The sequence below is a fragment of the Nyctereutes procyonoides genome, unplaced genomic scaffold (assembly GCF_905146905.1).
Source record: "Nyctereutes procyonoides isolate TBG_1078 unplaced genomic scaffold, NYPRO_anot_genome, whole genome shotgun sequence".
NCBI lineage: Eukaryota > Metazoa > Chordata > Mammalia > Carnivora > Canidae > Nyctereutes > Nyctereutes procyonoides.
Window position 1 is genome coordinate 32,576,846 of NW_026575121.1, and position 144,179 is coordinate 32,721,024.

At 36.9% G+C, this 144,179-nt stretch overlaps 1 protein-coding gene across 1 annotated transcript; it reads left to right on the forward strand.

Moving 5' to 3' along the window:
* Positions 1-9,441: 9,441 nt before the first annotated feature.
* Positions 9,442-73,920, forward strand: NDFIP2 (Nedd4 family interacting protein 2). Its single transcript, XM_055335875.1, has 8 exons — positions 9,442-9,942; positions 40,595-40,760; positions 46,201-46,334; positions 53,149-53,242; positions 62,985-63,109; positions 67,740-67,806; positions 70,439-70,544; positions 72,950-73,920. The coding sequence occupies exons 1-7, from the start codon at positions 9,442-9,444 to the stop codon at positions 70,540-70,542; spliced, it is 1,191 nt and encodes a 396-aa protein (XP_055191850.1). The 3' UTR covers positions 70,543-70,544; positions 72,950-73,920.
* The last annotated feature ends 70,259 nt before the right edge of the window (positions 73,921-144,179 follow it).

Here is a 144,179-nt window from a genome sequence, read left to right on the forward strand (position 1 = left end):
TGAGGAATCCCTGGGTGGCTCAGTGGTTTAGCGCCTGCCTTTGGCCCAGGGCGTGATCCTGGAGTCCCAGGATCAAGTCCCACATCAGGCTCCCTGCATGGAGCCTGCTTCTCCCTTTGCCTGTGTCTCTGCCTCTCTCTCTGTGTGTGTGTGTGTGTGTGTGTGTGTGTCTCTCATGAACAAATAAATAAAATCTTAAAAAAAAGATATCAAAAAGGAGTTCAACTTTATTAATCATCAGAGAAATCCAAATTGAAATCAAAGTGAGATACAGCTATATTCTCATGATGACGGCTTAAATAAAAAAGACACAATACTAAATGTTTGTGAGGCTGTGGCTCAGCTGGAATTCTCATATGAGAGGTTGAGAGGAGAGAAAACTAGTGACACCATTTTGGAAAACTATTTGGCAGTATCTGCTCAAGCTGAATATATATATATATATATATATATATATATATATATATATACTCTAATATCTAGCAGATCTACTTGTAAGAGCATACTCTCCAGAAATAAGTACATATATTCACTGAAACATGTATAAGAATATTCTTAGTAGTATTGGTCATAATAGCCTTGTTATGGGTTGAATTGTGCCTCCTCCACCCCTCAATTCATATGTTGAAGTCCTAATCCCTGGTATCTTAGACTGTGGCCTTATTTCGAAATAGAGTCATTGCAAATGTTATTAAAGTGAGGTCATAGTAGGGTGTAGCTCTAATCAGACCAATGACCTTTAGAAGGGGAAACTTTGGACATAGACACACACACACACACAAGATGAAGGTGGAGAGTGGGGTAATATCCTATAAGGCAAGGAATACCAAAGATTGCCAGAAAACCACCAGAAGCTAGGGGAAAGACATGGAACAGATGCTTCCCCACATCCCTCCAAAGGAACTGACCCTGCTGACACCTGGTCTCGGACTTCTATCCTCCAGAACATTAGATGATGAATTTCTGTTGCTTCAGCCACTCAGCTTGTGATACTTTGTTATGGCAACTCTAGAAAACTAATACAGGCCTCAAATTAGAAAGAACCCAAATGTCAATTGGCTGTATTTATTCAGTAAAGCAAGTAAATAAAGTAAGGTATATTCATGCAATGGAGTACTATACAGCAACAAAAATGAACCAGCTACAGCTACACAAATTATATGAATTGGCCTTAATATAAGGTTAAGAAAAAAAATCAGACCCAAAAGAGTACATGTAGTATGACTTCATGTATTTTAAGTAAAAATTATAAATTAGCCAAAACTAATTTGTGGTGTTCAAAGTCAGGAATAGAGTTATTCTTTGTATGGGAGAAGAGACAGGAATTGGGCCAAGGATTTTTCTGAGGTCCTAGAAATATTCTATTTCTTAATATAGGTGCTGGTTGCATGGGCTGTGCAGTTTATGAAAAATCTTTGAGCTGTATACTTACCAAAGTCTGTGTATTTTAATAAAAAGTTGTTAAGAGTGGGAAAAAAATACAGAAAATCCCTTTTCCCTCAATTGTTTGTGACCTTTGATAAATTTCTTAATAGTCTAGGTGTCAGTTTTCTGATATATAAAGTGATAGTAACAACAGTACTTATTCCATATGTTTGCTGGGAAATATAGGGAGATAATATATATATATATGGTAACACCAAAATGACTGGCAGCATTCAATAAGTGTTAACTATTATTACCATAATTATAATGATTGACAAATATACTATGGAATAGTTTTACTTCTAGATAAACAACTGATGTATTTTTTATGGTTACACACATTGGAGTCTTTTATTTATTTTATGATGACTCATACAGAGTATAAGCCCAGACACTTAGCCTATAAAAAATATGATGTGACCAAGTTAGAAGGCCTAATCACCTTCTGGGTTTCTTTGAGCTAATCTTCATTGTTTCTAAGTTATATTTATTCCACTTTTGACTGTGTTAAATGTCACTTTTTTTTCCTGACAGTATTAGGAAATAAAAGAAAGGAAAAGAACCTCCAGGATTAGTATTACTTTATATATGTATGGTTACATTTCCTTTGAGCTTCACAACAAGTGAGACAGGTATATTCTAATATTTAGGATGAGCAAACCAGTTCAGCAGGTTAAATGACTTACACAAGAGCCGGATTGCTAAGATATGAAGAGTTGGGACGAAAGCTATTAGAAAATTATATGGATAATTCAGGAAGTAAAAGAAGGTAATTTAAGTGAAGAGTAAGATAATCTTTGCTTGAGCAATGCTGGCCAGTGGAACTTTAGGTGATGATGTAAATGTTCTTTATTTGCTCTGTCCAACAGAGTAGCCAGTGCACACTTTTGGCTAGTATCATTGAGGAACTGAATTTTTAATATTAATTTAAATGTAAATGGTCATATGTAACTATCATATGTATGTGTAACTATCATTTCCAGGAATCATGGTAAAGTCCATGGTCAAGGGGTTGGGGCTGTGCTGAGAGCTGGTAGCTTGTTCACTTTGTGTGTTTAGGTCATCTTATATCCCAACCTTATCTGGATGGACATGCATATATAGGGTTGGGATTGTTTGGTTTTTAAGCTTGCATATATACATCTAGTATTAGGTATCTATTGTATTTTCAAAGATTATCTTTTTGCATTTTAAAAAGTAGACATTCTTAGGGAATCTGGTGCTAAACTATTTTTAGACAACCAGCTTCTGGGTCAAGGTTTCATACTTAGTAAAGCAGCAACTTCACTGTGATCTATTGAAAGTCAGCCCTCAACATGAAGGTTTGAAAGAAAAAATAAGAAGAAAAAGAAGACAAAAGATAAAACAATATTTAATATATTTATAAAATAAAAAATTTAAAATACAGAAAAAGAAAAAAAGTAAATATTTTACTTGTGCCAAAGCAGAAACGCCTGAAAGAATTAGCAACGATCATAGAATTTATCCTGTTTTGTAGAAATACCTTTGACTATACTATCTTTTCCAAGAGAAATGTTGACATTTTGAGTTCATGATGTGTTGGAGTTCTGTATTTATTAGTACTGTTTTGGAGGGTGTTTCTTTTTGGATGTGGTAGGAACAGTCAATGGAATATTTTTTACTGTTTTATGAATTTTCAACCACATTTGAACCAAACTGGAAGTGGAGTGGTAGTCTCATAGATAATCATGTCAAGGATACATTTACCTCTCTGAGCCTCAGTTTCCATCTATCCAAAATAAAGTTTTTGGAATAGGTGACTAGGAAGTTCCCCTGAAATGCTAAAGTTTTATGAATCCATGAAAAAAACACACATTTCTTTCTTTCCCGGACATTTGGGTTCCAAGGAAATTTCAGTGGCCTGTAAGTGAGCCAAATTACCTGTTCTGTTCAAATGAAAAAAAAATTAAATTTGACTTTATACTCTATGTACTATATTTGTATGTACACATGTGCTTTGGTAACATTCATGTTTTTTTTTTTAAGATTTTATTTACTCATGAGTGACAGAGAGAGAGAGAGAGAGAGAGAGAGAGAGAGAGGCAGAGACACAGGCAGAGGGAGAAGCAGGTTCCACGTAGGGAGCCCGATGTGGGACTCCAGGATCAGGCCCTGGGCTGAAGGCAGGCGCTAAACTGCTGAGCCACCTGGGCTGCCCATGGTTTTGTTTCTTAAAGTCAGTATCAGAATGTTATGATCTGAGTGTTTGTTCTTCCCTCCACACAAATTCAAATATTGAAAATCTAATAGCCAATTTGATGGTGTTGTTAGGTGGTGGATCTTTGGGAGGTGATTAAGTCCACAGGCATGGGATTAATGCCCTTATAAAAGAGTCCCTAGATAGATGCCTCTTGGCCCCTTCTGCCACATGAGGATACAAAGAGAAGTTGGCAGTCTGAAACCTACCAGGGGGCCCTCACTAGAACCCAACCATGCTGGCATCCTGATTTTGGCCTTCCAACCTTGAGAGGTGATGAGAAATAAACTTTTTAAAAAGATTTTATTTATTTATTCATGAGACACACACACACAGAGGTAGACACACAGGCAGAGGGAGAAGCAGGCTCTCTACAGGGAACCCGATGTGGGACTTGATCCTTGGACTCCAGGATGACGCCCTGTGCCAAAGGCAGATGCTCAACCACTAAGCCACCCAAGTGTCCCAATAAATAATTTTTTTTATAAGCCACCCAGTCTATGGTATTTTGTTATAGCAGTCCAAACAGATAAAAAAGATTTGAGCTTGATGTCTTTACCTTTATTGGAGAAATCATGCCAGATTTCTCAGTGATCATCTTTCATAAGCAGAATTTATAGACATTTCATGGGAATGTTACATACTATTGACAGGTGAAGTGGGATAGTATAAATATTTTATTTTTTCTATGAGGTCTACTAGATATAAAAGGAACTCCCTTTTTTCATTATCTTGGCTTACTTTGGCTCTGTCAGGCCACTAGCTTTTTTTTTCTCCCCTATTTGAATCTTAAGGTCAGGAAATGGGTATGAATTTTTTCTTAGTTCTGGAAAGTCAGCATCTTATGAGTCACTCCATCTGAATACTTTTATCATTTTGCCCCTTCAGATAGTGAATGCCCTTTATCCTCATTACTGAAACCAGGCAACTTTATCATATGGAAACCTTATTGCTAATGTTATACTATGTTAATTGTAAAGGAGAATTCTGACTTCAGATGATTTAACAAATGAGGCCTGGTTCCTGTTATGGAAGAAAGAGAGCAATGTTTAACATGTTAACATGTTTAACATGTTGATATATAGAAGAAATTTTCCACTCCTAATATTTTATATACACACCCACACTCACATGCACAAATAGTATTTGTCTTATTATACAATGATCTTGCATTAGTTAGTCAAGAGAAAACTGTCATAATAGGAAATATACTCAGTGCCAGCCCTGCTCTTCTATGATGAAAGTGATTATCAGGCTTGCAGAGAAAACAGGAGACAAAAAACACATAAACCTGCTTTAATATGGTCAAAGAACAGCCTTCTGTACTCAAGGTAAAGCAAAGAACATTTTAATAACTTATGACTCAGCCCAATTTAAAATAAGTAATCCCTAAGGAAAATGGCTATTGATTTGCTCACATTTGTTGCTCATGACAACAAAAAATTAAAATGCTAAATAAAACTAGCGTTAGGACAGTTTATCAGAGTTCAGATATTTTCTAATCGCTGCCTAGTGATGCCTCCATGGATAATAGTACAAATATAAAATAAAGCTCATAGGAAATACTTAATATGGAAATTTTAATCCCTAAGCTACCTCTCTCATACTTTTTTTTTTTTGTCTCTTTGGTTTCCTTCTCTCTCTCTTTTTATCCTTTACTGTATGGAGACAATTTCAGCTTGCAATATTTAAATAAATATGTGATAGTCAGTTTTCTGTGTCAACTTGGTTAGGCTATAGCTCCAATTATTCACTCAAACACTAAACTAGGTGTTGCTGTGAAGGTATCTTCTAGATATTATGATTAAAGTCCAATTCCAAAGTCCAGTGATTTTTTTTAAGATTTTATTTATTTGTTTATTTGAGAGAGTGACGAGAGAAGGGAGGAAGGGGAGAAACAGACTCCCCTCTGAGCAGGGAGCCCAACATGACTGGGATTGATCCCAGGACCCTGGGTTGATGACCTGAGCCAAAGGCAGATGCTTAACTGACTGAGCCACCCAGGTGCCCCCAAATCCAGTTGACTTTCAGTAAAGGAGATTATCTTGTATAATCTTGATTTATCCATTGAAAGGTCAAGAGCAGAACAGGCTTCCTTGAAGAAGAGGAAACTCTGCCTGATGACAGTAGTTCTAGAACTCTTTTAGAGTCTGTAGTCTGGATTTTGTACACTTAGCCAGCCTTTGCAACAGTGTAAGCCAATTCCTTGCAATGAATCTCTTAATATATATCTTCTATTGGTTCTTTTTCTTAGACCTTGACTGATAAAAAACATTAGCTATATTTTAGATTCTTCCCACACAGTGTATGAGAATAACGAGAGGAAAAGGGAGTAGATACCTGATTGTCAAATTGCTCAGATTTTTTCTCTAAAATTACAGAGCTAAACAGATGACAGGAATTTCAGAAACAGTTAAATAAGGAACACTATCTGAAGCTAAATTAAGGTTCAAGCCTCGAAACTGCTTAAAAGATCCATAGACATGGTAACAGAAATAAAACTTTAGAGTAATAAATGATGCTTATTTTCAGTTACCAAAGTGATAATTTCTTATATTTTCTAAAACCTAGTTTAGAATTTAGTGTACAGAAAATACGACTAGTGAATTTTTATTAGGTAGAGATAGAAATCTTCAGACAGAGGATGTAATTTTATCTCTTTTAATCATTCTCTAGATAAATATGCAAAATCATGCATATTCCATATACAATTAACTATTGAGATATATGGTCACACTAACCATCAACAGCTGAGTAGTAGTTCTATGTTCTAAGTTCTATGTTGTATGTTCTGTGTTGTAGAGGTAGTGATAAAACTAAAAATCATGAAGAAGTAAGGAAAATTTGGAGTATTTGCCTACCTGTGATTTTAGGCCAGAAAGCCATCTGTAGGCAATGACATGTCTCTCCACTGCTCCTTAATTGGTGAGAATATCAACAAAGACTCCTGGCACATATATATGCAGTTTAGTATACCTGTTTTGAACTCAGAGGAGACTATGGGAGGGTGATAAGAAATCAGTTTACCTATGGAGGGGATGACTCTGCCTCTGGGAAGGTAGGAGGGATTCTGGGGGGAAGTATGTCCTAGGCAAAGGGGTCCCTGTGACCTGATAGCGTTATTCTACAGAGCATTAAAGTCATTCTTTGTGGGGAGATTATCTCCACATGAGAAGATGATAACAATGGAGGGTACTCGGGGGTTGTTCTGGAGGTGAAACATCAATTATGTGACAGGACTGTTGTAGTCACTTCACACAATTTTGATATTAACAGTGTTTTATTACTTTACATCTTGGCACTTGTCTAGTTTGGGTTCTGCAGGAAGCAGATGCTGGTATGAAGTTATGAGTGCAAGAGGTTTATTAGGGGGTTAACAACTGTGAAGGGAAAAATGTTTGGGTAGGGAGACTCATTACAACATACTGCCAAGCTAAAAAGTCTCTGGTAGTTTAGCAGGGAGTTCTGAAGCAAAGATTGCCCCTTAAAAGGGTCAATGTCAAGCAAAAGTGGCTCAACCTGTACCACCACCAGTCAATGGCCAGATGCCACCCTGAAAGGAACACAACCTCAGGGTGGAAACTAAGGAAAACCCTGACAAACCTAAGAGCTGGAGGCTGTTGATTAATCACGCTCCTTGCAACTGGTCAGAGAGTGTTTTCTGAATGGGGAATCCAGGCAGTTTATCTCCATGTCTGCCCCAATACTGCAGTGTGGCATTAGTGAAATTATGGGTGGCTGTGTGTTTGGAGATGAAAATCAATTAGGCCAGAACAAGAGGTGTTAGTGCATTACCATTTTTAAAATCCACTTCTTAATAGTCTATAGCGGTACACTGCCACCAATTCCTTAGTTAACTAGAGTTGTCACCACCAAAAGGTTAGGGATTGAATATATCAGATGTTGTTTAAAGCCTCTAAAATAATAAGAATATTGTAAGAATATTGTTACTCCCATTTCATCCAAAATAAGTTGCTCTTAGTGGGTCAACTCAGGGCCTCCATTTGTGTTGGACTATTACAGTTATGAAATGGGCAAAGGAGTTCAGAACAGCTCTTTAGGGGATGATGAGAAAGAATCATTTCCTTCACATAGATCAAGAAGGTGGGATTTAAAGAAGTCATATTGGCTTTTTGTGATGCATCACTATATTTTTAAGGGCATATTATAGCATAGTGCTTAATATGAAGGAGACTCTGGAGTCTGTGACCACTTGCTAGTGATGTGGCTTTCGACAAATCCCTGAACCTCTTGGTGCCTTACTTTCCCCATTTGTTAAAGACTATAGTAGTGCCTACATCATGGGGGTGTTGTGAGGATAAAATGATATAACACATGCAGTCCCTGGCTGGGGAAGGGTTCAATATCTGTTAGCTGTTATTCTACTTCTTCCCCCACTTTTTCTTCCCTTCTTCACTGAATAAGTGCTTTCCCTTTGAATTTTGTCATCTCTCTAGATGAGCAAAATGTTCACAGAACTTGGGAGGAAGGTAAAATGGAAAGAATCCGTTACTCTAACAGGATTCAGGATGTCTCCTTTTGATCAGGTCTTTAGTTTTCAGTGTTATGTTCTCAGTCCTGTTCTGGGTGTGTTAAGTGTAAAAAAATGGCCTCTGCCCTGAGCAGTAGCATATTTGAAAAACAACAAATGGACATATAAATGATTAATGAAAACACAAGTACATATAAAATTAAGTTCTAAAAAAATTAAAATAAAATAAAATAAAGCTCTAAAGGAACAGTCTAGGAATCTAATTTCATTTTGCTGACACACTGTTGTTTTGAGCATGAAAGATGATACCATTTGGGGTAAAATTGTGAGGGTGACCTCTTGTATGATAATACAATAAAAGGTCCCATGTTTATTGTCTTTGAATCTAAAATACATGAACTCAGATCAAAAGAAAACAAGTCTAAAGACATTTAAGCACGATTGTATTGCCTCTTTTTATTGTTAGCCTATTCATGCTCTCTACCGCTGGATGTGTCAGGATGGCAAAAAATAGGAAGAATTGCTCAATACTTTGAATAAAGCTATCAAGAAGGCTTAATTTGTGTGTGTGTGTGTGTGTGTGTGTGTGTGTGATGATTTCTCAATGAGTTTGTCTTTATTGTGGTTTTTTTTTTTTTTTTTTTTTTTTTTTTTGGTACTTAACTGGCTGATTCAGCTCACTCACTCAGTGGCCTTTTTCATTCCAGGAATCTCCTTTGGAAATTCAGGAAGGAAGTAAAGTAAAAGACACAGGGCCAGATTATGGGATCATAGTTTTCAGGGCATAGAAAGCAGGTCTTTGGGTTAAAAGGTGCTTTACTTTGTCCCATCATACTCTCCTGCTCCCTAGAAAAACATGCTTTGTGGCCTTTGGGAGACACACACAGTAGGTCACGTGTGTGGCTAACCGGACCCTGAAATCCTCCTACCATACTGCACACAAGGTGATTCCTTACTGTTAAAGCCTGCATAACTACTGGAGTGAGCATGATGACAACACAGTCCCATCTTACTTTCACGAATCCTTTCAGTGACCTCGGGCTCCCTAGAGGCCTCCTTCCTTGGCGAGAGAGGAGTAAGGTTGAAGAGTCCCTGTTAGATTCTTAAATCTCCTACTACCAAGAGAGGGACAAAACAGCATTGAAAAAGATGCCCCTCCCCTCACTAATGATTTTGAACGCGCGTTTTAGGAACGTCCCGAGCCGTCGCGTTGGGTAAGCGGGTGACCCGTCCTCAGGTGTTCTAAGACGTGCGAGCCCTTTCTCCTGGACTCTGGTCTCTGCCTGGTGTCGCCGTGTGCCCGCCTATGCCCGCGCGAGACCCGTCCAATAGGAAAGCCCTAGCAAGGACAGTGATGTTTCTATCTTTCCCGTCCCTTTTGCCACCGCCCACTCCCGACAACCTAGGCCGTTCCCCCGACTGGTCTTACTTTTCCATCTACCCAGCCCCACCCCCCGCTCAGCCCCACCCCCCGCTCGCGACGCCAAGGGGACGCCGGAGGACTCACCGAGCATGCGCGCCCGTTCCGAGCATGCTCAGTGGTGCGCGCGGCGCTCCGGGGCTTCGCCGCGCGGTGGGCGACGCGGAGGTTTCCGCGGCTGCTGCGGGAGCGACAGGAAGTGAAGCGGCCCGGCCGGGCGACAGCGGCGGCAGAAACAGAGGCGGAAGGGGCGCTGCGGCGGCGACGACGTCGTCGACGGGGGTGGACGCGGGGGCCGAGCGCCGAGAGGACTCGCCCGCTCGGAAGCCGGAACCCGAGCCGGGCAGGATGGATCACCACCAGCCGGGGACTGGCCGCTACCAGGTGGTGAGTTCCCGCGCCCCCGGCCCGGCCTCCCGCGCGGCCCGGCCCCTCGGGGCTGCCTTCGCGTCGTCGACCCGGGAGCCCCCTTCTTCGGGCTAAAAGCTGCCTCATTTTCTTTTCTTTTCTTTTTTTTTTTTTTCCTTTACACTTCTCGTGGAGCTTGCCTCCGACTCCGTTGAGACCCTTTCCTCTGGATCCAAGGCTTTTCCCACCTCTCTACCCCGCACCCTCCCGCTACACCCCGCCGGAGGACGCCCTGCGCCCCCCTTCCAACTTGTATTGCTTCCTTCTCCTTGTGACTTTCTTGGTCGTTTCTCTACTCCCCGACCGAGTCACTTCCAGTGTGGATTGTCTGCTGGGAATGGTGCTGAGTTCACGTACCTGCCGGGAAGATGATCGCCGTCACCAATGGAGCGGGCGGGGGTGGGGGTGGGGGTGGGGGGAGGAGGAGGAGGAGGAGGAGGAGATGTCGGCACGGCGAAGGGTAGGATGTGGATTCGGTGAAAAATGTGGGCTGAAAAACTGCGCGACCCTAGAGAACAGTGCTGCTGATCTTGTGTCTCCGCTCTAGTTAACCTTGTCATTTTGTTAGTATTAAAAGTGACTATTCCTTTTTTCCCTATCCACACCTTTTGTTTGTTTGTTTGTTTTTAGGGAGGGGGGAGGTAGGAGAGGGAACAGAAGTTTTCCTAGAAGAAAAATGCAAATCTTGTTCGAAGGATTATTTTTCATGAAATACAGGGTTTCCAGTTCACCCACGAAAGCCCTTGTATGTGAAAATGAGTGAAAAGTGTCCCTCTCTGTTTTCAGGGTCAATTTTTCTAACGTCGTTTTTCCTGGAGTATTAATTATGGTCCTGCCATTGAGGTTTCTACTGTGAACCCCCTTTAAAAAAATGGACTCAGCAGCAGTTGACTATTTTGCTGTACGTAGGTAGCATGTTACAACATAAACTTTCGGGTAGTGATTAGGTTAAGGAAAAGGAGGAAGACGTTAATAGGTAGCGTTGATGGTGCAATTATTAGTACTGTTTGTGGAATTTTACAAATGAAGATACAATAGTGCAGATTTCACCTCTCAAATATACATTTGCACATGTGAGCCTTAGTTATGAACTAAGAATTTATTTTAGTTAGCTCATTTTGACAAATATGAAGGCTACTGAAAGATCGAATTCCCAATGTGTGCAATTTCGCATTTTTCCAAGAATAAAAGCTCATGGTGTTTTCATTTTATCCAGTTTATATCCTGTCAATCTTCAAATGATCTGTATTGGATTTGTGAAAATTTGTCCGTATTTTCAGAATGGTTTAAACAATAGTGCTGCCAGTAGGGAAGGCATTTTTCAAGGTGTCAGCGTATACACTTTTGATAGTTTTTTTTTTTTTTTAAAGTCCATTCTTTTTTTTTTTTTTTTTGCTTATGTTAGCTATAATACGATAGCTAATACTGTATGGCTAATACAGTATAATACTGAATACTACTTCCAGTGTCTTTTCTAATCTCTTTTCTTTCTTGTTCCTATTTGTTCCCTTAATGGCATTAGGTGATTTGAATCCTTTCTCTTTGGGGATTTTGCTTATTAGATTCAACCATGTTCTCATATACAAGTCACTACTCAAAACATTTTTAGCTGGTAAGGCTGTACCTTAAAATAATTTATTATATTGTCACATTTGCTTTCGGTAGTTATGACTAGTTAAAATTTGACTTAATTACTAAAAAAAAAAATTCTTAACACCAACATATTGAAATTTACTCTCTCAGTTTTAAGATTTTTTTCCCCTTTTCTTTACATCTTTTTTTTCATAAGTGGACAGTATCATATTTTATTGCATTTTTTTTTCCTCAACTGGAGATGTGTCCTACATAGACTTTGAAATGGACTTTGGACACATTCCTTCAGAGCAGAGGGCAAAAATTTTAAAGTTGGCATTCACTTTAAGTAAGTATGGTATCAGTGTGTTTTCCTTGTAAGGCAAAGTGTTTGAGAATCTTAGAATAGTTTAAATTTGGATTTTAATTCCTGTTGCTTTGTAATCACAATAATTATTTCATTTGTCTAGTATAACTCTTGCATTTGCTGAGAATGGCCTGAGTTATTCCAAAGAAGCAGCTGAATTGGTGTGTAGTAGACTATTTGGCTAGGGAAAAATCTGCAGCTCTGGTTTATATTGATGATCACAACTGCTGTGTGGCTTTCTTAGTTCAGTTTTTTGAAAATTCTGGAATGATTAATAAATCATTGAACAGTCAACAATTCCAGTTGTTGACTGTTAAGAGATGACTTAAGTAGGAGACAGGCAGATATGCTTAGGGATGAAATAGTATATGACATTAATTTATCACTCATAGATAGAGTTAAAATTTAGCTTTCCATATTGGAAAATTCGTGATGCACAAGACCATCAGAACGACTGGCTACCATTAACCAGTGCACAGGATTTTATATGGAAACTGGTTTTTCTGTGGTCTTTTCTTCCATTGTTAGAAGGGATCTGAATTTTGTTAAGTAAAACAGTGGAAGACGATGTAGAGTTACAAAAAGCCTTCATTATAACCCTTCTAATTTCAGAAGAAGCTAGATGTGCTAGTTTCCTTGTGCTATGGGGAATTAAGTAGTCTTTGGTAGAAAATGAGCAGTGTTGCCAAACTATGTAGTTGTTGATTTGGCTTGAAGCTGTTAGGCCACATTCTACCTTTGATGTTCTCTATTTTAAAGGATTATGTACCCGAACCAAGCCGACTACTAAGGTGTCAAAGATCATCCTGTAGACAAGTAAAGTTGGCACTGTTGATTGTAACAGTGGTTTCCCAAACTGTTTTCCAGAATGATTGTAATAGATGGTCTTAGAAGATTTATGACCTATGTTAGCATCTAAAACGATATATTTGCATATTAAAACGATGAGAAATTCTGCAGTAAAGACAATGGTTTGGATTTGTTTGACCTAGCTTTCCCTAAATTTTGATCACAGATTTTTGAAGAAAATTTTAAGATTATGTTAATATTTCCAAAATGTTAATATTCTGTGAACATAATAAAGTATTCATACTACAGAGATCTAGGTACTTTGGTCTTATATCTGGAGAATTAGAGTTGTCCTTGATAAATCAGCTGGGAAGGAGATAGACTATTGATGGTTAAAAAAACCCCCAAACACCTTTTAAAGGCATCTGGGGCTTATATTTAGGTTGTGCTGTTTACAGTTTGTGAGGCCTTAGCTTTTTTACTTAACATTTAAAAGCCTCGGTTTTTGTCATATTAGTACCTACCTCATAAGGATTATTATGAGAATTATATGTTGTAATATATGTAAAACCTATAATACAGAGGTTGTTACACTGTAGGTATTATGAATAATTTAAGGTATACAAACTATAAAGTGTTACATGTTTCAAAAATTTCAATTTTTGTTTGTGACTACTTTTGTGTCTCTTTTATATAGCAACACGAATATCAACTAGTTCTTTGTTCATGTCAAATACTGTGAAAAGTCTTGATTGGATTTTGCCATATTTATAGGCTAATAAGTTAGTTTGTTAATTTTAATGATTGCTAGCAGAAAACAGGAGACTCCCAGATCAGAAACAAATAGAATTAATTACTTACAGCACAGCAAGCTGTATGAACGTCAGCATATTTGTGTAGGTTTTCCTTACACCCAGGTTCCATGAAGGTGATGGGTCTAGATGGATGCATGTGGTAGGTCACAGTGGAGGAACTCAGGACCAAGTCTCCAACACTTTTATAGCAAGCAGCAAACATTGTAGCGAGCAACAAACAAGGTAGTTCACCTCTCCGGGGGAGTATAGTTATGTGCTGTGGTAACTTTGACCTTCTTGGTTGCCTAGGTGACTTATTACAAGAATCCACTCAATATCAGGAAATAGGTAAGTTTTGCAGACTTTCACACTCAGCAAGAATATGCAGGAACAGCCAGGCCCATGGCAGACTGCGTTACTCATAGTACATGTTCTGGATGAGACAGATAATAGATGGGGATTTTTAGGTGTAGTCATTTACTTTTGCTTTCCATGTTAAAGAAATATTGTAGTTTTTTTACCTTATGTTGCTCTCTAGTTTTTGCCTTCTTTTCTTGGCCCACCTCTATTTCTTTGATCCTCACTTCTTTATTTCCTTTGAATTTATCAGTATTCTTTATCTGGTTTACATTCTTACCACACCACTTTTACATCTTCAGAGTTGCTTATTGCTTAATCTAATAGATGTTTTTCTGTGTTCATCTTGCTTGATTTATATTACATTGACACTAGGAACTTCCTTTCTCCTTGAAACTCCTTTTTTATTCCTAATAGAAAGAAACTTTCTACTCTTTACTTCTCTGACTTTGTGAACTCATTTTGTACTTACTCCTTAAGTGTTAGTACTTTCTATGATTTTGACTATTGTTATAGCCTACTTACTACTTTCTTCCTTCATCTGATCATCCTTCAGTGTGTCTTTTGCACTGCATGACTCATATTTGTAGACCATAAATTTGATTTTCATTTCTTTGCTCAAAAATCTTCGGTGGCCTGTTATTGAATTCCCCCTCCTCCACATTTAATATTAAAACTTTCAAGTACCTATATAGAAATGTTGAAAAAATTATACAGCTAACCCCCATATACCAATTGTAGGGTCTGCAGTGGCCAACAGTTTGTTATATTTGTGTTGTATATTGTACACGTATCAATCCATCTTTTTTTTTTTTTTTGATACTTTCAAAGTTGCAGATATCAGTGTACCTCATTGCAAATCACATGCTTATCGTTAGCGTAGAGTTCAGTATTTCTTTGTGGTTCTCTTTTTTGGGGGGTAAAATTGACATATAGTGAAATGCACAAATCTTAATGTGGCTTATAAATGAGTCTTGACAAAAACAAAAACCTTTGTAACTCAAATCACTTTCAAAATATAGAGCAGGGATCAGCAAACCATGTTCCAACTACTGTTTTTGTAAATGAAGTTTTATTGTAACACAGCCATGCCCATTCATTTACAATGCCAGAATTGAATTTTTAAAAAATAGTTTATTATTTATTTATTCATGAGAGACACATAGAGAGGGGCAGAGACAGGAGCCCAATGTGGGACTTGATTCCAGGACTCTGGGATCATACCCTGGTCTAAAGGCAGACGCTCGACTACTGAGCCACCCAGGCATCCCCAGAATTTAATATTTGACGCGGGGTTCGCAAATACCAAAATATTAACTATTCTGCCCTTACCAGATAACATTTATTGACTCCCTCATATAAAACATTGCCCTTACCAGATAACATTTATTGATTCCCTCATATAAAACATTACTATCACCCTATAAAGTTCCTTTGTGACTCTTTCCTGGTGATTCTTCTTCTCTAGTTAATCACTGTTCTGATTTTTTTCACTTCAAATTAGTTTTGCTTATTCTAAAATTATATAGCATATGGTCAGCAAAATTTCTTTCATTCGGCATGAAGTTTTGGAGACAGGTCCATGTTATTGTATATATCAATATATCCTTTTTATTGCTGAATAATATTTCATTGTATAAATTGAATGGATACACTTTGTTGATGTATATTTGGGTTGCTTCTGGGTTTTGGCTGTTACGGATAAAGCTGGTAGGAATATTTTTGTACAAATCTTTTTTATCAACATATATTTTCATTTCTCTTGGGTGGAATTACTAGGTGATAGGGTTGGTGTATGTTTACTTTTGTAAGAAACCAGCAGACTTTTTTTTTTTTTTTCCAAGTAGTTGTACCATTTTATGCCTATACCAACAATGTATGAAATTTTGGTTGTTCCACCAACTTGCCAGATTTTGGTGTTATCAGTCTTTTTAATTTTAGCCATTCTGGTGGGCTTATTGGAATTTTGAAATATAAATATACAAGTTCCTTGAATGGACCTTTCCATAGCTGTACTGTGCAATATGTTAGCAGTTTCCCCTCGTAATGTTTATGCACTAACTGCTGTTGTCCAGCAGGATCTACTTATTATTAGTTCTTCAGCCATGATGTCTGTCTGTCTTTCTCTCTCTCTCTCTTTTTCTTTCTTTCTTTCTTTCTTTCTTTCTTTCTTTCTTTCTTTCTTTCTCTTTCTTTCTTTCTTTCTTTCTTTTTCTTTCTTTCTTTTCTTTCTTTCTTTCTTTCTTTCTTTCTTCTTTCTTTCTTTCTTTCTTTCTTTCTTTCTTTCTTTCTTTCTTTCTTTCTTTCTTTCTTTCTTTCTTTCCTTTCTACATGTTTATTTCTCAACTGCAGTTCAGTACCACACCCCTGTTTGTCTGTTCTTAAATGTAAAAACTCCTACATAACTATAATTGGAAGAGGGAAGGAGGGCAAATTACTTGCATTTCATCTGTGTCAAGGCATAGAAAAGTTGAAAATCACAGTATTAGACACTTTGTTATAATTATGTTTTTATGTGGCTTTCTACCCTCTAGACTGGTGTATTTCAGAGATGCTTCAGGGTTCCTGTGAATGTCTGATTTTTATTTCATCTTTAAAATAGGTTTTAAACTTATAAAAACTGTAATTGAGGAAATTCACACTCAACTGTATGTTATACCAATTTTCCTCAGCTTGAAGACTACTATTATGTTATTGTGTGTTGCCAGGTTAATTTGGTTTTGAATAGTGCCCATAGTAAAGTTTCTCTGACTATTTCTGTGCTTATGGTGATATTAACTGTAAGTGTATCACTAATTGGATGGATTGAATGCAACTCTCTTTTTTTTTTTAAGTTATGCAAATGAACAAGACACAAAAAGTCTTGGTAAGGATGTGGAGAAATAGGAACCCTTGTGCACAGTTGGGAATGCAAACTGGTGTAGCCACTGTGGAAATAGTATGGAGGTTCCTCAGAAAGTTAAAAATAGAACTACCTTAGGATTCAGTAATTGCACTACTGGGTATTTATCCCCAAAATACAAAAACACTAACTTAGAGTGATACATACACCCGTATGCTTATTGCAGCATTATTTATGATAGCCAAATTATGGAAGCAGCTCAAGTGTCCATCCATAGATAAATGGATACAGAAGATGTGTGTGTGTGTGTATAAAATGGAATATTAATCATAAAAAGAATGAAACATTACTATTTGTAACAATATGGATGGAACTAGAGAATATAATGTTAAGTCAAATAAGTCAGAGAAAGGCAAATGCCACGTGATTTCACACTCATGTGGAATTTAAGAAACAAACAGAAGAAAAAAAGAGACAAATCAAGAAGCCGGTTCTTAACTATAGGGAACAAAGTGATGGTTACCAGATGGGAGGTGAGTGGGAGGTGAAGGGGACTAAGAGTATGCTTATGATAAGCACTGAGTAATGTATAGAACTGTTGAATCAGTATATTGTACACCACCTGAAACTAATGTAATACTGTATTCTTAACTACTGGAATTAAAAAGCTTAAAAACCTTAATTAAAAAGATAAAGTTTATAGGAGTATACTATATTAGCATTTCTAACTGATGCTGAATCAAATGCTAGCCATCGCTTTGGCATATTTGAACAGTACATGACCTAGTAATGGTAAAAGATTTGTGCAGTAGCAAGTATATGTGTTGGAATTATGTCATGAAAATACCACCTTATAGTTTATATGCTTATTTTATGTTTTGAGTACATAAGATTTATGCTTAAGATAAGGTATGGGAACAGTTTTTGGATATCATTACTAATTGTGAAACAGAGGTCCTGTAATTTTTTATTCAGTTTATAATATTTATGATGTATTTCTGTCTGCCAAATTCTGTTTTAGGTGCTGGTGAACAAGACAATAGCCAATTGTCGTATGGCTCATACTTTGGTGGAGGGGGTGCAGATAAGTAAGCATAATTTCAGATAGTACCAGGTAGTTTAAAGAAAATGAAGGTTGTGGAATGACTAATACATTTTATCAATACTAAAATAGCAATAATGGAACAGTAATGATTTTGTATTTTGTCAGAAATATGCTGAGAACTCTGCCAAGTGCTTTACACATATGAGCACATTTAATACTAAGACCACTTCTGTGAAACAGATAATGTCCTGATCCTCACTTTGCACATGAGAAAAAAAATGAGACATGAAGAGGTTAAATAATCGGCTTAGCTGTAATGGATCTAGTATTCAGATTTTGTTGTAGTTTTAGTTTTATATTGCTTTGTAACAAACTACTCCATATGCAAGCATTTTATTATGTTTCAAGATTCCATGGGTTAGTTCTGATCAACGAAGAGGTTCTTCTGCTTCATGTATTGATTGCAGTGTGATGATTGCTGGGGCTGCAGCCATTTTGGGGCTAGATTGGGTTGAAACATCCAAGATAGCTCACTCACTTGGCTAGCGCTTATGCTATTGAGCTCAGCTGGCACTGATGACTGGATAATTTCAGTTGTGTTCTGTGTTAAAGTTTAAAACAGTCATTGGTTCAGCCCTATTCAAAAGGAGAAGAAATAAACTCCATCTCTTAGTGAAAGAGAGGCATGTATATATATGGAGGTAAGAAATTGGTGGTGACCATCTTTGGAGATGTCACACCATTTGGTTTGACCCCTCAGTTGACTGGAGTCAGGATAATCAGAGGGCTTCATTCACTCTAAAGGTATGACAATCAAGCTGAGACTTGATTGAACTGTTCTAGGTGATGAGTATTTCAAGTGTGATAGTGGCCTATGGTGGAAATTAGTTTGTTGGTTTAAGAATATGAAGAAAACTTTGTGGCTAGAATGAGATGAAAGGAGTTGGCTTAGTGAAATGGGACAAGCCATTGAAATTTCATGAATGTGATAGGTAATGGAACTTTCATTTACAACTTTGTTTTATAATTTTTGTTTTGTGAAAGCAATGAAGTCTAGCTACATAATCTCTAGGACCTACTGCCAGATGAAAATATGGGGTCCTCGCCTAGGGCAGGGAGGCAATCTCCCTTTTCTACAGGTATGCTGTCTCAACCCATAGCAGATGGACAACTCCCAAAGCATTGCATCTTCCGTGCCAGGACTTGTTCCATATCTGAATCAGCAATAGGAGGAGACCTTTCTGGTTTGCCTGTGAATGTGTCATGATGATGGCAGCCTGGGATGCCTAGTTATGGGACGAAGGTCGGGAGGTTAAGCAGAGCCAGAGAGTTCAGGTGACTGAGAAGCCTTCCTGGGGAGGAAGATTGCTTTTAAGCTAAGGTTCTAAGCCCCTGGCTCATGCTCTGATGTCCCATTGGGGTTCACTTACAAAATTCAGAGTCAAAGATAAAATTTTAAAGAATTTTAAGATGGTGACCATAGAGCATTAAACCCCAAGCATGGGGCCTTCTGGAGGCAGAGTTCTGTGTGACTACACTGGTCATGTGCTCATAAAGATGGCTCTGAAAGTAGTCTTACTGTGGGATGGTAGTGGTGGTGATGGTGATGGTGGTGATGATGATCATCTACACTAAGTGTCATCAAACAACTTCTGTAAAGGGCTGGATAGTAAATATTTTAGGCTTCCAAGGCCATGTTGTCTCTGTCCTAACTTCTCAAATCCACTGTTGTAGTGCAAAAGTATCTGTACTAAGTATTTAAAGTATATAAACAGATTAATGTGGCTCAAAAACAGTGGGCTAGATTTAGCTTGCTAGCTGTGATTTGCTCACCCCTGATGTAGGTGTTATGGGAGTGTACCTCAAACAGTCATAAAGTTTGGGCCTGTTGCCAGATGCTTCTGACAAATTTTTTATTTCATCCAGTCTAGAAACAAACCCTTAGGAGTGTGGTAAGGTTGTTTTGCATCACTTATTTGTACCTGGTAATCAGGCAACCACCTAGTCTGTCACTAGAATTGGAATAGAGATGAATGGGTAGTGGAATAGAGTATAAAATTTTTTTGTGAGAATGGCTAAGTTTCTTGTGTCTAGTAAATCTTCATTTTGTTGGAGTGGTCGCCTCATTGAGGGCATTCTGGCCCATCTTATTTAAAATACCTATACCCTCTTCACTGTACACCCTAACCCCACTCTGTTTCAGTTTTTCTAGAATACTGATCACCAACTGATACTGTCAATATTTCACATATTTAATTCCTACTTCCTCCCTTCACCCCAATGTAAACTTCATGAGAACAGAGATTTTGTTGAGTTCACTGCTATATCTTTCAGTACCTGGCATATGGTAGACATTTAGGAAGTATTTGGTAAGAAAGAAGAAAGGAAGGAAGGAATATTGCTAGCTCAAGACCAAATTTATACACTCAAAATCTTGCTTATTTTATTATGCTTTTATGTATTTTTTTCCATTGCCGAGAATTGGGCTTTCTGTGGTGGTGGTGGTGGTTTGTGTATTTGCATTATGTTCCAGTTTAACGTGTATTGTTCAGTTAATCTTTCTGTATATGTGTGCATGCATGAGCATGCACATGCGTGTGCACACACCCAAACACACACACACACACACACACATCTATGATTGGCAGCATCTAGAGTTGTTCAGTAAGTAATCTGTGAAGCCATATGCAGTGGCCTTGCTTAGTATCTTCATTAATTGTGGAGTTATGGGAACTCCTTTGATTTTCTCATCTGTTTTATATCGATCAGTTAGTGATTATTTTCTTAATGTTAGACTTACATTCTAAAATGTCTGATTTTTATGTCTATTATTAATAGTTTAGAATTTTAAATCAATTTTGTGTATTTTTTGCCTGACTTAAGTTTAAATAATTGTGGAGGGATGCCTGGGTGGCTCAGTGGTTGAGCATCTGCCTTTGGCCCAGGGTGTGATCCTGGGGTCCCAGGTTCGAGTCCCACATTGCGCTCCCTGCATGGAGCCTGCTTATCCCTCTGCCTGTGTCTCTGCCTCTCTGTCTCTCACGAATAAACAAATAAAATCTTTTTTTAAAAAAAGTTTAAATAATTATGGGATACATTCTGCTGATGTTTATTAAATTTAAATTTATTAAGATCCTTGTAATAATACTAACCTACCTAGTGTGTGATTATAAATCATAAATCATCCTGTATCTGTATTTTAGCAACCATATTGTTACGGTTTCTTCCAGAGTTTGGTTACTTAGCTGGAATTAAGGTGTGGATAAAATTCTTGTTAAAGACATGTCAAATGCAAGTTGGGAAATGCTGCAGTGGTCTAAGATTTACTGTGAGATTATTTCAAGCGTTTGACTTGCTTGCTTTTAAGATTTGTTTGAACATGAACAATTTAATATTTTAGAAGTTTAGGAATGTGCTGTGGTTGTCTATGATGTTTCTCCAGAATTACCCATTATATTATGTAAAGAAATTGTGCTGTTTGGCATAGGCTTTGAGAATCAGGAAATAAACTAGATGGTTTTACCTCTTTACTAATGATGAAGTACTTACAACTCATAGACTTTAGATAATGGTCTTAAGAAATCCAGTAGTGACAGTTTTTATATAGAACATTTGTGCACACTCAGAGCTTGCATTTATCAGTGTGATTTCCTCCAAAGAGGAAGGGTTTTGAAATAAATCTTGACCCTTTTTAAATTTTTGTTTGTAACCTTTAAAGAACTACATGAGGCTCTGCTTACCCCCCCCCCCACCCCCCGCTTGGTTTGTTATTGCACTGCACAGGAGCCAAATTTTGAACTATATTACTTTTGTCTCTTTCTCTGCCCTTCTCTAACCACCACTCCAAACCATGCTTTCTTGCCTTTGGGCTTTGGAACATATTATTCCCCTTTTTTTCTTTTCTCCCACCTTCCTCCAAGATTAATTTCTGTTTGTTCAGAAAATCTTCCTTCACCCTCTGCTTTGTGCCCTTTATTTCCCACTCCTTACTACCAAGTTCTTTGTGTTCTTTAACATTGTGCACTTATCCCTATCATTTTAAAAAATATTTTATTTATGTGAGAAAGAGAGTGCATGCGCTTGAGCTGGGGGAGGGGTAGAGAGAGGAGCAGACTCCCTGCTGAGTGGGGAGCCTGATGCTGCTGGATCCTGGGACTTGATTTTGGAACTCCAGGATCATGACCTGAGCCGAAGGCAGATCACCAGGTGCCCTGGCGACTGAGCCACCCAGGTGCCCTGCACTTACCTCTATCATAGTTCTTATTTCATGGCATCTATTTTGTAAACTCAATGGGAAGTAGAGTTTAGATTTGTCTTGTTTTAATAGTAGATAGCATAGTTCTGGGCCAATATGCATAGTACATACTTCTTGAAGAAATAGATGAAAGTCCGAATGACTTCAAGTGTATGGATGAGTTTATTGGTGTATTATCTTTTATTTATAAAGTGAATGGTTTTGCAGAGTTATAGTAAAACAACAACAATGTATTGCCTGGCCTATACTGTGATATTCTTGATGTCCATAGTTATGGTAGATATTTTCTTTTTAGAATAGTGCTAAGGGATCATCTAGATGAATTCTGGTTTGTTTGTTTGTTTGTTTTTTTATTTTTTATTTATTTATGATAGGCACACAGTGAGAGAGAGAGGCAGAGACACAGGCAGAGGGAGAAGCAGGCTCCATGCACTGGGAGCCCGATGTGGGATTCGATCCCGGGTCTCCAGGATGGAGCCCTGGGCCAAAGGCAGGTGCTAAACTGCTGCGCCACCCAGGGATCCCTTTTTGTTTGTTTTTTACATAATTCCTCATCTGACTGGTGGCTTTCATTTGCAAGATAATTAACTATGGTTAGGTTATTTGGTCTACTTATGGAAAAAAGGAAAATAAATGAAACTGTTCTAGGTGTGGAAGTTAGCCTTCATTTTCTTCAACCTTCTTATTTTACAGAAGATTGAAGGGGAGGGTCTGGTGGACAAATTTTACTTTATTACTTGAAAACATATCAGTTCAGTTAAAATGTTACATAATATATAAAATGTATATTATTCTCTGTAGTTTGGTAATATTAATATCAAATAACGAGAAACACGAGTCTCCTTTTGTTCTCCAAGGTTACTCCTCAAAAAACAATTTCTTTTAGCTGCTTTAACTTTGTATTTTTAACACATATGTATATTCATTTATTTGTTGATTTATTAATTTTACATTGACTCTTGGACAATGTGAAGGTTAGGGATGCTGCCTGCTTCCACCACCTGCTCATCAGTCAAAAATCCCAGTATAACTTTTGACTCCCCCAAAGTAGCCTGCTGTTAACTAGAAGCCTTACTGATTACAGTTAACACATATTTTGTGTATTATATACTGTATTCTTTTTTTAAAGATTTTTTATTTCTTTATTCATAAGACAGAGAGAGAGAGGCAGAGACATAGGCAGAGGGAGAAGCAGGCTCCCTGCAAGGAGCCCAATGTGGGACTCGATCCCAGGACCCCGGGATCACAACTTGAGCTGAAGGCAGACACTCAACCACTGAGCCACCCAGGTGCCCCTGTATACTGTATTCCTACAATGAAGTAAGCTAGAGAAAATAAAATCTTACTAAGAAAATTATACTAAGAAAATACAGTACTGTACAATATATATATAAAGTCCATGTGTAAGTGGACCACACAGTTCAAACCTATGTTGTTAAAAGGTCAACTCTGCCTTGTTTTCTTATATATCCTGCCTTACCTGCCCAGATCATGATCTTTGTAGTCTCACCTTTAAGGTTCAAATCTTGGCTACTCAAAGCACTATAACCTTGGGCCAATTACTTAACCTCTTTAAGCCATTGCTTTCTCATTGTAAAGTAAGGATAGTACGATACAGGACTTTACTTAACAGAATTATCATGAGGATGAAATGTATGGAAGGCACCTAATTCTAGCTAAATCAGTAATTAGTATTTACATTTTATGGCATGAATATATTGCTCACTACTGAGTCAGGTGGTGTAATTTCTATAACTTTAAAAATTTTTAATGGTGTTGCCTAATTTTTATTTTTTTATTTTTCTTTGTATCTTTGTTAAGTCTTTGCCTATCCTGTGGTGATTTTTTAAAATTTACTTTTCAGCTATATTCTTTGTATGGTCAGACACATCAGTAATTATTTGTTCTTTTATTTTGTTTCTTGAAGATGTTCTTCTTAGAGCCCTTCTCCTGTTTCCATCTGTAGTGTTTGTTCGCTAGGCCTGATGCAGAGCTGTCGTACAGAGACTTTTCTTCAACACTTTGCAATGTTAGATCCTTTATTTCTTGAATTTTAAATCTTACTCTGGTTTTTGGTTTACTCTCTTATTTTAGTGGGACGTGTTCTCTTGTAAGTTTGTAAGAAAAGATGCTTAATGGTAAAATTCACTCAAATTTTGTTGTTTTTTCTGTATACCTGCTAAGATTTCTGTCATTTTCATTGAGTTCAAGGTAATTTTGATTTACTTCCTGGAACATAGTTATAATAGCTGCTTTAAATCCTTGCATGATAACTATAATCTGAGTCATCTTGGAATTGGCATCTCTTGATTGCCTTTTCCCCAGATAATGTTTTCTATTTTCTATTTTTTATTTCCAGTAATTTTGGATTTTATCTTGGATCTTCAGAGTTTTGCTGTGGTCCTCCGGAGAATATAGATGTTTTTTTATAGAGACAGTCAGCTCAACTTTAGGTTTTTTAAGTGTTGTTTCACACTCTGTGTGCAGTAGTTTAAATAAAATTTTAATTCCTTAGGCCTTTACTAATCTATTTTGGGTCAATCTTACACATGCGTGGTTTCAGAGTTAGTGATTTCTCCTAACTTTCTGGCTGGTTGGGCTCCATTTCATGTTTCCCTTGGCTAGAAGTAGGAGGATTTCAATTGGGGTTTTTGTAGCTCAAGCTGTGGTGTTTTTCACAACTGTGGTTTTGCCTCAGAATCAAGTTGCAAAAAGAAAGGTGGGGAGTGGGGGAAATTTCTGTAGGTTGCTTCCTCAAGTTTTAACTTACCTCTACATCCCTAAATTTTTTTTTTTTTTTTTGTAAATGTTCAGATTGCTCAGACGTTGGGTTGTTTTGTATGTTTTCTCAAGTTTATAGTTGCTGTCAGTGGGAGGCTTGGCCGAGGGGGCCTGTACAGCCATGCTGGAACTAGATCCCACTGGAGATTTTTGAGAATTTTTGTTTTTATTTCCTACATGAACTTTCTTCCTAATATTTTTGTTTTGTTTTTCTTTCATGTTGGAGGTTTTCTCTAAATTTGGGTGTTCCTTCTTTGCCTGTTTGAATTTTATAAGCTGTGTTTATGTGTTTTTGACTTATTAATTGGTGGGCTTCAGTGTTGTCTTATTTTTTGGTGAACCAGCCAAGAAATCAGAAAAGTCAGTGTCTGCAATTTAGTAGGAAGTTGTGGCAGTAGTTGAGGTAAGAGATAGTGATGGCTTGGATTACAGCAGTGGCATTGAAGGGAAGTAGATGGGTGGATTGAAAGATGTGTGTACTGTATGTTTGTGTGTGTGTATGTTTGTGTGTGTGTACTCGAATCAGCATTAAAAGTACTATAAAGGACATTTTGTGGCAGAGTAGGTTACTACCTGTGATCTTTTTTGTTTTGTTTTGTGTTTTTTTTTTGGAGGCATTTTGAAATAGGAAGAGCATGAATTTGGAAACAGTACAACCTGTATTTGAATCTTGACTTTGCTTCTGTGTCCCGTACTCATCATACTCAACCATACTCAGAGGGTTATGGTAGAGACTAAAGTTGATGATCTATGTAAAGTGCCTTTGTTTTGTTTTTGTTTTTAAAAATATTTTATTTATTTATTCATGAGAGACACAGAGAGAGGCAGAGACACAGGCAAAGAGGCAGAGGGAGAAGCAGGCTCTATGCAGGGAGCCCGATGTGGAACTCGATCCGGGGACTCCAGGATCACACCCTGGGCTGAAGACAGATGCTCAATCACTGAGCCACCCAGGAATCCTGTTTTGTTTTATAAACAAACATTTATTGGGTTTTTACTATGTCTGGCATTATTCTAAGTATTTACAAAGGTTAATTTTTGTAATCTTTACAAAAACTCTGAGTAAATATTTCCTGTTTTAAATGATGGAACTGAAGCTCAGGCAGGTCACAGGTTGTTGGTAAGTGCTGGAGCCTAGACTTGAATCTAGAAAAATTGATTCAAACCCTCATTATTTAAACCCAGTATGCTTCTTATTCTTAACCAATACAGGTAATTGAGGATAGGCTTAGAACTATTTGTGCTAGTATTTTATTTCATTTCATTTATTTGTACTTTATTATTTGTCTACACAGTGCTTTTTGTTGACCTTGTTTAGAGCAAAATTAACGTATAATGAAATACTTTAAAGTCTTAATCAGTGTTTTAGTTATGCTAACTAAAGATTTCTCTTTGGGGCACCATGGGTGGCTCAGTTGGTTAAGTTGGACTTTTGATTTCCTCTTCAGTAGTGATCTCAAGGTCATGCGATCAAGCCCCATATCAAGCTCAGTGCTCAGCAGGGAGGTCTGCTTAAGATTCTTTCCCTCTTCTTTGCCCCTCCCCCTGTGGTCTCATATACTCTCTCTCTTTCAAAAAGAAAGATTTCTCTTTAAAACAAAATGCAGTTTTTCAGAAAGTAAAGCATTTAGATTACCAGCATTTCCCCCCCTCAAAAACTTTGATGAATTTGTTTTATAATGTGTGCTGAGGTTTGCTGACAATTGGAATTTGAGTATCATAGAGAAACACCTACTCAGTTTCTCTCTGGAAAGTAATTTTGCTCTGTTTTTTTTTTTCTTTCTGGAAAGTCATTTTGCTCAAGTTATAACATGTTTTTCTTATGCATCTTTGCTCCTAGTGCAAATCAATAAAGCAGTGGAATTCAAGTGTGTAAATTTTTATTCAAAAATGCCAGTAATGTCAAGTTGCATGGAAAACCTCAGTGTAATAGTGTTTCTCTATTGACCAGTATTTAGTGATCCCTATAATGTGAAGATATTATTATTTACATAGAAATAAATAGGGTGAATCAGCACAGAGGCACACGATAACTTTTTTTTGAAAGGAACAGAGAGAGATCATGTGTGTGTTTGGCTTCTGATATTATGAAGTTACTGAGATTATGTATTTAGATTTATCAGCCAGTTTTTGAGGGTTTACTTTGGCATATGACACTGATGGATGAGCCCTTCAACTTTTGTCTGCAATGGCATCTTGTCATTTGCTGTGCTTCCTGGATGAATCATTAACAGTTTATCTCAGTAACTGGTATTACTGTATTTAGTTTTGCTTGAGGATTCTGTTCATAGCTTCTCTGTGTTTACTGAGGGAAAATTGATGTCTCAGTCCTGGATCCTTGCTGGTCTTGGCTCTCTGATTACCTGTGATAAAATATGCAGACCTTTATTTCCTTTATTCCCTCTGTTGCAGCCCTAGTTTTACTGTATCATGGCCTTGCTTCAGAACTCCTACTTGTTGAAAGCTAGAAGTTCTAGGGATTGATGGGTTGGCATTTATATCCATTTCTTACACATAGTATAGTACCTAGAACCTACGAGGCACTCAGTAAAATATTGGTTGAGCAATTGAATAGAAATGAATGATTCACAGAAAAAAAAAAAAAAAAAAGCTTGAAGACCAGTCAGGATTATGCAGCTAGGAGGTGGTAGATATCTTGAATTTAGATCTTCTGGCATCAGATTATCTTCTTTTCTAATTTATTCACTTAGCAGCTACCCAATAATCTAAGGAAATGTAAAATCAGAAAGTACACCATGCTAATTTTGTAATGACAAATGAATGCTTGTAATAGTAACTTTAACACTATTACATGAGGATAGTTGCCTCATGTCCTTGCAAATGAAACTAAATCATACCAATTACACACTATCCAGCTTCAATCCAGTCTCTCTGTTAGAGGCAGTCTCCACAGTTCTTGATTCAGTTTCAGCTAAGACTCTTTCAAGTTGGCAGAGTAAAATAAGGACCCCTACAAGAGAAACAAAATGAATAGTCAGAGGTAGGAGGAAAACCAGAAGGAAATAGTTCTCCAGAGACTAAAGATAAACCAATTAGAAATACACTCAATTGTGTTGAATGTATTAAAGGTTTTCTTATAATGAGGACTAAGAAAAAAGACTTTTGGGTTCAACAATTAGGAGGTAGGTGTTCTTAGCGAGAACTCTTTGAGTGAAAGCCAGTTGGTAATGGATTGGGAGGAAATGAGAATTAAAAGTGCACAGAATAAGAATAGATCTCTCTCTCTCTCGCTCTCTCTCTTTTAGGATGTTTGGCACTGAAGGCAAGAAAGGAGAGATGGAAGTAGTTCAAAAAGCACAAGGGGAAGAAAACCCTTTATTTTTAGCTGATAGCAGTTTTTCTCTTTTTTAAGTATGGCATAAATAGAATATACATGTGGGTAGAGAGAAGGAAATTAGTGGAAAAAGGAAAGAGACAATTTAAAGTAAAAACGATCCATTGGGAGGCAGGATCTTCTTTGTACAGTTGTCTGGCATTTAGGAGCAAGGAGTTTAAGTTCGGATAGATGCCATAATGCTAAATTTAGAGATGCAGGGGAGAAAAGTTGAAGGAATTTTTGCTTGAAAACCTGTTTTCCTCTGTGAAGTAGGAAGCAGAGATTTTTGAGAACTCCAAGGTTGGAAGTGGGGAATAGGAGATTGACAGAGTTGAAACACCTGCCCTGGTGAGGACTAGTTCTGATAGCCCAGCAGGAATTAGAATAAATCTGTAGTGGCACAATTTTGTGATTTCTTTTCCTCTCTCTACCAAGAGAATAGCAGTTAGACTCATTCCAAAAGGGTAGATGTAGCAGAGGATATAGGAACTAAGAAATTGAGTGTGAATATTATGCAGATTTTTCACTTTATAATCCTGGCTACGTACAATAGAAAGTGGTTAGTGAATGGAGGACCCAAAGAATACATTTAGTGGAAATTAAGGGAGTGAGAAAGATAAAGGCTAGGAGCTTGTGACCAAGTACTAAGATGTAGAAATCTTTTTTTTGTTTTTTTAAGGTTTATTTATTCATGAGAGACACAGAGAGAGGCAGAGACATAGGCAGAGGGAGAAGCAGGTTCCTTACAGGGAGCTTGATGTGGAACTCGATCCCAGATCCTGGGATCACGCCCTGCGCTGAAGGCAGACGCTCAACCGCTGAGCCCCCCGGGCGTCCCTGGAGAAATCATTTTGTAAAGTGACTGAAGATTTAGAGGTTTTTCATGGTCTGTAGGATTTTAATACTTTATTGGAAATTGTTAGAAGCTGGATTTGTTGTAGAGTTTAAGTTAATCTGTTGGTTTTTACATAATCATTTTCTTATGTAGCATTTTGTTTTTTTTTAACTTTTATTTTAAAATATGTTAAGCTTACAGAAATGAGTGGAAAAATATTGCAAAGAATTCATGTATATCGTTTATCCAGTTTCCTCAAATATTGAACTTTTTAAATATTTGCTTTGTGATATTTTCTTTAAATGTGTGTACACATACAAATGTATACTATGTTTTTTTTTCTGAAACATTTTAAATAGCAACCATGCTGTCCCTTTACATCTAAATGTCTCTGTGTATATTTTCTGAAAACAAAGGCATTCTATTATAAACTACAGTGCAAATTATTGAAATCGATAATACTTATATAATAATGTAACCTGTAAACAAATTTCACCAATTTCCCTAAGATCTTTTATAGCAAAAAAAAAATACATTTTTACAATATCAGGATTCAATCCTTGATTAAATCTTGTGCTTAGTATTGTGTCTGTTAGTCTCTTTTAATCTGGAACTGTTCTCTAATCCTTTTAGTCTTATGATAGTGTTTTGGAAAGATTTGCATATGCAATTTTGTGCTATTCCCCACAGATATCATTTTTTTCTAATTATACCTTTCACCCATTGGCTCTAGAATTCGTTGATTATGATAGCCTGAAAAATAGTTATGGTGGTTGTGTTGTCAAATGGTGATTTCCTAATTCTGTCATTTCTTCTACATTTATTTAGGATTCTATAAGGAAACATTTTCCTTTCCTCCAATTTATTCATTTATATCAGTATGAATTAATGGAATTCTTATTTTATTCTACTAGGTATAATCTGATGCTGTTATCATTTATCATGAGGCTCAGCTCATCCCAGATTTGACCATTGGGCGCATCTTCCATCAGCTTCTATGTCCTTTGATCATGTCTGTACTTTCCTACCATATAGCATCTAGATAATGTGAAGTATCTGATTTCTAGAGTTTGGTTTGGATTGAAGAAGGTCCTGTTTACACTTACACATAGGGCTGTCATGAAAGCAAACTGACCAACACAAGAGTTATTGCCACCGTAGCTTACTACTGCTATTTTGGGTGCTTAATGAACATTTTCTCATGGAGTTGTTTGGAAAAATTTTAATAAAACAGTTGGAACATTGGTGGCACTAACATTGGTTAGTTTGCTGTGCCATCCTTACAATTAGAGTATAAGGAGTAGATAGTATTACTGTGAAAACTGAATGCCTTTGTAATTTATTTAGAAGAGTCATATAATGTGATTAACAAAGGCAAAAAAGGACACCATGAAGAAAACTCTTATAGATGGAGAAGAGACAAAGAAAAGGCTTGTAAGAGTTATTCCGACCTCTAAGATAGGTTTCATTAGAAAATCATCACACTAAAATGAATACGTGTTCATATCTATTTAGCACTATTAATTGGACTGATGGAAAATAACAAACATGATCATGTCGGTTTATGTACCTTTGTTTTCTTATAAAGAGAATGGTTATAAAAGATTGAATGGATGTACCATCTGTGGTGATTTTTTCTTTCAGTATCATTGAGAAATTTTACATTGTCAGTTTTATAACTTATAGAAAATTATTCCTTTAGTCAAAGTGGAAATCTCTTTAATGTTTCACCTTGTGTCTTTAAGAACACAAAAGAATGTTTCTTACTTTCATCTCCCAGTTCTAGAGAACTTGGGAAAAATAGAAAAGTAAAAAAGAAAAAAAAAAAGAAAAAGAAAAATCAAAGAAATAAAAAATTTGGACAACTTGGCAAGCATTCATGCTGCCCCTTTTGTCAGCTGTCATTTTGTAACATTTTTTATTTAAAAATAGAATAATTTATGAGTTAGTACACTATTTTGTTACTTCTTTAATACAATGTCATGATCATTTCTTTATGTTATTATCATGTTAGAAACACCATCCTAAATGGCTGCATAGTGTTTCGTTATATTGATGATATGTGTTTATACATTGTTTACAGTTTTCTGTTATAAACTGTGATGACATGGGCAGCCTGGGTCGCTCAGCGGTTTAGTGCCGCCTTCAGCCCAGAGCATGATCCTGGAGACCCAGGATCGAGTCCCTCATTGGGCTCCCTGAATGAAGCTTGCTTCTCCCTCTGCCTGTGTCTCTGCCTCTCTCTCTCTCTCTCTCTCTCTCTCTCTCTCTCTCTCTCTCTCATGAATAAATAAAATCTTTAAAAAAAACTGTGATGAACAGTTTTATAAAGAAATCCTGTTTTAAGTTTCTGATTAGATTCTCTGGGTGTAGTCAAAGTAAATGTGTTGTTAAAAATAGAGGCAGTATAAGTACAGAGAAAGAAGCAATCTAGGCATCCATACCTTACCAACCAGAAATAACTTAGGTTAGCATTTGGTGAGCATAATTTCATTTGTACGTATAGAAGGGAACAATGTTATAAAAACAGAATAATGTTATTTATGTTGTTTTAAAAAATGAAAACGTGAAATATGATTTTGTTTGAATTTAACACCCAGGGAAAAAAATTTAAAGAACTGCTGGATTCTAGATAAAGGTTTCTTTAACACAGAGCTATTAGATTATGTAAGACTTAAAACACTAAAACTAAGAAAAAAATGAAAACCAGTAAGAACTTGGTTGGAGTAATTTAAAAAATGGTATGTTTTAATTTTAGATCTTAGAGAGTAAATCCCTGTGGTGATAGGTGAGTGATAACTAATACTTTCTCTCATCTCATCTTTTCCCCATTTCCTGATTTTAATGTTGCGTATATTTTTACTTTTTCAGAGTGTATGTTTCTTTTCTGTTTGCCAGCAGCTATTTAGTCTCTAGCTCTGTATTCACTGTTAGTTGCATTTTTAAGAGAATTCAGTGCTAACCACCATATCTTTTCTTTTTCTTTGATTCATTTTCTGATTGCCTGGTTTTCATTATGGAGTAATTTTTTTTCAAGAAGTCATGGATGTTGTAAATACTTTATACATGGAAGACAACTTAGCTCAACTTTTTAAAAGTGTAAACATTAAAATTATAAAACATTTCAAATATAAAGAAAAGTACAGAAAATAATGTAAAAGATGGTTTTATATACACTATGGGGATAATGGAAATGGGGATAATAGCATTTTACCGTATGTGTTTCAGGTTTTGAGCAGTTTTTTCCTTTTATTTTTTTAAAGAAAGATAATCTTAAAGCCTTATATTTATGCCCTTCCCTTCTTCCTCATATGCTATCTTGAATTTGACTTATGTAATTTCTGTGAATGTTTTTACTACATAAAATAGACACTTTAGTTTTAGATTATGTGAAAATGTATTTATTACAATATTTTGCTGTTTTATACTTCCCCAGCTTGCTTTATTCACCTCGCATGTTTTAAAGATTGGTCTATGATGATCCATGGATATCTATCAATATAAAATATTGAATTGTGTTATAAATCATGGAATAGTATTCATTTTCTACTGGCAGACAGTTTTCAGTAATCTCACTATTACAAATAGTGCGGCCGTAAGCATTCTTTTACTTGTACCTTAATGCCAAGTGTGAGAGTTTTTTAGTGTTGACATCTGGAAGTAGATTTATTGCACTCTACACACCTTCAGCCCTACTCGAAATTGCCAAATTGCTTTTCAAGGTAGTTGAGTGAATTTATACTCTTTATTAGCTGCTCCAACTCCATCATTTCTAAGAGACAGTCTTTGCTCTTTTAATTGTTAGGGATATTTTCTTTTTTTCATTAATTTATATTCCTTATGTGATACTGTTTAATTTCTTTTGTCCAATAAAATTTGTTTTCCTAGAGTTTTCATTTCTACTAACTTTTGTCAAAAGATCACCCCCTTTATGGCCTGTTTTTGGTTTTGTGCCTATATTTTTTCATAGTAAACTATTTTTTGAGTAAAAATTATGTTTATGAGCATTTGTTACTGCTCTGTGTTGTAAGTCACTTATGTTTCCTTTGTCAGTGTATACAGTCTCAGGCAGTTTATCTCTGATCCTGTGATCTCAGTGATTTTAACCTTGCCAACTCATTGATTTTGTTGTGGGAGAGGATAGCTACTTGTGACTTTTGTGACTTTCTTTGTTGTTGGCTGTCTTGTCTGCTGTGGTAAGAAGGGCTGTCTCTAGGATTGTTCTAAAGACTTGAATGATGTGGGGGGTTGGAATTTATTTTCTTGTTTAGGATGTATAAATCAGTGAATTTTTGTTTTGAAAACATGTTTTAATTTAGTAAGCTTTTGGACCCAACATTTGCTTATTAAGTTATGGTGAGTGCCCATAAAGTTGGATAATTAAATAAATATTTCAGGTTTCCACTATGTATAAAGCACTGAGGAAATCATAGGAATATATGAGGATGTTTCTTGCTCTTGCAATGTTCAGTGCATCCATTCTTGACTAAAAGCTCTCTTTCCCCACTTTGGTAAAATAAAAACTCTGGGAGGCTTAGACAACAGTGTATTTTCTGTGAAGCCTACTGGAAGCTCTAAACTGAACTGTTTTAGGGGATACTAGGATGAATAAAGCATGCTTCTAAATTCAGAAGGTTATGAACTGATTGGGAAGGTAGAAACATTCCTAAATAATTAGAAGTTGCCAGGGTCCCTAAGTCCCCAGGGCATCATGAAACAGTACAAACTTGCAAGAAGTAGTTTCCTGAAAGGAAATGGTTACAATTAGAATTTACTAGATCTTGTTTTTCATTCTTGTGCCTAAATAGGTTTGCTTTTAAAAGCTCTAGTTTCAGATTCTGATTGCTGAAAGGGGCTTATTTCATGTCTGAGGACATCTATTTTGATGTTTTTACTCTATTTTAATGTCTGAGATCTCAGTTCTTTATTATGAAGCAAATTCCTTAGACAATTTTGCTTTTTAAACTTTACCAGATACCACATTTGCTGACTTATTTTGGTGCATGCAAATCAGAAAATCTATCAGCGTGTTCTTATTTAATTTGATTAAGGAAATAGGAATGAAACATTTCATTACAGGTTGCTATTATATTGTCAATGGCAATATATTATCATATTACTAATGCCTATGTTAGATAGAATAGCACACTCATATATTTCTCTCCTGTCACCCCCCCTTCCTTTTTTTTTGAGGACCATGAGATCAAGCAAGTTGTTAGTAAGTCTGTCTTAAGATCATTTTGACCTGTTGGTAAGGAGACAGAATTGTAGGGCACATTTATAATAAATACATATTAGGTAAGATCTATATAAGTTAAACAGAATTTTGAAAAAAATCTTACTATTTGTAACAACTAAAGAATTAGGTTACACGTTTGTCATTAATTAGCTATGAATACAACTAATGAGATGCCCAGTAGAACCCTTTGTACTTAAGGAGGAAATCATAGGGTCTAGTATATTTACATTGGAACTTTAGCATATAAAAAGGAATTTAACCAGAGGTTGAGTGCTTTTGAAAATAGAAATTTATAAAATCATTACCCCATCTGTTTAGTTTCTTTGTTTGTTGCTGGTCTTTGGTATGTAAATATGCTCCCTCTTTTTGTCCTTTCACTTGCTTAGGTAGTAAGTAGCTCTTACACAGACGTCAGAGTACATAGGTTATTCACTTTCAAGACTTCATTTTACACTATTTGGTGACCCATTTTGCATTTCTTTTTAATTTTAACCAATGTTGACTCCAAATACTTTGGAGTTTTTATTTTCGTAGTGTTCAAGAAGACAGGTACAACCTTTTATAAAGCTCTTACTTCAGCTGGGAAAACAGATTGCAAATGAACAATTACATAAATAATTGTTATGATAGGTACTCTGAAGAATAGTGTGCTTTAAGAGTACAACAGAGAGTCCTCATCTACTTTTGGGAGATGTGAAAGGCTTCTGTGAGAACTTGATTTTAATCTGAGATCTGAATGATGTGTAGAAGTTAGCTAGGCACAGAATGTGTGATATGGAAATAATTGAACATATATAGCTCAGAGTTCTTTTCTTGTATGTGATTATGTTTAATGTTTCAAAGAAATGAATTAATAGTAATAAATGATATAGGCCTAAAGCTCAGAAAAACAGTCTAGTCTGGCAGTATAGATTTTGTCTTGTTCTTTAATCATTCTGTTGTCTCATTAAATATCTCTCTCATTTTTTCTTAAAACAGATACATATTGTGTATTACATTCTTCTAATGTATATTATTTTGGCTGCAATTACAGGTTGTGTTATTTTTATTAGAAAATTGCATATACATAAACCTAGGGGGACTGCTGTAATGATATTATGTAATAGTTTATGTTGGAGAAAGCTTTTTATCGTAGAATACAGTGCTTACCCGTATTACCTCATTGCTTCTGAGATATACCAAACCAGAAACTAGAGGTTTCATTTTATTGCATTTTGAGTTTATTAAAAATTTCAAAGTAACTTATATTTAGGGTGAAAAATTCAAGTAGTAGAAAACGATGAAGTCTCTCTCCTCACCTGCAGCTCTTTCCTGTTTCTTGCTTATCTTTCCAAAAATTTTGATTGCACATGTGTATTACACAAATAACATCTCTCATTATTTTAAACATTCAGTTACATATATACTCTGCATGTTTTTTTCCAACTGACATGTGAACAGACAATAGCAATTTTACAATGAAACAGTCCTTATTTATTTAAAAGATAGTTTAGTTGTGCCCTCATAAAATATCTGATGATACTTAGTTTTGTTTTAATTTAGTTTTTTCTTTTTTTTTTTTTTTGATACTTAGTTTTAAACAGTTGTTTTGCAGACTTGTTCAGGTAATAGAGCATCTGGAGCTCATGGTGCTTTTTGTGGAGCACCATGAATAATGAAATAATGATATCTTTCATACTAAGAAGAAAGTATTAAATATAAAACTACAACCAGGATTCTGTACTTTCAAGAGAAGAGGCTGAAAACTAGGCATAATTTGCCAACTCACAGTTTTTTTTTATTAATACTCATTTCTTATATATTCTTTCCTAATTGTTTATATTTTTACTTTTAATATAAATATTCATTTAATACATTAAAACATTTAGTTTTTATTAATGGAAAAATGTCCAGAGACAATGAAGTTTTAGTGGAAATAACCCTAAAATTAAGATAGTCCTGTTAATTTGCTAAATAGTGTGTTTATATCATTAGGAAGACCTAGAAGTTTTATTGGTAGAAGATCTACCTTCATTTGCCAAGCAGCAGTGCTTTGTGGGAATCTACCTTCTGAGCTTTTGGTTTAGATCACTTGGGCTATCTGCAGGGATTGTTTAGCCCCTGTTATATTACCTTATCCCTAGCAGCATAGATAAGATAGCTCACTTTCCCTGTGAATGATTAAAATGGGTAGCTTGACTCTACCAGTTGATTTTATTGCAGCTCTAATCTGTTTTTTCCTCTGATTCAGGTGTTAAAGAAGGCAACATAGAATGATAGAGATGACCATAGGTTTTTGCTGGAGTCACATTATATAAGAGTTCAAAGAAGCCTTTGTCATCTATTAATATCATACAAAGGGCAAAAATCCCATTATATGTAGGATGATCATTCAGTTTTCTTGAGAATGAAAGGGGTGGAGAAAATGCTAAATTGAGTGGAACCCTGAAATAATAGGTATAAACTAGGACTGTCCTGGGAAAAACAGCTGTAAGGCCATCCTAGTTATAGCAGCCCTGCCAGAGATTCATTCAAAATCTGCCTGAAGCTATTTGTTGCCCTACAGAAAAGCTAGTGTTCTCATAATTTAAAAGATCTAATTAAAATTTTAACAGTCTTTTATAGAGTTTAAAGTTATCTCCTTACAACTACAAACTCTTCTTCCCAGTTTTGTCTTCTGTTATTAAATGTAGTCAGAATATGGTAGTATCCAAAATACATTATCTCTTTGCATACCTTTTTTTTCTTTTTGACAACTTTTTTTTTCAGATATTCACTGAACAACACTCTAGTTCATCCATACATTCTCATTTTGATATGTTTAGAAAACAGCTTCTCAAAAAGCAATGCTCACAGTTATTAATCTTTTATCTTAAGATAGAATGAAGTGCTACAGCAAAGGAGAGCTGCCAATTAAAGGAAAAGAAACAATAGTTTACACATGGGAAGGCTGGACTTTCAGCTAGTGTTAATCATAATGCTTATGGTTGTCTTATTTCAAAAATAATACATATACATCAAATAAGGACTAACTACAAATATGCTTAAGACATCCCTCTTGTCATTCTTTTATCCTTCAGGCTAAACAACTGTGGCTTTATATGCAACCTTTCATCATCCTGGTCACTATATTCAAGACATATTTTAGTTTTCATTTGCTGTTGCCTGTGTTTTTTCCAGGAGGCTCAAAAATAGGACAAGCTAGGAGTATCACTTTTGAGGTGATGTGTAGACAGTAGACAGAGCCTAGTTCATTATTGTTTTTTTTTTCCTAGTTCATTATTGTATATATGGAGTTCTCATCCCACTAATCTCTGACCCCCCCCCCTTTTTTGGCTGCTTATTATAATCCTTAAAGAATATAAAATAGAACCACTGGACAACATGATTAAGGAAAATTTCCATAAATGGCATTAATTTGATGAGCATGTAATTTGATTTGAACTCTTGAATGAATTTAGTTAAAAGGCAAAGTAGGCTAATTTATAGAGACACCAAACATATCAAAATTAACAAGTTGAATTTTGGAAGTTCTCTGCCACAGTGGGTAGAGATTACTGATTGAGTTATTGGATTTTACTGTTGATACATGGGACATGTTCACTGTATATTATAATTTTGTAAAAATAAAAAAAAGTGTGAGGTAGGGCAGTTGAAATAATTTAGGGTATGTTTTACAAGTTTTAAAGCTTTACTTCTGAGATCATATGTAAAAGTATCTGTAGTTACTTTTTTTTTTGTCTGTTTTTAAAGATTTTATTTATTTATTTGAGAGAGAAAGCATGAGTGGAGGCAGGGGCAGAGGGATAAGTTGACTCCCCGCTGAGCAGGGAGCCCAACTTGGGGTTCAATCCTGAGACTCAGATCGTGAGCTGAAGGCAGATGCTTAACTGACTGAGCCACCCAGGCACCCATGAATACATTTGGATAGGTTTTAAGATAAGTTGGTCATTCTGGGAAGCACATTTATGTATTTGATATGGTAAGGAGTGTTTCTTGTGAGGAACCAGAGGAGAGCTATTTTGTCATATAGGATCTTTTTCTTTAGTACACTTCATCCACATTTGCAGCATTAAGAATAGAGATAGGACAGTGGTTTTCCTTTTTTTTGACACCATCACTGTTAATTGTTTAGTTGATAATGGTAAGTTTATACTATATACTTAATATAAGTATATTTACTTTTATTTGCTTTAACTTGCTCATCTAATATTTTTGCTCTTCAAAGTATGATCAAAGATGGAACTCTCCTGGGTACCTTGTAATAGGAAACATAGAAGATGCTTGGTGATGCAAGACAGAGTGTTGCTAGTCAGGAGGGTGGTCATGTGATGCCTGCTTAGAAAACCGCTGCAAGTAAATACAAAGCTCATAGAAAATTCACTTTTTGATTATTTGACCTTAAATTCAGTATCTGTGAGTAAATGTCATTACCTAAACCTTGGTGTTAGGGGAAAAGAAAAAAACAAACTTGTCTTATTAACTTGAGGAATGATTTTAAGTATGTTTATGGCAGTTCTGTTACAATAGAATTTATGAACTCAGAGAAGTATCGTGCTAGTGTGATCACTTACCAAGACACATACAAACAGTAGTGAAGTAAATTTTACTTTGCATATATATATATTTTTTGAGGCAAGGGAATAACTATTTATTGAACTGATAGCACCAAATTATTTCAGGCCACAAAATAAAGTATATTAAATTAGAGGGGAAGGAGGAAACTAGTATTTATTAAATACCTTCTGTGTGTTAGGTGTTAATGTTAGATGCTTTTCAAATGTTATTTTACAATTCTATGAGGGTTTTGGCTGCATTTTGAACTTAGACTTGGAGACACCAAGGAACTGAAAAGAGGTTTATCAAAGCTCCTAAAAGGGGGAACAAGAATTTGCATGCTCTTTTTTTTTTTTTCTCACTACATCACAAAACTCAGATTTGTGTGTGTACAGATTTGCTCTGCGATAAAATTTATTTTGGGGATTATTTTTAACATTGAATTTCTTTAAAGTGCAAGAATAAATTAAGGTATGAAAATTGAATAATGTCGAAGACCTGTAGTTTCTCTTCAAACCAAGATTCTAGCGGATTTAAAAGTATCTTAAAAAAATCTAGTAAGAATCTTTTCTGAATATATTTAAGGTGAATTATAGTACCTCCTAAAGTTTTTTAAAAAAGATTTTATTTATTTAGTAGAGAGAGAAAAATCCTGAGGGGGGGGAAGCGGAGGGAGAGGGAGAAGCAGATTTCCCACTGAGCAGGGAGCCCTATGTGATGCAGGGCTGGGCTCATTCCCAAGACCCTGAGATTATGACCTGAACCAAAGGCAGTTGTCTATTTAACAGACTGAGTACCAAGGCACGCCTTTTCGATGAGTCACTTTTTTAGAGTATTGATGCTTTTGGTTGACCTATAGTTAGTTTGCCTACATGTTGTTATTATCATCTCCTAACAAATGAGCATTTAAAAGATTACTTATAAATGAAGTAATAAGTCCATAGCCCTACTGCGTAGGTTTGATTCCTGGCCTTACCCTTCCTAGCTGCTGTGATGTCTGGCAAGTTACTTTAGATGTCTACATTTTCAAGGTTGTATTCACCCCCACCCTTTTAATCTGTCAAATGGGATAACATTCTCTATTTCATAGATTTGTTGTGAGGATTAAATGAGTTAAATGATTGCAGATCCAAAATATTATCTTGCACTTACTGAGCTTTCAATAAATATGTTGTGTTGAAGAACATCTTCCAGGATTTTACGTTGGATTGATTGATCTTGCTTTATAAGTAATTCTTTTGGTACTTGAGAAAAACATCAGAGTATTCTACATTTTTGGAATGTTTATTATTTCATTTTATTAATTCAGGTTACATTTTCAATTATGCTAGATACTGGTGTAATAGAAATGGTATTGTGGTTTTATTATTAGGTGCTTTACTTTTCATCATAGTACACAGTGATTAATACGTGGTAGACAATATTTATGGTAGGATTGAATGAATTTGAATCTATTTGTAGTCATGATTTTTTTCTTTATGCTTTCTTAATTTGAACTTCATTTTTACTGTAAAGAAACAACCAGCATTTAAATTCTTCATGACTACTTAAGTCTCTTACAAATTTTGTTCATCTTTTTAAATGGTTTTACTTTGTTTTTAGCTAAAAAATGATTTTTTCCCTGAAATAATCTTTAAAAGTTCTCTTAAAATTTAAAAAAATAGAGACGCCTGGGTGGCTCAGCAGTTGGGCATCTACCTTCAGCTCAGGGTGTGATCCTGGAGTCCCAGGATCGAGTCCCTGCATGGAGCCTGCTTCTCCCTCTGCCTATGTCTGCCTCTCTCTCTCTCTGTCTCTCATGAATAAGTAAACATCTTTAAAAAAATTTTTTAAAAATAATAATCAGAATGACTTTAATACTTCTTTTCCTTTGTTCTCTTAGCTTCACAATGAAGAGGATAATTCAGAGTCATCGGCTGTAGAACAATCATCAACTTCAAACCCAACACCGCAGATCATTCAGACCACTCCTTCAGCATCGGTACTTGAAACGGAGTCTTCTCCTCCACCTTATAGTAGTATTACTGTGGAAGTACCTACAACTTCAGGTATTGTTTTTAGTACCAAACATTTAGTAATACTTTTAGTAGTTCAGGCTTTTTTTTTTTTTTTTTTTAAACTAGTGTGGTTTTGTTTAATTATAGAGTTTGTTAAAGAGGCTTCCTGGTTTTATATATATATATATTTTTTAAGAAAGGTTTTCTGAAGGACAGTTTGTAAAATACTCATAAATTACTTGTCTCTTATTTTTGCTTTCAAAAAAATTACAAGTATAAACTTTATTATGCTTACTAGGATCTATTTCTAAAGGAGTAGCATATTCCTTTTGGAAGAAATAAATAAATTGTATATGCACAAAATTCATTTATGTGTATATATATATATATAGACACATGCACATATAGATACATACATGTATATATACACACACATACATATTTGTGTTTGTGTATATCTACTTATATAGTTATAAAACAAGGTGTTATTGATGCTGAATGTGAGCAGGAATGTGGTATGTATGAACAGAGGTGAAGGGTGCACATAATTTAATCATATACACGGTAATAATTCCTGGACATGAAGCAGTGGTTCCTGCATCCTACTATTCATTGTATCTCTTCAGGTCATTCTGGTGAACTACCCTCATCTATTTCTCTGGCCACAATTTATATTTTCCCAGTAATGCTAAATTTATTATTAATATATATATTATATTTATATAAATTAATTATATATATTAATTATTAATATATATTATATATTATAATATATATTATATATAATATATATTATATTTATATAAATTAATTATTAATATATATATATTTATATTTATATAAATATAAAAATATATTTATATTTACTTCCAGTAGAATTAACATACAGTGGTATACTAGTTTCAGGTTTACAATATAGTGATTTAACAATTCTGTATTTTACTCAGTGCTCATGATAAGTGTACTCTTCATCCCACTCATATTTCGCTTATCCCTCTACTCACATCCCCTCTGCTAACCATCTCTTTGTTCTCTGTGGTTAGTAGTTTTTTTTGTTATGTGTCTGTATTTTCTTTCCTTTGTTTTGCTTCTTAAATTCCACATATGAGTGAAATTCTGGTATTTGTTTTTCTTTGACAGACTTATATCACTTAGCATTATATAGTCTAGCTCCATCCATGTTGTTGCAAATGGCAAGATTTCATTCTTCTTTAAAAGGCTGAATAATAATCCATTGTGTGCATGTGTATATATCATTATCCATTCATCTATCAGTGGGCACTAGGTCGGCTTCCATAATTTGGCTATTGTAAATAGTGCTATAGTAAATACAGGGGTGTATATATGCTTTTGAATTAGTGTTTTCTGTTCTTTGGGTAAATACCCAGTAGTGTGATTACTGGATCATAGGGTAGTTCTCTATTTTTAATTTTTTAAACCTCTATAATGTTTTCCACCGTTGGCTGCACCGTTTTGCATTCCCACCAGCAGTACATGACTGTTCCTTTTTCTCCACATCCTCACCAACACATGTTTCTTGAAGTTAATCATTATATAATTAAGAAACATTTAAAATATGTTTTTATGTACTATTATAAATAACCTCTAAATATTTTATACATTCATTATGAAGCATTCTTTAAATCTGTTATAAAAAATTTTAATATTAAAAAACCCTTCACTAGAATATTTCATCTTTTTTTATTTTTTATTTATTTTTTATTATTTCATCTTTCTTACCTGTTATTCTGTAATTAGTATCATTATTTGTCTTAAACTCTTGCCAGCTTTCTCTGATTACCATTTCTTCTTCTATAGATTTTATCTAGACCACATGGATTGTGTAGAACGACCAAACCATTTACTTTTTTCATTTACAATTTTATTTAGTTACTGAAAATCATCTTTATGAAGGTTTTCTCACTAATAAATTAATAAATGATTACTCCTTTTATTTGTATATAATGTTTATTTAGATCAATATGTTTGTTTAGTGCCAAGTTTGATGGACAGTTTTTATATTGATCTATAGCAGTTTTATTTATTTTATAATTTAATAGTTGGATTGGTGCTTGCTAAAATTTATTATGGGCTGAATTTTCTTCTTATTATTCTGTAAGTTTCCAGAATATAGTTCAGTGAATTTGCTATCCTAAATTAAAAAAACAAAAAAACAAAACCTATTTGATGGTAGTCTTAAAGAAAGAAAATCAGTTGTTTTGCTGATGTTTGTGTATGTTTTTGAATGATGGAGGATGGTAAGATTAAAATTGTAATTTTTTTGTTGTTGGCCACCATTGCCACTGCTGTTTAACAAGCTAAATGGAGTAGAACCATTTATTGTTATTACTTCTCGTGGATTTTGGGGTGGGGGAGGCTCAATTATGCAGTATTCTCCCAAGATCTCATGTGATTATTGTCTTGTGGTGACCTGGTTCAAGTCACCTTGATTCCTTCCTTATTAACATATTGGCAGCTGATGTAGGCTTTAGCCAGGGCCTCAGCTGGGACTGTTGGCCAGAACACCTGTATGTGGCCTGTCATTTTGGCCTGTGCTTCCTCCCTGAATGGAGGCTGGGTTTCAAGAACAAGCATTCTGAAAGCCAGATAGAAATTCTATCACTGGAATGCCTGGGTGGCTCAGCAATTGAGCATTTGCCTTCGACTCAGCGCTGATCCCCAGGGTTCTGGAATCGAATCCTGCATTGGGCTCCCTGCGAGGACCCTGCTTCTCCTTCTGCCTGTGTCTCTGCCTCTCTGTGTCTCTCATGAAAAAATACAATCTTAAAAGAAAAAAAAACAAAAGAAGCTCTGTCACCTGTTATGACATTGCCTCAAAAGTTACACAGTGTCATATCTGCCACATTTGGTTTGTTAGAAGTGAGTCGCCAGGTTTAGTCTTTATTCAAGAATTAGTCTCTACCTCTTGATGAGAAGAGTTTTAAAGAATAGAGTGAGTTTCAGCACCGTCACAACTGTCTCCTGCCTCTTCCCCTATCACCAGACCTTTTCCTTTGTCACTCTTCTTCGTTTCAGTAAATGGCTCCAGTAGGCCAAAAACCTTGAAGTCATCTTTTTTGGGACCTTATCACAAAATTAAATGTTTTTTTTCTCCTGTACTTTTCAATATAATGAAATATGTTATTAATAGATTTATTTTTTAAGCCAATTTTTGTACTCTTAGAATAAATTATCACCATGTCCTCGTCTCTTCTGGATATAGATTTGTTAATATTTTTTTAGAAATTTTAGTTTCATTAGTGGGATCTTTATGTACTATCCTTATGGTTTTAGGATTAATATTATGGAAGCAACATAGAATGAATTGAGAAACTTCTCATTTTTCTATGCTCTAGAATAGTTTTGATAATAGAGCATGGCATTTTTAAAGGTAGGTAATTTTCAGTTGTAAGACAAGTGGAGCCTGCTACCTGGCTGTTCAATTATTCTTATAATGTGTGTGACTACTAGTCTCAAAATTTTATTTTTACAACTGTACTAAAAGACCATTCGTGACTGTTACTGAGCACAAGAGTTAAGTTCTAGAAGTTTGCATCTCTTTAATGAAAACAATTGATACTATTTTTCTTCAGCCTTTTAGTGTTGTATTTTAAGCATTGACAGTACCGATTTTCTGTGGAGGTTATGTTCTTCAGTCAGTTACTTTCCACCTGGGCTTACAGATCTGAGCGGCATCAGTAATAATAGTTGACATTTGTATAATGCTTTTACAGCTTACAGAGTCCTCTTGAATACTTTTAAATTCTGTCATACAGCAAGTAATAGCCTTTCTGGGTCAGTTTTATGGATGAAAATGTAGAGCTTCATAAAGTGCTTAAGTGACTTGCTTGAGGTCACACAACTTAAGGAGCTGGGACTGGAGCTCCTCAAACATTAAATTTTCTGGTTGAGAACTGCTACCTTAAAGGGTAGACAGAAAATAAGTAAAATTAACCAGTGAAAATTAAAGCAGTAGCAAATAGTGCTCTTTCCCAACTTTCATCTGTTACTGGTTAGGATATTTTTGTCTATCGTGGGAGTTTAAACTTTGAAAACTTACATATCTGTTGTTAATATAAAAGATCTCTCTTCTTGGATAATGTATGTCATTGTTCCAGTTTTTAAATTTCTACTTTTAATGTTAGTGCCTTAAAATTCATTGCTTTCACTTAAATTTTCCTTCTAGTCTTCAGAACTGAAGAAATCTATTTACTTGACTATGTGTGGTGTTTTTACATCTGAATAAGTATTTTCTTTTTCTTTTTTTTTTTGAATAAGTATTTTCTAAGAATTTATGACTCTTGTGCCTTTTTGGTGGATAACATTCCGTAGTACACTGCCGTTAGCACTTCCTGTCATTGGATTAAAAATTGCCCAGCTTTAGATCTTTAGCTCTTATTGATAGCATTAGCAAAACTTATTTTAAAGTCAATATACATTAAAATATAATAGGTAAAGTATTGCTAGAAAGAAATGTGTTCTCATGTTGGAAATGCAAAAAGTTCTGATGGAGAAAATGTACAAATACTGTAGTTACAATGAGGAAATCACAGAAATTATAGCGTGGACTACTATGAGAACCTACTTGTTTTTCATGGCAGTGATTCTAGCATAAATCTAATCCGTTTATTGACCTATATGTATCATTTTACTTGTACTGCTTAAGATGGTGATAGGTGATGCAGGTGTTTTGTTTCTTTTTAATTAGCAGTCTGGACTTTTGTGTTATGTTTCTAGAGCTCATATTTTAAAGAGTTTAAAAATTGGGGAGGGAGAAATTACCCATTAAAAAAAAGTCTGAAAAAACTAGGTTGATGCGGGGGTGGGGGGAGTAAAAAAGAGCTAAGAATTGTCATGTTTTTGTTTGTTTATTTTTGTTTTTTTAAGCAATGAGAGATGCTGAGTTTGCCGAAGAGATTCAGGCAGTTGCTAAAACTGCCTGTAGAAAAATGAACCTCACATATTATCAGAGCAGATAGGGGGTATCAGGAAATCCCTGGGTTTTGCTACTTACTGATTGTGCAATACTGTGCAAATTACTTTTCTGAAACTCAGAGTTGCTAGGATTAATGTATATGAAAGTGATGTATTAAATGGTTAAGTGTTATTCCTGATATTTCTATTTCTTTGGCTGTGAGAGTATGAGCATGTAAATTCAATTCTTTGAGCATAGCAATAGGCACAGAAGATTCTTGTTATGCAGTGAATTTCTCAACCTCCATTGTACATAGACTTTAAGAATTTCATTCTTGATATTTTTATTTTGTATATCAGTCTTTAGATAATATTTGTCAGTTTTTTCCCTTTATAATAAATATGAGGCTAAACTAATAAATGTAGTGATTTATATGTTGCATAGACTTATTAGGATTACAAAAAGCAGTAATAGTCTTTAGTGGTCTTTTGTAAATTATTAAATTATGTTTTTGGCTATAAAAATTTAATTAAATAGTTTGTTTAATGGTTATCCTTTTTTAATCCCTGTCTTCAGATTCAGAAGTTTACAGTGAGTTTTATCCTGTGCCACCTCCCTACAGTGTTGCTACCTCCCTTCCTACATACGATGAAGCTGAGAAGGCCAAAGCTGCTGCCATGGCAGCTGCAGCAGCAGAGACAGCTCAGAGGGTAAGGCAGTCTGATTCGTCCCTTTTCAGAATATAACTTTTGGTAATTCTCAGTACATTCAGTAATGTCAAAAATAGTTCTCTGAGTTTGAGTGTGTTTGTGTGAATAGATTGTTTTTTAGTGTCTTCTCTATCACTAATTATGTGTGTCATTTTTGATGAAGTGGCACTCTCCTATCTATTCCTTGACCTCTTCATTTCTGTTTTTGTTTCTTTTTATTTCTATTTTTACTGATCTTTCTGTGTCCCCCATCTTAATTTCTGGGCATCCTAGTCCTTACCTTTACCAGTATGTTTCTTGTGCTCACTTTTGCCACCCATCCTCTGACTTTTTCATTTTAGGTACCCCACCCACATCGACCTCTTCTCTGTTGATGTCCTTATATTCTTCCTCATATAATTTAGATTCTGTGATCCATAACTATAATCATAAATTATTTTTTTTTTTTCGGGATGCCCGGGTGGCTCAGTGGTTGAGTGCCTGCCTTCAGCCCAAGGTGTGATCCTTGAGTCCTGGGATCGAGTTCCACATCGGGCTCCCTGCATGGAGCCTGTCTCCCTCTGCATGTGTCTCTGCCTCTCTCTCTCCGTGTGTCTCTCATGAGTAAATAAATAAAATCTTTAAAAAAAATTATTTTTTCCCTATTCACTCATATATATTAGCAGAGCAAGTCTAGTGACTCCATGATTGAACTCAGTATAGGTTAAAAAGCACAGAGAAATAAGTTGCAAGGCCTTCAAATTATGTTTGTCAGTTCACTTTTTGTGTGTATATGCTCTTTTAATGCATCCCACTGTAGAATTTTAGAATGATAGTCAAGGGTTCCACCTGTCCTTTCTGTCTTCTCTTTCTGTCTCAGAGTCAGTGATACACATGTATAATACTTCTTATTCTGGTAAAAGGAGTGACTGTCTCAGGAGTGAAGAATCAACAAGATGCATGTATGCTATTCTGCAATTAGATAAAAGTTGGAAGTTATTTACATTTTATTTTGTTTATTTTAGAAGATTTTATATATTTACTTGAGAGAGAGTGAGAATAAGAGAGCACAGAGGGGGAGAGGGAGAAGCCAACTCCCCACTGAGCAAAGAGCCTGATGCGGGGCTTGATCCCAGGATTCTGAGCTGAAGGCAGATGCTTAACGGATGGAGCCACCGAGGCACCCATTATTTACATTTTAGTGTGGTTGCAAGCAGGGCTAGGGTTTGTTGCCTTTTTTTCTTGCTTCAGACTTTAGAGATACCATTTTAGATTCCTAGGTTCACCCCATTTTGTTCAGGAAAAGACATTAAAATCACTTTACACAGAAAGCTAAAATTGGGTAAGGGACAAAGGGAGAGAAAGGTGATTCTATATGCAGCATTCTTCTGCTGCCATCAGGCCAGAGCTCACTGAGTAGATTATCTGATAGGTGAGTGTTTTTTTCCTGGTTGATTTTCTTTCATCAGTACCTCCCTTTCCATGCCTTACTCCCACTCCCATACTCCAACATACACAGAGTTAAGTGTCAACATAAATAGCTTTGGGCACAGACGTAAAGACAGCCTCAAATGTATTATTTATGCTTTTCCCCTCTAAGGGTAAAAGCAAGTCTTTGTTAAAACAGTGGCATAAAATATAGCTCAGTCATAAGGATTTTTGGTGCTTGGAGGACAGAATCATACAGAAAAGAAGGAGCATAGGTCTGTAGTGTGGAGTTTCTATCAAAATCGATTCTAGGTTGCTTAGCATATTGTATGGTTATATATGCATTATATACATGCATGCGCTCTCCGTGAACCAGAAGGACAGTAGCTCCTTTTAACAGGGAGTGTCTTCCTAGAGATCTTGGAAATGGCAGAGGTCCTTAAAGGAAGTTACTCAACCTTGGGACCTCTACTGTCCTAACTTCCACGCTATAGAACTCTGAAGAGATAGAAGTAGGCATTGTCTTGCTCTCTGTGCTTTGGGGAAAGACTAAAGGTAATTTTTCCTTTTGCAGAGAAAACTCTGTAGTGTTCCTTTTCCAACATTTCACTGTCATCACTTCCAGTGTCTTGTTTTAGAAAGTAATGTGATCCCAGTCTGAATTGGAACATGTCCATAAGGAAAAGCTTTTGTTTTCAACTCTTCTAATATCTTTGTAACTCCAGCTTGTGAAGATTGTGGAAAATTTCATGGAAAGCAAAAATATAATTGAACAGAAGAGACTTAGGTTCCTGTAAAAACTCTTTTTAATTCATCAGTTTCTAACCCAGTACTCCAACACCGTTTTCTGCAGAAGATGATTGAGTATGGGTTTCTATACCTGATTCAGATAGAAAACTGGCCTCATTAGCATTTGAGTATGCATTCAGTTGTAAGTGAATCTTACTTGGGTGAGATAAAAGTTTATTTCTTAAATCCACGCTCATTGGGAGAATATAGGTAGGTAGTAGCCAGAAGACTTGGAAACAGTGCTGTTTTCTGATATTTCCTGTTTCTGATGCATAGGATTACATGTAAATTGTGGGTTGATTAAATAGATTTATAGAAATGAACAATTCATTTTTTTAAGATTTATTTATTTGAGAGAGAGAGAGATACTGTGTGCATGCTAGCTAGCACAAGCTTGTGTTAGAGTGGGGAGAGGAGCAGAGGGAGAGAATCTTCAAGCAGACTCCTCACTGAGCACAGAGCGCACCACCTGGGGCTCTGTCCCATGACCCTGAGATCATGTCCCAAGCTGAAACCAAGATGCTTAACCTACTGACCCACCTAGGTGCCCCTGAATGATTCATTTTTAATATTTTTTTATGAAAAGTATTTGAATTAAAATAATTTATTTCAACTTTTAGAACATACTTGTACACTAGTCTTATAACCTAACACTGGGTAATATTCTTTACCGTGTACCTTGTTTTGTTTATTTATTTTTTAAAGATTTTAAAATTTATTTTAGATAGAGAGGAAGCTTGACCAGGAGGTGGGGAGGAAGAGAGAATCCTTAAGCAGACTCCCTGCTGAGTGCAGAGGTGGTTGCAGGGCTCAGTCCAGGACCCTGAGATAATGATCTGAGCTGAAATCAAGAGTCAGTCACCCAACTAACTGAGCAACCCAGGTGCCCCTGTACCATGGTTTAAAGTTTGTCAGTAATTTGTCTTTTGACATAAAAACTAGCACTTTATAAATTGTGAGCAACTCCAGGTTAAGGACTTTGTTTGCATTTCTAGCACCTTTCTATTAACCTGGTACATATTTGTTTTATATGAATTTATTTTATCTTTTAAATTTAAATTCAATTAATTTACATAGAATGTATTACTATTTTCAGAGGTAAAGGTCAGTGATTCGTCAGTCTTATATAATACTAAGTGCTCATCACATCACATGCCCTCCTTAGAGTACCGTTACTCAGTTACCCTGGGATTCCCCTACCTCCCCATATTTGGTATTTAATAAATTACAGTTTATTAAGTTGATGAAAACTTTAAAACTTAGCAATGTGAAATTAGAGAAAAGAAATACCACACGTTTTCTTAATAGCTTTTCATTTTAAAATATTTTCGTGTCTTTTACCACTTTTAGAACTAATAAATCAATGTTTAATGTAGTTGAAATTATTACAGAGTACTATGTTTTATCTTTAAGCATTTTATATAAACGTTACTCTGTTATTTTAATGTTTTAGTGAAATTCCATGGAATCAATATACTATAATTAAGTGGCCATTCCTCTCTAGTGAACAGAGGAATTATTTTCAACTGTGATTATGTGTTTGTTTTCCATTCTTAATGTTGTAAAGGACATCTTTGTGCTAATGTTTTCTATCTTATTAAAAATGATGTCATATTATAAAATCTCTACTGATTTTTTAAAAAGAGTATGAATTATTTATATTCTTGCCATCATATTGACAGTGGTTTGGAGGGGCTCACATTGGGCTTTAATATTTATTTCTTGAGTGAACTTGAAATTATACGAAATTTTATTAATGCGTATTTAGTCATTGCCAATCACTGAATTTTCTCTACAAGTGTTGCCTACGATATATGATTGCAGAGTTTTAGGGATGTTTTTGTTCAAATGAGCAATATGGTTTTGAAAGTCATTTTAAAAAAAAATGTATTTATGAGAGACACAGAAAGAGAGGCAGAAACATAGGCAGAGGGAGAAACAGGCTCCCTGTGGGGAGCCCGATGCGGAAATTGTTCCCAGGACCCTTGGATCATGACCTGAGCCAAAGGCGGATGCTCAACCACTGAGCCACCCAGGCATCCCTGAAAGTCATTTTCTTTTGGTAGCATAGTGCGATTACCGTGAATGTATTAGCATTTTCTTGACCAGTTTCCTGAGCCTCAGTTCTCACTGGGAAACACAAAGAGGGCCAAGTAGTGTTGCCACACATAGTGTGGAATCCTGGTTAGTAAACCCGGTACTTTCTAATGGTCACTAAACATGCACCCATCTCTGATCTAGGGAGAGACACTATCTCTCTCTTCCAAAGCTATCTGCAATATAAACATCCTTGTAAAGACAGTACAAAGGAAAGGCAGCTAGTGCCTCTACCTGGAAGACGTAGAAACATGAAGGACTGATGGAAGAATTATCTCCTGACAAGAGTCCACTATTTATGGGCATTTTTATTGTGTCTAAATTATTAACATTGCTGCAGAGGCGCGTGGGTGTCCCAGTTAAGCCTGTGATTCTTGATTTCAGCTCAGGCAATGATCTTAGGGTCATGATATCAAGCCCTGTGTTGGGCCCTATGCTAGGCGTGGAGCCTGCTTAAGATTCTCTCTTTTCCTCTCCCTCCCTCTCTCTGAAAAAGCAAACAAATAATCAAAAAGCCAAAAAACCACTGCAGCAATGAATTATCTTTAATACATCATTTCTTATAAGTTGGAATAGATTGTATATTTGTACAGTATATTTCAAGAGCTGGAATTGCTGGACCAAGGGGTGTGTATTTTTTTTTTTAAGTTTTAAATTCCAGTTAACATACTGTGTAATATTAGTTTCAGGTGTACTGTTTAGTGATTCAGCATTTATTTACAAAACCTGGTGCTTCTTAATCCCCATCACCTTTTTTAACCCATCCCCTTGCTCTGGTAATAAGAGTTTGTTTCTTTGTTTGCCCCCATTCTCTTTTTTCCCCTATGATCGTTTTGTTTCTTAAATTTCACATAAGAATGAAATCATTGCAGTATTTGACTTTGACTTAGTCACTTAGCATAATTCTCTCTAGCTCCATCCATGTCATTGTAAATGGCAAGATTTCATTCTTTTCTATGGCTGGGTAATATTTCACCATATATATAACCACATCTTCTTTATCCATTCATTGATTGTTGGACACTTGGGCTATTTCTATAATTTGGCTATTGTATGTAATGCAGCTATAAACATTGAAGTGTGTGTATCCCTTTTGAATTAGTATTGTTGTATTCTTTGGGTAAATATCCAGTAGTGCAGTTGCTGGGTTTTAGGGTAGCTTTATTTTTAACATTTTGGGGAACCTTCCTCCATACTGTTTTCCAGAGTAGCTGCACCAGTTTCCAGTCCCGCCAATGGTGCAAGAGGTTTCCTTTTTCTGCACATCCTTGCCAGCACCTGTTGTTTCTTGTGTTGTTGATTTTAGCCATTCTGACAGGTGTGAGGTGGTATCTTATTATAGTTTTCATTTGCATTTCCCTGATGATGAGTGATGCTGGGCATCTTTTCATGTGTCTGTTGGCCATCTGGATGTCTTGTTTGGAAAAAATGTCTATTCATGTCCTCTGCCCATTTTTTTTTTTATAATTTTTTTTAATTTTTAATTTTTATTTATTTATGACAGTCACACAGATAGAGAGAGAGAGGCAGAGACACAGGCAGAGGGAGAAGTAGGCTCCATGCACCGGGAGCCTGATGTGGGATTCGATCCCGGGTCTCCAGGATCGCGCCCTGGGCCAAAGGCAGGCGCCAAACCGCTGCACCACCCAGGGATCCCCTCTGCCCATTTTTTAATTGGATTATTTCATTTTGGGGATGTTGAGCTTTATAAGTTCTTTATATATTTTGGATAATAACCCTTTATCAGATATGTCATTTGCAAATGTCTTCTCTCATTCCATAGACTACTTTTCATTTTGTTGATCATTTCCTTCACTGTGCAGAAGGTTTTTATTTTGATGAAATCCCAGTAGCCCTAGCCTCGAAGACACATCTAGTAATAATTTGCTACGACTGATGTTTAAAAGAGGTTACTTCCTGTGTTCTCCTCTAGGATTTTAGTGGTTTCCTGTCTCACATTTAAGTCTTTAATCCATTTTATTTTGTATATGATGTAAGAAAGTGATCTAGTTTCATTCTTTTGCATGTTGCTGTCCAGTTTTCCATCACCTTGGTTAAAGAGACTTTTTCACACTGGATGTTCTTTCCTGCTTTGTTGAAGATTAATTGACCATATAGTTGTGAGTTGTACATTTTTATTTTTGGTAAATATTGCCAAATTGCCAGCCATAAAGGTCATACCAATTTAGATTCCACCACTGATTATGAAAATTCCTCTTTCCCATTCAGTGCAAATGTGTCAGTCACATCTTTCTTGATACATCTTCACTTGTTACAATTTTCATTAATCCAGTGTTCAGTTTTTATCTTTTTTGTGTGTTTTCTTTTAAAGTTACTCTTTTCAAGGGTGCTCATGAAAAATTAATACTTATGTTTTTGAATCCTTATGTGCCATTGTATTCATTGTATCATTTTGTCTGAACAACAAATTGAGAATATTTGATTTTATTTAAATTCTTTATACTTAATAAAGTTGGAATTAGTTTTTTAATGAGCTGTTCTAATGTTATGTGTTTTACAGATTCAGGAGGAAGAGTGCCAACCAAGAGATGACTTTAGTGATGCAGACCAACTCAGAGTGGGTAATGATGGGATTTTCATGCTGGCATTTTTCAGTAAGTGATTTTTCATTTCCAAGTTGTTTTTTGCGTATATTGGCTGTGTGTGTGTGTATTTAAATAACGTAGTTAGTGAAGAAAGGCAAATATTGTTAGTGTGTGTCTACTTTATTTAAAATGTAAATTGTTCTTGATATTGAACTCTGTGTGATCATATGATACAATAACAATCCTGATATTTATTACTTACTGTGTATTGCAGTCATGATGCTAGATGCTGAAATTACACTAGATGCTAGAGTTATATAAACATATTTAAGATAAATACGTTTTTGCATGAGAAATGTTGCATGACCATGCAACAATGTAGGAGCATGCAGAATGAAACTATAAATTCTGCTTTGGGGACAAAAGACTTCCATTTCAGTGTATTTAAGCAAGAAGAATTGTTGGAAAAGGAAGTACTTTAGGCAACTGGAACAATGTGATTTGAGACACAGAAGAATGCAAATATGTCTTGTTTGGAGGAAATGGTAAGTGATTACAAGACCAAAAACCTAAGAAGCTTTTTTAACATGTTGCAGAATTCTTAGTTAAATATCTGAATTTATAAAGTAGACTTTATACTTTGAGGGAAGACTATGTTATAGTCTATTATTTCAATTCCTAACACAGAGATTGGCATTTGGTGTACTCAGTACATAATATTTTGACACTTGAATTGTTTAATTGCTAAAATTAAGTTTTCAAAACTCAATATTCATGTAAGTAAATTTATTAGACTAGATATGGTAAATTTCTGCCCTCAACCTGTTTAAATGATCACCACTCTCATAGAATGCTGATTTAATTCATTTTAAGTTTAAAATGTATTTTGATAATAAAACTGAGGAAAGTTTACTTGTTTAAAAGTACCATATTCAACTTTTAAACAGAAAATACATGCCTTCAGTTGAGTTACTTTTGAGTCTGGGAAATCATTAATCCTCCATTTTGAAAATTTTGAGAAGGTTTCTTCTTTTCCTTCCTTCGTTTCATCTGCTGAAGAATAGAAGTAGATAACCACTCAGAAAAGGGTTGGTGAGTGGGAAAGCAGTTACATTTTTCTCTTCAAATTTAGTAAATTATGGTCTGCTTGGCAACCAACTAATAGATATGCAATATTTAAATCTTGTGGCTTTAGTTACAATTCATATTTAGATACGATGGTAGGTACCATGGAAAGAAATGAACACTTTGACTAGAAATAGCTACTGTTTTGTACTGTTAGTCTAGTAAATGTTAGTTTTTTTCCTTAGTTTTAGTTCAACTGGTAACCCTTTATTATTAGTAACAATCTTCCCACATATTTTGTTTATAAAAAGAGTAGCATCAGTATGTTATATCTTTCAAAAATCTTAATTGGAAAAGAAAATTTAAATTGATTGTACTATATGTAAGTATAAATACCTGTTCCTTAGGCATAAAAATGTGATTTGATACCATCTATTTGACTCAGAGTTTAATGATTATTTCTCCATTTCTGTATTTCACTTAACCTTACTATCTTCTTTTTAACCTTTTTTTAGGTTTGAAAACATTTTGTTGATAAAACAGTGTTGTAAATGTTTGGTAATCTAGATACTTAGTTGCCTTATTTTTGCCCTGTGGTAGTATATTAATTAATATGAATAAATATGTTTCATATATTTAGTGTAAATTACCTGCTTTTGCTACATTTTTACTAAATGATGTCTCTACAACTTATTTTTTATTCTCTCTATTCTATAAATACTGAACCAATATTGTGAGAATAAAATTATAAATTATTTTCAGGCTTTATTTCCTGATATATATATATATATATATATATATATTTTTTTTTTTTTTGGTAAGAGGTAGACCAGTGTTTGAACTTACTGGCTTTGATAAGCATAGATTTATTTGTAATCACTACCATCTAGTGGCTGTTCTTCAGATTGCAACTTAATATATTTTTCATGCCTATTGAGCTACCTAGTAGCTGTTGTCTAGATTTTATTCTATTTTCTGTTTCTGTGGTTCAGAAATAGATTTTATTTTTTAAATTTCATTGTTTTTAAGTTTAATTTCAGTATATTTACTATATGGTGTTATGTTAGTTTCAGGTGTACAACATAGTATAGTGATTCAGCAGTTGTATACATTACTGAATGTTCATCATGATAAGTATACTCTTAATCTCCATTGCCATTTCACCCATTCCCCTCCTACACACACACACTTCCCCTCTGGTAACCATCCGTTTGTTTTCTATAGTCTATTTCTTGGTTTGTCTCTCTCTTTTTTACTTTTGTTTGGTTTCTTAAATTCTACATATAAGTGTGAAATCACATGGTATTTGTCTTTCTCTGACTTACTTGGCTTAGCATTGTATTCTCTAGTTCCATCCATGTTGTTACAAATAGAAATATTTCATTTTTTTATGGCTAATAGTACTTTGTGTGTGTATCAATCACATCTTTTTTATCCATTCACCTATGGATGGACACCAGGGCTGTTTCCATAATTTGGTTATTGTAAATAATGCAGTAAACAGGGGTGCATATATCCCTTGAACTAGTGTTTTCTTATTCTTTGGAGAAATACCTACTAGTAGTGTGATTACTGGATCGTAGGGTAGTTCTATTTCTGACTTTTTGAGGAATCTCCATACTGTTTTCCACAGTGGCTGCACCAGTTTGCACTACCACCAACAGTAATGCAATTCTTTTTTGCATTATGCAGTAATGACAGTTCTTTTTTCTTCACATCCTCACCAACATTTGCTGTTTCTTGTCAGAAATAGATTATTCTTTTTTTTTTTTTTCAAAGACTTTATTTATTCATGAGAGAGACAGAGAGAGAGGCAGAGACACAGGCAGAGGGAGAAGCAGGTTCCATGCAGGAAGCCTGACGTGGTTCTTGATCCCAGGACTCCAGGATCACGCCCTGGGCTGAAAGCGGCACTAAACCACTGAGCCACCGGGGCTGCCCAGAAATAGATTATTCTTTAACGTGGCTTATAACTTAAACATTTCAGATAATATAAGTTGTGTGAATAAAATTACAGTGAATATCAATAAGAATATTTCAATTAAAACTTTTTGATATTTTGATTCTTGCCTTCTCTCTTATAGCATCCACATTTCAATCTCTTACCACATGTAATCCTAAAAAAACTTTACACATAAATTTGGTAAAATAATTGCATGTATATGTTCAGAAAACAAAGAAAGAAATATATGCCTCCCTTGATAAATTTTACTTTTCATTATCCCTTGCAGTGTCATAGCAAAATGCATCACATGTGCCTAACCTGCTTGTATCTGATCTTACTTTTATATAACAGAGTTTTTAAGAGAATGGATTGAAAGTCAATTATTTGTTAATTAAAAGCTGGAAATTAAGATTTAGTCCACTGGATAATTGATAGACTGTGGAAATAACCTTGAACTATAATCCTTAAAAATGTAATGGACTCTGTTTAGAAAACTTTTCTTCGAAGGTTTAGCTTTTTGTATCTGCTTGAATCTTCACATTTGCCAGCTATAGTAAAAATTAATCACCTGCATTATTCCTATTTTATTTTTATTTTTAAGGTTTATTGATTTGTTTGAGAGAGAGAGCATAAGTGGGGGAAGGACCAGAGGAAGAGGTACAGAGGGAATCTCAGGCAGACGCCCTGCTGAGGCAGAGCCCCATATGGGCCTCCATCCCATAACCCATAAGTCATGACCTGAGCCAAAATCACAAGTCAGATGTTTGACTGAGTCCCTCAGGTGCCCTCATTATTCCCAGTTTAGACTTGAGGGCAACACAATTAACAACATAACAAATTGTTGTGATTTTAGAAGGAATCAGAATATTGTTTTGAAATATGAATTCTGAATTGTAAGAAATTGCTATACTGTCTTACCAGAATGGCTGCTGCTCTGCTTTCCCACTAGCAGTGAATGCTTTTCTGTTGCTCTGATCCTTATCAGCATGTGGAATTGACAATTTTTAAAATTTTAGATGTTCAATAGATGTGTGGTAGTATCTCATTGTGCTTTAATTCCATTTCCCCAAGGATTGATGATATTGAGCATTTGTATTCACTAATAAGCGATTTTGAGCAGCTACTATGGACAAGTCATAAAAGTTAACAGTTCTTAAAGAGGTTGCCTGGGCATCACACATGTTGAAAAATAATACGTTGATGATTTGTTCTGTCCAGATAAAGCTGTGTTTATAATTATATAGCTTTTAGGTGAAGTTGTATATGGTAAGTGAATCCAGAAAGAGAACACTTAAGAATGGTTAACTATACCTTAAGAAACTCATGTGATATTTGTGAAGTATTAAACATTTTTGTTTTCAAGAAAAAAATTTGTTTTGGTCATCTCATTGCTTATAATTTAGCTGAAATGTATTAAAACTAATGAATTGTTAGCATCTCATGTCTTAATGGCTAATTTTTTAAATGAGGAGAATTGCCTGAGGATGAGAGAAATTTACCTATATGCAGTTCAGAACTAAGTTTAGTAAAATTGATTATTCCTTGTCTAGGAACTTAGTGTCTTTGAAACCTAATACATTTATATATATTTTTATGTGACTGAAGAAATTATTAATAAGTGCTCATTGTTAGTATTGTATGTATTATATTCATTCACTTACGATTTTCATTTGTTGTCAAAAAAGTATCAGATTTTTAAAAATTTAAAACTTAAAACTTTTCATCTTTAAATAATTTAAAACTTAGGAAAAAGTTACAAAAATAATACAGTTGCCATGTAACTTTGATCTAGCTTTCTCAGGTGTTAACTTTTTATGTGACATCAGTGCAATGATCAACATTGGGAAATTAACATTATGAAATAGTACTAACTAGTTTACAGGCTTTATTCAAATTTTACCGGTTGTCCCACTGATGTCCTATTTATGGTCCATGATTTTATATATATTATTTTGTTGCCATTTTGCCTTAGTCTGGCCTTAATCTGTTCTTAATGGGGGGACAGTTTGTTGGTCTTTGTTTCTTATGACTTCGATTCTTTTGAAAAGTATGGTCCAGTTTTGTAGAATCTCTCTCAATTTGGATTTATGTAATGTTTCCTTACGATTAGATTTAGGTTATGCATTTCCTCTCCCCCCCCACCTTTTTTTTAAGAATACCATAGAAATGATGTGCCTTTCTCAGTGCATCCTATCAGGAGACAGTGATCTAGTTATGTGTTCTTACTGGTGATGTCAACTCTTATCTTGGTGGTGTCTGCTAGCTTTCTTCACTATAAAGTTTTCCCTTTGTAATTAATAGGTATCTTGTGGCTTTTGGAAGTTTAAAAACTAAGCATTATTAGTTAACAGATGAGCTGTAGTATACAATATTGCTTTCTAGGTTGTCCTGTTGCCATCTTTATATAGATGCAAGGTATATAATAAAAATCACTAATTCTAAGAGGTGAAAGACTAGGATGCTCCTATCTTACCTATAGCTCTTATTTTGTGAGCTTATGTAACACTTTACTGTTCCTTTTTTTTTTTTTTTTGCACTTTACTGTTCTAAGTCTCCGTTTATCATTCTGTAAAATGGAATTAATTCTGATATTGCCCCTACTTAAAAGGCCAATGTGAGTGTCAATTAAGTTAAAATATGTGAAATACCATAAGTTATAGAGTACTCTTAGGTGAGGATAGTAGTAAGGTTCTCCTTTCCCATCATCCTCATTGGAGCATTCACCTTTTACATTATTTAAAGTGATTGGCAGCCTTCTTTCAAATGTCATTAACCTGTCTGACTCCCTTTCTTATAAAGAAGGGGACTGGGAAAATGAATGTGGAGAGTGTAATTGGAGCAACACTGAGCATTCTTTTTACCAACTTTCCTGAGTTAATTGCCCTGCTTCCTGCTGCCTGCTACTCCGTATCTTACTTTTCTAAGGAATATAGGCTATTTAAGCCTTTTTTTGCTTATTTGGATTCCATGTTGGGCCTTGCTGTGCGGGGAATAGGTCTCCTACACCTTTTAAGCTTCCTGTTTTGTCTTTGGTTTCCAGAGAAACATGGCATGAATGAAGTAGAGCTGAGAGAAAAGTGTTCCTATCTTTTTTTCTCGGCGTGTACCTGTTCATTTGCCTCTGCCATGTGTTGATGTGTTGTTTCTTTTATGCACCTGAGGTTTATTTATTTATTTATTTTAATATTTTATTTATTTATTCATGAGAGACACAGAGAGAGATGGGCAGAGAGAGAAGCAGGAGCCTGATGTGGGACTCAATCCTGGCACTCTAGGATCATCCCCTGGGCTGAAGGCAGGTGATCAATCGCTGAGCCACCACACTTAAGGTTTAGCATACATTTATTAAATTTTTTTAAAGATTTTATTTATTTATTTATTTATTTATTTATTTATTTATTTATTTATTTATTTATTTATTTATTTATGAGAAATGCAGAGAGAGAAACGTAAAGACAGGCAGAGGGAGAAGCAGGCTCCCTGAGGGAGGCCCAGTGCAGGACTCGATCCAGGACTCTAGGATCATACCCTGAGCGGAAGGCAGGTGCCCAACTGCTGAGCTCTCCCCAGGCGTCCCTATTAAATTTTCTTTTTTGCCAACTCAGACATGTCATAGAGGATTTAGAATTGAATGCTTCTGCCCTTTCTGTATTTTAAAGACCTGTTCAGCTTTATTTGCTATCTTATAGGCCAGGGGGAATAAAAAGTGAATCTATCTGTGCTTAAGTAGTCACTAGCTTCACTGTTTTCCTAGTACTTAAAGCGATTACAGATGGATAAAGTTATATATTAGTCCCTCAGAGCTGCCATGAACAAAAGCACCAACTGGATGGCTTAAACAGTGGAAATTTATTTTCTCACAGTTCTGGAGGCTAGAAGTCCAAGATCAAAGTGCTGGAAAATTCAGCTTCTGGTGAGGGTTCTCTTCCTGGCTTGTGGATAGCTGTCTTCTTGCTGTGTCCTCATCACATGGTCTCTTTTCTACATAATGGAGGATGGAGAGCTCTCTGGTGCCTCTTCTTTTCTTATAAAGACACCAATCCTAGTGGATTAGGGCTCTACCTTTATAACCTTAATTACCTCCCTATAAAGGCCCTGTCTCTATATACAGTCACACTGGAGGTTAGTGCTTCATTCCGTGAGTTTTGAGGAAACACAGTTCAGTCCATAACATATTATATCTTGCATGAGCACAACTTTGAGATTATATCACCTATTAGTTTTAAGGCCTAGTAATGCATACTGCTGGCAGAGAGCACAAAGAAAACATGATGAGTCATTAAATACTTTTTTGTTATTTTGTATCTCATTTCTAATGTAAGTATAATTATATGTATAGTAGATATCTGTAAATCTGTTTTGAAAGAAACCGTGTTTGAATTAATTTTCCCCAAAGCTAAACATACACAAACACATAGGTAAAAATGCACTTCTGAATATTTTGCTGTCTTGTATTTTCTCCATCAGTGTTTCCTATGTTTTAATTAACTACATGACAGGCTTACAAAATGATAGAAGTTTATAGCACACAGGGATAAAGGGAGTAAGGTGCTCAGGACTGGTGGCAATCTGTCCTCTGCCGCAGATCTCACCTGTTGACCGAGGGGGAACAGAGTAACTCTCTCAGTCTGTCACTAGCTCATATATGGCATACCTTATATGGGAAGCTCTACTACTATTTGGGAAGCTCTACTACTGTTTGGGAAGCTCTACTACTGTTTATTGATGTAGATTATTTACCTTAAATAGATATAAAATAATTTCTGATCAGCCATTACATGTTTTTCTCCACAGTTAACACAAATATTAACCAATTAGATGTAGGACAGCTATATCTAATAGTATATTCTATGATGATGGAAATATTCTCTATCTCCGCTGTCCAGTGTGATAGCTATAAGCTAAATGTGACTATTGAGTGCTTGAAATGTGGCTAGTGTGACTGATGGACTAAATTTTAAATTTCACTTAGTTTTAATTAATGGAAATTAAAATAGCCCTCTTTGTAGAGTAGGGTAGGTTTCTGAAACTAGTGGAGAAAGCAGTGTGGCTGGTGGCATTGGATAGCACAGAGGTAGAAGATAGCAAAATCAGCATCTAGTATAAGAAAAAAGAAAATTGAGTGTAAAGCAAGTTATATTTCCAGTAGCATCTCCTGAATTTTTTTTTTTGGAAAAGATATAACCTACTGTATAAAAATATTATTTTATATGGGTAGTAATAATTAACATTTCTTAGCAATCATCGTGTGCCAGGTTCTTTACTGTGCTAAGCCCTTTAAATTCATTATCTCACTTAATCCTCTTATCAGCCTTGTGAAGTAGATGGTACAGATCAGAGAACTGGCTCACAGAAGTAAGCAGTGAGTCCCAGGTCATGTATCTAGTGAGTGATATATGTCACATTGTGATTCAAACACAAGTCTCTTAATTTCAAAATGCATTCTCCTATTGTATCATATATAACTTACTATAAATGATCAAGAAAGCTGTGCCTAGAAGCCATTAGGAAGGAAGAAATTATAGGAGTAGGAAAATTGCTTTGAAGAAGTAGCTATTTTATTTAAATTTATTCTAAAATGTTTCCTCTTTGTCTTCAGAATCCTGAAAAATCAGCATTTCTCTATGTTTTCCCTGAGGATTAGAGATATTGAGGATAAGAGGATGGGCACAGAACAGGACCAAAGTCCTGCTCAAATTGATCTTCACTTTTATTATCATTATAGGGCATTCTGATGATATCTCAAGGACCTGTGTCGGAATGGTTTCTGCTACAAGTTATAGAAAACCCTTACTCAGCTGTTTTAAATAGGTGGTTATCTCACAAAACAGAAAATCCATAGACAAGCAGATAGACAAGCAGACTCAGCCACAGCAAGTATTAGTTCTGTGGCTCTGCTTTTCTTTTTCTTCACACTCTAGCCCATGTGGAGTTATACTTTAATCCTCCAGCTGATAGCAAAATCCCTGCAGCAGTTCCAGGTGTTATATGCAAATTAGAAATCCAGTGGATAAGGGGGATTTTTTTTTCTTTTAACATTTATTGTAGAAATTCTCAAACTAGGCAAGAATATAACCTGTATGTATTTATCACTCAACTTCAACAATGATCAATTTAGAGCCACTGTTATTTAACCTATATTCCATTCTCTGTCTCCTTGATGTGTTTTTAAGAACCAAAGAATGCATTTCAAAAGTCCTATTAAAAAAAAAAAAAGTGGCAGGGTCTCCTGTGATTTTCCCAGACTGCTCAGGACCCCTCTCTTTTGGGGTTAAGTATGTGATCTAGCCTTCCTTAAAATAAAGACTCTGTTGGTGGGTAGGTTCCAGAAAAGGGGTAAAAGTAGGTTTTGTTAGATAGGAAGAGGCAATGAACAGTACCTCCTCTGGAAACATAATTTGTTTGGCTTATCTTTATATTGCTTTTAAAAAAATCCAGTTTGGTTAGTTGATTGCTTAGGCTGGAATTCTTGGGTGGGATCACATGGGAGCTGAGCTACATTATGACTTGATTTTTAGCTGGTTTAAAAAATGCAGTTTTACCTATTGATAAGTTTTAAGGAATTGATTCCTGTTGACCAGACTAACAAGAAACCAATCTTATCTGTTTGTTAATGTGTAATTAATAACCAATATATTTGCAAAAGGTAAACTACGACCTATAAAGAAGATTTAATTGGTACAAAGTCAAAAGAAAGGGAATTCTTACTTCCATTGTGCAATGAAGTATTGTTAATATTATGTCTCTGTTAATTTGTTTCCAAAGTGTGGTCCTTAAAAGAACTATTTCTCTTGCTTTTAGTGGCATTTATTTTCAACTGGCTTGGATTTTGTTTATCCTTCTGTATCACCAATACCATAGCTGGAAGGTATGGTGCCATCTGTGGATTTGGACTTTCATTGATCAAATGGATCCTTATTGTTAGGGTGAGTGTCTTAATAGCCTCTATCACTTTGATCTCTAAAATTAAAATCTATGAAATTTCTTGTGTGGTTCATAAATATTCCTTTTACATATATGAATCAATTATTTTGAGACTTTTATACTTATTGTAGTGATCTCTGTTGTGAACATTTTGATACTTTATTATATGAGAGCTTACTATGGAAAGAGCTTTGAAATCAGAAAAAAATTTGAGTTTGAAACTTATATCAGTGTCCTAACTTTAAATTTTTAAATTGTTCTGAGAATTTCTTCCCAATAAGCTGGTATTAGCTGCCTTTCGGGATTTCTGTGAGGCCTAGCAGTAATATAATTAAAGCACTGGCCTAGTTGCTGCACAGATACACGTGCTTGGTAAGCTGTGGCTGCGACTGCTGTGATACAGTGCACGCATGCCTAAAATCAGGTAAAACAACATTTTCTGTTGGTTAGTAAAATTCTCAAGGACTTAATTTCATCTTCTCACTCTTTCTTTTTTGAGAGCTCAAAAAACTAAGGCCTGTGAGGTGTCTATCTGAACTCACCCATTTTCTGTTATGTTCCCTTTCCACCTTTCTTATTTCCCTGTTGTTCCTGGAATTCACCCTTTGTCTACTTCTTAGCACTTACCACATGGTGTGTAGGGAGATAATGCTAAGTCTTTCTCCCATATCAACAGTTTGTCCCAAAATAATTTTCTGTAACCATTCCAGTGGCAGTAGTGCTGTTTGCATAGTCTTCCCCCACTCTTTACCTTTGCCTCTTGGAGGCCCCTTTTAGATCCTTTTGGCTCGTGTTACAAAGCCTTTTCTCTAATTTCTTTAGGTAAGACCTAGGAGAATGATCAAGAATGGTTTGGGGGCACTGCATGGCTCAGTAGGTTAAGCATCCAACTCTTGATCTCAGTTCAATTCACATCTTGATCCTCAGGGTCATGAGTTCAAGCCCTGCATTGGGCTTACCTTAAAGAAAAAAAAGTGATTTTATTTATTTTTTTAATGAATTTTCTTAAAAGTAACCCACATATTTACATGCTACTATACAATTGATAAAATGCTTAATTTCTACAAACATATTTATTTAAACATTGATTTTTTTTTAAACATTGATTTCTAAATGAGTGAGTCACATCCTCCTAAAATATTCAGTAGAATCACATACTTAATGTCAGCTTCTCTTAAGTGCTTCAGACACTTCAGTTATGTACCTACATCAGCAAATTGATTTAAAAAATTAATACTGGACTTAATGTGTTTCTTCATTATTTTTGAAGTTATGGCTTCCCAGAGTTTCAGTAATTTTATCAGACCTCATTCATCTCTGTTCAGACCAAATTATAGATTTTGGTTATTTTAATCAGTTGATTCTTGGGTGCGACATGACTTGGCTTCTTCTGAGATGATCAAAACCTGAGCTAGTGTAAGAACAGGCCCCTGGCGGATTCTTTTTCTAATTTCATTTAAAAAAATGTGAAGTGGATTCCCACCGTGAGCATAAATGTGTTAAGATGTTAGCATACAAAGATAAAGCACAATCCCTGCCCTTGAAAAAGTTATTACTAGAAAAACCTCAAAATAGTTGAAGTTAATTGTGTCCAATGGTTATTATTATGTTAGTAATATAATTACTATTATGCAAATGGGATTTCTCATTTTAGTCACAGAACACTGAAAACGGTTTAAGGACTGTTTTCTCAACTCTCCTAAACTTAGTAAGTTTGTGTATTCTAGATTCATAAAAAAAGTCCAGTCCATTATATGCAACCTGTGCCTTCAGGGTATCAGGGCCTAATTTTCTCATAGTCCCCTAGTTGGGAGGGGGTTGATTATCTAATAATTAAGTCCAGCTAATGTGGTAAGATGGAGAACTTAAATTCAAAAACTGGCGATCCTCAAAGTTTTCTAAGGTATATATTAGCATCGAGTTTGATCACTGGGACTGTTTCATTTCCCATTAAGATACCACTACTGAGGGGCACCTGGCTGACTCAGAAGAGCATGGGGTCCTGAGTTTGAGCCTCACATTTGGTATAGAGATTACTAAAAAAAAATAAATAAACTTAAAAAAAAAGACTTATAAAATATACCTTTAAAAAAAAATACTGCTACTGGGTTAAGGTTACTATTATGCGGTTAGTGTATGTTGAGATTTAATATAAGAAAATAATTTTAAAAAATCATTTATATCAAATAATAATGGCTGCTTTTCTATGAGTGCTTACTATGTTTCAAGCATAATTTGCTACAAACACCGAATTATTGACCGCTACTTGTATCAGCAGTGCTCATGGTAATCCATCTTTATTGATGACAAAGCTAAGAATAAAAAAAAAGAGTCTAATAATTTGCTCAGTGCCCCACAGTTTATATGTGGGTTAGAATCTAGCTTAGTCTCAATTCAGTGCTTGTTCTCCAAATTCTGTATGGCTTCTGTGACACTGTACTTTGACTTTGATTATAATGCTACAAGCAATAAATGCCCTGTGGAGCTCAGTGCTGAAAGGTTTTCACCTAAAAGCCCGATGTTTTATTTTATTAGACAATAAGTAATTTATAAATCGTACTGCAGATTTTCTTTTTGTTTCTGAGTTGCCATGACCCTCAGATTTAATGTAAATATCTGTAGCTGATCCTGGTATTATTTCTTTCTAAGGCTTTTGATGTTTTTATTGTTTAAGAATGAATATGTGTTTTGTTAAAAACTAACTATTTTCAAAGGTAGACAGGATGTAAACAATAAAATACTGGTGTTATATTAATAAAATAAAATTAGATAAATTCTTAGTGTCAATTAATTTATTTTCCAAAATTTGATTTTTGCATCCTGTGATTGGCCAATCAACATGATTGGTTTACTCATTAAAAAATCCCAACTTGGCTTAGCCTTGTGACTATTAGTATTTTAAAACCTTTTTTCTAACTCAGTAATGATCCCAAAAGCTTTTTAGTTTCTCCTTTTTACATAGTGAGTCTCCTTGAATTGCAAGGTGAAAGTAGTATTTTGCATTTGGGAATAAAGACTAGCTTTGGTAAATATTTTTGGTGAAGAATCATGTTCTTTTCTGGTTGCCTTTTGCCAGGTTATATTATTTTTTTTAAATATAGTCTACAATATATTTAAAAATTAGAAAGTTAAAAATGTATTGCTTTGGTTCTTCCTTTTCGTTCTTATAGACTCTAAAACCTGTAGGAGAAGCTTTTATTTCTAATAATCACTTGATTAAAAGGTGTAATGCAGTCCTACTTTACAAATTATATTTCCACAGTTGTTTAGGTCTCCCTTGTACATATATTAAAGATGTAGGAGTGTGTGGGATCTGCATCTTTAATGGTATTTTAAAAATCATAATCTTTGAAATTTTTAAACTCTAAACTGAAAGTTTAGATTATGGCTCATTTATTAATTGTAAATACTTCCTGTGGAAATACTTAAAATTTTAAAAAAAACAAATTTAGGTAGTCATTAATACATATGCTTCCTTAATTGTGACTTTTTTTTTTAAATAGTGACAGTGTTCACAAGTATTTTAATTATTACCAAACCTATAGGATTTTTAAGCTTTTGTGGAAATTACCAATGAATAGTTGGAAATAATTACCAAAATAAAGTTAGATACTTTTAATTTCAGATTTGAGGGCAGATCTCCATTTGACAAAATGATTTTTTTAGTTAAATCAGAATCCGTTTGAAGACCAATGAATTAAAAGAGAGTAGTAATTTTTAGTAATTTTAGACAAGATTATATTAAACACTTTAAAAAAAATAACTACTTGGAACATGGTTTAGGTGCTAAAAGACGTTAGGGAAGAATTATCTGAAGTAACTGAAGAATATTAGGTTTTCTTAGAGAAATTTTAAAATAATAAATCACGACATCCAGAGGCTCATCAAGGAAAAGATACCTATGTTCAGTATCATCAAGCTCTGCCTTCCATCTGCCTGTTTGTATTCTCATTTCACAGAGAATATAAAACCATCTACCATGGTCACTGATAGGAGCTGTTGAAATGCCACTTCAAGGTTCAGTTAGCTGTTCTCAGCTCACTGCTGGGAACTGAATACGGGAGCATCTAGTTTGAAAATAAAAAGACTCTAATGATTTGGGGGTCTTTATGTGCCTAGTATTCTTGGCAGTGATTAACAGTAGGGGGTGTACAGAAGGTCAAAAGCTCCTCTTTTTAGAGGTCAGCTGAACATCCCCATCTGATAAGATTAAACTAATGTGGCTTTTGGTGTTAATATCTAAAGCAGCAGGTTGCCGTAGTGTGTTTGGGATGGTAGTTGTGGCTTTGAGAGATTATGAAAAAAGAACAGACATGTGAACTCTTTAATGAGAAAATTTGATTCAGATATATAGAATTTACCTTTCTTAAAATTTGGAAATTGATTCTTTTTTGTAAAATATTTTGTATAAGTTTGCTAAGTTTGTATAAGTTAGCATAAGTTATCATGTAAAAGATTTTGAAGGGTTTGTTTCCTCAAATAATTTTGTGTGTCATGAAGCATTTTTTTATCTTTGTGTTGTTTTAAGTGCAGGAAATTATTTGAGGTAAATCATTCTGAAATTCAGAGTAATCTATGATTTTCATATTTAGGTACATAAAAATGGTTAATATATTTATGTTCGCTCCATAGTTTTCTGATTATTTTACTGGATATTTCAACGGACAGTATTGGCTTTGGTGGATATTTCTTGTACTTGGTAAGTTTATTCCTAATGCATTTCAGTTTAATTTGTGTTTAGTTTAACTTTGCTATTTCCCTCAAATTGTAGCATGTAAATACATTGTATTGAAACATACATGGAAATAATTTTTCTACTGTAAAATTCTCATATCCACGTACTTAATTTCATCTTAGCTACTTGGATAATTATACACTGATTTCTAGATTTCTGATTGAAAATCCAGAGCTGGTCAATTTAAAAAATCAGTGACTGGATGATAATTGAATATTGCAAAACTTGAAAATCCTAAAATGATTTAAAATATTATCTTTAGCATTTAATTTGGAAAGTATACATGCATAATTTCTTTTAACTATCCTAGGATATGTTGAGAATAGGATAGTTGGAAGTTCTATGCATTTTCTTATTTTTGGAACATTGAAACATTCTTTATACTTTTGAAATGTACCCTGCATTAATCATTAATCAGCCAGGAATAAGGAAAGGCTTCATGCCTAATGATCACAGTACTTCTGTTGAGTTTTCTTTTTACAAGGCATGTCTTTTTTTTTTTTTAATATTGATGGATTTCCAATTTTTGTTCCCTGGTGATTTTCACTTTAGATGTATGATAAATTAATCTCAAAATCACAGATGCCTTTAATCCACATTCCAGATTTATTTACTGACATGAAGAATATCCTCTCTACTTAGATTTAAAGCCTACATTTCTCTAATAACATAATTGTACCAGAAAATAATAGCATTTCAGTAGGTGGCAGTGTTCTCTTTGAGTTTTTGTTCAGTCCTAGTTTTGGATCTTTAGGATCTTTAGGGAAACAAATTCTTAGTGGTCAGTTAAGGTAACTAAAGATCCTGTATTTTTTATCTTAACAATTAAAGTGAAATTATTCTAATGTGATTTTGTTAGGGAGCCAGATTCCAACAACGGTTTAGGCAGTTTTTAGTATTGTTAATTGTGTTCTCACTACCTGAATTCTGTGCTCATAGTTGAATTTCTTACGTAAAAGTGAAAAAATACAGAGAGTCTTAGGTATTTAAGCATATTAAATAAGTAGATTTGCTTCTAAATATATTAAGGATTGAATGTTAGGAAGACAACTCTAGGGCCTAGTGGAATGCAGAGGACAACCCCGTTTCCACATCAGAACCACAATCTAGCATTTAGGGAATTGTGAAAATTTAATCCATGATGAAAATGTTGCTCTCACATATACTCAGAAGAATGTTGAGTACATTGTAGAACACTGAGGAGCATAGCTGCTAAATGATTGGTTTCTAGTTATGAACTGGCTTATTTTAGAAAATGCCTGAGCAGGACCACATAGTCTTAGAAATAGCAGTTTTCATAGACAAAAGTAGGGATTACACAAATAATTTTTGTTTACATTTTTTTTGTAATACTTTTACATTTGGATCACAATGCCATTACCTTTGAATAGCATCTGGAAGGGCAGGAGAGTGGAATTCACAATGGGAGTCACAAATGGAAGGAGTTAGGATATGGGAAACAGATCGGCTCAGATTTAGCTGAAATTTGTATCACTTGCTTAAGTCATTATTTGTATATTTTCTATATTTTCTCTTTATTATAACCATACTTTTTTTTAGTGCTTTGGTTACTGTCTTGGAGTTGAGGTACAAGTTTAGTTTGGGACTTTGTATTTTAAATTGACAGAGTTTTCCTCTCAATGAGGAAAGTTACATGCATGTATTATCTTCTGTTTTTCTGTTTTTGTTTTGCACTGCCTGTAACCTAGTTAAAAATTTACTGAAGTTAATAAATGTTTCCCTTAGAATTCTATGCTTAATAAGTATATCAAAGAACTTACTAATAATGCTAATGCTTTTTATACTTACCTGTCATCTGAAACTTTGAAGCATTTCACAGGCATTGTTTTATTAATTACTAAGGATACCTGTTATATAAATGGTTGTTATTTAAAAATCCTGTTACAGAGAATACTGAGAGAGATGTAAGATTTATCCCAAATCATTTAAGAAATCACTAGTGGTTGCTTCCCAATTCTTTCTTGCTTCTCGTTATGTAAATTTGTATTATAGTCTTTTATTATTACTTGAAAATAGGAACTAATAATTAAAATTATTTACATAACACATATCCTCAAATACAGATTTCACAGATACAGCCACTTGATATTGCTAGACAGGCTTATTAGTTTTAATCCCACAATTGTTAGCAAATTACTTACATATATTCTCTCTTGAATACTTTACATCAGTAAATATGTCTCAGTTTTCTTAGTAGTTGTGTTAATTGAAAAGTTTCATATAAAGATAGGATTTCTCTGAGTTGAGTCAGCTTAAATGCATTAGATAACTGCTATGTAAAGAAATCGGGGAATAAATATATTTTTGTGTAATTCTGGATTTTCATGGCTGGATTTACTTTAATCTTTAATTTCAATACATCTAGACTTTGAAAGAATTTTGGGAGGCAGTAAACTTTTACTATATTTTTTCATGATGGTATTATTATAATATAAAATATATTATGGAATGAATAGAGGCTTACAGATTAAATTCCTTAAGCCAAGAGGATCTTGTTTATAATTGCCTGTTTTAAATTTATGATGCTCCTTCCATATAAGAATACAATGTATCTGTATTATTTTAATCTTCCCAGGCCTGCTTCTTTTCTTCAGAGGATTTGTTAATTATCTAAAAGTCAGAAACATGTCTGAAAGTATGGCAGCTGCACATAGAACACGGTATTTCTTCTTATTATAGAGGTAAGAAATATTAATACATTAACTATTCCCTTCATGTATTCATTTTGACAAGATGCATATTATGTGTACTCATGTTATTTACTTTTAAACCTACTATATTTAATGTATGGCTATACTAGACTTAATAAGTTGTGAACTTTTTAAGATTTTTAAAAATTGAATTTCATAAATTTTAATTTTTAAAATATGATGAATAAAAAATTTTGAAGGCAGAATTTAACTTTTTTAAAGATTAACCACAGGATGTAAGTAACCATTAGCACATGATTTAAAGGCTTGAAAAACAAAATATGACAAAGCACTTAGAAGGATGGGCATTTTGTACAAAACTATGTGAAATCCACAGACATGTGTTGAAAAAAACAAAACACAAATTTGTGGTTGAAAAGAAATTTTCCATGCACTAATCTTAACAAACTAGATCAAAGAATAAAAGTTGTGTGAAGAAAATAGGAGCTCTGATGTTGTTTCCTAAATGACTGTCAGTTTGTATCAATAATGAAGCCTTCAACTTGAATAAATGGGAATGAAGAAATGAGTAGAGGTTGTCTCACTAGTTATTCAGTGAGTTTCTGGAGGCTGCATGCAGCTAGCTAGCTAGTAGTTTCTTCACATGAGGAGACCTCATGTCTTTATTTTCTATAACAGACTCTTTTTGTTATTGAAATACAGTTACATACAGTATTAGTTTCTTGTGTACAACATTGTGATATGACATTTGTATATTTTGTGAATTGGTCACCACCATAAGTCTAGTTACCATCTGTCACCATAAAGTTAATATAATATTGATGGTATTCCCCATGCTGTAAATTACATCCCTATGGCTTACTTGTTTTGTAACTATAAATTTGTACATCCCCTTCAACCATTTTGTGGCCTTCCATCCCCAGACTCCTTCCCCTTTGATAACTGCCTTTCTGTTCTTAGTATCTGTGAATCTGGGTATTGTTTTGTATTGTTATTGGTTTTTTTTGTTGTTGTTGCACTTGTAATTGAAATCATGTAATATTTGTCTTTCTATCTGACTTATTTCACTTAGCATAATACCCTCAAGGTCCATCCATATTGCCACAGATAGCAAGATCTTTTTTATGGCTGAATAGTATTCTATTATATATACACATGTATATACACACAGACACACACACCCCCCCCCCCCACATCTTTATCCATTCATCTACTGATGGGCACTAAGGTTATTTCCATATCTTGACTATTGTAAATAATGCTGCAGTTAACAGAGGAGGGCATTTATCTTTTTGAATTCATATTTTTGTTTTCTTCAGATAGCTAGCTAGAAGTGGAATTGCCAGATCATAGGGTAATTCTATTTTTAATTTTTTGAGTAACCTCCCTACTGTTTTCCAGAGTGTTGCCTCAGTTTACTTTTTCAGCAGCAGTTCCACAAGGTTTCCCTTTTCTCCATCTCCTTACTAATACTTACTTCTTATCTTTTTGATTATAGCCATTCTCACAGGTGTGAAGTGATAATCTCACTGTGTTTTTCATAAGCATGTCCCTGATGTTTAGGGATGTTGAGCATCTTTTCATGTGCTTGATGGCCATCTGTATGTCTTTGGAAAAATGTCTGTTCAGATCCTCTGTTCATTTTTTAATTGGATTGTTTGGTTTTTTTAGTTACTGAATTGTAAGAGTTCTTAAACTAGTTTAGATATTGACTCCTTACTGGATATATGACTTAAAAATATTTTCTCCCTCTATACTGATTTTAAAGCAAGTACCATATATTTCATGTCTATAAATGATCTGAACTTTTAAAGTATTTGAACTACATAAGCAAAGTGCTAAAACACTTAACTAATGGATGTATCTACAAGTACAAAATCTTTCAAAGTTACTATAACTATTCTTTTTACAAATAGTATGGTTTGTGATTTTATTGTTTAAACCTTGTAACAGGAGTTTTTGTAATCTAGTATAATATACTTATTTCTACTGAGGAGTACAATGAATACAGTTGTATTTCTGGAAAATATTAAAGTATCCTTTTAAATGTTCTTTTACCTCTATCTAGAAGGTGTCACATTTTCTCTTTAACCACTAAAATGCTTTGCAAGCAGTAACAGTAAGAGTGTATCAGTATGTAAGATAAAAGGCAAAGTAATTTTATTAATTTAAATGATATTTTGTGAATATTCAGTGTAATTACCTTGTTTGCATTTTCAAGAGTCCAAAATACAATGTAAATATTTTCTAGATGGTTTCCTATATAGAAGCTTAAACTTTGGAATAAATTCTGATATATGCTATTTTATGTTATCTTTACCCAAAGAGCATTGTATGCTTGATGTAATACTACTATAAAATGGTTTTTTATTGTACTATCATTTAAATTTTTGCAACTTAATATACTTTAAGACTAATTCTTTCTTTGTCCCTAGACTGCATCGACAAGACATTGTTTTCTTATACCAATGTGAAATTTCCAGATCATCTGTAAACCTACAACTTTAATAGGATAGAAGACTACTAAAAGCAGAAGACAAATTAGTGAAGAAAAGATAGATCTTCAGTATTGAATGGCAGGATGGTTTATGCTTAAAAGCCATTTCTGTTAATTTTCTTCAATATTTATATTTCATTTGTTTTGCACATTTGCATATGTGCCCATGTAAAGGATTTGCATATACTTGAAAGAAACCATAAAGTCGTAGCAGTAAAGTCCGGTCATATTTGGTTAATCAGTGTTTGATATAATTGAAAGAGGTGAGTGAGAAACAGTCTTCCAGCATGTAAATGCCATTGACTTCTGACCTGACATTTAGTATAATAAAAATGAAATTATTAACCATGTCAAATGCTTTAGTTTCTGGCTCCTAGATTCATCTAGTAACTCTACACATGAAATATCCTTTATTATATATAGTTTTTTGAAACCGTCAGTGCTGATTATAGAAAAGCTTTGTCAGATTTTTGAACATGATATTTACATTATTCTTTAGCAAACTCTTTCTGTAAATAACCATGCATAAATTACTTTCTGCATTGTTTTCTTAGAAACTGTGTCTGGATATCTTCTCATTAATTTAAAATTAAGTGAACTTAATATATAGAGAAAATTTGAGTGTTAAAGATAGCTTGTTTTAGGACAGATTTTTAAAAAATGAGTATTCCACATGTCCTTTATAAGAAAATTTTTTTATTTTCTTTTTAAGGGACATGCCAGTTCTAGGGATTCTCAGTCGAGAAGCTTGGTTTTTATAGCATTGCCATCTTAGAGATTCTTGCAGGAAGAGATTGTATTAGATATTATATTTATTTCATTTAAGACACTTTTGAAAATTAATTTTCTGAGTAAGATATTCTCATTTGCATTTGTCTTTTAAAAGCCAATAAAAATATCTTTCAATTATCATTGTAATAATTTTTTCTTTAGATGTTTAGTTAAATGAAGAAAATAAAAACTTTTACTAATAATAGCTTCTTGCTTTATAATTGTAGGATTAACCTATAAAAATCATATCTTGAATTGAGATATGCAAAATAATCTGTTTTCAAGTTAATGGAAATGTGTCTGTGGAATATGGGGGTGTGGTGTGTGTATGTGTGTTGCAGGAGTTTGTGTGTATGTGACCATTATTATAACTGGAATCTACATTCATAAGCTACTACATTTTACAAATCATTCTATGTCTCATCTGTTTTCAGTTACATTTTTGCTTTTGAATACCAACATTAAAAATGATGGGAATTATGTCATCTTTTAAACTTAAAAATCATTTAATCTATACAGGACATATAAAATTGGTTGCTTGTTTTATTATTAGACACTGACTACTTCTCAAAGATACATCTAAAACTATTCAGGGACATTTTTCCATTTCTGAAAAAATAAATTATGCTTTATAACTTCTTTTGTATTTCTCTGTATTTTCTGATTTATTTCATTGTCTTTGATAAATAAAACATGCAGTTTTGTTTTGCTAATTGAGCCTCCTATTTTTTGTTTTCTCTCATTCATTCTCCTTTCCCACATAAAATTTTTATTGTTGATTGAAGTACCTGTGTTACACCCCTTGACATCAAACTAGCATGAGGTAAAGAAAATATTTAATATAGTTGCTTGATTTGGAAATTAAAATTAGAATGTATCTATAAGAAATGTAATCTCCTGCTAGATCTCTTCTTTATCTCATATGAAGTTTCAATTTACCTGTACTTTGTTCTTTGTGATAATTTTTAAATGAAATTAAGCTATCATACATAGTAATTTTAGATTACTCGGTGAGCTATTTAACATCAGTTTATTAAAATGTAATATTTTAGTTTTTGTGGTATTTATCCTTGGTTTCTGAATATGGTTGTGTCACTTTTGATCCAACATCAAAAACTTCACTTTTTGCTTTGATTCCCCCTCCCGCTCAAATCTATAAGGTTCAGGTGTGCATGTTTACCTGATCCTCTATAATTGGTACAATTCAGTGGTAGCTTTAAATCTCATCATTCAGTCGGGCATAGAATATTATTTTTAAAAACTTAACATTCTCTTCTAGATCTATCAAATTCTGCATACTTCCTTTCATTTCCTGTGAGCTTGGGTAGAATAGCTGCTGTTGTGTTTTGGGGGTGCTTAACTGCCTTTGCACTCTGTCTTAAAGTTTGAAATCAGAATCTTTGTTAGGGTATGAATAATTTTTGAATGAATGTGAACTGGGGCTTGGAAGTTAATGCAAATATTTATTAAATTATTTCTGTTATATTTGAATAACTAGTTATGGCTAGGATAATCCATTTTCATGTATCTATGTAATCAACTAAATTTAAGGTAAAAATACATTTTTCTGTATAGTTTGTTCAGGATTGAAATTAGAAATTTAAAATTAAAAGACAAATCCCATTATACTCAGTTAAAATAAAAATCTCTTTTTAATAGAAAAAATACTAATCTCTAGCCTTTTATTTTGAGTCTGTGAGATAATCTCCCATGCCTTTGAGGTGGTTCATAAATTTTAACCTGTTAAGACCGTAATCACTAACATTTCCAGCAAAACAGTCCACAACAAGAAAAGTGAAATCCAAAAAGTCCAACTGGAGAAAAAAAAATCAGGTTTTTTTAATATAACATTTTTTTTCAATTCTTCTGTAGCCTGCCAAAGCACAAAAGTAACAATAGTGCTTCTGATACCGTTATTTAACTGGAGTGACATATGTTCTGAGTTTGCTCAGAAACAGTTGTGATTATTTCTGTTTTCTCAGCTTAAATAGTGCCTCCTCTTTCAAAAGTGTCCTAATTTGGAGAATAAATTACATGATCACCCTATATATAACTGTAACTTTACTGAGAATTGACTGCCTAAACCCACTGCTCTTTGAGAAAAGGAACTGGAGTATTAGGTCAGGAGCTAATTATTGTCACAGCCTTTCCTAGCCAACCCATTTGTCAGGCCTATAGAATATGCACAGTATCTTTTTATTTTTCTTTTATTTTTTTTAATAGAAGTTGTATTGGAATGATTCCAGCTTATGGTAAATAGTAAACAATGAGCTTTTATATTTTAAAACTGCTGTTAAATGTTATTTTAATTGTTTATTCTTCAGATAGTCATATGAAATGTTAGTGTATTTTTTTAAATCTCATTCTTGATAAAGTTCAACTGTTAGATGATAATGTGCCAATTATTATAGGAATGTCCTTGCCCATATATAAAAACATGCTGACATGTGTTTTGCTTATTAATAAAGTTCTATAGATGTGGAAATGTGAACCTGTGCATCCTTTTGAAAATCAGTTTAAGATTCACAACATATTATTACCATCTTAGCCTCACAAAACTATGGTAGACCTTATTTGAGATGAAAACAACTGGCATGGAATTAAGTTAGGGTGTGGAGCAATATTAAACTTGTCACAGTAATTTGAATGTTAGATGATAATGCAATTTAATTTTAATACATGCAAAAAATCAGCTTTATGAAAATTTATGTTCATTGCTACTTTGCAGAATATCAGTGGTAACCATAGGTCAGACCTCTCTTTGGGCTTATATTTTCATTTGGCACATAGGCCTAGAATGCAAAAACTTCAAGTTATTTAGAAGAAAATCAAAAAGCTCATTCCATACTTGATAAAGGTTTTTAAAATATTTATTTTGACCTCAACATGCATGGTGAGTTTTTCTTTTTTGATGTTTTCAGCTTAGATTTTCATTCTTTTGAGAGGTTGAGCTACCAGCTTTTAAAAACCCAGTTGATTTTCATGAGAACCATTTTTAAAAATCCAGCAATAAATGGAGTATCACCTTTTTTAAAAAGATTTATTTATTTGAGAGTGGGGGAGGGGCAGAAGAGAGGGAGAGAGAATCTCAAGCAGATTCCAGCTAAGCACAGAGCCCAGTGCAGGGCTCAGTCTCGTGACCCTGAGATCATGACCTGAGCTGAAACCAAAAGTCAGATGCTCTGCTGACTGAGCCACCCAGGCACCCCTATAGAGTATTACTTTTTTTTTTTTTTAGCAGTTGAGGTTATGGAAAGCCAAAATCACACACTTCTGGTTCCCAGAAACTTAGAGGTAGCTTCTCTCCCACACTTGCAAGAAGAGTCACCTCATTACTTTCCTACTCCTTTTGTGTTTTACTTAGTTCAGCATTTTACCTTCAGTGATGACACAAGAAGGGATATAGGCTATCCTTACAGCATAATGTCTTTTAGCTTTACCAGAAGCATAGTAAAATGAGCAGGTAAAACCAAAGTTTACCCAAATCTCAGAAGAAACCTGGAGGAGCCACTGTACTCAGAATATGAAAACTAGCAGATAACCTTATTGTAAAGTATGAACTGTTCAGAGATTCAAGAACAGTACTTGTACTACATAAACCCCTAGTATGGAAATACATTTATCATTCCTTCCCATCGAACTTAGTTTCTTAAGCACCTGAATTCCTGTGTGGTGATTTGGTTTGGCTGCGCAATCTATGGGATTTGGGCTCTTAAATTTTAATTTTCATCTTGTTCAGAGATAAGACCTAAAGACTTTTTTTTTTTTTAAATCAAGTAGGCTCCACACCCAATGTAGGGTTTGAAATTGTGACCCTGAGATCAAGAGTCGCATGCTCTACCAACAGCCAGCCCGGCACCCCAAGACCTAAAGATTCTTAATTGTTAGTAAGCATTGGTGATAAAGTAAGTGTAAGGTATCACTTCCTAAATCCAGTTTTTAAAATGACCGGCAGACTGTGGAAAACAGCGTCAGTTCATTGAGTGTTAGGAACTTTTAAAAGATAATTGAGTCTTAACATTTCCCTAATCCAATGGGATCTCCAGGATGATGAATTCTTCCTTTTAAACTTATTTTTATCATTTTAATTTTTTTTTTTTTTAGGGAGATGGAGGGGAGGGGCAAAGAGAGAGGGTGGGAGGGGGAGAGAGAATCCCAAGCAGGCTCCAGACCCAGCATGGAGCCCAATGTGGGTCTTGATCCTACAATCCTGAGATCATAACCCAAGCCAGAATCAAGAGTTGGATGCTTAACTGACTGAGCCACCCAGGGGTCCCAACAGGGATGAATTCTTAATTGAATGATTCTGGGGGCCTCTCAAGAGCTGCGATTGTTATTCAAAATGGTGCATTATAATCAACTGGAAGTTTGGGGAAAATAAACATTTTAGCCTCAATTACCAGAGGATCCAATGCAGTACACTTGTCCTGTGACAGCTTGTTTCTTTCTGTAGTTTGAAGTTACGGGATTTTGGTGTAGTAGGAATCTGCTGATTCCTTTTTCATCCTTATGTACTCTGTATAGCTAGCTCCTTGGACAAAGGTGATGGATAGTTACAATGTTAGGATCAGTGTATCAGCCTTCTTGCAGGAAAAGGGAAAGGCACACAAAACATCCTAAAGAGTTAATGAGCATTTCTTGAGCTCTTTATGACCTCTCTGAATGAGAGCCTTTCTGGTTTTCATACCTTTATACACACAACGTGGCTCCGCAGGGCTGTATCACAGGGCAGTGTGGGAGCGTTGTATAGAATAGAAGTGTGCTGAGAAGGTGGTTGTTTTTTTCATAATCCTGTAAAGTGGGCAGAATTGGATTAATTTTCACATAGCTGATTTTTCCTGCCTCAGGAAATGTAACTTCTTTCCACTAGCACGCACCTTTGTCATTGAGGAGCTTCTGTATTATTAAGAGAAGCAGCTTTATGTAACAGAAGGACTGGCTTTTGGAGCCCAATTGACTAACCCTGAACTCAAATATCAGCTTTCATGTAAGCAGAGGCAATTTGCTTAACCACAGCCTCAGTTTCCTCAACTGTTTGGGAAGCACGCTATGTACCTGAAGATTAGGTGAGATTTATATGAAAGAAAAACATTGTACCTTGCTCAATGTGTTCCCAGACCAGGCTGCCTGTTACTGTCAACAGATACCTTATGCATTTGAAATAAGCCCTTGCCTGATGTGGGCCTTGCACCTGCCAAAAAGGGTGATTTTAATAGCATTGTGCTGACCTAGTGTTAGTTCCTTATATCTTCTGTGAAGCAAGTGGAATCAAGGCCAAAGATTTTAAGGGACACAACCATGCAAAGGAAGGGAGTTGCCCATTTGACAAGCAATAAAGCACTGCAGCTGGTGGGGAGTGTGGTAGCTCACACAGATCTTTCCAGGCCAAAGTGTGGAGGCCCCAAAACCAATCCCACAGAGCTTCACTGTTGAATGGGGATGAGGTTACTTTTTATAGGTATTCCCACTTTCTGAAAGTTCACAGTATGCCACTTGCTTTTATGAAAAACCTGCATTAGTTGTTTTCGCTGACTGAAAGAAATCTAAAGAGGATTTTTGCTTTAATGACAAAAGATGAAAAGCAAAAATAGCATCCAACATTTGTTTTGCAGCAAGTTATTACAAGGGTAGTGTGTACCCCCAAGCAGCCAGAGTGGCCCTACCATGCTTCTTTCTCTGACCTGCCCTTAAGTATCTCAGCATCAAGCCACCAGAGCTCTGAACTGGGTCTGTGAGCATCTGCCTCTTAACCTGATTTGTTTTGTGCATTTGTTAGCAAGATGTGTCATAAAGTATCACAAAAGCCTAATGATTTTGGGGGTCTAGGAATGTTCAGAAATTAATTGTAATAAATTTAATGATAATTGCTTTCATATAGATCAATGGTAATTGCTTCTTCACTTTATACATTTTGGCTTACAAAAGGTTTCATAGGAATGCTTTCGGGTAGCAGGAGAAACCTGTCATTGATGCTGCATAGCTGTTGCTCAGGGAGCCAGTGCTCCAAAATCCTGGGTGATCAGAAAATAGTGGCAGATTGTTGTTACCTTCATGCTGTTACCTTCACATGAAATCCAACTACCCTATCCATTTTTCCACCTTCTTCAAAAAGAGCTTAAATACCATCTCCGTTGGGAAGGTCCATTCTCTCATCCTCTCACACTGACCTGGTCCTCCTGGTTTTCATAGCCCTGTGTATTATTTCTGTCAAGGCACATAAGGCACTGCATTATCATTACTCACTTTTGTGTTACTATCCTCAGTTGTAGATATTAAGTCTTACTCAACTTTACGTGCCTCCCCAAAACTCAGTACAGCTCGGTAAATTGGAAGGGTGGATGAGATGGCTGCTAGTGCCAGGCCGTGTGCACACCAGGATATGTAAAATGCTTTCTGCCCTTTAACTCTAAGCCAAAAGGAGGAAAATTTATAAACAGAAAATGTGAGATAGGGACAAAAATCACAGGCCTGAACAATTGATCTCCAAGAGAACCGGGGCACCCTTCACTAGAGAGGTGACACTAGAACTAGATCTTCTAGAGAAAATAGAAGTGTGTAGATATGTTGAAATGTATCATAAACATTTCTTGTTTTTCCATCTCTTGCATGATGCTCTTTCTTGATCTTCCTCTGAAGGAAGTAATCATTTTTCCAATTCTCATGGCACTCCATCTGAGCCTCTTTATTATCCAACCACGTTCTACTGTGTGGCACCGCTATTGGCATCCATGTCTCATCACTGCTGCTTGAGGCAGGATCCATGCCTGCTGTAACTCTCTAGCCTTAAGTGTGCCTGGCACTTGAAAAATCAAGCCTGAAGTTTTCCACATGTCATTGTGAATTACTCACTTTGCTACTGCAGATACTACTAACCTCAGTAGTTAACAATGTACAGGCACCCTCTCTAAATACACGGTACAAGAATATAGAATAAATTATGATACCTCTTTTTCAGATATCTTCCCATTTTCTCTCCCTTTTCAGAAGTAACTACTGTTAACTATTTATTGTATATTCTTACAGATTTTTTTCCACATAAGTTTTTTACTAGGATGACCCTGTCTTCTGTGATGTCAGCAGAACTTCTGATTTCTTATAAAGGTGAGCTGCTGATCCCAGGTATAATGTCTGAGGCAATGTTCCTGTTTCTCTGCATTCCAGGAGGCAATTCTCAGCTTCTTCCTGAAATTCACTTTGTTTTGCCTGAGAAACCAAGGTTTATTATCTTGGTTCTTTAGTCTTTAGATGAGGGATGACTTGAGGCTTCAAGGCCTTTGGGAGCTGGGTTGTTCCAGGATCTGATATTTGCATTTAGATGTCCTGCTTTCTGATCTTCTGATAGGTCTATTTTGGCAAAAAGTTGTCTGGAACTAGATTATTAGAAGGAAAGGGGTTGGGGCTGACAAAAATACCCAGGCTGGGTAGGTTTAGCGAAGCCCAAAATGATTCTGGGTTTAAAATTACCCTTGTTTTAAGACCAAAATTGTGTTCCAGGATGTGAGAGTCACTGTTCTCTGGCTAAACCTACAGACATTTATAACCCCTCCTTTCTTCTCTAATTCTTCCTTCCTTTTTTTTTTTTTTTTAAAGATTTTATTTATTTATTTGATAGAGAGAGAGCACATGGAGGGGGAGCTGCAGGCAGAGGGAGAAGGAGAAGCACACTCCCTGGGGAGTAGGGAGCTCAATGCAGGGCTCGATCTCAGGACCTCGGGATCATGACGTGAGGCGAAGGCAGACACTTAACTGACTGAGCCACCCATGTGCTCCCAATTCTTCCTTTTTTGGACTCAACTGTGACATGTGGAGCTGAAGCAACTGTCTTGTGCCATTGAAGCCACAGCTGGTAGACTAACTATGAGAGCAGTAAGGAAGGAGAAACCTTGATTTTGCTGACACCACAGAGCAGTGCCTAAGCCTTGGACCTCCCTTACCTTCTAACATTCTGCGCAATGAGAAAAATAATTGTTTAGTTATTGTTAGTCAGGTTTTCATTACTGATATTTAAGAAAAATTCAAACTGATACACAGATATAACAATCCATTTCCCCAGAAGAGCTGCTCAGGTCATCAGAAGACAGTAACATGAAAAAGGAGTCACAGGACTTACTGCCCACAGTGGCCATTGACCATCCAGGCTCTTTGTGCTTGGCTTGTTGATTGTCAGTCAACTCAATACAGTGGCAGTGTCTAAGCAGTAGGTTTACATCTGCTTTACTCATGCCTTCATTCTCTTTTTTTCTCCAATTAGGAATCCCATAGAATGACTAACTTCCCAACAACTGCTTCCAGAAATGGCCTTTGTGAAAATGTCAGCAGCCACAATTCAACCATTACCTCCAAGATCATTTGATGCTACCCATACTGCCCATCAACAAAACTTTGCCAGGGGAAGCAGGTGCCATTTTTAAATTATCGCTTGGCAAAACAACAAATAAGAATGGTCCAGGCACAAAAGGGCACTCCCTTTTGCAATGATCTAGCTCCCAAATGTACGGTATTGATTTGCATTTTCAGAAATTAAACTAAGTCTGATTCTTTGGAGTTAAGGAGGTTTCTAGGTAAAGATCTTGCTGCCTAATAGACTCAAAAAATACTCACTGTCTACACTCTCACCTGCCCTGAGTTCTGCTTCTGGTCTGGTACAGGATAAATGACTGTGAGTTTCATTGGCTATCCACACCAGGAAAGTTTGCACAAACACTTCCCTAATAATGTGTTTGCAATGATTGCTTACAGCTTTGAGCATTGCTGTGCCATCCCCCTTAATGTTAGTTGGAAATACATATTTTCTCACTCCAAATTATTCCCCCCCCCAAAAATTATTTTCTTAGAGAAGTTAAAGGAAGAATATGCAATGAAGTCTTATAGAAATAAGACTTAAGCTTCCAGATTCTGAAACTGATTTCTTTTTCAACCGTGCGTAGCAGAATGCAAAAGAGGTGTAGAAAAAAAAGTCTGGGACTGTTTACACCTACTTATTAACAGTGATTACCTCTTCCCCTCTCTCCTTTTTTCTTATCTCCTTACTTCCTGCTTTTTCTCCCTTTTTCCCCTCCTCCCTCTTTTACTGTTTCTTTGCTAATATAAACCTAGTTTATCACTGTCTGAGGCTAAGAGTAAAGGCCAAATATAAAAAATTCTGAAAGTAATAACTTGTAATGTGAGCTCCATTCTGTGTATTAGCTTCAGCCATTTGTTTACATTTGGCAAATCTCTGGGTCCTCAAATTCTAGAAAAATGTTTTTAATAATGCTAATATTTTACAATTTGAGAACTAGTTTTTTTTTATTTTTATTTTTTTTAAGATTTCAATGTACTATTGGAAGATGGGGGGACATTCCTTCACTGCTTTTGATGTTTCTTCCATGTGGATGAAATGTAATTAGTGAAACTCCTGACCACCCTCTTTATTAGCTTTTCCTTTGGGGAGTAATTTATTTGATGGGTAAATCTGAAATGTAAATACCTAGGTATGTTCTGCTCAGCTTCTCTTCTTCCTCTGGGGAGGTAGCAGCTCACAGGAGTTCCAGTTGTGCTCTGTCTTCAGGGTAAGCTCTGCTCTGCCCCAGCCCAGAGAAGAAAGTGTAACACGACCTGGGTAGGATACATCTGCCTAATTCTGGGGTTCATTTAACTTAACTATGCCCCACAATCTAGTTTTATCAGCAATAAAGTCAATATTTTAATTCTCCATGTGCCACTTTTTTGTTTTATTGCTTACATCTATATAACCCAGGTGGGAAAGAGAAGTGCTTTACTGGGATCATCAGAAACTCACAATATATATTCCCTTAGACTAGCTGTTGACTAGATGTTCATTAGCCATCTTCAATATACAAGACTCAAATGCACAACTATCTGAATTCTTATATTTGAAGTCATTTATTTGCTGCTTATTTTATTTTTCAAATTTTTATTTAAATTCTAGTTAATATATAGTATAATATTGGTTTCTGGAGTAGAATTTAGTGATTTATCATAAGTTACATAACAAGTGCCTTGCTTATGAAGTCTTTTAGAGGAGGATTTTTGGATAGATCGAGGCACAATATTGAAGGAGAAGAATAAAGTTGGAGAACTGACATGACCTTTTTTTCATAACTTACTACACTGCTACAGGAATCAAGACAGTGTAGTCTTGGTGAAAGAAGAGACAAATAGATCAATGGAACAGAATAGAGAGCCCAGAAATAGACAACACACACACATACATACATACATACATTTAACTAAATAAAAGAAGAGATAGTCTATATTCATGATACAAAGACTCAATATTGTCAAGACATCAGTTTTTCCCAATACATCTATAGATTCGATGCAATCCCAATAAAAATCCCAGCAAGTTATTTTGTGGATGTCAACAATCTGACATTATAAAGATTATAAAGTTTATATGGAGAGGTACTGAATAAGCAAGCAGGAGCCAAATCAGAATCACATTCACACATGTCTTCTCTGGGACCCAATGACTTCTTGTCACCTCCCTATGTGTCAGCTTTATTATTTTTTTCTTTCTACAGTTGATTTCTTCAGTTTATCTTTCTTGTGCCTACCTCATAATAGTCATCTCCAAATGCCTGCCTCAGCCCTTGACTTGACTTTGAACCTAACAGAAGCTAGCCTATGAAGTCTCTCTGTGTCCCACCCTCAAACTCCCAGGAGATGAAATTTCATGTGCCTCTCTCCCAGGCACTATGGACTCTGTCAGTCTGTGGTATGCACCCATGGCACCATCTGGTGTTGGGGAAAGGCAGGGTCATATCTGCCTTCATCTGAAGTGGTGGCAGGGGCAGACTACTGCATATTCTAGCATCTTTATTTAGTACACTGCACACCTCTAGAAATATGACCAAACTGGAGGATCCCTCAACCTAGGATGAACTTTCACATATTTGGTCAGAACTGACTGATTTGAAAGCTAAATTTTTGGGCTTAAATGAAGTTTGAGTGAAAGTTGTGGTCCTGTCATACAGCATTTTCAGATTTTGTTCTAGGTAAAATAAGATTGATGAAAGGATTTTATCTGAGGATCCCTGCTTCTAGGAAGATGGCATAGACAGACTTTGTTCCTCCCGTTGACTACAGCTAAAAAACCCCAAACTTATATAAAACAGACCTAAGAAAAAAGGTGGAGAGGCTTTTTTCCAGGGACCTCAGGATCTCAGAAACAACACTGGGGTGATTTCCCTGAGTTTTCTTCTGCCCTGTATATCCCAGACATGGAGCCAGCAACCTGGAAATCCCAAAAGGCACAGACACAAAAGGTCCCCAGCAAAATTTTGATCTCTCTACCCACAGGACCAGGAAAGGGGCAACCTAGTAAAATTCTTGGACAACAGAAAATTCCTAGACAACAGCTACTCTGCTGCAGCCAACACTGCAGAAAAAAAACTGTATTCTCATCCAAACTCAATCAACAAAGTGAGAAGTCTAGACTTCAACACTCAGCAGGCTGTAACAAGGCTCTCACCTTCGACTGGGCTGAGGAGGTCATGTAAGGAGCTTGCACTTGGAGGTCAGAGGAAGTCTAGTGGGCGTCAGGACTTTTGTCATCCAGTGGTAACAAGGCCACCTCAGTGTTACTAAATGGAGGGATGAACACCCTTCTTTCCTCAGCAGTAATGAGGAGGAGGCCCCCTCCTTGGGTGTCAATGTGGGTTGAGGAGGGAACTGGACTTCTATTCTGCATGGAAGTAACAAAGTCAGCTAAAATAGGTTTCAATGAGACCCAGTGTCTCATGACTTTATATGAACTGTCCAGGTTTCATGTGAAAGAAAATCAATCATCATAACAAGGATTTCAAATGTATACTTACTAAAATCTAAAGTAGGAAAAAAATGTCAAGAAATGCTCATGTGACTATTAAGTATTTAATCTTATGAATAACTTAGATTGGAGAGAAATCCAAGTGATTACAGTCCTCAATTGTTTATTTCCATGTATTTTCAAGAATGCTAATAGACAGAAACAGGTAAAGCCTTCTAACCATTACATCCTGAGCTTGATGCTGGTTGCACATATGAAGATAGAGCCCTTGGGGATGAGAGCTTGAAAAGAGAATGGAATTAAAGGAAGAAGATTATCTAGAGAAACATAAAGTGGTGGTCTTGAGTCATAAGACTAAAGCATCAAGATATACAATGGGATCCATATACTGGGGAGTTTTCTGGAAAATAAAGCTAGTAAGATTCTTGGAGGTAGGTGTGTGGTTTTGCTTTAACTGGAGAAATGTTTTATGTTTTCCTAAGTAAGTAGATCATCTATTTAGTTGCCCAAGTGAGTAAAAATTAAAAATGCTTTAAAAAATCTTAAAAATATCCATCTCTCGTGTATATTACTGCTGATCATTCCTCAGATTTCTGTAGTGAATTTTGAACATTTTTCAAAAAATGGAAAAGATGACATTCTTAAGTGATGAGAAATATGGCTAATTCTTTAAATAATTGATCTTGCACCCCTCCCATCCCCTAGGTTTTACATATCTGTAAAAAGGGTATGAGGAATGATCTCTTTTATTGTATGACCAAGTTTGTCTTCTTTTAATGCCTGAGAAGAAGGGGAAAAAAGATCAGAAGTGTTGACTTAAGGGTAAGTAATAACTGAATGCTTACTAAGTAGCTAGATGAGTATCAGAGAAATGGTTCATGTAAACTTTGGGTTCTGCCCACCCAGAATGCTTTCTCTATAAAACCTTCAATCTTGCTCTCCTCAGGTTCAGCCTTCCTGAATTTACCATATAAACTTTTAATGAGTGCTCTATTTGCAAAACTCCCTTCCAGATCGGCAAACGCAAGTTGATAGGGGACGCCCATGCTTTTTTTTTTTTTTTTTTTCCTTGTAACTTCCCTTTCCTTGTATTTGCCCCACTGAGCACTAGCAAGGCAGGAATCACATACATTGCATAGAGTGCACTTATCGGCCAAAGGGAAAACAAAAACAAAAACAAACAAACAAACAAACAAAAAAAACCATGGACATTTACAATGGTAGTCTAAAGCATTTTTTTTCTAAAGCATTTTTATACTGTGATTTCAGAGTGAAATGATGTCAAACCATCGTGTTGTACAGCTAAAGCTAATACGACATTATTTGTTGATTACATCTCACTAAAGCTGGAAAAGAGAAAAAGGATTTAAAAAGGGGTGACTTGTGTTAGACACTTTGATAAAAAAAAAATAGTACCTGCTTTAGCCTATGTGGAAGTTTTTAGACATAAAATAAAAGCTGCTTATTAAATGCTAGAACCTACCTCACCGTTGAGGGGTAAAGTGACATATAATGATGTCTGGAAACAAAAGGAAGAAAGGTTCGGAATCTTCTATATTTTGACTTAAAGTAAGCAACTAGTGGGGTGCCTGGGTGGCTGACCCCTCTAGTGGCCCCTCAGTTGGGTGGCCAGTTGGTTAAGCGTCTGCCTTTGGCTCAGGTCATGACCCTGGGGTAGGGGTGGGGAGGTGGATGCAGTGGCTTCTGGGATTGAGCCCCACTTCAGACTCCCTGCTCAGCGGGGAGTCTGCTCTTCCTTCTCCCTCTGCCCCTCTCCCTGTTCATGCTGTCTCTCTTAAATACATAAATAAAATCTTAAAAAAAATAAAGTAAGCACCTAGAATGCATCAATGCTATTAGCCATCTTTTAAGACAATTTTACAGAGAAAATATTTTATTTACTTGTCCAAACAAAATTTAACCCTCAATATTATTTCCTTCTTATTGTTTATTCTGTTTTTCCTCTGGAAAGTACATATAAAAAGGGAATTAAATTTAAATCTCAAAAAAAATTTATTTTTTTTTTCAAAAAAAAATTTAAATCTCAATGAAGACTAAAATATGAAAACATTTTTATTCAGTTATGTTTAATTAGTAGATCAGCCATTATTACAACCCCTCAAATGTGCATATTTGTAAGAGCAGCACAATAAAAACAGGGTACTTTGAGACTCTTTATAATTGTTCTTATTCGTTAGATACTTTTCAAACATGGAGACAACAGCAAACAATGCAAAGAATACAAGTTTGATTATGTTATTAAAAAACTATAATGCTCTGATGAAAAGACATTCTTTTTTCATGTACTCTTTAAAGAGCAAAAATAGATACTTTTTCAGTGAAAAACTAATGTGTCCCTATAACCAGAAGACTTCAGTGGTCTTTTAAAAAGAAATCCCAGAGCAGCCCGGGTGGCTCAGCAGTTTAGCGCTGCTTTGAACCCAGGGCCTGATCCTGGAGACCCGGGATTGAGTCCCAGGTCAGGCTCCTTGCATGGAGCCTGCTTCTCTCTCTGCCTCTCTCTCTCTCTCTCTCTCTCTCTCTCATGAATAAATAAATAAAATATTTTAAAAAAAATTCCAGCAAAAGTTAACGTAAATTTTTGAAAAAAAAAGAAAAATAATTTCTAATATCATTATCTTGATACAATTTTCATTTTGGCTCATTGTTTTCCAGGTCTTGACCCCGTGCAGTTACTATTTCCAGGTCTTGACCCCATGCAGTTACTATTTTTTCAGGCAAATTGTTCTCTTTTTTCTTCACTATATTTTACCCTACAGTCCATTTTTATACAGTTGTCATACTTAGTATTTGTGATAGTTTTAATAATTTCATTTGTGGGAATTTCTCACATAAAAAGACTTCAGCAAAGAAAAAATACTTTATGAAGATGTTTATGGTCCCTTTAGATATAATAAAAATAATACATAAAATGATCATATAATAATATTATATTGGTGAATAATATAAAAGTAAAATAATGAGTATAACCATTGTCCAGCAATGGTAAATCATGGCCTATATACAGTATAGAGTATGATATCAGTGCTTCTGATAGCAGCCAAGAGGTTGAGCACTCTGATCACGGTCAGCTCCAGAGACTCAAATGGCCAAGTTGACTGTCACAGTAGGTTGGGTAATTTCTCTGTACCTTCTGTGTTATGTGTCCAACAAAAAGTTTTATTTAACAGACAGAATGTGAGGAGAAGACTAGTGAGTAAAAGAGGCCCGAGGATGGCTCAACCTTCAGTTGGCATTTAGCACAAAAGTGAAATACATCCCCAAACTTGGCAGTGCCATGAGCAGAGATGAGTTAACAAGTTATAGCTGCTCTTCTTTCCTCTCAGGTTTTTATATAAGAAGGAACTAAGGTGCTGAGCTGACTTAGGTCACCTGGTTCAGGAAACCAGCATAAAGGAAAGGAACCTGATAGGCAAAGAAATGGTGTGGAGGGATTGATTAGACTTCTGGGAAGCGCTGGAGGCAGGCAGCCTGCATGGGGCTGGTCCCACAAAAGTCAGAATGTTTACCTCCCAGAACAAATGGCAACTGCTCCTTCAGGGCAAAGAGCCAAGGTCATGGATGATGCCCATGATATCCTTGACATTCTGACCTACATCCCTACAGGCAGGGCAAATTGGCCAGGTCAAATTGGGACTTTGGGTTTTCCTTGGGTATAGTTATCCCACTGGAAATATATTTAAGAGATGTTTTCATTTAATGTCATTATTTTTAACAAAGGACCCCTCAATATATGTAAAAATTAAACTAAAAATAAAAATGGGTCAGGGTTTTCATGAATAAGTTTGCTGTTTATTGATACATCATTCATAAATTTTCTATTTCATTTATTCATGCTAAGTTAAAAGAAAACAACAACTTCTTCTTCTTCTTCTTCTTCTTCTTCTTCTTCTTCTTCTTCTTCTTTTTCTTCTTCTTCTTTTTAGGGGAGGAGGGGCAGAGGGAGAGAGAGAGAGAGAATCCCAAGCAGGCTCCTCACCAGCATGGAGCCCAATGTGGGGCTCAATCTCACAACCGTAAGATCATGACTTGAGCTGAAACCAAGAATCAGTTTCTTAACCAACTGAGTTACCCAGATGCCCCAAATGTCTTACATTTAGAATGTCATACTTATTTTGAATGAAATGTCAAAAAATTGCAAAATGTTTTAGCACACTGAGATAATAGCCTCAAGTATTAAGCTAATCTTCCTTTTTTAAATCTCTCCTGTGACCCCTACCATGTGTTTCTCATGCAGGCAGCAGGGAGGAAATACTAACACTTGTCAGAATATAGCTATTAGAACAGCAATGTAAGGACAAACAGGTAAGGGGCTTGACTAAAAAAAAAGTCAACGTTTAGTTTCATGTTCCCAAATACATTTGATGTTCATGGCAGGAATAGCAGTTGAAAAGAAGAAGTTTTTTGAGTTGTAAGAAAATTAGTGTCAAAAATCAGAACTCTGAAAAACAAGTATAGTGCCATGCTCTAAACAAGAGGCATACGCGGCTATCCCACAGATCCAGGTAGCCCACCTACCCAGACTACACAAAATTATTGCAGTCTAGGGGAAGAAGAGAGTAGACAAGGAGAGCCATGATTAGGCAGTGATGTGACTGAATGGAGGACTCCAGGCACATGCTTGTGGGTTCCGGAGTGCATTGCAACTCTGCTTTGTTTTCTTGGTGGGGACTAGGAGAGGGTGAGGTTCCAGATTTCTCCCATATTGTGGTGTGGGTCATGACATTAAGGCAAAATGGCAAGGAGAGCGTCTAAAACCTTACCCTGTCCCTAAGATGGGCACAGAAGCTGGTAGAGAGGGCTATGATATCTATGCAACCCCACAGTTAAGAGAAGAGAGATGCAGACGAAGTGCCAAGGACTGTAGGCTGTGAACCAGATGGAACTATGGCCATGGGACTGTGGGCTATAGACGTCCCACATGAGAGACCAGTGAGAATGAGGACCCGCACTGAATGCCAGCTTGGGCAGATGACAAGTCCCAGGGGCCCCCTGACTCCTGCTGCCTATACCTGGACATTATAGATCTTTCTGTACCTTTGATGCAATCTTGAAGAGATAGAAAGGGGATGGAAAAAGCATTCTGAATTGACCAAGGAAATTCTGCTCAACTACCATTCCCTTTATATCATTTATGAAATGAGGGCTTGCGAAAGAAATAAGTTGAGTTATAGAAAAATCAGTATTTTTTTGCCGAATTGAACTTGCAGTCTATGAGATTTAATGCAGTTATTAGTATAAAGACCTAGTCAAAACTTTATATCAGAACCTTACATATCCAAATAAAATGAAGTATCTTAAAATGCTTACATATAAAAGGTTAAATATCAACCCTTGGAGGGAGATTTTCATTTTATAAATTCATTCCATCAAGATTTAGTGCATTTGGAAGGGGATCCCGCTCAATTTCCACAGCCTTCTTATGACATAAATGTCAGTGCTGTTACAGTAGTTTCCTTTGTCGAGAAAAAAAAATATTGTAACATAAAACTAAGTTTAACTGAGGACTTTGATTCAGAGGAGCCAATAGGTTAGAACTGTGCTTTTTCTCCCTTTGTGGAAAAATGTGTATCCCAATACTGGGTCCTTATTAAGCTAATTCTGTATCTGGTTCTTCGAGAAGAGCTTTCCACTTTGATCACCTATCCTGTTTCTTCAGTCCCACGGACACAGCTAATTTGTCCAAAGGTGCACAACTGACCTAAGCTGGGCCAATCAGATTTTCTGTTCCAGAAAATTCAGAACTTAAAAGCAGGGTACACGAGTATTTGGTAATTGAGAAACTGTAAACTCATGTGGTGAGTTCCCAGAGCAGCCCTGAGTGGGTTCTGAAAGCTTAGTTTTCAGCAAATCTTGGATCTCATCAGCTTTTCTAAAATCCATCAGTTTTGCCTAAGTTAACTAGATTGGTTTCTTCTGGTCTATAAAACCAGAAGAAAATTTCTGGGTGAAATCAGAAGGTCTTGCCTGGGATACTGGTCTTTCTTTCCCTTTCCTTCCCTTAAACATGTAAAAACACACATGCACACCATACAAAGTGTTCTTTCTGAAATCAGCTCACAAAGGTGGTTGAGTCACCCCTATAAAACTTAGCCCTGGTCCCTGATGGGCTTTTTAAGAGAAAAAAATAATTTTTAAATCTAGTATGTTTGGGGATCCCTGGGTGGTTCAGTGGTTTAAGCGCCTGCCTTCGGCCTAGGGTGTGATCCTGGAGTCCTGGGATCGAGTCCCATGTTGGGCTCCCTGCGTGGAGCCTGCTTCTCCCTCTGCCTGTGTCTCTGCCTCTCTCTATGTGTGTGTCTCTCATGAATAAATGAATAAAATCTTTAAAAAAAATAAAATAAAGAAAATCTAGTATGTTCTTAGATAACCACAATTACTTAACAAATGGCATGTGTGCACCTGTTGGGTACTACAGAACTTCTCAAACCTTGGAATCATATTAGACGTCACCATCCTTGTTTCCTATTCCAAATTGATGTTTTCAAGTCATGCTTGCTTATTCTTTTTATCACAGCAATCACTGACAACTCAACTTCCCAAAATATGGTGTTATGGAAACAAATAGAGTGAGATCTCATGTTGAAGTTGCGAGACTGATTTGAATGAGTCACTTGTGCATTGTGTGATTAATGGTGCTGGATTTCTCTCAAAAATTTGAACTAGCCTGTGGCCCCTCTTGTGACTTGGTTGCAGTAATTTTGCCAATTTTTTGTTTGTATACATTTTGAAGCTAGGTCACTGGACATAGAGTATTATAATTGTTACAGCACTTATAGTAGATTGGACACTTTATCATTATGATAAATCTGTCTCTAAAAATGCTTCTTGCCTTAAAGTGTACATTATTTGATAGGAGGATTTCCCAAACCTGTCTTTGTGTTTTAGTGAAACTGTTCTTGACATCATGTTAAACCTGTTCTAAAGAATATATCTGCTAATGTTCTTCCTTATAAGAAAACATTAGGGCTGCTTGAAAGTGAATTTAAGATTCCAAAGTAGTCCTTTATGGCTTATTTCTATCAATTCCGTAAAATGCTATCTAAAAAATTAATAGCAGGTACTGAAGAGTACTTACAGCCCAGCAAGCACATCATTTTGCACAGGTCTACTCTTTGGGTTCCCTGCTCTGTCTCATGGAGGGTCTCTCATGGTCCCTCTGGGACCAGCCCATTGGAAGAAATGTCTCATCCCAGCCAGTCCCATTACCTTTGGAGACTGTAAGTGTACTATTTAGGTAGATGGGAAGAAACTGTAAATGTCTTGCTTACAAAGTTTTATTTATAAAATTTAAAAGGCTGCAGAATGAATTGTGTGAGCTGCTCATTTCCTGTCAGACAAATGAAGAGTTTACATATCCCTCTTGTTCTTACAACAAGAAAAGGCTGAACAAATCAAGAACTGCACTTAGATCTCTCAGATGATAGAGGTCACCAGGCAAGATGTTGCCTCAAGTATTGAAAAGACAGGGAAAGACAGAAAATCATGGTTTAATGGGAGCAGAAGGCAGTACTAGGGTAGAAAAGCTTAAACTAATTGGCGAGTTGCTGGCGGCTCAGTGTAGATGAGCTAGGGACCCCAAATCTCCTGGGGGCTCAGTCTTACGGGTCTGCCATGCTTTTGTTAGTTTTACCTCCCATTCCCCCACCACATTCTCAGGGTGGAGGACAGAGAAAAATCTCATGTTTCTGGCAACAGGGAATGGTGGGGCCCTTTTGAAATCTGCCCAGAGCAGGCTAGAGAAAGTATGTACCAGAGCCCACCTGACTTAGGGGCAGGGAAACACCCAACTGTACCTCCCTCTAGCCTTTCATGTGGAAGAAGAAAAGTACCCAACTACTACCCCTCTAGTCTTCCTGTGTCATCTAGGCAGGAAAAAAGCTGAGAAGCACTTGTGAAGATTACATCCTAGTGGCACAGGCTCACTAAAAGATTGAGACCTAATCACAGGACTAAAAGAACACTCCCCCTCTCTTTACACCTTACTGCCACATAAAATGCGCTCCTGTATAATAACCAGGTATTACAACAGAGAAGACTGTAAGCCTCAGATGCTATGTAAGAAGGAGTATCTAGGGCAACCCAATGCCAACAGGGAGACGAGGATGGTAGAAGGAGCTCTAGCCTCTGACACCTGCAGTTACAAGAGTAAACATAGTCTGACTTCTATGCAGGCAAACTTTAAACCTCACACTAGTAGCCTATTCACATCACATGTCCAGATATGAACAAAAAAGCTGTGAGATGCCTGGACCCAGGATCTGATCACACAATCTCAGATTAAAGTAGGAGGCCTTACCCTTCTCATATAGTCAAAGTAACTCTGTTCTCTAAATAAAAATATGCCAGTATTTGCAAGTGTCCTAACTGCTTACTTAACAATATTCTCTTTCTTTGTAAATAGCTTTTTTTTTTTAAAAAAAAATTACATGTTGATACTTTGCAGGAATATCTATAACCTGCAATGCATAAAGAACAACAGTAACATGAACACATGAACACCCATCTCCCAACTCCCAGCTGGAGAATAGGATAATTCCAGTGCCCTTGGAGGCCTTGTGGACATGACTTGATCCTGTCTTTCTACCTGCGCCACAAGGGAACTTCCCCTAAACTTTGTATTTATCGTCCTCTTGCTTTTCTTTATAGCTTTTCCACATTTTTATAACCAAGAGATGTGTTTTTTAGTTTTGCATGGTTTTGAACATTATGTAAAGGCAACCATCCTAGGTGGATTCTCCTGCAGATAGCTTTACCAGTGCTGAGATTCATCCATAGTAATATATGTGGTTATAGTTCACCTCTTGATATTTTGTTTTTGGCATTCGTTTCTCTTTTGTTAAGATGTATTATTGCTTTGTAGTTTTGGTTGAGTCATTAAGGATCTATGTCAGCCTGTTATTATTGTACACTTTTTTGTATGTTTTATATATTTATTTTACATATACTGCCTGCTTGTCATAAGTATTTTTCCCTTCTGTTTACCCCCTCCTAATCACTCCTATTAATATCTGGGTCTTGGGCCCAACAGCCTCTCATGGACTCACTTTCGTCCTCTGTGACTACAACATTCAGAGACAGGAAAAGAGAGAAGTTCCCCCCAGGCATGTTTTAGAGCCTTTCCAGAGGCCCTTCAGAGACTTCCTTTACATCTCTTTAACATTCTTAAACTAATCACTGGCAAGAGCAATATCATTATCACAGTGGAGGCTAACAAGTTGAAGTGTGGGGGGGGCAGCTACCCAGCTTCCTCTGAAGCATAAGGCCTCCCAAATTGGAGGCTAAGGAAGACTCAGAAAGAAGTGGAACAAGGGGAAAGGCTCTTGTCACACCACCCTACTTACTTCATCAGATTGTGATGGAGATGAAATGATGTAAGATAAGCAAAAGAGAAACAAATAATGTGAGAAAAAACAAAAAAAATAGAAGACATTAGATTGAGAATCTTAAAGCATAAACTATGTTATTTCCTAACAAACTACTAGTTAATAGTTTTCTTTTTTTTTTAATTTTTTTTAATTTATTTATTTATGATAGTCACAGAGAGAGAGAGACAGAGGCAGAGACATAGGCAGAGGGATAAGCAGGCTCCATGCACCGGGAGCCCGACATGGGATTCGATCCCGGGTTTCCAGGATCGCGCCCTGAGCCAAAGGCAGGCGCCAAACCGCTGCGCCACCCAGGGATCCCAAGTTAATAGTTTTCAAGAATCACTATGAACAACATTAAAATTAATATTTTTAGAGGCGTGTTCTGAAAGAGTAGTATTTGAAATGTGCCTGATTTCAATAACTGCTGTCCAGGATACAGTGACATCTAGGGTCTATGAGAAGAAGACAGACCATATCATTTTGGGGGCTTTAATGTTGTGATAGGAGGTTGCTGGTGTTCTATTAGATTTGCTGAGGGGATAGACTAAATTTCTTATTCTTCTTTGTGACTTAAGAAAACTAATACATAAGAAAGAATTTCATAAGATACTTAAGATGCTTAGGTTTTTATAAAGGAGTATCTTTCTTATAAACATTATCTAATTATTTTAAAAACCAGCTTTGAGTTTAGATTTTAGCTTTTTTATTTTTGGCAAATACTGTCTTGAACAAGACCTCTGATGACAGGATTCATCCACTTGAAGTCTTCTAAGACAGATTACACTGGCCAAATCATTTGAGCAAATGGAAAGCATTATATGAGATATAGTATTTCTATAATTATTTGTTGATAATCAAAAGATTATTATATTGAGTATAATCAGTCTTCTAAATATATTGTCTTCTATCTCTTGATGAAGTTACAACTTTATTTAGTAGCAAGATATCATTCATTTTATTTTTTGTTTTATTTTAAAGATTTTATTTATTTATTCATGAGAGACACGGATAGGGAGGCAGAGACATAGGCAGAGGAAGAAGCAGGTTCCCCTCAGGGGGCCTGATATGGGACTTGATCTCAGGACCCCAGGATCATGGCCCTGAGCCGAAGGCAGATGTTCAACCACTGAGCCACCCAGGCGTCCTGCAAGATATGATTTAAATATTTAATTTGTCTTACCTATAAGTATATAGGTTAGGTCTACTGAGAATGACTTTATATTGTGGTGAAAGACATTTTTTCCCACATATTTCTTTTACCTTTTGTTCAGAACTGAGCTTTTGGAGTTAATAGCTTTTGGATTTATTGCCAGTTTTATAAATCCACAAGGCATTTTGGTTCAAGAATGGAAATAACATAAATAAATTTGTAATAGAGTTTTATAAAAGAGCAGTAGCTGCTCTTTTTTCCAGAGCTGGAAAAGAGGGATTGTGGTAAAATTGAGCAAAATTACATATGTGTCCATTTAAAATTGGAGATCAAAAGAGAAATATCTTTTCTCTGGGTCCATAGGTTCTCTTTCTTTCCTTTCTTTCTTTCTTTCTTTCTTTCTTTCTTTCTTTCTTTCTTTCTTCTTTCTTCTTTCTTTCTCTTTTCTTTCTTCTTTTTTTTTCTTTTTTTTTAGTGGAGAGAGGAGGTAGAGAAGAATTTGAGACAGAGAAAAGATCCTGGGCAATGGTAAAAAGATGAGAGAAAACAATACATGTCAAAGCTCAAGCAGGCTAGTGTTGCTGAGCACAAGTCAGAGGTAGTGTAATGGAAGAAGAGCCTTGAGACTCCAACGGGGCCAATGATGAAGTCCTAGTATAAGACAGAGGAGCCCATAAGAGCCAGCAGAGGTCAAGGTAGGGGAGAGAGGAGATTCCTGCTGGATCAAGTTTCCTAAGAGGACAATTGGTGATAGAGTTAGGATTCCAGGTGGTGCAATCTCCAGGGTATGGTTGCAAGGGAGATTGGTGAAGTAGAGCAGGTGCCTTTAATCTTCTCATTTACAGAGCACAGTTTTCCAGATTATAGTATGCTTCCATATGGTAATCATCTTAGTGGTGTGTGGATGAACATTTTTTGTAGTTGTGTTGTAGAAAAAATATCTCATATATAGCACAACTGAGACCTTCTGGATGTTATTGCTCATACATAAATTAAACATTTTAAATGAAAGGGTTTAAAGAAAAACATTAAGTGCTAGTTCTAGAGGAAATGATTAGGGTGGAAGTCATGAAGGTGCCACGTGAATGATGGAGATTGGGGAACCTGTATATGAGAGGTGAAGTGAGAGGGGAGAGCTCAGGAAGGTTTGGGGGCCTGAGGGGTGTGGTGAAGTCTTAAAATAGCCACTGAAATGGTGGGTCATGGAGTTCTAGGACAATGGAAAAATTAATAGGCAGTGTTATGAGCCCAGCTGAGGCTGGAGATGAATGACATTTGTACACCAGCCAATCTTTGTGGTTGTGAGATTTGTCCCAACAGCCCAGCCACCTGTAGCCAAGACTGACTCTGCAGCATGCATCCCAGGATGGGGTTTTGCTGGGAGACCTTGAGCAAAGGTTGGAGATGTGGGGGAATTGAGGGAACCTCTGAAAACATATAGTGCAATTCCACTTCTGGATTTGCAGATATGTGATACTGATCCAGAACACCAGCCTGTGGCATCTGCTGTCCATAACACTGGACATGCGGGGATCCCTGGATGGCTCAGCAGTTCAGTGCTGCCTTTGGCCCAGGGTGTGATCCTGGAGTCCTGGGATCAAGTCCCACATCAGGCTCCCTGCATGGAGCCTGCTTCTCCCTCCGCCTGTGTCTCTGCCTCTCTCTCTCTCTCTCTCTCTCTTTCTCTTTCTCTCTGTTGTCTCTCATAACTAAATAAACAAAATCTTAAAAAAAATAATACTGGGCATGGGTATCCTTTTTCTGTCAATCAAACTATACAGGCAGCCTACCAAATTGTTGATAGGAAGGGTCTGAAAAATATCACTGTCAGAGCCATGGATGGCTATGCTCAGATTTGGGTTCGTGGGGCTCAAGCCTGACATTTGAGCACCTGGGCACCCCTATGTTGGGAACAGAAAAATCACTCAAAACAGAAGCAACCCACTGTAGCAGAAATTTGGGATGAATGCCACTAGAACTGTGTAATCATTTGGCCACATTGGATGATATCGACTGGATCAGCACCGACTGCTTGTGCCGTCCAGGTGTTTATCAGGTAGCCCCAGAGGGGATCCAGTGATTGTAGTGCATACATGCTCCCACCTGGGTGATTGAGCTGCTGCACCCTGGGTTGTCCCTGGGCATAAGGGAGGATCTACTCCATGATGACAAAAGTCACCAGCCTCCCTCTTCTTAAAGCCAGATGGGCACGGTCGGTTTTCTACTGGTCAGTTCATTTGTCCCTCTGTGGAGGACGTTCTACTACACATAGAAGCCCTTATCAAATCCACCTGTAAGCCTTAAATGACAGTTGGCAAAACCAGTCTTTACTAAACACTAAAATGTCTCTAAATGAGAAAAACTGTCCTCCAAAATAAGATAGATTTGGACATTATTACATTCTGCTTCGCAAGGAGGAACTTATGCTGTTATCCAAACAGAATATTGTGTGTTCATACATACTAATGTATCATCTTTATTAAATTATGTGAGGACACAAGTAAATGCCCTGAGAGGTCCAATCCCCGGCCCTGGGGACTTGTTAAATCAAAGTTCAGATCATGGGGCTTTTAATGGAAAAAATTCTTACTTTGGGACTCATGATCTTAGTCTCTGTTTTCTCTCTCATGTACTAAGTTGTTCCTGGGGTATCTGCCACCAGTGCAACCAGATAGTGATCATGGAAGGGGCTGCTTCCATGCAAAGAAAACCCCCTGCAGACTGCTCAGGGCACACTTCCAGGGTGGGAGGAGAGTGGAAAGTTGGAATTGCTGGTGCAGAGGGCTGCAGGGCTGGAGGGTGGGGTTATGGAGAGGACGTGACCACTGGTTGACTCAGAGCTGAATTGGGCGATCAGGGATTCCCCACACCGCTCCTGTCCTTGGAGTGTACCCCTTGCCCACCAGCTTCACAGTGGGGGCGGTCTGGGAGGGCACAACCCTGAGACCACAATGTGTTGTTTAGCCATCTAGATGGTGTACAAGGCTGAACCTGGCTAAGGCCTCTATAAACTTTTCAGATCCTGGCAGGAGGGTGCAGAGCCAGGCTGGTCTTCACGCTGCTGGAGACAAGACTCCTACTTAAGTTCCCTTGCTTGTTTAAAACTGGGACCTAGCAGTCTGGAAGGGTCTGCTTCTTCCTCCCATATCTCCTTCCCCTCCCTGTACCAGGCCAGTTTCACATTTTACTGGGAAGCTCTGAGTCTGAAAACCAGCACCTAGAACAGCCACATTTTGTAGAGGCAGAAAGTGCAATAGCAGTTACTGGGGATGAGGGAGTGAGGATGGGCAGTTACTTACTGTTGAGTGGGTGTGCAGTTTCGGTTTGGAGTAATGAAAAAGTTCTGGAGATGAATGATGGTGACTTTAGCACGTCATTGTGAATGTACCTTTTTTTTTTTCAAGATTGTATTTATTTATTCATGAGAGGCAAAGACATAGGCAGAGGGAGATGCATGCTCCCTGTGGGGAGCCTGATGTGGGACTTGATCCCAGGACCTCGGGATCATGCCCTGAGCCGAAGGCAGAGGCTCAACCACTGAACCACCCTGGTGCCCCTATTGTGAATGTATTTAATGCCACTGAACTATACACTTAAAAGTGGCTAAAACAGTAATTTTATTATTTTTTTAACATGGAGCTTGAACTTACGACCCTGAGATCAAGACCTGAGCTGAGATCAAGTCAGATGCTTAACCAACTGAGCCATCCAGGTACCCCTAAAATGGCAAATTTTATGTTACGTCTATTTTACGACAATTAAAAAAAAAAACAAACCCTAGACTTTGAATTAATTCAACGACAAATCACCAACATGGAACATGATACTTGAAGTCTTGTAGACCGTGCCTTTACCATTGGGGCTCTGATACAGCCCTGCCTGTGCAGGGTCTCGAAAGATCTTTCAGTTGCTTAACTCTGTCCACTTCTCAATTTACTCCTCCCTCAGAGAGAGACTCGGAATCAGGCATGGGCTGTGTAACAGACACCAACCCTCATTCTGTGTCTCTCCCTTTCTCCCCGAGAGCCTCCGTGCAATGAAAATATAACCTTTGCCTTCTCCTTTTCCTGTATTTCCTGTCCCTCCCCCCACTACCTCATTAGAAAAGCCTGGAGACCACATACCAATCAGTTCAAGTAAGTAGGCACTCGTGGGCACAGGGGGATTGCTCTCTGATTTAGGATACCAATTTCAGCCAGGAAAGACCTACTAGTATAAGTAGATCATATTATTCTGAAATGAACTTTTTACCTTGTGTTTCATCCCCTTACAGGAAGCTACTGGAAGGGCAGGGCTATGTCTTAACTGTGGCTGTTCCTAGAGTCTAACACTGTGCCAGGTATATAGGAGTAGGTATTCAGGAAATTTGTGCAGCTGAACTGGGGAGATTCATACTAATTAAGCCAATTAAGCTAACATTTAGTAAGTACTTATATTAATTATCTATTGCTGTCTGGTAAATTATCTCAGACTTAGTGGTTTAAAACAATACTAATCATATATTACTGTTCACAATTTGCTGGAGCAGAAATCCAGGCTTAGCACAGGAAAGAGGGCTTCATGATGACTGGGACTACAGGCAGATGACTTGAAGGCTGGGGTTGGAAGCATCTGAAGACTCATTCACTCACATGTCTAATGCTTGATGTTGGTGTCACCACATCAGGATTCTCCATGTGGCCTGGGCTTCTTCCCAATATGGTGGCTGGGCTTCCAGGGTAGGCATCCTACAAGAGACAAAGAGAGAGAGGCTGGAGCTATATATTTCCTTGTATGACAGCCTCAGAAGTTGCACAGCATTATTTTTGTAACTTTTGGGACAGTTACAAGGTATGTCTAGATTCAAGAAAAGGAAACAGACCCTAGTGGAGGTGTGTCAATCTTATTTGGTAAGAAGAACATGTGGGATGGATCATGTCAAATGTGGCCAAAACGGAAAATACATTTGCCACAGAGCCTCTAATGGCACTTGATCTCATTAATTAATCTGCATTAATGCCTTTCTCTAGGCTTTTATTTAGAATACCTATTGAAATTCTTTCAGATGATTGACTAGAGTCAATGACAGTAATATTCATTTGTTCTTCTTCTTCTATTTCATATTCTCTTAAGTCTAAAAATGCAGAATATAACCAGTCATCTTTTTTTATGATTCAAGGTTGATTTACTTATTAACTTGTTTGCTTGGCAAGTATTTATTGAGCACTAGTTGCCAGGCACTAAAGTTAGGTGCTAAAAAGAGAGATGAACAAAACAGATGTGGTTTTTGCCCACATAAAGGTTGTGGTCTGGTTGGTGATAGAAGAAGCATTGTAGCCATCATTTCATTTACGTGCAGAATGAAGACTGAGTCAGTTATTAGCACCATAGATTGACAAGGATATAAAAGACTTTAACGAGGGGCGCCTGGGTGGCTCAGTTGGTTAAGTGTCTGCCTTCGGCTCAGGTCATGATTCCAGGGCCCTGGGACTGAGCCCCACGTCTGGCTGACCCTCATCAGAGGCTGAGCAGTAGGGCTCCCTGCTCAATGAGGAGCCTGCTTCTCCCTCTCCCCCTGCCTGCCACTCCACCTACTTGTGCACTCTCCCCCCTCCCCTGTCAAATAAATAAAATATTTTTTAAAAAACCTTTAACGAGGGCCTTGTTTTTCTTTCTTACAGGCCATGTTGACCAGATGGTTGACCATTCAAATTTTAAAATCGGTGCAGGTTATGAGAGGAAATTTCTGGTGATAAAGCCTCATGGTAACTTAAGCTCATTTTTTTTTTTCTTGTCTGGTTTTCTGTCAAGCCACAGAAGTGGTCAGTTCTCTCCTTACAAAACTTTGTTCCATACTAAGGATTTACTATCAAGTCCCTTATTAGTTTTTCCCTTTTCTGGCTAAACTTCCTCAACTTTTAAACTTTTCCTCATAGGGCTATTGTCTATTCTGTAATCATTTTATTGTTTTGTTTTGTTTCTGTAGGGAATCTCAAACTGTACACAGTATTTTGAATAAAGCCAAGAAGCCACAGGAGTAAAAAGATAATGTGTAGGCTTCAAACATATTTCTGTGAGTACACACTGCTAACACGGACTTTAATGTGATACCACATTGTTTATGAGTATCTTAGGATTTATTGACTCTTCTATTCCCCTTTGTAAGGTGAGTTCTAAGTCATACTTGTAACTTTGTTCTAGCTTGTGCTTTGTTTTTAAATGACTGTGCTTAACACCACCATCAGAATCAACACTTTACTAATTGAGATAGGCTCTGGGATCTTATTTTCTTATTTTGATACCTTAAATATTTAGAATCCTTTTTCACCTAGGATTGAATGTTTGAATCTATATATTTAGACAAACCAGTTCTAAACACTCTGGGACCTAGTTTAATTCATTCTGGAAATATTTATTGAAATATTTCAAAAAATATTCAAAAAATATCCATTCTGGAAATATTTATTGATTCTAAGAATTCTGAGCATTAGACCTTCTAGCACCTTACCTACTACCTGGCCCATAGTATGCTCAGCATTCTTAGAATCTAGTTTCTGGTAAAGGAACTAGATGTTAATTGAATTACAGACCAAGAAAATGCATGCTTAATAGCAGGTGTGTGCTGTAACAGAAAGATGTGAGAGTTGGAACACAGAACCTGATATTTTACTTGAGAACTTTTCATTTTGAACAGTTTTAGACTTACAGAAAAATCAAGAAGATGCTACAGAGCGTTCCCATATACCCAGTGCAGTTCCTCCTATTATTAACATCTGACATTAGTATGGTACATTTGTTACAATTGATGTACCAGTATTGGTATATTTTCAGTGAAGTCCATAATTTATTCAGGCTTCCTTGGTTTTCTCATAATGTCCTTTTTCTGTTTCAGCATTCCATTTAGAATACCACATTACATTTAGTCATCATGTCTCCTTTGGCTTCTCTAGGCTGTGATAACTTTTCAGATTTTCCTGGTGTTTGATGACCTGAAAAATTTTGAGGAGTACTGTTCAGATAGATGTTTGTAGAGTATCCCTCAGTTGGAATTTGTCTAATGTTTTTCTCATGATTAGAATGGGGTTCTGGGTTCTGGGGGGGGAAGACTATGGAGATAAAGTGCCATTATCATCACATCCAATACAGGGTACAGGCTATCAACATAATTTATCATTGTTGGTATTGACCTCGATTGCTTGCCGGAGGTTGTGTTTTTAGGTTCTTCATCATGAAAGACACCATTCCATGCCATATTCTTTGGAAAGAGTTTCTATGCACAGCCCACACTCAATAAGCAAGGAGTTATGTTCCACCTTCTTGAAGGCAGAGCACCTCAGTAAATTATTTGGAATTTTTTTGCGTGAGAGATTTGTCTTTTGTCCCCCAGGAAGTTTTTTATTTTATTTTATTTTATTTTATTTTTTTAAAGATTTTATTTACTTATTCATGAGAGACACAGAGAGAGAGGCAGAGACATAGGCAGAGGGAGAAGCAGCTCCATGCAAGAAGCCTGATGTGGGACTTGATCCCAGGTCTCCAGGATCACATCCCAGGCTGAAAGTGGCGCTAAACTGCTGAGCCACTTGGGCTGCCCGGAAGTTTAATAGCTAGCTTTGTTGTTAGTTAGCCATGGGACCTCTGGCAAGTTGCTTTACCTCGATGAGGTTGTTTCCTTATCTTTAAAATCTGTCTTCTTCACATGAATGTTTGAGACATGGTAGGCCCAAATGCTTTGTGCTTTATGAACTGTGACCATATGAAGGTCTTGATAATTGTTTCTCTTGGTTCAGATTTCTTGTTCCCTGGGACAGCATTTTCTGAAGTTTATCTGTGTGGTGCTTTCCCCCTGGCCATCAGTGGAATGGCCACTGGTGGAGGGGGCCCTGAGGCCTCAGGGGACAGTTGCTGGCTTGAGACAGACTCACAGGCCCGAGGAGGGAGTTCTGCATAGCTTTACATTCCTTCCTTCTCTGCCAGGAAAGCTTCTCATCTGGGGTGATTGCTGTGGTTAAGATTACCCAAGAGAGCTGTTTTAAGGCTGTTCACCAGGTCAGAGGTATGAGGAAGAGAGGGCTTTCTCTAATCAGGTAGCACGAAGAGAGTCCGGAGCGTTTTGGTCCAAGGATTTCAGTAGCCTACTTGGTACTCCTTGCCTACTCTTTGGGGCTTTCTCTCTTTCTTTGCTTCTCCCTCAGACTGTCTTAGAAGTATTTTTGGTTTCAGTTTTGTGCAAGTTCCTAACACAGTTGCAGGTTGTGATTAGGTTGATTGTCTTTATAAAAGACACTTGAAAGTCAGGTTCAAACACGGCACACGCACGTTCTTTGCAGAGGATGTCAAGCTTGTTGACTGGAAGCCTGCCTGCCAGAACAAGATCCTTTTGCGAACACCAGAAACAATCTGCTATTGTCTCCTGGGATAAAACGGTGCCAATAAAAAATGAAAACTCTGAGCCAAGAGGAGGAATACTGCATTAACTGCTTCACCACTAAAAGTAATCATGGGAAGGGAGAGAGAGGCAGTAATACCCTCTCCTTTGTGTTTGGCTTGCAAGGACACACAGAGCACATATGTGACCAGAGCACAGCCTGTCCTGTGTCCTGGTACCGTGGAGGGACTTGTGTGTGTGCACTTGTCAGGGTCAGAGCCCTACTTTCCTTCTGAGCATGCTTGATGCTGCCAGTGGAGAGAGCTGAGCGCCCCCTCACTTTCCTTTCCGCTTGATTGTCTTGGTTCCAAAAGCTGTTACCTCAGGTACAGGCCTGTGCCAGGGCTTAGAGGGAACGTGGGGAGAGTGTGGGTAGCTTTCAGGGCACCTTAGGGGAAGGGGATAAAATGCAGTATCCCCGGAGGGGACTTGGGAAGGAGAAATGAGAAGGGAAACACCAAAGAAAAGACACTGAATTAGGTAATGGGGAGGCTTGTCTTAGTTTTAGTAATTCTTTAATTTGTGACTGAATGAGCATGAGGGCAGGAAAAGTTAGGAACCGGGGGCTCAAATTCTCCAAGCTCCCTCTTCCATGTTCTCCCCTAGACTCTGATGAATGAAGGTAAAGGGATATTGATTAAATCTCTATGGGAAACTCCATTTTCTTCCTCCCCACAGTCTGTCAGGATCTGATCTCCATCACAACTCATGGGAAGCCCTCTGGTGATGTTCTGAGCCCCCTGTCTTTCAGCTGACCATGGGGCCAGCCTACCAAACTCCTGTCCTCACAGAGTTCAGCTTTACTTAAAAAATTCAGAGGCTGTGCAATAATTCGAGACTGCAGGAGTTTGGGGGGCGGGGGAATGGCTTCATGTGAGTAATCACCAAGGGGTAATGAAGGAGCACCTGGGGCAGCAGCCAGGGTTCACTCCAATTAATCAAGGTCTTTCCACACAGACAACATCTTCAGGGGAAAAGCCCATTTCTGAGGGACTGAGCTTGCTGGCCAGGTCCCATTCTAGTTCCATGCACTACAAGTTTGTCTGTGATACTTTATGAACTATCTGTGGTAGAGCGGTGTTGGGCGGGGGAGTCATCTGCCCTGTTTTAAAATTGGGGTCTGATCATTTTGATACTTGAATCACAACCATGTCTGATTCCATTAGGATTTTTAAATCCTAGTTCTCTCTGTGGGTGTGTCTGATAATCTTCTAGGGAAGGTTTGTGAAAAATGGTAGAGGGTCTAGATGATACTCTTTCTTCAGAGAGGATGTCATTCTGTTTCTGGAAGGCAGTTAGCAGAAGAGCAGATCATCTTAATCCAATGGGAGGGAATCTAATTGGAGCCTGAGTCTCCATCTTTCAGGCTTTGACTCTTCAGGGTTTGCCCTTACTTCTAAGGTGTAGGAAGTTTCCAATGAAACCCTGGAGTGTTTGCCTGGGCACTTTCACTCTGGAGAACTTGAACTCTATTCTTCCCCCTAGCACAGTGAGGCTGTCAATAGCTCTGCATTAGTGTTTCAGTCTTTTACAAGCACTTTCTGGGTCAGCTTCTTGGCCTGCACCACAGACAGATGGAGGACTGTCTCAAGAGGAAACGTGACTCAGACTATCAGGCTTATTTCCCTGCAGATCCCTTCTCTCCGGGATCTTGGCTTCTTGTATCTTGGGTTTCTTGTCCTGAACTCTCACTTTTGACTCTCTTGTTCCATAAGACTGCTAAAAGTTTTGCTCAGTTTCTCTGCATCTCACCAGCCACTTTCTGCCCACCCTCTTAGTTAATTTTTCTTCTTTTAAGCATCTTGACCCCCTCAAGTAGCTACTTTCATAGTCCTTCAATGCCATGAAATTGAGTGTGTGCGTGTGTGTGTGATGCTTGTCTGGTTTTTCTTTTTTTTTTTTTTTTTAGATTTTTATTTATTTATGATAGTCACACACACACACACAGAGAGAGAGAGAGAGAGAGAGAGAGAGAGAGAGAGAGAGAGAGAGGCAGAGGCACAGGCAGAGGGAGAAGCAGGCTCCATGCACCGGGAGCCTGACGTGGGATTCGATCCCGGGTCTCCAGGATCGTGCCCTGGGCCAAAGGCAGGCGCCAAACCGCTGTGCCACCCAGGGATCCCTTGTCTGGTTTTTCTAAGTGGAATGATATATAAGCCATATAGAAAATCCTGTCCTTGTTTGAAATGTCACTGATGGAAAGTATTCTAAAGTTTCCTTTTTTAATGCCTTGTTTTGAGCCTTTAGTTTTAACTTAGAAAACCAAAAAGGTACTTGTTTGACTTGACTTCTAGTTTAAATATGATATGTCTCATATTTGGGATTGTGTATATGTTTCTCAAGGACAGGAGTTTATATTTCTTGCTTCTCCCATTGTGACTTACAGAGTAGGTACTCTAGAATAACTGGCAAGTACGTGGATTTTATAGTTACCACCTTACTGGCAAGAAATTCCCCCTCTACCCCTCTGGGAATCCAGCTGAATCATTCAGGGTGTCAGCCAGACAGAGATTTCCTGCCTGAGATAGGACAGACCATCTGTATCTCACTTGAGGCAGAGGATAAAGGAAGCCAAAAGACAGATCACATCAATTTCTTCAACTGTAAATTGGTAGGATGATTCTAGACAATATCGAGGTTTCTTCAGACCCAAATTGTTTGAGAACCTGGTAGCAAACTCACCCTCATTCTTTGGTCTCTTCATTGAAGAGGTTGTTAAAGACAGTGACTATCTGCACCTTTGTTTCATTAGGCCCCTCACATGCTCGGTGACACTCTGTGATAAGAGAGACTAGTCTGCGTGCTGATTTTTTTCCATTAACTTTGTCTACCACTGTATTAGTTCCCCAAGGCTGCCCTAACAAATGGCCATGGACCTGGTGGCTTAAAACAAATTTATTCTGTCTTAGTTTTGGAGGCCAGGAAGTCTGAAATCAAGGTTTCAGCAGGGTTGGTTCTTTCTGGTGGCTCTGAGGGATACTGTCCCAGGCCTCTCTCTTGGCTTCTGGTGGCTGCTAGCAATTGGCATTCCCTGGCTTGTTGCTACATCACTCCAATCTCTGCCACCATTTTCCCATCACAGCCTTCTTTCTGTGTCTCCCTGTGTCTGCTCCGCTTATGAGGACATCAAACATTGGGTTTACGGCCCACCCTAAATCCAGGTTAAGTCAACCTTAATCTCAAAATCCTTAGTTCCATCTCCAAAGACCTTATTTCCACATTCTGAGGTTCTGAGTAGGCTTGAATTTTTGGGTAACGCTAGTCAACCCACTGTAACCACCAACATCAATCAAACAAGAAACTTTATGAGGGCAGTAATTATGTATGTCTTGTTCACAACAGAATCCTCAATGGCTAACTCAAGGCATTTAGTATTTGTTAAGTAAATGAATGAATAAGGTTGAAATAGGGTCTAAATGGTAGGAACTTACTACATATGGCCAGCTACATTCAAATTAAGAGGACATTCATGGGCTAATCTTCTAGAGTGCTTGCTTTTTATGGGTTTCCAATGTATTTATATAAGTTCTATGCCACATTAGGGGGATGGAAATGCAATCCATCAGTGAAAATTCTAATTTTGCTTTTTCTCTTCTTTTTTCTTTTGTTGTCTTTCTATTCTGTTGGAATTGTTTACTATTATGAGTTACAAGTCCTGTTTTCCTCTCAATTCTTTTTTTAATGTTTTTTTCTCTTTTTTTCAAATCCTTATATTGCACTTCCAAATAGTATGGGTCTGGAATGTAATATATATATTCTTATATAAATACATATTTCAATATATTCAGTAAATATATATTTCAATAAAACTTAGATGAAAAAGATCCCAAGTGTTCAGGTAGCTTAATCTGGAAAAAGAGAGTGATGCTTACTTAGTGATTTTTTTAACTGTTTCCCTGAAGAAAGCAGCTTATTTTGTATTTTAAATTAGCCAGAAGAGGAAAAGAATTCCATGTTTTCCAGCATATAGTCTTTTAAGGTATTACCGTCTGCATCTCTTCTAATAAACGAGGACATAATGAGGGAGGCGACATTATACATAATAAGCTTCTAGCCATCCAACTAAGAAATCCTTTCTCACGCCATTTCCTGCAGAGTGAGATTGTACGGATGCCTGCAAATATCTAAACTTGCTGCACTGTTTGAACATCCCTATTACCTTGCTGAGCCTCAGATCTAGTTCTTTGATTTGTTCTCTCAAGCTCCTTAAAGCTTCTTCTATGCCAGTTTGGATAGTATTTAGGAATCTTGATGAATATGCTCATTATCTAATACAAAGTGACATAAAACACTCCTGCCACGAACTCTGCCACATAACCATACCCTGCTGAACTCCCTCGATTCATTCGGTACTAGATTAATAGCATTTATGTTATTCATAGATCTCAGTTGACCTTGATCTGCTAGAAACTCCCTCCTTTTTATCTCTGTTCCATACTGGGGAGGTTTTGTCCGGCACGAACAATGATTCTTTTGTACATCAAAGCACACGCTTCCCTTCCCCAACATCCAAGTTCTAATTTTCCTTGCATACATAATATGTATCTCTCTTCTGTTCAATGTCTGTTACTTCTTACCTATGTTTAATTGATGGATAATAGAATTTTCTATTTATTTTGCAAAAGAAAAGTACTTAAAAATTAACCTTTTAGTATCTGAACAATAAAAAGACTACAGCTCTGTAAATGAAAAAATTCACAAAAATGATTTTTCTTCTGTTTTTCAAATTTATGAAATACAGATTAAGCAAAGATCTAGTCTCATACCTCCATTTGTTCAGCATCTTTCAAATAACAATATTTGTCTTGGAAAACAAAAGAGGGTTTTTTTTTAAAGATTTTATGTATTTATTCATGAGAGACACACAGAGAGAGGCAGAGACATAGGCAGAGGGAGAAGCAGACTCCCTGCGGGGAACCTGATGTGGGACTCGATCCCCAGACCCTGGGATCAGGACCTGAGCCAAAGGCAGGCATTCAACCGCTGAGCCACTCAGGCATCCAAACGAAAGAGTATTAATCACACTGAAATATCTCTATTTGAGTTTTTAATATATGTCTCTATGTATTTGGTATATGTGTGTGTGTATATATACACACAATCTTTTAGTGAGTGATGATACAGACGTCGGATAAAAGCTTGTCAGCAATAATTGAGAGTTTAATTCACTGAGTCACTTCTGACATTCCTTTTAGGAAACTTCTTTGAAAAGCACTTACCAAAAGCTAACAAACAAATGAACAAAACAGAAAACAAAATCTAATAACAAAAACCTCATAACTTAGAAATTACTCCGTACCATGAATCTTCCCTCCTTTCAATATAACACCTTAACTATAAAGTACTCCCCTCAATTAGCTTATTCTTTGGTAATCGGTGAATACTTATCGGGTAGTTAGTAATTCTGTGTAAAATATTTATAACTCTGTTCTCCACCAATTACTCCAGGAGGTGGGTAAAATCATTTGAAAACTTCTTTTGTGGAATCTGATTCAGAGTGTTCAAATGTCTCTTGTTTTTACTTCAGGATTCAAATTTTAACTTATTTATTTGATGTATTTGTTGTTCTGGTGCATTGCTTTGCTCTGAGGAGACAGTCCATAACTATTTGAAGTAGCAAAATGCATAATGAAAATTATATACCAAACTTAAGATGTTTTTCCACATTCTCAAACTTTAGTTTGAATAAATAGCACCTTGACAGCTTTTTTAAAAATGCAGTCCTAAAAAAATAAAATAAAATAAAAATGCAGAGTCCTGGGCCCCATTTTGAGAAATGCTGACTTAGTAGGTGGAGGTGGGGAAGGGGCCAAGCCTACATTTTAAGTAAGCAGCTCTGTTGATCCCAGTGTGCTTGGCTGCAGATTGTACTTTGAGAGACATTTTTCTAAAGTATTATAGAGCAAAGAGCTTACTTAGTTCCATTGCTGGGGAACCTAGAGTCTGAAGGTTTGAAAGGTGCAGTGGAAATAGATTCTGGAATGCTAACAGTATACCTGGACACACAACAAAGATGCACAAAATATATAAACTAGGTAGAAGGAATATACGATAGGTATGGCTCTTAATACCTTGCAACAAGTAGGAAGGGGAAGCCCTTACAGAAATTGATGTTGTAGGTAATATGGAATGAAGAGTGTCGTTGGAGGCGAAAGCGTACGATGTTTTCTTCTTTCCCTCTGTTGGGCTTATTTAAAATGAACTGCCCCCCCCCGCCCCCCGCCGTTACTCATGCAAAACACCAGGACAGGCTAAAACTACACCATGGGAATAAAATTACTCACCAGCCCATCTATACTTGTTATTGTTTTTTAAGTCTTCCCATAATTGTGCCATAGAGATACTTTGGAAATGAGTGATTCAATCATTAGACAGTTTTTAACTCCTTCAGGATAAAAATGCTCATTTCCCCAGACCAATAGGTGTAGGCTATTCAGAGTCCAGATTAACATAATTAGTGTAGAGCCTGCTTTAAAATTAGGTCATATAGTTAATTGTTTTTATCTACATTTGGCTTTGGTTAATTACACGAGCTAATACACGTGAAAGTGCCTGGCCCGAATCTGGCATATGCTAAGTACTTAGCTCCAATTGCTTATTTAGCATCTCCTCTTGGATAGCTTGCAACCACCTCAAACTCAATATAAGCCAGATTGAACCAAACACCGTGTCTCTTTTCCAAATGTCTCCCAAACCAACCAATCAGTCAAGTCAGAAAACTTGTTTTATCCTTGATGTCCTTCCCCCTCCAAGTCTTATTGATTTGACTTCCTACCTATAAATCATCCACTTCATTCATTGCTCAGTGAACCAGTCATGGCCTGTAGAAAGTTTCTGGGCAGGTTGTGTGTGATGGCTCTCAGGTCCAAAGAGCTTAATACGCACAAGAAACACAGCAGTCAGCATGCAAGGGGAAGGAGGCCAAAACACGAAGTGCCCTTTAAGCCACTGTAAAAGTTTTTGAAATTTTTATTTCATAAGAACAATGGGAAAAGTTTGAAGGGTTTCACACTTGGGAGTGAGGTGACCAGATTTGAGTTTTACAAAGATTGCTCTCTTCCATCTCTTGGACTCTGTCACCATGTAAGACTAGGTCACAGAACTTCCCTCCTCAGGAGTATTACATCTGGTCCCCTTGACCTCTTCCTTCTCCCCTCAAGTGCATGCTCTGCATTGCAACTAAGCAAAACCCACAAACAAAACCCTGGGGATCTGATTATATCATTTTCCTGTTTCAAGTCTTTTAATGGTTTCCCAATGCCCTTAGGATAAAATCCAAATTCCTTGACGGGGCTTCCATGACTTATGAGTAATATTTACCTTCCCAGGCTCTTCTCTCAACCACTTTCCCTCCTACATTCCAGGTACACTGAACATCTTTTCAGTTATTCTAACGAACCATGCTCCCTCTCGCCCAGACCTTCCTGTTCTCCATGCCTGGGCACCAATCCTGCCCAGCTCTGTTTGGACTGGTGAATTCTTTAAGTTTTATTCTTACAGTCTTTGACTATGTGGAATATACCCTGCTAATGATCCCCATCTTTTCCAGTTGTAACGTTTATCACGTTTCCCTGCTAGACTGACGGTCCACCAGGTCTGTCTTGGTCATGACTTCAGCCTCAGGTCCTCACATAGTGCCAGCCCCTGGCAGGCTCTCAAGACCCCTGGCAGGTTGTCAGTAACAGCTCCTGCAAGAATGAATGAGTGAGCGGTACCTCATTCACTTTCTTCACTTTGCCTTTTATATCATGTCTTCCTTCTAAAGAATGCATAGGAAAAAGGACTTCCTCAGTAATAACATACTTGTTTTGAGTTTAGATTACACGTTTTAGTCCTATTACGGTGTTGGGAATTGTTTTTATTCCTTAATTCCTTAAGGGTTTAAGGATTAATTCCTTAATTTATCAAGTTAAATTTTAGACAGGGATATGAACTCTGATAGTAGGCCAACAAAGAAAGACCTAAGGGAAATTTTTTTCTATTCTAAATGAGGGACACTAAATAATTGTTAAATATAATTAGTATAATCAGTTGCTTAGGGTTTTCACTTATTCCTTTCAAATCATAATATTTGAAAAACGCTTTATATTTTGTGAAGTGCTTTTCGCACACTTGATCTCTTTATCCTAACAAGCTGTGTTATCATTACCTGCCTTATAAAGTAGAAAACCCAGGTCTGCCTGTGGTGCACAGTGACCCCTCAGTGGTAAGTGGTAGAGCAGGACTTAAACCTATGTCTTGACTTCAAATCCAGTGATCTTCTGCTATATCACATTCCTTCCTTAAATCTACTGAAAGTCAAACCGAAATGGTTACTTCTGGGCATGGTTTTGTGTGCATGATTATTTAAACCAGTAAAAGTTGAAAATAATTGGGAGGAAAATAAAATAGGGAACATGACTTTTGTCTGGGAATGGAATCCATTTCTGAAATATATGCTTGTAGAAGGAGCAACAGCCATGTGGCAGGTATGCCACTCCTGATTGCCATTCTCCTTAAGCAAGTTTACCCCCGAGGAGGAAGACCCCGATGGATGGAGGCCTCCAGCTGCTATTAAGACTTTTCAATTTTTATTTTTATTTTATTTTTTTAAGACTTTTCAATTTTTAAAAGCCAATCAATCACCAGAGAATACTGAGAGTCAACTAGAAACTTAGAAAATCTAAAAGGGAAGATAGAAGGCAGAGGTAAAAAAGAAAAAAGAAAGAAAGAAAGAGATAATTCTTGCCCAGATGAAAGTTCTAATCTATGGCGGAAATGCACAAACCTTCAAAACCTCTACCAACATGATGAGAATTAATAGCAGGTGATTTAATGAAGAGCCTAGGTCAATGGTTCTCAACCTTGAGCACCTCAAAAATCCCTCTAAAGTTCTGCTGCCCAGACTGCAGCCAAACCAATTATACCAAAATCACTGAAGAGGGAACCCAGGCAGCAGTACTTTACAAAACCTGCCAGGTGATTCTAATGTTCTGGCAAAGCTCAAGTATGAGAAACGCTGCTAATAGTTCTTTTTCTGCTAGTTTAATAGGAGTTACCTCAATCTTAGTTTTATGACCACTGATGTGGCATTTTTTGATTACTTTGAGAAATGCTGAAAAATTTCTGAAATATAGAAATTCACTGAAATCTCTAACTCAATGAGTGCACATTACAATGAGCAACAGCCACTAAAGCAGTCATGAAAGCTAGGCATAGGGCTCTGGGACTTATCTGGTTTATCTTATTTAAATAAGTTGAATTCTCACAATCCTGAGGTTTCAGTATTAGCCTGTTTGAAGATGAATCAGCTAAGGTTCAGATATTATCTGCCTAAAGTCGTATAGCTGGTAAGGAGTAATAGAGACAGAATTTGAACTTGCTTGCCTAATTTTGTAGTCACCAGCCTCTAAACCATTCTATATATTCATTGGGGAGTGAAGAGATGCTATTAAAACAAGTAACAGCAAACCTCACTTCCAGAAAGGTTGGGCCTTGCTGTGCCTTACTTTTTAGCTAGAATACAGGAGACTTAGGTTGTATTTCTAGTATTTTCAAAATCTGTGAAAATTTAATTTTTAGGCTCAAGTTTTTTAAATTAAAAAATGGAGGATAATGTTATGTACAAAGTTTATGTTTTTTTTTAAAACAAAGTTTATGTTTTCCTTTTTTTTCATACATACATGTTTTTGTTGTAGATCCAGAGTTCGAAGGGGCATTTTTCAGAAGAGCAAATTTCCTTTCGGCTCCATCTCTCAGCCACAGGTTTTCTCCAGAGACAGTAGTCTGGAGATTTTATTGTATTCCAAGGAGAATGAAATGACCACAATTGATTTAGGCTCTTCAAGATTAATTTCCTGGGGATGGGGAGAGGAAAGATAGAAAAATATGGCCTAATAGCAAAATAGAAGTTGGGGAATGATCTTTGGATAGATAAGAGTGACTGTTATGGTTTAGGTGACTGGCCACTTAAGCAATGCAAATTGGTGTCAATTTCTGAACTGCTAATATAAATGATGCTCCAGTGAAGAGCTTTATATAAACATCATTTTGCACATGCCTAAGTATTTTTTTTCTTCTTTTTCAAGGGTTTTATTTATTCATTTGAGAGAGAGAGAGAGAAAGAGAGCACGGGTGGGGAGAGGGGCAGAAGGAGAAGCAGACTCCCTGCTGAGCGGGGCACCCAACAAAGGGCTCCATCCAAGAACCCCAAGATCATGACCTAAGCGAAAGGCAGGTGCTTAACTGACTGAGCCACCCAGGTGGCCCTCACATGCCTAAATATTTACATCGGATAAATGACCTAGAGTTTCTGGGTCATAAGTATGTGCATTTAAATTTTGGTGGATACTGCCAATTGCTCTCCATGAAGGTCGAATTCATTTGCACACTCACGAGCAGCAAGAGACTTCCTGGTTCATAATATATTTGCCATCATTGTACTCCACCAAACTTTCTCAACTTTGCCGATCTGGTGGATGAAAAATGGAATTTTTCATGCCTTTGGCTCAGGGCATGATCCCGGTGTCCTGGGATCGAGTCCCATATCGGGCTTCCTGCATGGAGCCTGCTTCTCCCTCTGCCCATGTCTTCTGCCTCTCTCTCTGTGTCTCTAATGAATACATAAATAAAATCCTTAAAAAAAAAAAAAAAAGGAAAGAAACGTAAATGTAAATGTAAAAGAAGTAGTCCCAGCCATTTCCCAGCACTGTTTTGAAAGTCCTGCTAATGAATCCTGGGGCTGTATTTCCAAGGGTTAGTCCGCTCTGTTGTGGCCTTGGGACTCCAGTAGCAATGCCAGGTCACTTAGTTCAGGTAACACTGTGGCAATCAGCATATTAATATTTCCTAACTAGTCTCACTCTCATGCCAACATTCAAAAAGGACAACCTAAACAAATATTTATTTGCTGGTTTAAATCTTGTCTTAAATTCTGCAAATGAAACCTGAGGCTTTTTGAAGTCAAGTCCCTGAGTAATAAAAACATCATTATCAATGCTGGGCATGTGCTGAAATCACTTGTGTCATTCTTTTGGGAAGTACATAGATTATGGCCAAATAGTCCTTTCAGTTCATAAGGAGCCACAGTGCAGATCTTATAAAATTGTTCTGACTTTTCTGCATGATCTGACTTGCCGTGAAGAACTTCTCACAGTTAGGCAAAGTTTCTGGATTCCTCACTGCTTTAAGTTTTAAAAGTGCCTGTTTCTCAGAAATGTACTCGTGTTACTTGCAATTGTTCTCATTGGCAACACATATGCCGACACCTGTATTTTAGGGTTCAAACATCTTTTTCTTTCTTTCTTAAAAAATATATGTTTAATTGATTGTACATTGGAGATGAATGAAAAATTCGAGTATGGTGGTTGATTATTAATTTGTGCAGATATTTAGTTTGGGGAAAACATCCTGAAATGTATTTGCTACATTCTTATTTCTTGCTGTATGAGTCCAATCTATTCCCATGGTAGCATCAGAAGTCAACATGAATTTCATGACCAGATAAAAGGGGCGCTCTGGAGTGTTCTTAATTCATTTGATGCTTTATAATTTTGGGAACTTCCTCCACTATCTGCCCACTAATTTGGCCAGCTATAGTGTTTTTGTTGTTTTATTTGTTTGCTTTGATTTGACTGGTGTTGTTTCTAGTCTTCCAGAAAGAATCAAAAAGGAGTGCTTTTTGGTGACTTGATTCCAAGCCCAAAATGAAACAAGATTATAGGATAGAGAGGGACTAGAGGCTAGTGATACATTTAGCTAGGCTTTTGGCCTATAATGAGTAAAAATCTGAGGTCCTTGGACCAACAGGGAATGGTAAACGGAATCCTGCCAACAACCATGTGAATGAGTTTGGAAGAGGATCCTCTCTAATTGAGCATTGAGAGGACCTGCAGCCCTTTCTAGTACCTTGGATGCAGCTTGGAAGAGCCCTGAAACAGAGACTTAGCTGAGCTCTACTTGGATTATTTCCCTACAGAAACTGCAAGGTAGTAAATGTTTTTTCAAGCCGTTGAGTTTTGGGGTAATAGATACATAATACAGGTGAGTAGGGCCAGATCACATAGGCCACGGTAAGGAGTTTGGATTCTCTTTCATTGCAGTGGAGGGAAGGATATGATCCCTTTTAAAAAGACTACTCTGACTTCTATGTGGGGAATGGATGACATAGGGACAAGAGCATTAACAGGAAAATCAACTAGGAAGCTCTCAGGGAAGTATAGACGTGGAACATGTGTATTTATGGTACATTTTGTGCATGTGTCTTGCTGGGGACTGTATATAGGAAATAAGAAAAAACAGGAATTACAGATGACTGGCACATCTTTGGCTTAATCAACTGGATAGATGAAGGTACCAGTTGCTGAGATGAGGAAGATTGGGGGAAGAGTAAGTTTGGGGTGGAGATGGAAATACTTATGCTGAAGATAGTAAGTCCATGTGGAGATGTAAATGGAGAAATGTCAGGGGTTCAGCTGTGTCTATGTATGTTTGGAGGATAGGTGGGGAAGTTCTTTGGGGGAATCTATTTACATGAGTGCTCTGAATCCTCTTGTGAAAGAAATATCTTAAGAGAAGTCAAGATGCTCTCATTTGGTTGAAAGAAAACAGGCTAGAGTTAGAGAGGGCTGGTGATCCTGTATATAGTATCTTATCCTCTGCCTTAGTCCACATGTTCTAGGGTAAAGGGAATACAATAATGGCTTCAATAAACATTAAAATAAACACTTTCCATAAATCCCCTTTGATCCATTCATCACCTCCGGAGCCAACAGTTCTGTAGAATGAGAGATGTTAGACTCAGCACAGACTTTGACACTGATAATATGAGGAAGCCTTAACTTGTCTTAGCAGTATAGCAGTGTCCTTGTCAACAACCATTGGTGATGGCCGCTTCTGTGAACTATAATACGTAGCTGCCATTTTTGGCTTTAGCAGTGATAGGTGCTATCACTAAAGAATAGAAGAGAAAGAAAAATGGTAAATATCAAATTATAGCCAAGAAGACCCTCCTTGGGGGACTTTTCCCTTGTTGAGAAATATGAAATGGATTGAATTCTCTCAAGTGGGTTGGATTTGGAGAATACTGTTCTCGTAACTGTATTTTTTATCTCCAGAATATGTTCTCTGAAAAACAGGAGTTACAAGAGTGATTTAAAAAGGGCTTCTGTATTTGTTGGAAAACTGTTGTCAAGAACGTTAGCTAGTGAGCCATACAATGTACCTATATAAAATCCTAATGTTAATAAGATTTACTATTTTAGTCAAGAAATTGATGTGCTTCCACTTTTATGTTCAGAAGACTGACATATGGGTGCCTGGGTGGCTCCATCAGTTAAGCAACTGCCTTCAGCTCAGGTCATGATCCTGCATTGGGCTTCCTGCTCCACAGAGAGCCTGCTTCTCCCTCTCCCTCTGCCTGCCACTCCCCCTGCTTGTGCTCTCTTTTTCTCTCTGTCAATTAAATAAATAAAATCTTTTTAAAAAAGGGGGGGTTGGGGGGCTGACATAATTGGTTGTGTTTCCTATGTCCCTATCTCTTAGGAAGATCACAGTTAAATTTTACTTTCAAATATGTTTTTGGAATATTTACTTTCTTCTCAACTAGAGTTTGTATTTTGCAAATTCATTTCTTAATCTTGTTAAGATGATATTATGAAGTCTTTTCCTGTGAGTTCTTTCCACTTTTTTGTCTTTTGAGAAAAATGAGGGACTTAAATAAAACATTTTAAGGTAGCACAATATTGGATTATAAATGTCTTAAGTGTTTTCTATATTGTGCAATATGGCTCAGGGATTTTTCCATATGGCACTAACCCTTTAATTTTAAATTTTTAAGATACTTCTCATTCTTAAATAGGAAAAATAAATTCAGATGGTTAGATTAAGCGCTTCTTTGTCTTTTGCTATTTTTTTCAAACATGAACATTTGGGACACTGGGCTTTTTGAGAGCTGAATGTTCTTAGACAAATTATACAGCCTAAGCAAGTTTACAGACTTTTTTGGAATGAGAAAGTTATTGACTGAGTAGAATGAGTTGAAAGGAAGTTCTGAACTAAAAATATTATCACATGAATTCCAAATATTTGCTTTTTTAAGATATCTAGAATAAAAAAAATTAATGGGATATTGAGATCTATTTTTTCCCAAACCATTCTTTTATAAAAAAATTTTCTGGCGTAGTATATGCCATTGTTTTCTCCAATACAGTATTTATTACTTCTGATATGGTTCAGGAATTAATAGCCAGCAAACTTGTTGGCACAGAAAAAAATTACTATTTCTTGAAATTTCAGAGATAAGGTGAAATTGCTAAATAAGTAACAGGGAGGATACACACTATCTTATGCATTATTTTAAAAAAAATTTCCACACACTTACCTACTATTATGTTGAAAATTAATTAATATTATATATAATTAAAAATATTATATATAATTCATTTAAGACAACTGTTGGGAATGAAAGAACTTAGAAAGAGCTACTCTTGTTAAAATTAAATGATGCTTAGGGATCTCTTCCTGTTTGGTACCCCAGACCCAACCCTATAGCTTACCCAGGGTGAGTCAGCTTAACCTAAAATGCTCCAATGAGTTAGGTACTGCCTGAAAATCAAGAGTTGGTCATATATTCAAATGACCTTCAGAATCGTTCCAGCCTAAAAGATTTTTTTAAATCTCTTTCACACATGGGATAATCTATTCTTTGTTGATTTTGTATTTGTTTCACTTGTTGGTTTTGACTTTAGACTCAGAGGGCAATTTATTTTCCTTATTTAGAAAATCTCAGAGGATAACCTCACTACAGTTCCTAAATAATTTTTTCAATAATTTCTATAGTATGAATAATTAGCTGAGAATGTCTTTTTTCTCTAAGTCAGTTTTCAGAGTAAACTAATAATTTTTCTTTTTCCAGCTTAGTAAATATTAGACAGACAAGACTACATTATACTAACTTGTTAGCTTACTACCAGAAAGTTCCCAATCTAAGTTTCTAGTTTGTATTTGTAATGAATGTGCTTAATACAGGATTCTTGAATAAATGAATTAATGAGTAAAGAAAATAATCTCCCTTCAAACTGATCCTTTCAGAACTGGTTCTATCTCTTAGTCCATTACAAATGAGAAGTTCACTGACTTGTTCACAAATATTTCCCCCACAGTCTGAAGCACAGTTGACCGATGACATATGCTACCTAAATGTGACTTTCAGGTTTTATAACCAAACCACAATCCTACAGACTGAGTAGAAGATCTGTTGTGAGCCTTCTGTCTCTGGCCAGCTTCAGATGTATTCTAAAAATGTCCAGAGTGATCTGGGATATGTTTCATACTGAATCTTGCCTTGCACAAATTTAGTCTAAACTTGACAGGTTTCTTTGGAGTGTTGCTATATAAAATAGTGACATACTATAAGCCACATAAGATCACAAACGTCTTCAACTAGACAGGCACTAAACACTTTTTTTCCTTGGTTGGACTTGAACTGATAGCCCTGATTTCAACACTTGAGCCAGACCAAGAGGTGAACACTTAACTGAACACCCAATAGACAGATATTAAGCATTTAAAGATAACTTTTAAGGACTAGTTATCATTTTGTGGTGTCTTTATTCTTGATGCTATAAAAACTGGCACTGTATACACCTGAACCAATCTATGTATGTCTATAAAAAATGTTATATCAGCTTCATTTGAGACAGAATTCTCTTGGAAACCAATAACTAGTATTCTTTTTGAACACTACATTTGTTATGATTAGAAAGTTACATATTCTGCTTAGAGTCACTAACCAAATTTAAGAAGCCTTGAATGTTTCCTGAAAGTAAACCAGAGCCACAAACCTACATCATGATACACTCTATTTTAGAATATGCTCCATCGTAGAGCAAAACCACAATAATCTATCAAGATTTTTCAACCTGATTTCTAGAATTCATCTTTGTTTTTCAAATGAGAGATTTTATAAACAATCAGGTAGACCATTTCAGCAGATGGAAAGAAGTTATGGTTGCCAACTGAGAGGTTGTTTTTTTACATATATATATATATATTTTTATTTTTAAGTAACCTCTACACCCAACTTGGGGCTTGAACTTAACAACCCGAAATCAAGAGTTACATGCTCCACTGACTGAGCCAGCCAGGCGCCCCTGTCAACTGAGAGGTTTTTAAAGGTGAAATCAGCTCCTTATTTATTGACTCACTGGTGTGATGGACTCCAGGGATCAGTTTCAGTATTTTTGAAAGGCTTTAGTGATTTGGGAGATTGCTGTGCTCACCAAAGCAAAATTTGAAAAATTTACAGTAAAATACACATTTCAGAGTTCATTTGCCATCTGAATGAAATCCATTAATATATTCACATCAATAGCTCTAATTTCTCTTCTGTAAAATGAAAAAGTCGGACCAAATGAGTTTCTGAGCTTATGTGAGTTCTAAAATTCAATGATTTTAAATATCATGTGGCTGCCATAGTAATCTTAAACAAAATTTATAAGATACAGTAGACTCCTGATATTCAGGAGGGTTGTTTTCTAAGATCTTCATGAATTCCTCAATTCGGATAGGGAAATATGTCATATTTCCCAAGTATATCTTTATGATATGAGTTAACTATCTCTTCGATATTAGCTGAAGTTTTACATCTCACTTAATGGACATTTTAAAAAGTTGAGTGTGCATGACGAGAAAGAGAGTGAAAAAGATTCATTCAGATGGGAGTGCTGAGGTGTTTTCTAGATCTGCAATCTGGCTTTGTATCGTGATGATCTTGGATACTGTAAAAAAGATAGTTGCTCAGGCTTTATCTCTGATCCACGGATTCAGAATCTGCCTGAAGAGTAGGTCAGTACCCAATATATGCTATATTTTTTAAAAGCTATGATTCTAATGCATGGCTAGATTTAGGAACTGCATATAGGTCTAACTAAGTGATTCACTTGAAACTACCAGCTGCATCATTCGGTCCTTTCAGAAACGTTCATGTCACTGTTCTGTTATTCTACAAGAGTTTATACCTCAAGTATTTAATCCTTGAATGGCAAAGTTCTACATTCAGCATTTACAGTGGGGGGTGATAGTAACCCTGTATTCTGTTTGGGCTACCTCACATCTTTAGGGATACTAAGTTTGGGGGTGCATGCTTTACAAGAGAAATATTGACCACATGAATTTGCAGTCTAGCACGTTGATTCCATGCTGATCTATCTTAGGGAAAACTTGTCTATGAGCTTGGGTGACAGAGTAGAAGAGAGCCTTAAAAAGCAATATAGTTCTTATATTATCACTCTTGGTTTATCAAAAATTAGATCAATCTCAAGTTTTATGGGTAAATGTATACAGTATACATTTTTATTTCTGACCTAATTTTATATAGTTTTATATACTGGTTAGCTGACTTCTACATTACTGATCCAATATCTATGTCATTCTTTTTTGGTATTTCTGCTTTCACATTAGGGTAGAAATTACCCCAATAACCAAGAATATAAATACAATAAAAGAGGATTGGGGGCACCTGGGTGGTTCAATTGGTTAAGCATCCGACTCTTGATTTATGCCCAGGTCATTATTTTAGGGTTGTGAGATCTGGCCACGTGAGGCTCTGCTCTTAGCAGGGAGTCTGCTAGAGATTATCTCTCCTCTCCCTTTGCTCCCTCCACCTGCTCATGCATGCTCTCTCTCTAAAATAAATAAGTAATTATTTTTTTAAAAAGAGGGTTGGGTTTATCACTCTAAAAAAAATATTTTGGATACCTGGGTGGCTCAGTGGTTTAGCGCCTGCCTTTGGGCCAGGGCATGGCCCTGGAGTCCCAGGATCGAGTCCTGTGTCGGGCTCCTGGCATGGAGCTTGCTTCTCCCTCTGCCTGTGTCTCTGCCCCACTCCTCTCTCTTTGTATCTATCATGAATATATAAATAAAAAATCTTTTTAAAAAAAGATAAAAAACAAATATTTAGTAAGATTCTAAGAGCTCATTTACTTTCTTTTGAGAAAAGTACTAATTTCAAATAGCATTGTAAGATGGAATTATATTATGAAAAGAGTAAGGTGTTTGTGCCAGCCTAGCATCTAAAAGAATGCCCAGCACATAGAAGCTCAATAATAATTTATGGGGCAATTTAATGTTTAAACTGAGTTTTAATAATGAACTCTATTTTGAAAGTTTTTTAAAAAAAATTTCATTTGTGTTCATTCAATTTTTTTTGATGATTTACCTGAATGAGTAGGGGTATGTCTGGCCTCAGGAATTTCAGAGACTAAAATATTGTTAGGTCTGCTGTCCCCATTCTGCTTCTTTTTCCTGGTTGGCCCCATTTATCCTATTTCAGATGCATTTCCTCTATGTAGTGAGGAGAGGAGGTCACAGCCACGGCCTACTTTCAGCTAGTGACCCCAGAGGGAAGAAGGGTTTCCTCCCTTCACAGGGTCCATATATAATGTGCCCAGAGAAGGACTCATTGATCTAGCTTGAGTCACATGCCCATCCTTGGACTGAGCACAATGTCCAAAGAGATGCACTGCTAGCCAAAGCTCTGTGACTAAGGTACGTGTGACATATGTGATTAATCAATTGTGATTACCAGTTGGAACCACATAGAGTGGGAGGGGGGAGCAGTCGTTCCCCAAAAGAAGTAGGGCTATTGCTATAAGAATCCTGAAAATGAGACTAGGCAGACAAAATCAATAGGTATCTGTGACACACCTTCCCATTTGCCAGGGGCTGAGCTAGTCGGTGGTCTCTCTGCTCTGAATCCAGGTGCACTTAGTGAGGTAGAAAGACCTGTAAGCTGACAAACAGCAATCCAGAGGGGAGAGTTCTAGTGGGGGAGGTCCAGAGTGCCATAGCCCCGAGAACACCACTTAGCTTAGGGGAGACTAGAATGCCATCTCAGAGAGGATGGCATAAAGAATTGGCAGCGAGTGTGTGCGTAGCATGCAACAAATATGGGGTGAATGAATAAAAGAATGTTGAGCTAGTATTTGAGGCAAAGTGATCAGCTTATACAAAGGCAGAGGCTGTGAAAGGCTGTTGTATTTGGCAGTGGTGAGAAAGTCACTGTATCTGTCCTTTTAAATGAGAGGCATTTGGAAGAGAAGACGGTGAGAAGAGTTGAGTCTTGAGAGCTTAGAAGACCACACATTTATTCACTTTTTGAGTACCAGTATATGCCAGGAACACATAATAAAAAATAATAAATATGTAATAAATAAAAAACAATTGAGTTGAATTTTATTTGGAATTGATAATGAGGAATGATGTGGTCAGATCTGAGGTTTAGAAGGATGACTCTGGCAGCCATGTGTAAATGTATCAAGGAAAGATAAACTATTTGTTTATTTATTCACTTATTCTTATCATTTACTTATTCCACTCTAGCATGCTCACTTCCTAAGTCTTTTGATTCCTTTATTATTAACCATGATAGCTCTGGCATTTCTATTCACTTACTAAGAGTCATCCTAGGAACGTATTAGTGCTGTGTCCCTGGATCCTTGCTGGTGTGTTCGATTCTGTACTACAGAAGTGTGCTGCTGTAGCAGATACTTGCTCTAATCCAATGTGTGTTTTGTTCCTGTTGATGTAGTTATTTTCAGAATTCAGTCCCATATTCTTCTAGCTTCTTCTGGTATATCTTGGGATCCTGTAGCAATTTTAAGGTATAATCTCTTTGCTTTGTTAGAAGACCTGATAATTCTTCAGGGGGATTATATTTTGACTTAGTGTTATGGGTCTGGTGGCCAGGAGGTGGGTGTAGATTTAGAGTGGTATGTGATTGTGTTAGGCACAAGTCCCTTAATTTTTAAGAGAGGTCTGTCAGGAGCCTTTAACAGGGAGGAGTGGGTGACTTCTGCAGGCCCAGAGGGCTTAGGAAAATATAAGGATTCAAGATTTTTTAGTGTATCAACTCAGCTATTCCTACCCCCTATCTTAGGTTCCCACTACTTCTGAATCAGGGCCCTGACCTTGGAGTAGTCAATGGGTCAGGGTAAAATATATCACCTCTCCTGGAGCTTTGTTACTCTAGAATTAAGTCCTGAGTCTAATCCTAAAATTTTCTTACCTTCTGGTTTTAAAAAGTGAGAGGATTTGTTTGTTTGTTTGTTTGTTTTAAAGAGGGAGGGAGGGAGAGAGAGTGAGAGCACGACCCAGCAAGGGCAGAGGGAGAGGGAGAGAGAGAATCATTAGCAGGCTCCATGCCCAGCCTGAACTCAGGGCTTGATCTTAGGACCCTGAGATCAGATCTGAACCAAAATTAAGAGTCAGACCCTTAACTGACTGAGCCACCAAGGTGCCCAAGAGTCTTTTTATATACTACTTAAGGAGCCCCCTGGCTTGAACACTTATATTTTAATTGATCGTTAATCACTCTCAGATGCTTATTGTCTTTCCCCAAAGCATCAGTTGATCCTAGGAACATGTGTCCAGCTGTCTGATATATTGTATCAGTCAAATGTTCCCTTCCACAGGTACACAGGCCCAGATCCTCACCAGTAAGAGTGTTAATAAGGGTTTTAACAATCACACACGGCTACCCATGTAAGCAGCTTTCTGTGCTCTCCCCTGCTACCCGTGAGGGGGATCCTTATAGCCAGCAGACCAGCTGGTCATCCTTAATTAAAATTCCACTTAGAGTCGGCTTCCTTGGACCACCCTGGGCTCTTGGAAAGCAGAATCAGAGACTGATTAAGGTGCAGGCAGTTTATTGCAGAGTGCAACATCTAGGGGGAATGAAAGAAGCGAGAGTGGGCCCTGGGAGGAGCTGAACTACAGGGCACCTGCAACAAAGGCCTCAGACAGTTTCAAGGCCTTCAGGGTCTTTAACTGACCAGTCATTGAATAAGTGAGTGGGGTGGTGACCTTTGGGTAAGAGGGTAATCTTCAGGTCAAGGCAATTACTGCAGATAGACACAGGTGAGAACTGTTGGCCATCAACACCCCCAGTAAATGAGAAATGAAGGCTTCAGTTCCAGGTCACAGACTGGAATCTGGGTGAGTGCCCCTCACATCCAAGAGCTCTGTGGGAGTGGAGTGGTAAGTAGGTCCTTCTTTGCTGTAAATTTGATCTTTATCTTGTGGAAGGCTATGCAGGAACTGCAAGTAGGAATTGCAAGTAGGTTGGTAATCCCAACAATGAGAGTTTTAAAGGTGGCGAAGAATGTGTCAGAAAAGATGTGGGAAAAACTGCTCTTAGGCTTGAACAAAAACTAAACTAAGTACTCACTGGGTATGTTCTGTAAAATGGTCTGACTTTTTTTTATATGCTAGCTATAGAAAACTCCTTTATTTAAAAATCTGTAGGGAAAAAAAGCCCCCCCCCTTTTGTTAAAGGAGTCTTATAATCTGTACATTTCTTTCCCTTTAGGTCCTGACTGAAAGGTAATTTTAGAATGTGGTTTTTGAAAACATGAGGCTTCATAGTACACAAAGCCTTCTTAGTAATGGAAGAGAACACACAAAAAGTAAGGAATGTGTTGATTCCTCTTTCCTTCTAGAACTAGAACCGATTCAGTAAATATCTAAACAACCAATCCTTCATGATTTTGAAGACTTTTGAGGGAGGAAGCATCAAGTCTGGATGACCAGTAGCATTTCTTCATTATGCAATGTTTGCTTTTTACTAAGGCATTTTGTTACCTAATTATTATTTTTTTTAACATAACCTGACTTATAACAAAAGAACAGTCTCGCTTTATGTAATTCCTTAGGTGCTAAAAATGTATACTTTTTCTTATATTTATATACATTTTCTTATTGCTCACTTTTAAAGATGAAGACACTGAGATTTTAGAAATAAATTGCCAGATGCCATGCTTCTGCCTTCTAGAGCTTGTAAACTTTCCAAATACTACAAGACCTTGGATTTATTTACAGTCTCTTGCAGCCTGATAATTTAGCAGAACATCTATGATTCAGAAACAAAAGTGGGGGAGGGGTGGAGGAAAGCATGTAAACCTTTCTGAAATGAATTTAATTACGTGGTCTAGAAGGAAAGAAGTCTCCTTTTGCCTTGGGCAGGGAAATACCTTGGACCCACCCTGGATGTAGGAACAGGGGAAAAGACCAAAGGGATGTGAGGAATTCAAGAGATTTACCTCAGGGTAGGGAAGTGAATCTGGTGAAATGGCACCTGAAAACCACATTTGTTCTGGGAGTCTGAGACCAGGAAAGATGTGGACATTTTCTTGGAAAATGATCAGAAAAGAAATCAGGAAGGTGACTGAGGAGGGTGGAGGGACAGGTTAAAGGAATTAAGTAGGTTCACCTGGGCTTAGAGACCGCAAGGGTAGGCCTTGTTAACTGTCGGCAATGATTTGGATATATTAAATACCACGGAAGGTAAAGTGCTACCAGGAGTGAAACAAATAAGTATATATAATTATTAGAAAATTAAGGCATGAAAATAAGCCTGAATATGAAATCATTCACACTTATAAGAATATTCAGGGTAGTTCTTTTACAAAACTTCTTGGTGTTTAAGGACCACGTTACCTTAAATAAAAACTGTAGAATGTAGTTTAATACCTCAAAAAATAACCTTGTTTTAATGCTGTAAATTGTATCAAACCTGAATTCAAGTATTCTAGGCTCCTCCCGTGCCCCCTCCTCACCCACTCAACAAACAAAATGCCACAGGGATTGCACTACACAGATCACACTGTCATTCATTTGGGTGTGAGGGACACCGCAAATGCCATTATTTCTGATCCACGAAGTGCCCAAGGTGATAGGGGCACTTGATATTCTCTCTAGGAGAGAGGTTTAGTGACCTAAGGGAGTGGCTGGTCACCAGAGGACACCTGGAGTAGTCCGCGCTGGAGCTGTGGTTTTGTCAGTGTGCCTAAAAGAAAGAACTATGCCTTTGTCAAACTCTTGCCTCCTTGATGGTCACATTTAACCTTGACTTTCAGGATCTGTCCTTGGCCCTTCAGCTACTTTAAAGTACAGTCTTTGCCTCTTTGTGTATTATATGCCACTCTTAGGGGAAGGTTAGAAGATTCTCACAATTTTTGCTTTCCTTTAAGAACTTCGAGATGGTATATGAAATTCCTAGTATATACTTGTTTTTGTCCATACCCACCTAAGAGTTAATTTGATTTGGGGAGACATTTGAGAGTCCAACAGTGATTCTCATACTTCCTGTGGTGAAGGATAAGTTTCTTTTTCTTTTTCAAGATCTTGTGGAGCAATACTTTCTAGAATACAGTAAAATTACTCATGAGGAAAAGGAAATAAAAATGCTGAAGAACTACAAAACACAAATCCTAGTTTATTTTTAGATTTTTGTGGACAAGATTTACTCTGTCAATTGTTACAGAAGTCTCTAAATACTTAGTTTTGTGCTCCACAGAAAAGTCTAGGGTTCTACTCTTGCCTCTGCTGTTTCCTGATCATGGTGCCTCTGGCAGCACATCTACTCACCCAGAGCATGAGTTTTCTTATTCCTGAAATGGGTATAATAATTCCTGTTCTTTCTTTCTGGGCATGGTGAAGATCCTGGCAGGAAGGCAGGAAGCTTGGTTTGTAACTAGTGAGGTGCTAATTACATATTTTAGACCATATGGGTTGAAATGGTTCCTATGTGATGTGCTTGAGAAAATTTTCATTTGTTCTAGCAAAGAAGTGAGTTTTTCATCTAGTTAAATGTTTTGCATTTAACGATTGTCTTAAATTCCAAACTACTTTAATTTTGAATGTTTTTCTTCTAGGAATATTTTGTACCTTTTCCTGGTCAGCAAAATCTAAGAGCCAGGGAGCCACTGGTATAGGTTTCCAGAAGTTATGTGTATCAAGAGAACTTTGGAGCTTTTTCAAGCTATGCACTTTGGTCCCTTGCCCCAAATTCCAACCTATCCCTGTTCTCCCAGGGTGTGATAAAATTTTTCAAAGTTCATATGTTCTGTCTCTTTCATAAGACTTTTCCAACTGTCTTATAGGGGCACATCAAAACAGGAAGAAAAGGGCAGCCTGGGTGGCTCAGTGGTTTAGCGCCGCCTTTGGCCCAGGGCATGATCCTGGAGACCTGGGACCAAGTTCCACCTCAGGCTCCTTGGATGGAGCCTGCTTCTCCCTCTGCCTGTGTCTCTACCTCTCTGTCTCTCTCTCTCTCTCCTCTCTGTGTCTCTCATGAATAAATAAATAAAATCTTAAAAAAAAGGAAGAAAGATGTGGATGAGATTGCATAGGTTAAAAAAAAAATCTCACAGGACATTCTGATATTTCAACCATTCAACCCTAGTTTGAGAGCAATCACTTTCTACATAGTGTTAGGTTGTGAGTTTTACAAGTAGATTTCAGGGACTAGGAGATTAAGAATTTAGGAAACAGAGGTGCTAACAGTATGAGAAGTACCTTAAGATTAACTGGATACAAGTCCCATAATCTGGAGACCAAATGCTTGGCCTGAAATATGGTAGATTATGATAATAGACATTTGCCATCATTAAGGTTTAGGCAAGGGGAAAGGTATATTAGCTTTCAGTGGGCAGGAACCTGCTAAACTAAACTTTTATGAAGATACAATCTGATTTTTGCTTGGTTGTTTCTTGTATTTTTCTATGCTTCAAATATCTAGTGAATCTATATAGTATCTTCTGTTTTCTGGATCCTAGACACGTATTCTGAAATGGGACTCCCAACTTTTCTGAAATCCCCATAGCAGAGTGTGTGCTATTATGTTATTTTTAAAGAATCTGTTTATATTTATGCATTCATTCAATTACTTATTCAACATATCCTTATTAGTCACTAAATGTAGATGATGGCAACACAATGAAATGATTAACACATCTTTGCATTCAATGTATTCATGATTCTATAAAACAAGTGGTACACATGCCAAAGAATCTCAAACTACATTCTGAATAGTTAATAACTTAGAATTATGAAGCTGCCCAGAAAAGAGTACATAGTTTAATCTCACATTTGTTCTTTAGCAGATAATTATGATTCTCCTGATTATATTGGTTCAAACTTTAAAGTATTTGGAAAAAAGATATTGCTAAGAATATAGCTATTTGAAATGTAACCATCTACTACAGTAACATTAGAGGAAACATTTCTAAAACTTTAGAATCCTGTTAAGGGAGGAATGTGGGTTTGAGATTCAGATAGAAGTAGGGGCAGCTGAGTGGCTCAGTAGTTGAGCCTTTGGCTCAGGTCATGATCCTGGGGTTCTGGGATGAGTCTGGCCTCAGGCTCCCCACAGGGAGCCTGCTTTTGCCTCTGCCTATGTCTCTGTCTCTCTCTCTTTCTGTTTCTCATAAATGAATAAATAAAATCTAAAAAAACTCAACACCAAAACCAAAAGACTAGTTCATAACAGCACTATTCATAACCAGAAGGTGGAAGCAACCCAAGTGTCCCTTTACAGATGAATGGAAAAACAAAATGTAGTGTGTGTGTGTGTGTGTGTGTGTGTGTGTATCAATCACAGACTATTCAGCTGTAGGAAGGAAATTGACACATGTTTAACATGGATGAACCCTGGGGACATCATGCTAGGTGAAATAAGTCCCTCACAAAAAGACCTACTGTATGATTCTACTTATATGAAGTACCTAGAGTGGTCAAATTAATAGAGATAGCGTGGTGGTTGTCAGGGGCTAGGGGGAAGGAGGGATGAGGAGTTGTTTAATGGGAATAGCAAAAGAATTTCAGTTTTGCAAGATGAAAAGAGTTCTGGATTGGTTATACATTGGTGTGAATGCACTAAATACCACAACATACATTTAAAGACGGTTAAAATGGCAAATCTTAAGCATATTTTACCACAATTATAGGATAGAGTGAAAAGCTCTAGAAAATAAAAGAATTTTATTATAGTCTTTCTTTTTTCTCTAACTTATGACCTTACATAGTCCACCGTACAAGTTTGCACTGTAATAACCTTGATGTTAGGACATCGGGAATGTAATTTGTACAACTTGAAACATCTTTCCAGATGACCCTCGTTGCCCTTCATCAAGATTGTGTAAACAGTTCAGAAAGGTTAAAAACATTGCTGGAACATAGCTGTTTGCGGAAACCTAAAATATGTAGATCAGTTTTCTCTGATCTTGGTCATGGTGGAGCCACAGACCTTATTAACTTTTTCACTATGTTTTCAGTGTTTTCTTAGGTTTCCATTGCTGCCAGTCAGGGGCCCAGGCACGTCCAGTTTTATCCCTGCCTGACAAGGTTAAGCCAGTTGATGATCTGCATTTCTGGTCAGCTTTATTTTCCATAGATTTCTCCTGATAACACATACTCTAGAGTTCACACTATGGTTAGCAGCTGAAAAGAAGTCCAAAGATTTTTTTTTTTAATATTCAATCATTTTCTAAGAGTAATTTTCTATGTGCCTGTGTCCTCTATGGAAAAAAATATAGTTAGCATAAAAGACTTTTTTTTTTGATTCTACATTAAGCAAAATTCAAAATCTAAACTTACTGATGTTTCCTGCCTTTTATGCTGTCTCCAAATCAACCTGTTTAGTGTTTCCTTCAGTTATATTCTAAAAAGCGAACAAAGTATTCGGTGTGCTCTGACATTCTGAGCTAATATGGGGAATTATGATTAAGTTGATCATTAAGCTTCAGTAAATATTTTAGGAGTACTTGCATTCTGAAAACAGGTGTTAAAATGAAGATAAGGCTTGCTTTTACTCCTGTGTTGGATGGATACAAATATGACTAGTAGATATTTTGATTAAGTTCGGATTGTAACAAAAATAAATATAAATCCTCTGTACTAAACCTAGTTATTTTCCTATTGCACTGACTGCTGGTTAATTGTTCTTTCTTTCAGAACACTGTTAACCAACTCATTTGTCTACCTCAGCTGATTCATTATTTTTTCAGTATTTGGTGATAGTAAATATACTTGTTTTTAATAACTAGAATAGATGATGAGTAATTTCCATAAATCAAAGCCCAAAGCTTTCTAATGGTTTGTAGGACTCCTCTCTCATCCTGAATTAAGAGATGTGGAAGTAAAGCAAAATTCCAGAGCTCATATTTGGAAAGAGGTCTTTATCTTGCTGACTATCACCTGCCTCTCATGAGCAGTCAGTTCTGGCCATGAAACAAGATGGTACCTCCTGCAAGGCTCTAGGGATGGGACAAGGAGAGTGAAATCCATGACATGGAGGGAAATGGGGGTAGGGGAGAAGAAAGTGAAAATTGAAGATGGGACTGTGTGAGGCAAAGTTCTTCCTCATAAGTTCACAGATCAAGGAAGATATTTAGGTCCAATCCCAGCAAGAAGCTCTTATCTGCCAAGGAGAGATAATAATGCTTCTTGATATCTCCTTTTCAGTGATGGAAATCCTTTGTATTAAAAGATGCAAAACCCAAATTCATAACCTGATTCTCAACTAAAGGGGAACCAGAAGCCAGCCCCTAGGAACACTGATTTGAGTTCCAGGTAGTCGACTGGATTTAAGAACTAGGGTCCTGCTTCTAAAGTGACCTGAGGGAGAACTAGGATCTGGGCACCTAAAGAAAAGAGTGTTTTCAGAGCCCATTTGTGAACATACCAGATGCCCAACACTCACTCATTTGGGACTGAAGTGGCAGGTAAAGTGTTACAGGCAGCTGGAATGGGGTTAGGACAGGTGGGCGCATTTATGTAAGATAAAAACCGACAGAAGGTATTGGCATGAGGTTATCCACTCGCCCCCTCCCATCTTAGTTCTTTCTCCCTCGTAGTGAGGTCGACTGCCACCTGCAGGTCAAACCTTACCAGAATTCCACGGTCATTTTCAACCATCAATAAGAGATTCCCTTTAGGATACTATCAATTGACTCTGCAAGAAGTCCTTACAGTTAGGTGGAAGTGACCATTTAGTTCTGATAACTGAGTTTCACTATCTTAGGAACTTTCTAGAACTGTCTTCTTGGATTCCCACATTTATTCAGTAATTATTTGTTGAAGATCCACTGACAGGCCTAGGGAATGCAGAAGTGGATAAAACTGTTTCCTGCCCTGTGACTTCTGACCCAAGGCAGAGGTCCCACTATCTGCTGCTGGTTTCCTAATGCTGAAGCACATTAATCTGCTTTGGAAGCAGGCCTCCTCACCTCTGGGTCCCTTATGGATGACATTCCATCCAGATATTTTATTCTTTCCCTTTAGATTTCCTACATTTATCTGTCTGATTGCACTACTGACACCCACCTAGCTCTGGCTCCCGGATGATCCTCCCACACTGGCTTTTCTCTATTTGCTCCCCATTCAGTGAGCACATCTGCTTCCAGGTCTGGCTCTGAGTCTGCACCATTCAATTAACATAATCTGGGACATAATGCCAAAAGGTTGATAGGTTTTGATCCCAGGACCCTGGGATCAGAACCTAAGCTGATGGCAGATGGTCAATCACTGAGCCACCCTGGCACCCCAAGATTGATAGTTTTCTAAGTACAAAGTCACAAGAATGTGGACTGGAGGCACATCTAAATTCAAAACTAGCTTTACCATTTCTAGCAAGTAACCCAAGACAAGTTACATATACTTTTTCAGTCTATTTCATTATATGTAAGCTACTCAAAATACCTCTCAGGGTTTTTGAGAAGTCCAAATGGGATAATGTATGTCAGGCAAGTGGGTTACAGTAGGTACTCTAGGATGGTTCTCTACCTTTTTAAGCAGCTTCATTATCTCATTTGATAATGACAGTAATCAGGAAGAAAGCCAGACAGGGAGATAATTCCTATCCTGCAGATACAGACACTAAGCCTCAGGAGAGTTAAGTTACATCAAGTAGGTCCGAAGAGGAGCTAGTATGAAAAGCCAAGAGCTAACTTCTGTTCGGTGTTGTTGTTTTTTTCCCATTAAATTGTGCCTCTTTTAACAACAACAACAACAAAAAACAAATTAAATTCTACCACTACTTATTTTAGAAATGGTGGTCAAGGGGCTCCCTGGTAGCTCGGTTCATTAAGATTCCAACTCTTGATTTCCTCTCAAGTCTCAGTTCATGATATCTGTTCTCACTGGGTGTGGAGCCTACTTAGGACTCTAGTTCTCCAGGCACCCGGGTGGCTCAGTTGGTTAAGTGTCTGCCTTTGGCTCAGGTTGTGATCCCAGGGTCCTGGGATTGAGTCCTGCCTTGAGCTCCCTGCTTCTCCCTCTCCCTCTGCCTGTCACTTCCCCAGCTTGTGTTCTCTCTTTTTCTCTCTCTCGATTTGTCAAATATATATATTTTAAAGATTCTAGTTCTCCTTCTCCCTCTGCCCCCTCCTCCCTTCTCACAAGCATGTTTTTTTTCTCTCTCTCTTAAAAAAAAAGTATTTGTCGATAGCTTATAGTTTTTTTTTCTCTGCTCAGTTCTTCCTGTCAATCTTCTGTTAATTTGTCCATGCTGAATATAAATGCGATGTGGAAAGGGATAATAACTGTCTGACAATAGACAAAGTATATTTAGTTCTTACTGTGAGGCAGGTCCTGAAAATATTGTAAATGTTTATCATTTACAACCGTTGTCTACATTTTAGAATGATAGAAATGAATGTTCATGAGCCCACCTTACAAAGCCAGCAAGGGACAGATTATGCATTTCACGGAAATCTGACATCGGAATCTAAAATTACTTAATTCTTAGTTACCTCTTTATGTAAGTGATGAATGTACTTGTTATTTATTGCTATCTGTCTTAGCATTTTATATTGGTGGCTAAATATCTGCTTATACCAGTGTAGACTGAAGGGGGCACAGCCAGCACAAAGTGAAGAGACTTTTAATTTCCAATTTACTGCCAACAGGAACAAGCTTAGAAATCTGTGCTGTGACCTCAGGCTATTTTTATGGAAGAGGAAGGATGACTCAGAGGGCAGAACCAACAGCACAGAGCCAGGAGTTACAGAAAATTATTCGGGGAGAGTGAGACTGGCCTATCATCAAGAAAGTGGTGCTAGCTTGTGCTGGAACCAGAGTGGCAAATGGGCGGGTGGAAGAAAGGAGAGAAGGAAGATGTTGAAAAGGAAGCAAGAAAAATATCATTTATTTTAGATGATGTGATAAGTTATTTTAGGTTTTACATATAAATTGAATTCTTAGATTTCAAAGATTAATATAAATTTGTTAAGCCTTTCAGGTAAAACCTTCAACTTTCAAAGGCAAACTATTAGATTGACATCAGGCTTTTGAAAACTCTTATGCAAAGAGAACAAGAGAGGACATTAAAAAAAATGAATGGGGGATCCTTGGGTGGCTCAGCGGTTTAGTGCCTGCCATTGGCTCAGGGCATGATCCTGGAGTTCCCGGATCGGATCGAGTTCCACATCGGGGTCCCTGCATGGAGCCTGCTTCTCCCTCTGCCTGTGTCTCTGCTTCTCTCTCTCTCATGAATAAATAAATATAGTCTTTTAAAAAAATTTAAAAAATGAACGATAAGAACATGAGGGCATGATAATAGGATATAGGAATTAAAGTGAAAGAGACTTCAGTATCCAAAACTGGACCAATTTGAAGAACAAAACAGTCAATAGTGTTGAATTATAACTTATAGATTGGTATTAGTGAGTCCACACTGCTATAAATAAGTGGGGATAAGGAATAGCTCTTTCCTATGAAAGAACTCAAATGAGTAAATGTAGAAGGAATGGCAGAAATATAAACACAACATTATATAGGCAAAGACTTTAGTAATAATTATTGCAAGCCAATAATGCTAAAATCAGTGGGCAGAGGTTTGAAGAGAAATAGGATATTAACATAAATTGAAGTATCTCCCAAGATACCAGAGGGAAAACTTAAGTGGACACACCTGGAAAAGGCTTTTTGCCAAAGTGATCATGGTTAAGCTATTGACTTTATAAATCCCTAGACATGTAAAGCATGAGAAGGGTACAACATCACATCTATGATATTCCTTTTTTAAAGAGCCTTCTTTATTTCAGAGTACAAGCATGAGCAGGGGAGGGGCAGAGGGAGAAGCAGCCTCCCTGTTGAGCAGGGACTTCTCAGATATGGGGCTCCATCCCAGGACCCTGTGATCAAGACCTGAACTGAAGGCGGAGGTTTAATGGACTGAGCCACCCAGATGCCCTACATCTATGACATTCTTAACAAAAATTTATAATCTCATTATCATGAGAATACCAGAAAGGCCAAAATGGAGAAGTATTTTACAAAACAACTAACCAGTACTCATCAAATTATCAAGGTGTGGGAAGACTGAGAAACCATCACAGATTAGGGGAGAGTAAGGACACACAGCTAAATGAGATGTGTGACTGTGGATTGGATGCTTGAACATAAAAAGGATCCTAGTGTGGGAAAAGCTGATGTAATTTTAATAAGGTTTGTAGCTGATAGTATTGTTTCAATGTTTTCTGTTCTTGATAACTATACTGATTATGTAAATAATATGAGGGGAAGCTGGGTGTATTCATTCCAGTTGATTAAAACTTTCAATGTTAAAGGCAAAACTATAAAACTTCTGGAAGACAATATTGAAGCAGTATGGCCTTTGAGTAAGAAAGCATTTTGTAAGACACCCAAAACTTAAACCGTAAATAGAATGACTAATGAATTATCACATTAAAATGAACAACTATTGATACTACAAAGTAAAAAAGGAACAAAAACCTTGATGTTACAAACCTAAAGCTAAGAAAGAATTGGCATTATAAATATATAAAACCTATATAAAGAGTTCCTACTAATCAAGAAGTAAAACACAAATTTACTAAATAGTAAAGTAGGTAAAAGCGTGAATATCCTTTCATTGAAACATACATGACTGGCTCATAAACATATGAAGATGTTTAATTTCATTAGTCTTCAGTAAAATGAAATAAAATTCAAATACCATTTAACATTTCTGAAACTTGCAAAAACAAAAAAGTTAGATACTAAAGTGTGGGAGAGGATATGGATCAATGGAAAGCTTGTTCACTGCTGGTGGGACTATTAATTGTTAGAACCTCTTTGCAAAAAGTGTAGCTCTATCCAGTAAAAGTAGAATTTGTGTTTAGGAGTCCTTGATCTAAGTCCTGGAAGAATTTCTGCACAGAAACATCTTGAGATACATATAAAAATGTTCATAGTCACAGGATTCTGAGGAGTCAAAAATCAGAAAAAATCCCAATGGTCATCAACTATAGAATATATAAATAAGTGTATTTGTAATAAATGGCAGTATATGCAAAGAAATGAAAGCTACAAAGTCAATCTAAATGAATCTTAAATATGTGAAAGAAGCAATGCATACTTTGTGATTTTATTCACACAGTGCTGAAAAAGATAGCAAAACTAAACTGTTTAGGGATTCACACATAAAAAAGCAAAACTATAAAAAGAAAGGAATGATAAATTCAGATGGAGATTGCCCTTGGAAGGAAGGGAGGGAGAGGTGATCAAAAGGAGACACACCCAGGAGTCCTGTAATATAATGGTAATGTCTATTTCTCTATATACATTCTATGTAAAATCTATATAAAAGAATTTTATATCTCATATACCAAATAGTATTATAAAATATTACATACATACATACCAAATAGTATTATAAAATGAAAACATTTTTCAAGAAAAGAAAAATATTGCCTGGAAAATTACCTATTTATCAAAAGCCTCTGCTCTTATAGAATGTTTTTTGCAGCTTGAACATTGAACACATAGAAAATTCTCTCCCTAATTTGTTACTTCAAATGACCCCGGAATTCTTTTTTTAAAAGAAGTTTCACTGTTTAAGAATAGGGTCATGAGTTTCCATGCTGTTTTTCTGATCAAGAAAAAAAAAAGTGAAGATAAGTTAGCTTCAGTTCCATCCCACACTTAAGTCACTGAAGCACGTTAGTCCACACTCGGCCATCTGCCATGCGATGTGCAGCCAGGGCAGGGAAAGCAGCCCGTGTGAATTCAGAGACTTATCTCTCTGACATTCTGGTCCAGAAAAGAGAAACAGAAATCTAGTACTATCTATTGAGCTGACATTTTCCCACAGTCTGTCTCAAATTTCATAGTCCTTGTTAAGTAAGTTGATAATATCAGTCCTATCCCCAGTGGGCAGATGTTAATGTCATTTAAATAGAATATGAGGAGGGGACTCAATGAACCAAAAACCTCACTGAGAGTACTGAGACATCAAAGATGGAGAATGTAGGAGAAAAGCAAAAATTCTTTGCCTCACCATTTTTTTTTTTTTTGCAAATTATTTAACCCTTGATGGAGGAGAGGCAAAGAGAGTCCACCTTTATTTATTTATTTATTTTCTTTAAGCAGATGCAGTCATCTCTGGAATACCTGTTTTATTTTCTTTCCCTTTTTCCTTCTCTGCCTTTGCTTTATTCCTTCCAACTTTTAAAATACCCTTAATATTCTTACAGATCGGTTGAGTAGGGACAAAGCCAAGGTTAAAGATTAAGTGGGGGTGATTATGGATTTGTTTTTTCCTTTTTCTTCAAATACCAATCAATGCCGGCTGAGTGGGAGAATAATTGGTTTTCATTGCCACTTGCATTAAGACTTAGTGTGAGCAAAATATGTAACCTAAATTGGTCTCCACTGATGGAAAACTTTTCTATCAATTATCTTTTCAAATATTAAGTCAATGTTAAAATGAGTGGCAGACTTTGGGGAAACAACAAGATGGGAATATAATATGGTCAGTTTTGATGTGTGAAGTCCTGGTCCCACAAACAGATGTGGCTGTCGTCTTCCTGTTCACAACTGTGTGTGTTTCTATGCAGCATTAAGCAAAGGGGATATGTAACAAATATTTAGGATTATTTATGTACTAAATTAAATGACTGGGCTCATGACTTTGGCCATGTAAGGGGATTAAAAACATTCATATTCTAAATTCTAGAACAACACTTTCTGATTCGAAAATAAGATTCTTTGTTGTTTCGGTTGTAGGTGGTAAAATGAAGAATTCTGTATGGCTACTAAAAGGAATAGCAAATGAATTGAATTAATTACATTTTGAAGGACATCTACTTATGCTAAATAAAATCAGTAATTCCACTTGTAGAAAAAGATTGGTATAGATTAAAATTTCTTAGGAATTTTTGGCCTATAAAACAAGTTTCCATATAAAACCTCTTCGGTTCTCCAAAACCATATGCTAATCTATAAAAGTGTAATTTGAGAGATTGAAAAACAGTGATTATCAGAGTGGGAAGACCTATCTGCAAAATTTTCTATTGGCTTGAAAATTTACGAATCAGAATAAATTTCCAGATGACTACTGATAAAATACAAATTACCTTGGGTGAGTAAGACCTTACATACAAACACCTATATTAACATTCTAGCATGGAGTTGTTTTTTAAACGAAGGAGCAAAAGTAAAAACCTGATTAAGTGAGCATTCTACAACCAGATAAGAGAGAATTAGTATAAGTTGCAGTAAAGTGATCCAGCTAGGTTCTTTGCTTTTAGAGCCTTTGTTCTTGCAGTGTTTCCCGTTTTAACACAGGATCAAATTTTTAAATTAAAGGGATTAAAGCTCTTATTGGGGGAATTTCATGCTTCACCCAGTGGGTGAGACCGAGTGTTGTCTGGGAGGATGTGGAGGCGTTTTCATACCCCTGAACTCACATGGAGGAAGCAGCTGCTCACTCCCGTTGTGAGGGGTGATTATAAGCTTGAGACTCATTATCTTTTTCAGCTTGTAAACAGGCTCTGAGGACAGTTTTCAAATACAATTGTATTTCAAAATATTTACTTTCCAAAAAAACTCTAAGTATTTTGAAATATACTTATTTTTGTAAATGCTCTGGTAGATCTGATAAGAGTCCTATTAGAATATTTTCCTCCTAAGGAAGATTGCCACATGAAAATAGTAGAAGGGTTTTGAAGGGAAAGACAAAAGTGCTCTCACATTTAATAGCTGGGTGACTTTGATTTAATCTCCATGGTCCTCTAAGCCTCAGTTTCCATATTGGTAAAAATGGGAATAATATCCTCTGTTGTATGGGGTTGTTCTAACATATATTAGAAAACAGTACATGAGGTAACACAATGTTTGTAACAAGTTGAATTCTAAATTCTTAGGAAGAATGACAGTGCTTTGCTCAGAATAGGCAAACAATGAATACAGTATTGATGTATGTGAAGTCAACACAGAACAATTATGTGTATCTTCAAATAATTTCTTTGTGATACTTTACTTTTCATTGACGTTGTCTTCAACTAAAGTATATTAAGGAGGAGTAGACTCTTTCTCAAGAAAATCCTCAGTCCTGTCTGCATTATCTGTACATTTGATGCCTATTGGCACTTCTCATAAATGTCATATTGATGCCGTTGTTATCCTGAATTTGGATTTTTGTAACTTTTCCTACAATGAAGTATGTATCTGCTACTTTAATTAGGAGCCATGGTATGTCCAACAATACTGCATGTGAGGCTATCATTGATATTACAAATTCAAACCTAGTCCAATTTGCTAATTTTTTTTAGTGATAAAGAACTCTTAATGACGTTTATATATATCCTAGGTGATGATGAATATAAACTTGATAGAAGAGATGGTATTTCATAGGGGTTTTGTTCTACCAAAAATCCTGGTTGCTTTGCTGAATTAAATTCTCTGCACACTCTGCTGGCCCCTAGTTCAGCTCAGATCCATATTTAATTGCATTCCTTTTCTAGGCTTTCTTAGAACTTCTGAAATAAATTCTTACTCTGTATTTATCTGGCTAAGTCCTACAACAAGTGGCTTCTACCCTCACAGCAGTACCATACATTGTGCTAAAGTAACTGGGCTGCTTAGAAGCCCCTGTTCTTAATGCTAAATGGTGCTGCTGCCAAGCATGGCCCTCCTATCTTTGCATGAGATCCTACTGATCCTCACTGGGGGCAAGATCTCCAGAATCCTGAGAAACTGAAATATACAAATGGATAATGGCTAAGACCATACAAAAAGTCGAACTCTGATCTACCATCTGTAGCAACCAGCCAGGAAACCCAAGTTCTCTCCACTAACCAGTTGAGAAGCCAGCCTACTATCTATAAGTCAGACTTCTAGGAAGTCAGACCACTATCTCTAGTAACCAGCCTCAACCCACACCCCGTAAAATAACCTCTGTAACAATCAACCCCATATGGCTAGGACTTGATTTGTAACTGACAGCTTTCTTAATTTTATTTCTGCTTGCAACTTAGAACCAACCAGAGGGTGCTAAGTATGAATCCCTAGACAATGGCATATGATGCCCTGCTTCTAGTTAGCCTACCTCCAGCTCCCCCATGCCAACAGCCCCCAATCAGGGCATATTTGGAGCCTTCCTTTTTTCCACTATGAAGCTTTCCTACCCCTCAGCCTGCCTTTGAGTTTTGACTAAAGTGCAAGTGACAGAGGGTGACTCACTTGCTGTAGCAAGCAAGCTCTGAATATGTAGCCTTTGCCTGTTCTCATTTGGTTGGTCTTTGTGTATTTCCACACCTGGTTTTTGGCATGGTCACTATGGTTTGTTGAGGTTGGCCCTTATACCAGTGCTATGCCTGACCAAAGATTCCAGTTCTCCATGCCAAGTTTTACCTCCTCAGCCCAGAATTATGGTATATAGGTTGGCTGCTCCTTACCAGCTCTGTTCACCCACCCAGAGTTCAGGCTGAATTAGTCCTCTGGACACAGGGAGTGGTTCTTTCTTTCATTGTCATGCTCAATGGTTCATTGGGCAGGCTTATGTTTTAGACAGCCCATGTCTATTCTACTAGGTTTTCTTTGGGGGTGTACCTCTCCTGCAAAAAGATAGTCAAGATCCTTTTTTTTTTCCTTTTGCTAGGACAGTGAAAAATAAAAATATGAGTGAAATATCTGGTTTACCTTACTACAGTTAACTGAATTTCATCTCACTAGAATTTAAACAGCTTTTTTGAAAGTAGGCTTCAGCTGAACATTTTAGTTAGATATATGTTCAGTATCTGAATGGCTAGAATTGAAAATTCTATGCTGAAATCCTTAGGATTGAGCAATTTATACTGCCTTTATACTGTCTACCTGCTATGTGGCAGACGGTACATTTATACATATCTCAGTGACTGTTCTTCCAGCCACTTCTCCTATGTCCTTCATTCCAGTTTATCTTCTTGTGGCTCTTTAGATTTTAGGGCCTGGAAAATGCTCTTTTGTTTTATGTTAAAAACAATCAATTTTTCATGATCAAGTATGTGGTTTACTTATTTCTTCTGAAGATACAATATCTTACTGGTTCAAGACTGCTTTATGGGGTAATCTCTATGCATGCACTAGATAAAACATGTTAAAATGTACCATTTGTGGTACACTTGGTGCAAATAACCTAGATGACTTGACATCTGATGAGCAGATGTCTTGTATACTAGGCTAAGGTCAAATATTGACAAGGGATGACAATGTTGTTACAGTTTACTTCTCTGCAGCTCTCCTTTGACAGGGATGTTAAGATACATCCTGACTTCAGAAATATTAAAATATCTGAAAAATGCATCTTTGAATTCAGAAGCAGTCACTACAAAATGAGCCAAGTCCCATCCCTCCCCACTTCAAAAGCTTAGCCAGGTTGTGCCATCAAGTTAGGTGAGCACCTGAAAAAGACACCACCTTTAGAGGCTTGTTGCAGGAGTCAAAGGCCTAAAAAGAAACTGAATTCCTCCCTTTCTCTTCTCAAAGCAAATTCTATTTTTCTACCTTCAAAATACATCTCTGCTCTGTGCACTGGTGTGACATCTCTCTGCTGCAACCACATTTCAAGACCCTGCATTTTTGTTCCTGGGCCACTGCAGGGGCTCTGCCTTCATCTGTTCCCTCCTCCTCTCTGTCCTCCACAGCACAGGGAAAATATCTTAACACATGTAATCACATCTCTTTCCTGTTCACAACACTTCAGTGAATGCCAGGTGCAAAGTGAGTGAAATCCCAACTCCTCCCTGATGGGGCTTGCCACCTTTTCCAACTCCATTTTGTGCCTTTCCCCCATCCCACTCCAGTTCCGCGCCCCCCATTCCCATTCCTTGTATCTGTCAAGCTCTTCTGTGGCAGGGGAACACCCACCCACCCTAATACCACGATCACCTTCTCACTGCTGACTCACCATTTTTCAGGTCTTGACTTGAATGACAACTCCTCAGAGAGGCTTTCCTGCCAGTCCTGTTGACATAAGGCTTCCTCCCACCATTTCTTCCCCTCTGCCATCTGCAGTTCTTCTACTACACCATTTATTCCTTCTGTAGCCCTCCTCATCATGTGAAATTGCATATTGATTTGTTGGTAAATAGACTAACCTCTATGAGGGGAAGCAGACTGTTTGCTTGGTCACTTAAGTGCTCAGCACATAGTAGTGATACATAATTAATGGTCTGTGGGATAGGAGCTTCAAATGACAGGACTCCAGACATGGGCCTGGAGAACTGTGCCAGCAGCCAAGACCCCCTCCCCCAAGCCTAGAGGAAGAAGCATATCTAGTAGAGCAGTATTTCCTAGTGGAAAGAATATTGGATAGGAACGAGAGGCCTGGTTTTGCCACGTCATAGCTGTATTAGCTGGAAGTGAGTACTTAACCTGACTATAATTCTGTTTATTTTTATAAAGGAGATAATCATGCCTACTCATTAATTATTGCGAGAGTATATGAAACTGATGTGCATGAAATTGCCCGGCAAAGTGAAGTCATTATTCAGATAGGGAGGCAAGGAGCAAGTTGTAGGAATTGTTTAAGGCAGAGACTTTGTCACAGCAGCTGATAAATGGCCAGGCACTGTCCCAGGTATAGGACCAGAGACTGACTGGGAAAGGTGTAACAGATTGTAAGTTTCCAGAGCTACTGAGTTCAGGATCCATAGTTTTCCACTGCCAGGGTCAGAATTTGTCCCATTGTTTTTTGGAGATGAAGGTGCCTGGGCAGGTACCAGGACTCTGGTGATAGGTTTGAGAAGGCCTCTGAGTGAGGGATGTGATAGCCTTGCTCCTGGTTTTTCTGTTTCCCTCCATACCTGTAGGCTCCCATTTTGTCCTATTTCTTTCACCCTATCAATTTCTTCTATAAAGAGCAGAAAGGCACTCACAACTGACACTCAGAAGAATGTTTGTCTTATAACAGGTAGTCACAGTCTTAACCTAAATAAATGAAACTTTGTAAAACCTTAGGCCTTACCTGACGAATTGGGCATTTGGGAATGATTTGCTTTGTACACCTCCTCTGTAAATGTTTGTGCTTGTGGCAGAGGTGGCTAACTGTCTCTTAGAATTCACGCCCTTCTGTCCTGTGTATAGACTCTGTGGGAAGTGGCTGCCTAGCCAGGACTGCACATGTGAGTCCCCTTGCTTCCAAGTCGAGCGCCGCGTGTGATGTGTGTCGCTTCTAGGCCGAGGCATCTGGTCAGTGCTGTGCCTTCTTCATGCTCCCTGTCCCCTCCCACCACTGAATGCAGATGACAGGGCTCTGAAGAATGGGAGAGCCAGAGCTTGGAGCCTGTGTCCTTACCCCCCATATGGTGGAAAGCACTCTGCCCTCCCACCTTACACTGTTAGAGAGAAATAAACTTCTGTTGGGTCAAACCATTGAATTTTTGCTTGGTTCGTTACAACCACTAGTGTTGTTACAAACATGGGAGGTGTTTTCTGGGATGAAAATTGAAGACTGGAAGTAATTCTGCTTAATATTCAAATCGGAAGATCCCAAAGTATAATTAAACATATTAGGATGTAAATGATCTAATGCCCAAGCAGAAGTTAGCACCAGTTATATAATCTAAATACCAGTGACCAGGGAAACAACCACCA

Coding starts and splice junctions, on each gene's coding strand:
- NDFIP2 (XM_055335875.1), top strand. CDS start 9,442: ATGCCCGCGCGAGACCCGTCCAATAGGAAAGCCCTAGCAAGGACAGTG. Junction 40,761..46,200: donor GGAAGTACCTACAACTTCAG/GTATTGTTTTTA, acceptor CCCTGTCTTCAG/ATTCAGAAGTTTACAGTGAG. Junction 67,807..70,438: donor GTGGATATTTCTTGTACTTG/GTAAGTTTATTC, acceptor TAATCTTCCCAG/GCCTGCTTCTTTTCTTCAGA.